The sequence below is a fragment of the Xyrauchen texanus genome, chromosome 24 (genome assembly GCF_025860055.1).
Source record: "Xyrauchen texanus isolate HMW12.3.18 chromosome 24, RBS_HiC_50CHRs, whole genome shotgun sequence".
Lineage (NCBI taxonomy): Eukaryota > Metazoa > Chordata > Actinopteri > Cypriniformes > Catostomidae > Xyrauchen > Xyrauchen texanus.
This window is the reverse complement of record NC_068299.1, coordinates 18,569,655-18,713,833: the sequence shown is the minus strand read 5'-3', so window position 1 is coordinate 18,713,833 and position 144,179 is coordinate 18,569,655. Positions and strand designations below refer to the sequence as shown.

General features: G+C 39.7%; 1 protein-coding gene across 1 annotated transcript; it reads left to right on the top strand.

Annotated features, from left to right (window-relative positions):
- Nucleotides 1–110,980: 110,980 nt before the first annotated feature.
- Nucleotides 110,981–112,346, top strand: LOC127617470 (uncharacterized). The gene is made up of 5 exons (XM_052089446.1): nucleotides 110,981–111,000; nucleotides 111,079–111,334; nucleotides 111,434–111,502; nucleotides 111,581–111,734; nucleotides 111,904–112,346. Exons 2-5 carry the CDS (start codon nucleotides 111,137–111,139, stop codon nucleotides 112,131–112,133), a joined length of 651 nt encoding a protein of 216 aa, XP_051945406.1. The 5' UTR covers nucleotides 110,981–111,000; nucleotides 111,079–111,136; the 3' UTR covers nucleotides 112,134–112,346.
- Nucleotides 112,347–144,179: the final 31,833 nt, after the last annotated feature.

Sequence of the window (144,179 nt, the reverse complement as noted above, 5' to 3'; positions counted from 1 at the left end):
AGTGTTTGGTAGTAACAGATTAAATTAAATATAGACTACATAATCATATTACAAAATTGACCAATAATTAAACTCAATTTAAAAAATGTGTGTAATCAGATTACAGTTATTTTTTTATAACTACTGTGTGATTTATTGATTATGCTCTATACCTGGCCCATCCAGGCAGAATTATGGCAATTAGAGACAGTGCAGTCCTGTTCCTCATATGACCACATAAAAAATAAATAAATAAATAAAATACTTTTAAAGAGATACATGGATCAAATAACAGTAATACAATCTTCGCCTTTAAAAAATTACATTAATTTAAAAAGACTATACATCCAATGTTAATCTGCACTTTTAGATTTGTAATATTGAGTTTTTATTTATTAATTATGTTGTTTTGTAAGTAAGATTGTTGAGGTTTCAAACAAAGCAGCATCGTCTGGTCCATAAATAGACACTCATTAGTAAAAATGCATTTTTAAAAAATTATTTAAGAGGTGTTGGTAACGTGTTGTGCTTTGAACTATGCAAATGCACGTCGACCCCATATTAGAATGGCAGAAAAAGCACTTTTAAGGTCACAGGTTAAGACCAAACCTTCTTATTAATAATTATGAGGAGGTACAAATTGTACATTTCTACATCCCCCCCCCGAAATACATTTTGTTTTACTCAGCAACTGACAAAATACTGTAGCAGGTTGCTGTTGGATTTGTTTACTAATGTTTAATATAAAAAAGGGGGTGAGAGCTTTGTGGGGAATGACGTGGACAGGTTGGCACCAGAAGCATGTTGCAGTTAAGCAGAAATTAAGCTGACATGACCCTGCATAGAGTAGGTAAACAGAAAGCTTGCTTTGCCTCAGGTTACCATATGGCAGCAACACTAGCAAAGCGACCTGGTGGCTTTAGGGGATGTTTTGTTACCTGCTGTCCTCTTGTTCGGTTTTGCTGTTGTTGCCGGAGGGGTGGGGGGGTTCAGTTACTTTTCTTGACAAGAAAAAAAATCTTGGCAATGATCTGTATGGTTATTATTATTATTATTATTAATAATATTACTTTATTACGGTGGTGCAGCGGTTAGCACTGTTGCCTCACAGCAAGAAGGTCGTGGGTTCAAACCCTGGTTGCCCCGGCCTTTCTGTGTGGAGTTTGCATGTTCTCCCCGTGTCTGCGTGGGTTCTCTCCGGGTACTCCGGCTTCCTCCCACCATCCAAAAGACATGCAGGCTAGGTTAATTGGTGTCTCCAAAAAAAAAATAAATAAATAAAAAATTGCCCTAGGTGTGGATGTGGAGGTGAGTGTGAGTGTATGTCTGTCTATGTGTGGCCCTACGATGGACTGGCGACCATGGTCCAGGGTGTCCCCCGCCTTTCGCCCAATGTTAGCTGGGATAGGCTCCAGCCCCCCGCGACCCTGTATACAGGATAAGCGGTTGACGATGGATGGATATATGAGAGAGAGAGAGAGAGAGAGAGAGAGAGAGAGAGAGAGACTTAATAGTGTGTTGCCAGCCATATGGTGTTGGGTCTCTATGCAGGACTCCTTAAGTGACATTTTTGGAATAACCCCAGGCAATGAGCAGAGCAGTCTCAGCCCTGGGAGACCAGCTTCACTGTAAAACAGTTTCTGCAAATTATTGATGAACTGACGTTTAAACGCCATGGCAGTGATACCTGCACCCACTCCTGATGGTGACTCAGCCTGTACAGTATGTTTTCCCTCTCAACTGCGTGTATATTTACATATGTTCGACAGATCTTCAAGGCATAATTTTAACATATTGTATTGAGTGACAATTTCCAAAAATGGAAACCTAATCTGTGTACATTGATTTTTTTTTAGGAAATTAACATGGATATTCATATAAAAACTCTCCCCCAGCTGCTGTGTGTTCATAAGCAGGGTGCTGTTGATGAGACATGTGTTTTGATGCCTCAAAGACATGCATAAATTATGAGACAGTGAGGGCCCCTGAATAAGAGAAAATGTTAATTATCGAGATCGTCATCGCCTCCCCCTTTTTTTGACCCCCCCTCCCCCCTTTTTCTTTTCTCTTCTGATTTTATTAGCTTTATTACAATTCTAATTGGTTTAGTTTAGCCCATCTTAGTCTATGACAGCATTATGAAGCTATTAAAACAGATCCTCAGTGGGGTGAAAAGTTTAGTCAACCAGTCACCTCTGGTATCTACATATGAGCCTTGAAATATTATCATTTTGATCCTTTGTTCTTGTAATGTCTGCTTGCTTCTTTTTGTGATTATTTGAGCCCTGTGTGTTTGTTTAGTTTAAACATGTAGTAATATTTTCAAGTGTGCTTCATAAAAAATTAGATACTAGAATAACATTTTAAGATATAGTAATTAAATTAGGATTTACTGCAGAACATGTTTGTGAACTATGTTTCATGGTATACTGATGTGTAAACAAGAATGAAGTGAGAGAAAGAGAGAGAGAGACATGTGTTTTAGTAGTGGTAAGATTTTGCAGTGTCTATTGGCAGCTCAGAGTAAATTGGTATTGCTGCCTTTCTGCCAGTATGCAGACCCTGAGCTAAATAAACACCCTTGTTAAACACTGTCAGAAATACTGACTATTATGGCAAACCAGACAATGTGCTAATTAGTACATTTGCATATGATCATGCAAATAAAAAAGCTGAACCCAAACCTGTATTTGCATGTAACACAGTTGGGCTCTGTGCTGGAGGCTTGTTGCAGAGCAGGGAAGGGTACTACTGACATCAACACCCTGACCAGTTTAGAAAAAAAAAATCTTGCTTATTTCAGCTGTATCAATTATCTAAAATAAGGCATACAGGGATACAGTAGTTCCCCCTCAAAAAACAAAAAAAGCCTTAATGTACTCACTGTCATGACAGTCAAGAAAAGTATGACTTTCTTTCTTACCAGGACAGAAAAGATTATGTTAGGCAGACTGTTAGCCCCATTCACTTTAACTGCATCTTTTATATTTATATATATATAAAGTAAATGGTTACTCAGGCTAGAATTCTGCCCTTACATCTTTTATATTCTATGGAAGAAAGAAAATCTTACAGTTTTGGAACAACATGGGCGGTGGTAAATGATGACAGAACTTTCAGTTCCATTTCAGCCATTCTTCTAGATGCAAAAAAAATAAAAAATTAAGTTGTACATGTTTGGAACAACATGAGCGGTGGTAAATAATGCCATAATGTATGATTATTATTATGATCATTATTTTTATTATTATTTTAACTATCATTTGAAACATAGTAGAGGTACAATAAACTATCTAATGAGGAATCTTTGTTTGCTGTAAAATAGCACTGGATGCTCAATGTCTGAAGAAAGTATAGTGCAAATTCTGAACTGGTCCATTTTCACTGAGAGATCAGTATAGGTTCAGTTCCTTCTGCATCATAAGTAGAAATTGAATTCACTCAATTTACCAATACGATTTTAGCATACAGTAACATTTTTCTCCATTAAAACATTTCACAACAAATCACTAAATAGCAGAAACAAATTAAAATCCATAGGAGACTGTAAATTATAATTTCTTTATTAAAAAGTAATGCAGCAGAATTAACTTTGAATTAAATTATATTTGCATGGCATTACTGGGCTCATCTAAGTAAATGGTTTGAAATCCCTGAGGAGACATGCTCATGCCAAATAAAAAAGCACTTTCTATTAAACATTAAACTGAACATCTCTAAAGGTTAACTCCTCCTGGACAAGACGCCTCGGGAAAGACAAGAAATTTACAATCCACCAAAGTGTTTCCATAGAACATGTGTCTGTAATGCTACATCACAGGGCATGCGAGAAGAACTCCAAGGTAATGGAAATATAGTAATATATTTTTATCTCCATATTTTCATTTGTTGCACATTTCTAAAGGAAAAGAGGTAGGCGATCAGTTCAGCCCACTGTCATATGTGACACTTAACTGTGCAAAATAAGTGACGTAAACTTGTGATAATGTAGGACTGCACCATGTAGTTAAAGTCAGGCTGTTTGTCTTAAAAGCCACACATTATTCCTTAAAAGTCAAGCATTTGCTATAATGTCTACAAAAGCTATAAATTATTAATATGTTTTAAAAATGCACTACCTAAAAGGAGGACTAAAGTGTGCGTTTTTCCAAACAACACTACTAAGAAAATGGGTGATTAGAAAATACGAAGAAGCTACATGTTAAGTGAATTTGATAGTCATTTTAATTGCTCTTTAACATATATCAAAAAAAATTTCTAAAGTTTAAGCGATAGCTCATCCAAAAATGAAAATTATGTCATCTTAACAGTCACCATCATGTCATTCCAAACACACATGACTTGCTTTCTTCCATGGAACACAAAAGGAGGTGTGAGGTAGACTGACAGCCTAAGTCACCATTCACTTTAATTTTATATATATATAAAAAAAGAAAAAGTAGTTTCAAGCCACACACACCCTCAAGACACTATACCATATGTTTCTGTTTGAATTGTTGGTATTTGATCTAGCTCTCGTGTGCTCAAGCTGTGCGGCTTTTTTATATTAAAAATAAATAATAATAATTAAAATAGAAACAGTGTGTGACCCTGATTGAGCGAGACACAGACAGGGCATTATTGTGATACCAATTTTACTTTAGTTGTTCTCCACACTTACTGCATGCTGAAGGCAGAGTGTGTGACCTAGGGGAGGGGTGTTCAATGTCGTCTGCCTGCTAGCCGAGAGCTGATGGCTTCCAATTGAGAGCAGATGCAGGCATATCATTTGAATAAAGAAACACCTCTGATCTGTGGTATTATCTTGACAAGACAGCAGATAATCAGCTGCTCTGTGCTCGGCCATTACTGAACTCTTTTGTTTCACTTTTCAGCACAAATCAACCCCTGCCTCTCCATTGACAGCTCCCATTTTATGTTCCTTCTCTTTTTATTCTGTCTTTCTTAAGACAACATGATGAAAGGACAAATTAAGATGCTCAATTCTAATAGAAAATCAATTTTTTGCTAGTTATTTCAACCTGGTCTTATATAAACATGTTACCAACATATTTTCAAAATGATTGCAAAAAAATGTATGTAACTCATGGACATTGTGGCATTGTTTCCAGGTAAAATGAACACTAGAGGTGCTAAAAAAATTACTTTTATTCACTTTCACACATATTACAAGTAAAAAGTTAGACTATCATTTCGTGAACAATCACTTTTCACTCTGTTCCTCAGAAATGATATCTATGGCATCAAAGCGCTTTTACTATAGCACATGACTTGTAAGGCAATACATTTTACAGTAAGTTATATAACTAGCTACATTTACAGTATAAGCTTCTTCAAGTGCGATGAAATTGCACAGTAGCTCAACTGATGCTAACGTCTTGGGTACGAGTCCTGAAGTGAATGTGATCCAAAAGAGTCATAAAAGCACCATGAGATGATGTGGTTGCTTGTGGTTGAATGAACAAGACAGTAATATTAATATTTCCACCAGCTCTTTTTATAAATGGCAGATTATGCTTTTATAGGCAATAAAAAAATAAAAAAACTGAACTGCAGTGACAAACATATATTCTAGACATTGTATAAGACAGACTAAAATAAACATCCCTCTACTCCATGTGTATGATAGGAACGCCGTAACGTCTCTCAAAGTGATGAATTGATTTCCACACAGTGTGGCTGTACAACCCCAGGTCAGTTTTGGCAGCTGATCATCTGGTTTGTACACACTCACACAGGCATTCACTCAAACACATCATCGAGGTGGAGTAAGTGCTACATCGAGCACCTCATCACCTGCATGAATTCTCCAGATTCCTCTCCTTTTAGATCCCAAAAGTTAAATGTATATTTAATAGGCTTCGAGATGTGGAAGGCAGAAAAAATATGCATTTTCTTTTCATTCATTCATTCATTTCTCACTCATTCAATTTATCTCCATCTGTTCCCAGACACTTATAATTTGCACCTACCCCTAGTTCCTTGTGATTTTTTGCATACTTTAACTTTTTTTGTTTCCTATTTTGTATCTGTGGTGAAATTTATTTGGAACTGCACTGCTGCTTAAGTGGCAGACATGGAATACAAATTACTCCTCACACCCCATCTTAAAGCAGTGGCCCCATGCATAAATATAAAACAATACAAAAGGAGTTGTGTGGAGGAAGCCATCGATGGTGCCACATGAAACGCATGTGCAGACTGACACAGGGGATTACAGAATGAAAAAAAAAGATTAATTTCCCAAATAACGCACAGGAATATCACAATAAAACATAGAGGATTCCTTTACCTTCCTCCACAACAATGACATACATTTCTGTAATGTGACTTGTCTCTGTCACTCTGGGAGGACAGGGATCTGAGTGAGAGCATGGCAAGGACTGTACAGTAGGTGCCGGCTGAAGCTTCATGTAAGGGGAGCTCTGCAGCACCCCCATTTTCACCTACAGTCACCAAAATTGGTACATATATAGTTCTCATAAAGCTGAACAACTTTCATGGTTACACTCAACAGGAAGCCCAACAGGAAGCCCAACAGGAAGTCAGCATTTTAGATTTTCTAAAATAAATCGCAGGCTCTGAACTTTTAAAAACTCCTCCTAAAGGATTCAAGTGACTGGCAACCAATTTGTGCAACCTCATGCCAAGACATTTTAAATGCTAAATTGCAAACTGATTTGTTTATATTTTGAACACTGTAGCTATGGGAAAGCAATACATTTAAGGCAAAAAATGGAAAACAAGAAGTGCTTTATATGCTCTGTGTGCATTGTGTGATTATGATGAAAAGTCTGCTGTATGTTTGGTAATGAGGGATGATCACATTGATGTGGATATTATGGGTCACGGTCATAGTGCTATCAATTGGAAGCAGGAAGTATGGCACTTTTAACAGACTTTGAAATAGCCCTCTTGTGTTAACATGGGCTGATTTAAAATTCTTTGGAATAATGTCAAAAAAGGAATGTTTGATTTCTTAAAAACAACTGCCATGTCAAAGCATTAATTATTATTATTCCTTTCTCCCTATATTTGGGTGTTTTTGAGGCATTTCGCATGCTTAAGATTTCATGCATTTTGCACACACATCAGAGTCATCAGCCATTAGGGCTGGGCAAAAGTCATTTCTAAAATGGCATGTAAGACGGCCTCAGTAGCACCCCCCTTTTCACGTATAGTCACCAAACCTGGTACATGTATGGTTTTCACCAAGCCAGACAACGTTCATAATTACAGTCATTAGCTCTGCCCAACAGGCAGTCGGCCATTTTAGATTTTCTGAAAATCGCAAGCTCTGAACTTATAAATACTCTTCCTATGGGATTCATGCAATTGCACCAAATTTGTGCAACATCATGCCAAGATATTGATGCTAAACAGATTTTTTTATATTTTGAACGGTGTCACCATGGTGAAGCAATGCATTTATTCTGAAAAATTTGAAACAGGAAGTCCCTTATATCTTCTGGGTGCATTGTGTGATTTTTATGAAAATTCAGCTGCATATTTGGTAATGGGGGCTAATCTCATTTATGCAGATATTATGGGTCACGTTCATCGTGCCACCAACTGGCAGCAGGAAGTATGGCACTTTTAACAGACTTTGAAATAGCTCTTACGTTTACATGAATTGCTTCAAAATTCTTTAGAATAATTTCAAGACACTGCTGATGTAAATTTGCAAAGGGATATTTGATATAATAATAATACTAATAATAAAACTTTATTTTTTATAGCGCCTTTAAAAGTTGCATCACAAGCACTTTACAAGAGAAAAATGGAAATACATTAATACAAGAAAACATGCAATTACAAACATTTTAAAATAATACAATAATACATCATATAATCACAGAAAAGCAACCCTAAAAAAGTGAGTTTTAAGAGAAGATAAATGTAAAAAAGATTCAGCCTGTCTAACCTCAGAGGGAAGAGAATTCCACAGTTTTGGAGCAAAAGAAGAGAACAACTTGTCACCCATAGAATGTAGAACAGTAGAAGGAACAGTTAAAAAAACTGATTTGGAGGAGCGGAGATCACGCTTTGGAGTGTAAGGGGTTAAAAGTTCAGACAAGTATTGAGTGGCTGAACAATGCAAAGCCTTGTAGGTAATCATGAGAATTTTAAAGTCTACACGAAACCCGACAGGAAGCCAGTGCAAGGAGTGATGTGATCACTTGTCCTGGTCCCTGTCAAGATTCTAGCAGCAGAGTTTTACACATACTAGTGTTGTTGCCATGTTGGATTATTTGAATATTGCAGTCTCTGAACTTTTAAATACTCCTCCTAACTCCTCTTATTGAGATTGTCACCACATTTACACAACATTATGCTAAGACATTGAAGTTGTTAAATTGTGAACATATTTTTGATATATCGAATGGTATTGCCATGGCGAGGCATTTAATTAATGGAGAGAAATAGGAAACAGCAATTGTCTCATGAATTATGTGTGCAATACTTGATTTAGATAAAAATTGAGATATTTGTTTAGTCTTGGGGGCTAATCACATGGATGTGACTATTTTGGGTCACGGTCATAGCGGTCATGCCGCATATCCTCAAAATGTAGGATATTTTTTACATTTGTATAGTGTTGGTTTTATAGCTATAAATTACACAATGTCAATATAAAATAATGTAGCTCTGAAATATGTGCTCTAAAAATGCTTTTGATTAGTGGTCACTGAGGCTGATAAAGCGGACGATATTCTGACTTTTTTTAATTATCGGCATCAGCTGGTAATTTTTCCATTTGGCAGATTTGTTTTTAAAGGGTGCTGAAAATTGCCTGCTTGCACATAAACGTCCAGTCACAGTTTGTTTTGTTGTTATGTGCCATCATGTTACTACAATAATAGACCGGTGTGCAACATAGTCTCATATAAAATGTTCACATACCGTATATTTGCCAGGCACAAGCGTTTGAGGTCATAATGTTAAAGTACTCGCCTGTATCACTCTCCCTCTCAACAGTTCCCTGTAACTTTTATCTGTCTTGTCTAATGATAAAAAGAAAAATATCAATAAAACTAATATAATATACAGTCTGCAAACATGCGCATATCCTGTTTGATGTAAAAAATAAACCTCACAAAACTTGAGCAGATCCAGCATTCTGTGGTGCGCTCATTTACCTACAGTATAAAGCAAGCATTCCATTAGTCTATTACAGATTCACGAATCTCGTGAAAATTCAGTCGAGTGCGCATCTAATATCTTCTTCTGAAGCTCGTTTTCTATCAGCCAGAATCATAACTTCTGGATCAAGATCAAACGTTCCTCTGATTCACAAATCATGATGGTCAGTCGGTGACAATCCAAGCAGGCGATCCAAGCCATTTAAACTGTCAGGAGACTGCTGCTCATGCTGGATCCACACGAGCATGTGAGAGGAGCTTCAAAGTAAAAGTGTTTCACATGTGCTGCAAGTAAATGTATGCACTGTGTGTACAACAGGTTTTATTCTGTATTTTTTGCTAACATGGACATGCCATCCATGGTTGATGGACTACTGTGTGTACTGTTATTTCCTTCTTCCTAATATATTAACCATTTCTTTATGTGCAAATAAATTACTTACATTTTATGACAAAACAGAAATCAGAAGAAATTGCTATCTACCATTTAAAATATTATTCTTTTAGATTCTTTTTTACAAAGTAAAACTTTTGTGTGAAATTGAATAAATATAAATATCGATTTTTTTTGTTTTGTTTTAGCAATTATGTTTGTTATTTAATATATTAAACTGTGTGATACATCTGCGTTGTATCGTGTATTGGCCACCATGCTCTCTGGATATCGGCATTGGCATCAGCCATTAAAAAATCCCATATAGGTCGACCACTACTTTTGATACTGTCAGTCAAGGCACAAGCTAAAAAGGGACTTTAACACAGTAAACACAACTCTCTATTTATCATGTTTGTTCCTTCCCTTCCACCATTCATCCTACCTTATCACTGCATTTTGTTATGAACACTGTATGTGTATTAAGTGGGATTTTTTTGTCTCTAGACACCAGTTTACATAAAGTGCAAGCTATCATTGGTTTAAGAGAAGCAAATTACTTCTCTGACAAGATCACCACCACCCCCTTTTCATTATTTATTATTTTTTAATGCAGCACGAACATAGGTTTTTAAGAGCACTTATCCACATATGCAAAATATAATTTTCTATGACCATGATCAATGAAGAGAGAAGTGGGAATGAGAGAAACATCGAGACAGAGATAGAAAGGAGAGAATGAAAGAGCTAAGTGATTGAATTAAGTGCCAGGCCAATCATTTAACAATTCCCTGAGGTGTGTTGTTTGAAAAGACTCTTTCTTAAGCTTGTACTGTTGTGAACCTTTGATAATCATGCAAAAACTGAACTCCTACACTACTGCACTGATGGCACCTACCCACAGACAGAGAGATACTGCTAAATTGCTAGTCATACTGTATACTGAGGAAAGTATTTTCCAGGTTCTCAAATGGTGAGTGTCTGCCCCCCAAGTTTGGAATAATGCACAGATTTAGCTGTTTTGGAAGGAAATTGGTACTTTTATTATCCAAAGTGGCATTCAACTGATCACAAAGTATATACAGGACATTACAGATGTAATGTAAAAAACAGCACCATCAATATTTGAATTTTTTTTTTTTATCACAACTAGACAGGTCTCATTTCCAACAGCCATCATTCCAACACCTTATCTTTGAGTAATCATGCCAAATTGCTAATTTGGTACTAGAAAATCACTTGCCATGATATCAAACACAGTTGAAAGCTATTTGCCACAGTATGCAATAGACTGGCATGTCTTCCGGTCAATATTAGGTTAAATAAATGGCAAAAAATAAAACGCTTTCTCTAGAAACTCGTCAGTCAATCATTGTTTTGAGGAATAAATGCTATACAAAGCTAGAAATTGACAAAAAGATTTTATACAAAATCATACACTACAGTCTTCAAAGAAAAAGGACAACTGGCACTAACAATTACAGAAAGAGATGTGGCTGGCCAGATGTAAAACTAAACAAGAGGATAAGTGCATCAGAGACTCCAGTTTGAGAAATAGACACCTCACTTGTTCTCAGCTGACAGCTTCATTGAATTCTACCTGCTCAACACCAGATTCATGTACAGAAGTAAAGAAAAGACTTACGGGAAGAATTGCAAAGAAAAATACACTTTTGAAACAGAAAAACAAAAATAAAAGTTTAGAATGGACAAAGAAACACAGACATTGGACAACAGATAATTGGAAAAGAATGTTGTGGATCTTAACCCGATTGAAATTTTGTGGGATCAGCTAGACTGTAAGGTGCGTAAGATTTTCCCAACAAGACAGCCACACCTATGGCAAGTGTTACAGGAAGCTGTAAATGTACAGACATTGCTAGACAATCAGTATCTAGGCAAACTGACAGCTAGAATGCCAAGGATTTGCAAAGCTGTCACTGCTGCACATGGAGGGAACTCATTAAAGTAGTTTTTTTTTTTTTTTTTTAATTGTAATAGTAATTTTTTACGTTATTAATGTTTTGACAAAAAATTGTGATCAGTTGAATGCCACTTTGGTGAATTGCCAATTTCTATCAATAAGGGCAAAATCTGTAAATTTTTCCAAACTTAGGCCCCCAGTGTATATACTGTATACATTTCTCATTAATGCAATTATCTAATCAACCAATCACATGGCAGTTGCTTCAATGCATTTAGGGGTGTGGTCCTGGTCAAGACAATCTCCTGAACTCCAAACTGAATGTCAGAATGGGAAAGAAAGGTGATTTAAGCCATTTTGAGTGTGGCATGGTTGTTGGTGCCAGACGGGCCGGTCTGAGTATTTCACAATCTGCTCAGTTACTGGGATTTTCACGCACAACCATTTCTAGGGTTTACAATGAATGGTGTGAAAAGGGAAAAACATCCAGTATGCGGCAGTCCTGTGGGTGAAAATGTCTTGTTGATGCTAGAGGTCAGAGGAGAATGGGCCGACTGATTCAAGCTGATAGAAGATAAACTTTGCCTGAAATAACCACTCGTTACAACCGAGGTATGCAGCAAAGCATTTGTGAAGCCACAACACGCACAACCTTGAGGCAGATGGGCTACAACAGCAGAAGACCCCACCGGGTACCACTCATCTCCATCAACTGCAAGATGCTATCCTATCAATATGGGCCAACATTTCTAAAGAATGCTTTCAGCACCTTGTTGAATCAATGCCACATAGAATTAAGGCAGTTCTGAAGGCGAAAGGGGGTCAAACACAGTATTAGTATGGTGTTCCTAATAATCCTTTAGGTGAGTGTATATATATATATATATATATATATATATATATATATATATATATATATATATATATATATATATATATATATATATATATTTTAGGGCTGTCAATCGATTCAAATTTTTTATCAAATTAATTACATGGTGTCCTGATTAATTAATCGTGATTACTCACATATGCAAATATTTGCTGAGAAAGCCCCTCATATAACAATAATTAAATATATAATGATTAAATAATTATACATAGTTATCTTTAAATATTAAAAAATTATATATATATATAAAATAAAACAATATTCAGATAATTAAAATGCATTACATTCTTGTAGCAGAAGAGTTAATCATTGATATGATGATACAAAAAGTGGCTTTAGAATACAATGTATTGTTTACTACCATATTATTGATCATAAGACAATCATTGGCACACAGTTCACAACAATCCATTTCACAAGTGAATTTGTCAATCAGTTGGAGATTTATTATGAGGGCTTGTTTAAGGACCGGTCAATGTACACTTGTATCAGATATTTAAATGTTTTTTTTAGAAACAAGCCAGGGGTATACATAGTACACAATACTACAGAAATATTTTACAATAATGCAAGACATTATATTCATTACATAGTGCAATGGTTTTCAGTGTTTTGGAGTTGTTGGAGGTACATAGAGTATTTAAATAATATTTAAAGTCTTTACAAAAAAGTGCAAATAGGGGCTTTATAGACATAAATTTACACTTATGTATAAAAAAACTTGGCAAGAAAAATAAACAGATTAATCAGAAAATATTAACTTAAGTTATCCAAACTGTGAAAACCAAATAAAATGTCTTTATAAAGCAAAGAAAAACTAGTTAAAATAGAGGTACGTACAAACAAACAAAATGTTCTCTAAAATACTACAGCGTGGACACATTCCCAAAAAAGACGAGGGGCAGATTCATCTACAGCTTTACAGAAGGAGCAAAGTGGATCTATTTCAGGGAGCATGTTTTTTAAATAAAGATTGACTGGGTAAAAACGGTGTAACAGTTTAAAGGACACCTCCTTAACCTTGTTGGTAATAAAATATTTGTGAGGTAAAGACCATACGACCTGCGTCAGATATGTCATAAAAGTAAAATGTTTAGGTCACTGTGTCAAGTTAAATATAGTTTAATGCTCAATCTTTAAACACATCTTGAGATCCCTTAGTTCGCATTTGCACTCCTTCAAGTGTTTTGAACGCAAGAACTTAACGCACGTTTGTGATGTGTGTCCACCGACAGGTTGTTAATTTTTTGTCCACTGTAATAAACTGTGTTGCTCACACAGCTGAAATTTCACATACTGCCCTCTTGAGTAAACAGGTGGTACTACAAGCTTGAATTTCTAAGGAAAGCATTGCGATTAAATATGTAAATTTTTTTAACGTGTTATTTTTGGTAAAATTAATCGCACGTTATTAACACGTTAAATCGTCAGCCCTAATATATATTACCGATCAGCCACAATATTAAAAGTGCACCTGGGCCTTGCACAGACTCCCGTTAAAAATGTTCACGCAAAGATACATTCTAAATTGCGTACGGCATCAAGATTGGTTTGCAGCGGTAGACCTGAAGGACACATACTTCCATGTCTCTATCTTGCCTCGACACCAACCCCTTCCACAGTTCGGGTTCGACGGCCAGGCGTATAAGTAGAAGGTCTGGGGGGGACATCCCCTTCGGCATGTCCCTGTCCTCTCGCGTCTTCACGAAGGTCGCAGAGGCAACCCTTGCCCCGCTAAGGGAAGTGGGCATCTGCATATTCAACTAACTTGACGACTGGCTCATCCTGGCCCACTCTCGAGTGTTACTGTGTGCCCACAGGGATCAGGTGTTCAGGCACCTCAACCGTCTAGGGCTTCAGGTCAACTGGGAAAAGAGCAAGCTCGCCTGGTTCAGAGCATCTCTTTTCTCAGCATGGAGTAAGACTCAGTCACAGCACACCTCACCAACGAGCATGTGCAGTCAGTGCTGAAATGCCTCACATTGTTCAAGCCAGACACAGCGGTTCCTCTAAAAATAATTCCAGAGGCTCCTTGGGCATATGCCGTGATTAAATATGGACCCCTAGTGTCGCTTCTTCGACACACCGTCGAAGTGAGTGACAGACGGGGAACATCTAGGTTACTATTGTAACCTCCGTTCCCTGATGGAGGGAATGAGACGTTGTGTCCTCCCGGCCACGACACTGAATCCTTTATACCTGTATGTCCAGTGGCGAGACATGCAAATTCTGTCTTCCAATTTCTCATTGGCCTTTTCTCAAGTTCAGAGATGCGTGAGGCTTTCAGGAGAGACCCCTAGTGTCGCTTCTTCGACACACCGTCTCGTTCCCTCCATCAGGGAACGGAGGTTACAATAGTAACCTAGACGTTACGACAGTATCGAGACAGTAATTAAACAAGCACAATTAAATGAAAGTACAAATAAAATGTGAGAGGGCCTTTCTCTATCATAGATATAATTTACAGTAGTTAGATACCAGCACATCTGTAACCTTGAGTTGAACACAAGTGTCTGATAACAAAGAGAAAAATAACTTGGGGGAGATAATTTGTTTTATCTCATTAGCTTTTTGATGAAGCTGAAATGTTATTTTCTTGTCTTGTCTGACACCATGTTTAAAGTATTTATTAAATGAATGCAACTCACTACAATTCAGGGACTATTGTAGTTCAAATATTCTTCTTTATCATATCTATGAAAAATTCTCTGTCATTGTGGTTGACTATAATAAGAAGTGCTTTGATGAAAGATAGTCTATACATTTCCTAATTATGGAGTATGATTTCACATGACTGCATTCTAATGCTGACACTAGCTAAAATAAATGAATAAAAATAAAAAGTGCAAGGTGTTATTGATCCTTCAGGAGGTAACAAAATATTAAGAACCAAGGGAATGCAAACTTTGAACATGATTATTTGTGTAATTTCAGCTATTAATTTGTCTTGTTCAATATACTTAAATGTCTGTCATGCTGCCTCTTAAGGACAAAAAATTAATAAAAAATAAACAAACCAAATCAAAACAAAACTGTTTCATGATCTCTCTGATAAGCAAACAAAACAAAAATGCTAAACATCGTAAAGATTCTGCAAGGGTTCTTAAATTTATAAACACAACTGTACAGCACAGACTAGAAATAATTAGAAAATTAAAAGAAAGTCTTTGGAAGTATATTCCACAGTCACACATAGTAGCTTTATACTTGATCCACGTGTTGACTTGCAAGCAATTTATTGCCAGGTGAAACAGAAGTCTATTACATTCACATTTGATAACTTCTCCAGCTAAAACAGTGCAGAGGTCTGGTTTTAATAGTAACAAACCCTTACAACATGATGGCATCTTATGCTGCTTTCATGTGTCTGGATATGGAAGCCAAGTCTGGATGGGATATTTAAAACCACTTCACAAGTTTTCCTATAAAGTTACAAACCAGCACCAATCCAGTGTAATGTACCCATTCTAGACTATTAAAGCTAAGCACTAAGAGCATTCTTCCCCACAGACATCCAGGCAAGCTCTCTAAATAAGCACATTTCTTGTCAGTTTTGACACTGATGTCTCGTTTTCTGAGGCCAAACGAGGAGGAGGAGAAGCCCCATGAATCGTCAGCATTTGCCTCAGGCTTCCATGAACACATCTTTCAATGGTCACCCTGTGTTATTAGCAGTGCATGGGTGTTTGGTAACAGCTTGCAAGTGCTTGAGGGTATATCTCGACAGTGTGTTCCCTTAACCACTACAGAGCTCAAAACACAGTGCAGGAATGTTTTCAAAATCATGCAGCAATGAAAAATGCCTGTGAAGACATCTGTAAAGGTTTGTGTCTGGGTACTGTATTGCAGTGTTCACATACTCCCATATTTACAAGGGACATCAGTGTGAATTCAAAAAATAACTATCAAATCTGAGTATAGAGTAATATATGAAAAATAAATTGTGTCATCATGTGTGAAAGTTAAGACAAATTCTTTCCTTTTTCTGCCTGTGTAGCTCCTCTATCTATTACTGATATTCACATCTAATTCTTTTTCACCATGCTAATGTGATTTTTAATCTGGGACTGCAGCTAAGCTGTGAATCAAACTCTCTTGATCAGACTTGATTGCACAAAAATTGTTGTTATAACAAAAAAAGATAAAAATCAAGGGCAAGTTCTTAGTAAGTTTTCAAGTTATCTTCTCAAAAACAACTGAAGAGATCAACTTTAACTTTGTTTAATCCCAATTCATGTGGAAACGGATATTGTATTGCTCAAAGGCTGATTAATACAGATTGAACATTTTTATCACAAGATAAAACACAACATTTCCTGTTTTAATCTTAAGAACAATCATGCCTGATAACATTTGAAAATGCTAAATCTTTTACCTAGTATATAAGATAAGGCCTTTACAATATACCCATACATTTTATTCAACTATGAATCTAGGAGGTCTTGAAGTGTCCACTTCAGTAAACATCATGATATCCTCTCAGTCACCATGCACAAATCAGTATCTAAAAACACAGAGCCAAAGTGAGACAGTGTGAATTTTTGGTCTTCGATAGTGTCTGTTTTTCTCCAGTACTGGTTTATTATAGTGGCTGCAGTGAGTCATCGTTGAGAATGATGATCAAAGCCAAATTAAATCTGACTTTAATGCAAAATGTAAAATGAAAGCCAATAGCGTCTTTACTATTGATTTTGTTCTTTCTTTCTCTCTTCCCATTTTTATCCAAGCACAATACACAGTGTGAAATTTTAATAAAAGTGTTCTCTCTGCAAAAATTATTGGGGCGTCCGTTGGTCTGACTGTTTGCATTTAAAGTAAATTTCACATATAAATGTACATGTTTTAGAATAAAGTATGCAGTTTTGTATCTAGATTTGCCATACAAGATTAGAGATGGCAAAATGTGTCATGAAACCACTTTTTCACAAAGATCTCTACCAATTTTGTGTTACTAGTACAAGTATTAATGACACATTTGTACAGTAAATATCCTCTTTTTGGGTCATAATTTTGAATTCAGATTCTACATTTAATTAAATTATTTCCCCATGCTGTAAAATGTACCCCAAGACACTACAATAGTGCTTCTGATGTTAGATATCCTAAAACAATAAATAAATGAATGAAGAATGAAAACATATTTGGTCTGAACTGACTCTCACTTGTAGTTGATTAGTGAGTTTTATTTGTTGATTTGTTTCTCTTACAACAAAACTACTGAATAGGTCTAGCTCATGCTCATAAATAAAACACAACAATTCAGCAACCAACTAAATCATACAGTGTAGAAATTGCCTTTCTTGACAGGAAACAACACTCCAAGAGCCATGTAATTCAATAGACAGCTCAAATGCAACTATGAGTGGCTCAGAGATGTTTACTTGCAATAAAAACAGCCAGTAAGTCAGAGTAACAGTAAAAGCTCATCTCACATGCTGCGTTTTCATAGGCTCAGTGATCTGGGGGCAAACACTTTATCTTGTGGACCTTTGCAAAGAGCGCTGTATACTGCTGATCCAAACAGGCACACCTGGAGCCCAAACAATACCCCTGCACCTGCCGCCTCAACCTGTGCATGTGACCTCTTTTCTCTGCGTGAACTGTGTGCCAGATCTCCCCCACTGTGAATGCAATAGAAACCATCTTCTGTTTCCAACCTGAAATGAAATATTGGACAATATTGATTGATTTCTGCTGCTACTGAATGATGATAAACTGGTATTGTTATATATTAAAATCAGGGGTGTTTTCTCCAAGGACACAAAGGCCCAAAGAAAATCAGATGAGAAAATAATCAACAGTATACAAATACAAGTTATTATTTTGTTTTTTTTTTATGAAATATGAGAATAAATAGGGTGTAAAGCACACTTTTTTCTAAAGTAACACTGTCCAACAGTGACACCAGTGGAGAGAGTTTCAGATGGAAGCAGTGTCTATTTTGTCTTGCTCAGTGTGTCATTTAAGCACTAACTGTGGCGTGAGTGTGAGGGGAACTAACAGCCAAATACAGCGAAAAAGTATCTTGATGAGGAGGTGCCTCCTAACAGCACTATGATTGGCCGATTACCCTTTTAATACCAGCCAATCATGTTCACCACCAACCTGCAAATAAGCCTGGGGTGTGTTTTCTGAACAACAATGTAACATACTGCTTAACCAACACAGTATGATGCATCGTTGGAGAAATTAACTAGCTAGTCAAGACTGTATCCCAGAACTTTTTCCACTTTTAATGTGACCTGTAATGTGAACAATTAAGTTGAAAAACAAACTGAAATCTTCGTGGGGGAAAAATGAAAATGAAAAACCTTACAATAACTTGGTTGCATAAGTGTGCACACTTTCTTTTACATCACAAGAACCTGGCTGTGGCAGGGCGGAGGGCTTATCAGGCTAATCAAGCCTCCGAGAGGGATAAAGGCCGACTGCGGAGGATGGTGCTGGAGAGAGAGATCGTTTACGGACATGTCCGTCATGTTTGTGTGTTTGTCTTTTGATTAATTGATTAATCACTAAAATATTATTAAATGTCGTCAAGCCGGTTCTCGCCTAATATATATATATATATATATATATATATATATATATATATATATTAGGGCTGTCGATTTAACACGTTAATTCAGTGCGATTATTTCATTAAAAATAACGCGTTAAAAAAAATATACGCAATAAATCGCATTGCCAGGATTGTAATAAGGAAGATTTCTGAGAAATACAAGCTTGTAGTACCACCTGTTTACTCCAGAGGGCAGAAATTTCAGCTGTATGGGCAATGCTCAGTTTATACAGTGAAGAAAACTCCAGACAGCACAAAACAGACATTCGTTACATTCTTGCCTTCAAAACACTTGATGGAGCGCTAAATTCGAACTAAGGGATCTCAAGTATTAAACTATATTTAACTTGACACAGTGACCTAAACATTTTATGTTTATGATGCAACGCACACAAGACGCTACACAAGCATGTCTGATGCTTGTTGAAAGCCGTTTTTTGTATTGTCTTATCAATGATTAACTCTTCTGCTAAAGAATGTAATGCATTTTAATTATCTGAATATATATATATATATTTATAATTTTTTCATATTTAAAGATAACTATGTATAATTATGTCATCATAATATACTGAATTATTGTTATATGAGGAGCTTTCTCAGCAAATATTTGCATATGCAATTAAATGTGATTAATCACAATTAATTAATTGGGACATCATGTAATTAATTTGATAAAAAATTTGAATCAATTAACAGCCCTAATATATATATATATATATATATATATATATATTACAATTTACATTATATTTACATAACTTATATTGCACAATTAAACTATAGAGTTAGTTAATCCATAATTAAAATATTACCTTCCCCTCCTAGTTTTCATTGATGCAAAATCATCAATGACTTTGTCATATCTGATCAGCAATCACACGGTTGATACGCATTTTCTCAAGACCACTGAGGAGATCCTGTTTCATGGTGTACCATACTATACTGTTTATCATGTTATCTTATGTTTCTTCAGAATGTGAGAATGCATTATGAACAACCATAATCCTAACCATATAGAGCCTTTGAGGCTGAGTAGTCTGTCAGGAACAACTCAGGGCACCTTTCTCCCATCGCAATTTTGCTGTAATGATATGCAGACTCTGAAGCTTGAGATGATGGAAGTTTATTGAACAGGACACTGAAAAAGGCAGGTAAGCAGGCAAGGTAAGTGTTCAGGTTTAATACACTATCTTTGGAGACAGTCTAGGATCAGACAGGGAACCAAGGCAGAAGGCATCAATCTATAAGAGTAGATCACTAAACTAACAGGTGCCCAAACAGGTAACTTCAACATCAAACAGGATCACAGGTAAGTCACATCATGTGCTCAAACTAGTAACTTAAATACCAAACAGGATCACAGGTAAGTCACATCATGTGCTCAAACTGGCAATTTCAACATCAAACAGGATCACAGGTGAGTCATGTGCATAAACAGTGGAGCATGTAAGTATATCCAAACACAAGGAATTCTCAGCGTTTTCAAAGTCACTTTTCTTGAGCATACAGAAGTGCTTGTAGTTGAACAGGTAAGTTTCAAACAGGTGAGTAGATATGAGGTAAACTTGAATATCACAAAGTCACTTATCTTGTGTGTCTGAAGAGGATCGTAGACCAACTGGTGAGGATAATCTGGGTAAGTAGATCAAGCGTTGCCAAATTCGTAGAAAAATTCCTCTAGTAATTTCTAGAACAGATCATAGAAAAGTCAGTAAAACTGGAAGTCAATTTAACTGCAGCAGAATGAGAGGCAAGTCTGAGGTACCTCACAACAAGGCTAGACTCTGACAGAGTGTGCTAGTTAGGTTTAAGTGCAAATCTTAACAGGATGATAATAAGGTGCAAGTGCACGTGTTTAAAACTCAGGTAAGTGAGAGTGGGTGATTGACGGTGATTGCCTGGTGCACTTGTAACACTTGCGAGCTCTGTGCGGGGGCAGAGTGGCATGATTTGGGGCACCTTTCTCACATCGCGATCTTGTGAGCTCAGGGGTGGGGTGGCATGATTTGGGGCACCTTTCTCCCATCGCGATCGAGCCAGGGGCAGGGCTGCACAATTTGGGGCACCTTTCTCTTATCGCGATTTTGCGAGCTATTTGAGGGGCAGCCGAGCAGACAACCTGTCTTGCCGCCCCAGAGAGTTTTTTGCTGCCTATATTACATATGCCAGGATCCACTACTGGTAAAATGCATGTGTTCTAAAAACACAGCAGAACTATCTTTTTTAGAGTTGAGATTAAAAATAGCTTTACATATTTTCACAGATCTAGTAATCTGCTTAAATTGGCAAAAAGAACCGATCAAACTATTACATCACAAACAAAATGTAAAAAACATAATTTAATGAAGACTCCACTTACAATGTGTGCTTAAAAGGAGTGTCATTTTTTTTTCTGCAGTGCATTTCACGTAATGCTGCCAATCTAGAATGATGTATTGGTAAAGAACTCTTGGTTGTGCGTTCCTCATCTCTAGATTATTCATTTAGATGAACATTAATGCCAATAGAAAACATGGATTATGAGCATTTTTGAAAGCAACTTTGTTGAAATGAATGGAGTTGCGTTGATTGTCTGACTGACGGCCCATTGCATAAGGGTTGTTTCGGCTCATGAAACTCACCTGTAATTGACTGGATGGTTGCTTAATAAGCCCGAAGTAACACAATGCAAAGAATACTGTATACAAATCCACCATTTTGAACTATGTAACTGTAATTTAATAAATAGTATGTTAATATGAACATACAAATATATAATGTGATTGGTTGCTTGTTGTTAGTCCCAAGTGTAAGGTAAACTGTGTTCCATAAGCCTTTAAACTAGAAACCATGTGAACGTCAAATGGAACATGAATTTACATTGGATAAAAAAGAAAAAAGAAAAAGACTCAGAATTCAGAATTCCACTACAAGCCACTGATTAAAATCACATCAGAGTAATGGTTTTTGGGGTTTGCTCACTCTTTGCACTTAGTAGTATTGCTGCACTTCTTTGAACATCTGAAAATCACTGTCTGCATCCATACACATCTAGAATAAAACCCCTTTTATATTCTCAAAAGCACTTCCATTTTCAAAGAGCTCCACTCTGTTGGATCTGTGCATCTATGATGGTGACAAACATTTAATTTCCCTTGACAAGCTGTCGACAGCTTCCTTATGGAGGACAGATGACTTTGCAGAAGGTTATTCACATAATTGTTTATTTATCATTGTCTGTTTTTCTAGTTCTCTGTTGCTTTCTGTCTCTATTTCTCTTTTTCTTTGTTCCTACTTATATATTTAGTATGAATGTCTTTAACTATTATTAGCTTTTAAAGAAAGTCCTTTGCTTTGGAAACTGAAAGTCAGTCAATAAGAAGAAAACAGTGCATTATTGATGTTGAAAGGCCTGATTAGAGGACACAGGGACACATCTGTCTCTTATTTCAAAAAGACCTCTAATCTGCCAACAAACACTATCGCTTCAACAGCAATACACTAGTTGCCATATGAGCTTCCAAAATGGGTAATATTCACTGTTACCGTTCCGTAAAAACAGCTTGAATATGAGAGACATTTCTATGCTCTGTATCCTGTTTATATATGTGTGCATGTTAGTGTGTGTGTGCTTGCGTTTGTTTGTATGTTTAAGGAGGTGGTACAGTAAATCATGTTTGTCAGAAATGATGCAGACAGCTTTTTATGCAGTGAAAGTCAGGCCATTTTGTGGCTTGCCATCCTGCCACATGCATAATGCGTGTTTAATGTGATTTGCCCAGGTTTATCTGGCACTGGGCTGGGTCTGATTGCCACTTGCGTTCCTGCAGTCTCTTTAGAACTGTCCAGACACACATAGTCCTGTTTCATAAGCCCGTCTTTGCATCTCCACCAACCGCCTTAAGTACTTTGAAGAATCTTAGAGTGTACTTCACAAATTTCCACAGAGGGAGCATATCAACTGTCAAAAAAAATCAAGCTTTCCCATTCTTTAACATCTTCCCCCTCTAGAAGCCTTTCCAACTTTGCACCAGCTTTTGCTAATACTATTCTTAAAACATGTTTTCCTTATGATTCAACACATGAACTTTCACGAATCAGCACTCCGTTAAACTAAAAGTTGAAATGCTTGTCCAGCTGTTTTTCTCAGGGTATGAGAAGTAAGGTTTGGGGGGTACGCAGGGTAAAATTGCACAGATTTGTGCTTCAATGCAAACTGCCTCGACCAATACATTTTTAAAAATACTGTAGATATCAGCAAAACAGCAACACAGCCCTGTGCGCACACCATTGTACATGTGCATAGTGTATGTCTGTGATCATAAAAGGAAGTTTCTTTGCTGAGCTTTTCATTTATTCACAACTTTCCAACTCTTCAAAATGCCACTGGGTCTTTCCACTGGGTTTTTCTCCCCCTTCTTCATCCTCTAGTTTTTAATTCTTCTTTTATTTTTCTTCAACTTCTCTCTTTCCTTTGCTCACACACCGAAGAGCATCATATTTGCACATATAGGACTTGGTGTGATGAGGGATTCAAGTAATACAAGCATCTGCTCAGGGCTTTTGTGTTCAAAAGATTCAATTAAAAAATAATTACCAAAAGATTAGTAGTAGTCGAACATGACTGTACTGTTTGAATTGATGTTTCTTTTCATCTGGTTTAATAATAGAATGCTTTCTTAATTAAAAAAAAAGGGCCACCGCAGCATACCCTGACTGAATAAAAGTTTGTTTGATGTGTTAAAAAAAAAAAAAATGATCTTCCAAATAAATTCTTTCCCCCCCTTATTCCCTTTTCAGCAGGAGATAATACAATTTAATTTAGATTCCAATGGCTAGAACAAACCATTCCCTGAGCTTTGGTCAACGAATGAGCTAAAAAACCAAACCCAGAACAATTAATTGCATGGTGTTCATCAAGAGCACAGATTTAGCTATGCACGAATGTGATAGAGCATAAAATACTTGTAATGATATCAGGAGAGAGAATCCGCTGGAATTTTCTCCTTAAATTATCTTCACAGTGGTTTCCCACACCGTGCGGCTAATGCACAGCTTACAAATCCCACGCGTGTATGCAAGCACAGCGGGAAACTCCCGCGCTGCCGTAATTATCCCACCATTGTAATCTCAGATGGCCTTATGTGAGATTACACACTGGAGCATGCATCAAGGTTCTGACTTGGGTTGAGCGGGTTGAAACTGAACACATTCATGCAGATGAGTTGGATGTTCTCTTTATGCGGGGTAATGTAGCTTAATTTTTTATTTATTTATTTTTATTTCTATTCCAATTTTACAATTTAGCTGTTTCTGTTGCAGGAAATTGGTTTAATTTACCAAAGTGGCATTCAACTTTTTTTGCTCAAATCTAGACTGGCCCCATTTCCAGCAGCCATCACTCCAACACCTTATCCTAGAGTAATCATGCTAAATTGCTAATTTGGTACTAGAAAATCACTTGGTATTATATCAAACATAGTTGAAAGCTATTTGGTTCATTACACGAAGCTTAACGTTGGCTTTGTATTTTTTTTTTTTAGTTGCCAGAGTATGCAATAGATTGGCATGTCTTAAGGTCAATATTAGGTCAAATATGGCAAAAAAGAAACATCTTTCTCTAGAAACCTGTCAGTCAATCATTGTTTTCATGAATTAAGGCTATACAAAGCATGAAATTGCCAAAAAGAAGATTTCATACAAAGTTGTACTCTACAGTCTGCAAAGACAAAGGACAACTGGCTCTAACAAGGACAGAAAGAGATGTGGAAGGCAAGATGGACAACTATACAAGAGGATAAGTACATCAGATTCTCTAGTGGGATGTGCGTTATGGATCTTAACCCCATTGAGATTTTGTGGGATCAGCTAGACTGTAAGGTGCGTGAGAAGTGCCCGACAAGACAGCCACATCTATGGCACATGGTACAGAAAGCATGGGGTGAAACGGCACTGGAGTATCTGGACAAACTGACAGCTAGAATGCCAAAGATCTGCAAAGCTGTCGTTGTGGATGTATAGGATTTTTTGATGAGAACTCTGAAGTAGTTTAAGAAGTTCAGATTTATTTTTTAATTTTTTTAATTGTAATAGTAATTTTCCATGTTATTAATGTCATGACTATACACTGTGCGCAGTTGAATGCCACTTTGGTAAATTAAAGAGCCAATTCCTTTACATAACTCTGTACATTATACCAAACTTCTGACCAGTGTAAATATAAACTGATCAGCCACAACATTAAAAGTACCTGCCTTATATTGTGTAGGTCCCCCTCGTGCCGCCAAAACAGAGCCAAACCGCATTTCAGAATAGCATTCTAAAATTATATTATTCTCACCACAATTGAACAAAGCGATTATGTGAGTTTCCTTAGACTTTGTCAGTTTGAACCATTTTGGCCATTCTCTGTTGACCTCTCTCATCAACAAGGCGTTTCCGTCCTCAAAACACAGGCCCCCCTCATGGTCTATCTTGGTAGCCTATCTCAGCCCCTTTCACACATGCAACTAGGTAAATCACAGGAAAATGGTTGGGTTGCATTTACTGGTATGTGCTGCTCACACATAACATCAATATTAACATTTTTGTTACAATTTCTCATTTAGGGAAATTGCTAGAGCAAAATGTTCCAGTATTTTCAAATAGATTTTGTTCAAACGCAAACTCTAACCTGAAAAATGCAGTATATTTTCTGTAAAAGGCTGTATGTTTGAAAGGGGATGTTTGCTACAGTGTTGTTGTTGTTGTTGTTTTACAAAATTGCATTTCACACAAGCAGTGCTTGTCAAGCACACAATGGAGCAGCATATATTATGCATACTAACTATTCCGGACACAGATGGAGCTCTCTCCTGAAGCATTTGTGATTGGAAATGTGAGGCATGGGAGCCTGCAGCGTTTCATCTGAGAGTACAGACAGAAATCTGACAAAAGCATACCTTTTTATCAACCGGGGTATAGGGGCATGCTCCCCAGGTGAGACACACAAACCATTAAATTCTGGTGATTTAAAGAGTCTAGGGTGTGTAGCATTCATTGACCTATAGTCTTTTCTTAGAGACAGTAACTGGTCAGAAGAGTTTTCAGGCTAAAAAAGCAAGATGCAACGCAACAAACAGAGCAGAACGCAGGTGTGTCGAGACACATTTTTAACAGTTTAAGTTCTTTTTAACTTGACATGGCATCTAAAAATGCAGTGCTCCAGTGAGAGTTGCTAAAACACAGTGCAACATGATGCAGTTGTCAAAAGACATCATCTAGCAAATGTTTACATGGTAAACGACTGAAAAACAGCATGAGTGGACGCAAAAACACATCTGATGTGAACAGCTCCTTGTTCACACAGCACTTGCTCAAGTTTGACAAAGTTACCTATCAAAAATGCTGCCTTTTGTTTCAGTTTATTGTAGGTAAATATCCACTTTATCCATAAGCTCTGTTTGTTCTCTGTGTTCATAAATATCCCGATACTATTTAATGATTTAGAAACAACTCCAAAAGATTCCATGAGTGAGCGGTCCGAACAAACTGGACTGAATCACAAATCAATTCAGGCCATTTTGTAAGCTTATTTGGCCAGTTCACTGAAAAGTACAGACTCAAGTGAATGTTTCATTTGTGAATCTGGCCTAGCTAATTCTTTTATACAGCAAACAGAAAGATGGGAGTCATCATTATTGCTGAAATATTCTTAGAGTAAATGTTTCTCGGGTAAGTTGAAGCACTCATGGTATGCATGGATATTTGGACCACCCTCTCAAGTTTTTGAAAATTTTTTAACTCTGTTTTGAAAATTTTTACCGCTATTTCAACACGTTCTAGCCACATTTCTAACGCACCAACAGATAAATGAAAGAGGCAATCCCAGACGTAATTACGCAAGTTGAAATGTGATTTCCATTGTATAATGAATGAAAACAGTCAGGAAAGTGTTCCAATCATCTCTTTTTATATTTAACATTGAACAAAGACAAGCAACTTAAGACTTGTCAGTGAAGAATTCAACCAACAGTAATGAAGGACTCCTGCCTTCCGCAGCCAATCACAGGGCCCCCTTCGTGATTGGGCCATGGGGCTTCAGCCCCTTCTAGCCCTTATGTTAATCTGGCCCTGTTTAAATGAAAATATTTTTATTTGGAATTTGGGAAAAATGTTGTCAGTACTTTATAAAATAAAACAAAAATGTTAATTTTACTCAAACACATACCAATAAATAGTAAACCCATATAAACTGATAATTTTGCAGTGGTCTCTTAATTTTGTCTAGAGCTGTATACTGTATACACAGCCTTCCTGAACACTCCTGACATCTGCAAGATGGTCCTGCCCCTAACTCCTGCCATTATTTGAGACAGGCTGCTCAAATAAACAGATCAATATCTGACAGCAACTCAGACACAGTGTTTAGTCTTTAAACTTACTAATAGTTTACTAAAAGGGTCCATTGCATAGTAAGCTAAAATAGGAGAACGTTTTAAACATTCTAAAAATTACACACATCAGCTTTACATTTAGTAAATATAAACTGATATAATTAAAATCTGTTTACTGCTGGTGTCTAATGTTACCGTTGTCAATTGTAATTTTATGTTTAACTCTTTTGGACCCTTAATTTAATTCCAGGGACACAAAAAATTACTATATACAGTGTGCTGGTCCCCCTTCATGGGATGTTGGGATGCTGGTGTCCCCACCAGGCTTTAGAACTTAACCAGCTATATCATGAAGATCATGTTGGTCAACCAGTTACACCAGCTACACAAGCACTACACCAGCACTAGCCAGTGAAAACCTTCCTAGGCCAGCATGGGAATGATGGTTATGTTGGACTCTTTAGTAGGGTATACTGTAAATGCAGCCATAAATAATAATCAATCTAAATATAATTCAGTTTGTGGTGATGTTTTGATAGTTATTTCTGGTGTTTATAACATTGTTCATTTTTTATAATTATGCTTTTTCTTTTTATTATTATTATTTATATTATTATTATTGTCACAGCCATGCTTAATTTTAGTTTATGTTAACAATAAAAAACGCTATCTCAGTGGCACTGTTATTTCCATGCTTCAGAGCACTGGACACGCAGACTCTCTCTTTGCTCTCCTCACCTCTAATCCACACTGGTGCTGAGGCTGTCAGAATCCCTGCTAACTGTCACATTGACCACTTCATCTGCACCCCCACAGACACACAGATTCGACTTCATTTGACCGGACACTGACCTCCACCAAGTCCAGATGGGAACCCTCATGGAGAGGTATAGCGAAAGAAAGGGAGAGAGAGAGAAAGAGAGACATAAAACAGGCCTGTGACAAATCAAATAGCCTCTGAGCTCAAGGCCCTGTGCTCGCTCTGCTGCCTCATAACCTTATTTGTTCTGAATATCGTAGAATAATAAATGATTTCTGTCACACTTTTCAAACACCCGTGCAACTTGCAAGTCGTGTGTATGTTGGAAAATGTACACAGAGGGGCCTATCTAGAAGGGGGAAAAGGACAGCATGAGAGACGTGTGTGTGTGTGTGTGTGGGGGGGGGGGGATATTGAGAACATTCTACTCATAAAAAGAGTTGAATTGAAAGAGGTATCAAGTTCGTATAAACAAGGCCTTTGCAAAAGGGAAAGAGAATTCTAGTCATTTATGTCTCCACAGAGTATTACTACACTGTCAGTGTTTATGCCTTTGTTTACACTACATATTACATCACTGGCAGAGCTCCTAAAGTATGCACAGCTCCCATTATGTAATTCATTCGATAAAACATTTAAATGGATTGACAGCCTTAATATACCGTATATATATATATATATATATATATATATATATATATATATATATATATATATATATATATATATATACACACACACACACACACAGTATACATAAAAACACACACACGTTGGGTTTTCATGTTTTATGATGACTCTCCATAGACATAATGGTTTTTATTACGTATAAACTTTATATTTTATCCCCTACCCCTAAACCCAACGCTCACAGAAACAATTCTATATTTTAACATTTTCAAAAGACAAAATTTAGTATGATTAATAAGCTGTTATCCTCATGGGGACTGACTGATTGTCCCCACAACATAAAAAAAAATGAAACTATGCTTGTGTGGACATTTGGTTCCCACAATGTATGGAATACTTGCACACATACACACACACACACACACTCACGTGTGTGTGTGTGTGTGTGTGTACGTGTGCATTTATTTATTTTATCTAGCAAAATGTAAACTGCACTTGACAGCAAATGAAGACCAGGCATTTTATATACTGTATATGGGAAGGAGCAGCTTTGGCATTCATAATAACTCCTTTGAACTATCACTGGAAAAAACAGTGGAAAGAAAAATGAGCTTTAGATGATATGATGATAGGTAGATGATGACAGAGAAAAGTTTAAAGTCAAAGATTTGCAGAAACAAAGCTTGGATATATATATATATATATATATATATATACACATACTCACCTAAAGGATTATTAGGAACACCTGTTCAATTTCTCATTAATGCAATTATCTAATCAACCAATCACATGGCAGTTGCGTCAATGCATTTAGGGGTGTGGTCCTGGTCAAGACAATCTCCTGAACTCCAAACTGAATGTCAGAATGGGAAAGAAAGGTGATTTAAGCAATTTTGAGCGTGGCATGGTTGTTGGTGCCAGACGGGCCGATCTGAGTATTTCACAATCTGCTCAGTTACTGGGGTTTTCACGCACAACCATTTCTAGGGTTTACAAAGAATGGTGTGAAAAGGGAAAAACATCCAGTATGCGGCAGTCCTGTGGGCTGAAAATGCCTTGTTGATGCTAGAGGTCAGAGGAGAATGGGCCGACTGATTCAAGCTGATAGAAGAGCAACTTTGCCTGAAATAACCACTCGTTACAACCGAGGTATGCAGCAAAGCATTTGTGAAGCCACAACACGCACAACCTTGAGGCGGATGGGCTACAACAGCAGAAGACCCCACCGGGTACCACTCATCTCCACTACAAATCGGAAAAAGAGGCTACAATTTGCAAGAGCTCACCAAAATTGGACAGTTGAAGACTGGAAAAATGTTGCCTGGTCTGATGAGTCTCGATTTCTGTTGAGACATTCAGATGGTAGAGTCAGAATTTGGCGTAAACAGAATGAGAACATGGATCCATCATGCCTTGTTACCACTGTGCAGGCTGGTGGTGGTGGTGTAATGGTGTGGGGGATGTTTTCTTGGCACACTTTAGGCCCCTTAGTGCCAATTGGGCATCGTTTAATTGCCACGGCCTACCTGAGCATTGTTTCTGACCATGTCCATCCCTTTATGGCCACCATGTACCATCCGCTGATGGCTACTTCCAGCAGGATAATGCACCATGTCACAAAGCTTGAATCATTTCAAATTGGTTTCTTGAACATGACAATGAGTTCACTGTACTAAAATGGCCCCCACAGTCACCAGATCTCAACCCAATAGAGCATCTTTGGGATGTGGTGGAACGGGAGCTTCGTGCCCTGGATGTGCATCCCACAAATCTCCATCAACTGCAAGATGCTATCCCATCAATATGGGCCAACATTTCTAAAGAATGCTTTCAGCACCTTGTTGAATCAATGCCACGTAGAATTAAGGCAGTTCTGAAGGCAAAAGGGGGTCAAACACAGTATTAGTATGGTGTTCCTAATAATCCTTTAGGTGAGTGTGTGTATATATATATTTTTTTTTTTTTTTTTTGCATGTTTCATTTAAAACCCATTTTAACTGGTTCAGGATGGGCAAGGAGGAGGCGGGAAATGGCAGATCAGTCAACATAATTTTAAAGACAAAATTTAAAAAAAATTTTTACAGACAATAACTGAAACATAACATAAAACACAGACGTGCGCACACACATAGCAGCCGCATGTGTTTCTCTCTCTCTCAAACTGGCGCACCCTTTATCCCCCTCCCAGCTGATTAGATGACTCAGCACCGGCCACACCCTCCTCGTCACACACATTTAGCTCAAGAATGTGAGGTGCATGTGCCATCTCAGTTTGATTAGGCTTGGTGCTTCTGCTTTACACTGCTCAATTTCTACCATAAAATTGCTTCAATCAAATATATTTTTTAATTGTTTAAAGCAATTCTCTATACAGTTATTAATTGATGGATGACTTGTATTTAATTACAGAAATTGCATTTGTTGCTGGTTTGTTGACCTTGTTCATTGTAGCAGTTTAAGGTTCAAGGTGACCCAAGCTGTTCTTTGTTAGCAATATTTTACAGTAACCAAGAAATTGCTCTTTGAATGTTAATTATGCCAGACAAATCTTATTAAAAATATAAAAGAAACAAGTTCTTTTTTTTTCCCGATTAAATAAAATGTTCTTGCCATCCTTTATCTTTGAATTATCTGCCTTTGTCTACTTTGACTGTCCCTGAATATTCAAGAAATTAATGTTGGCAGAGAGAAGAAAAGATATTAATTAAGAGAAGATTCTGCATTGACTCAAACTTGTACATAAGACAAAAGGTTAAGTAAATGCCAGGGCTGCTATGTCACCTCAAACAATGAGTATTAGCTTTGGAATCATTAATGTCTGCTGAGAAAACAGTCAAATTGGAGTCTTGATTGCCAGAAAATGTGAGGCCAGGGCTGTTTCATTTCAATCTATAGTTAAATTAGCCTCCAACAGCGGGTTGAAAACACACAATTAACTGAGCTAGGTGGGGCATAGGGGAACAGCACCTCTAATGCTCCGCTAGATTGAGATTGAACTCGGCTTCCAAATAAGAAACATCTAATCGGCTTTACAAATCAAAGCAGGGGCTCCCAGCCATCTAACCCTGCTGAAACCCATCAGAATTAACTCCTTGTCAAAGGCTGACTCTCTCAAGATGCATGATGGAGATGATTTTTTAAAGAGAACTAATCAAAACAGGCATTTATTTGCATTTCTTACACATAACGACTCATCTTATATGCACTGGGTCCTTACCTTGAATTAATAAACTAAAATAACCCATTCTTGCCATGTGTCTTTCCATCTATATAACAGTTAAAAAAAATTAGACAGCTCTAAATCTGCAAAACTGATGAAAATGACAGAGTGAGAGGGAATAAATAAACAAATGAGTAGAGTGAAAATATATAAATAAATGGTTGAGGTGCTCTGAATATTTTTTCTTTTTACACTGATAGAAATTGCAGAGCAGTGGCAAGGTAGCGTTTCCAAGCATATGGCGTTTTAATTCCTGTTAGTCTCATCTGGATAACTCCGGCCTGGAAAATCTCTAACTCCATCCAGGGAAATATCTGAAGAAATTAATGCTCAAGAACAAAGGGCTTCAATTTCTTCTGTAATGGGGGTTTCATTCCCAATGTTTTCCAGAGAATTATGAAACGACGAATTGTGTTCACTCACTCATTTATAACCAGTTATCATTTCTGCCTCTCCTTTTTTTTCCTTTTCTGCAATATGTAAATTAACACACTGACACCCTCTTAACCACTCCATCAATAAAGCACACAAATAACCAAACATTTTACTTGTGACATCAAACACGAGACAGACCTGAACATGTGCGGGATGTTCATTTTTAATCATGAGTCGCCTTTGTGACTGTTGACAGCTAGTGAATTATGACTAAGAGTGGTGTTGTTGCTTTCCCGCTTAGCTGGAATGGTTTCTTTAGATACAGAACCCTGTAGATCATGATAAATTTCATTGTGTTCAATGATTTTTACACTGTACAAATTATAGTTCCCTGTCTGTCGCTCACTTCGAAGTTGTGTCGAAGAAGCGACACTAGGGGTCTCTCTTGAGTGCCTTTTGCATCTCAGATCTATGAGAAAAGGCCAATGAGAAATTGGCAGACAGAATTTGCATGTCTCGCCCCCGGACATACGGTTATAAAGGGAGGGATATGTGTCTGTTTCATTCAGAAATTTTCTTCGGAGCCGACTGGTTGTGTATGCAGCGAGCTGCGAGTCACACACTGTTTCCTCCCATCTCTGAGTGCGATTGCTTTTGGATCTACGGCGCATATCAGCGGCTATCTCCCTTCTCTGCATGGCAGAGCAGCTTTGCCCCTGGGCGCTTCGACAGCACAGCCCGACATGCTGCAGGAACTGCGCTCAGCGTGGTCTATGAATTCAGCGAAGGAATACGCCGACCACATCCAATGCGGGTACTCAATTTACCCTGTACTGGAATAGGTGCTCCACAGGTCGGGCTCCATCGTGGACTTCCCCCCTGTAAGTATCTTCTGCGGTATGGTCCCCTTGCGAGCGGACCCGCGTCTCCCTTGGGCAGTTCCCACTGGAGCCTGGTCACCGTGTCTGTAGCAACTCCTCCCTCCCAAGAGACGTTGTGTCAACGTCGCTGAACCGAGCCACTGTTGCGTACGAACCTCGTTGTCGGCTCCTCAGAAAAATCCTGAATGAAACAGACGCATTTCCCTCCCTTTATACCCGTATGTCCGGGGGCGGGACATGCAAATACTGTCTGCCAATTTCTCATTGGCCTTTTCTCATAGATCAGAGATGCAAAAGGCGCTCAAGAGAGACCCCTAGTGTCACTTATTCGACACAATGTCTCGTTCTCCCTATCAGGGAACGAAGGTTACATCTGTAACCTAGACGATTCTAACCCCTAAACCTAACCTTCACAAAAAACTGTCTGCATTTTTAAATTTTTAATAAAACATTGTTTAATATATGTTTTAAGCTATTTAAATTATGGGGACACTAGAAATGTCCTCATAAACCATATTTATAGCATAATACCCTTGTAATTACCAGTTTTTGTGCTCGTAAACCACATAAACATGCCCACACACACTGGCATACATTCAGTTATATACCAAGCATATAATAAAGGCAGACTGTAACCAAAATTTTGTCTCAGGACAAGGGTACTTTACATAAACATTAGGTCAGGGCATGTTGTCATATGTGGTTTTAATGTTAAACTGTTTTAAAAAAACACACACACACATTGAGAGACTGGAGTGCGAAGCAATGAGTGCATCTGTCAAATTATACACTGGCAGCCAAAAGTTTGGAATAATGTACAGTTTTTGCTCTTATAGAAAGAAATTGGTACTTTTATTCATCAAAGTGGTATTCAACTAATCAAAATGTACAGTCAGGACATAATAACTTGAAAAATTACAATTTGAAAAAAAAAAATCATGCAGCAATGACAGCTTTGTAGATCCTTGGCATTCTAGCTGTCAGTTTGTCCAGATACTCAGGTGAGCACTTCTCACGCACCTTACAGTCTAGTTGATCCCACAAAAGCTCAATGGAGTTAAGATCCATAACACTCTTTTCTAATTATCTGTTGTCCAATGTCTGCATTTTTTGCCCACTCTAATGTTTTCTTTTTGTTTTTCAGTTTCAAAAGTGGCTTTTTCTTTGCAATTCTTCCTGCGCCACCTCTTTGCCTGCACCACCTCTTCACCGTTGTATATTAAACTAGTGTTGGGTGGGGAGAATTCAATGAAACTGTCAGCTGAGGACATGTGAGACATCTATTTCTCAAACTAGAGACTCTGATGTACTTATCCTCTTGTTTAGTTGTACATCTGGCATTCCACATCTCTTTCTGTCCATGTTAGAGCCAGTTGTCCTTTGTCTTTGCAGACTGTAGTGTACACCTTTATTTTAGTATACGTCTTTATTTTTTATTTCAAGCATTATATAGTCTTAATTCCTCAAAACAACAATTAACTGATGAGTTTCCGGAGAAAGCTGTTTCTTTTTTTGCCATTTTTTACCTAATATTGACCTTAAGACATGCCAGTCTATTGCATACTGTGGCAACTCAAAAACAAACAAAGACAATTGTAAGTTTCATTTAATGTACCAAATAGCTTTCAACTGTGTTTGATATAATGGCAAGATATTTTCTAGCACCAAATTAGCAATTTAGCATGATTACTCTAGGATAAGGTGCTGGAGTGATGGCTGCTGGAAATTGGGCCAGTCTAGATTTGATAATTTTTTTTTTTTCACTTTTTCCAGAAAGAGATGATGCTGTTTTTTACATCAGCAATGTTTGACTATAATTTGTGATCATGCCACTTTGGTGAATAAAAGTACCAATTTAATTCTGAAACAGAAAATCTGTACATTATTTCAAACTTTTTGCTGCCAGTGTAATATATATGGCAGGAGAGGAGCCCAGCGGTTACTGTTGCATTGCTACTCAATGCCATTGCCTTGGTATTGCCCCCTTCTGCTCACAACCATGGTGACATGCTCCGCTGATAAATGGTGAAACACAATATGACACTAACCCTCTGCTAGAGTTTAGAGTCCTGCAGAGAGAAGAACAGAGTGGCAGTGTAAGAGAATGGGAGCTGCATATGTGGGCAGTGCCAATACAGTGACAGCATCAATGCAACACAACAGACACAATTACTGCCAGTTCTCTCTCCCTCTAATGTGACAGCTGTTCCCAGTTTTACTTTAAATGTTTGTAGGTTAAATACTGTGTTTTGGGTAATGAGAAACAATAAGAAAGTAGAAAGCCCCAGGGGCCCCGTACACTGCAGGGCATTTTCAGGGTCTGGTTTGGAAATCATGCTGCAGGAAATCAAGATACAAAGCATGGTAATCAAAATAAATAAATAAATAAATAAATAATGGAGAAAAATTGGACAGAGAAGTGTCGACCCCTGCTCCCCTCGGAACAAGTGTGCCTCTGATCTGCCTAGTATTTCAAGAAAAAGCAAAGTCTTGAACCCCAATCCTTAGACACATAACAAAGCACACTTTGCAGCTGCCATGCACAACTATGAGCTCAGAGGCCAGAGTCAGTCCCAAGACAATGCCCTCTATATCAGCCCCAGGACAAATATCTAGACATTAATATTTTCAACAGTTTATGCTTCAACAGTTGCACTGCATGTAACTGTGAGAACAGTGAGTGAGAAAGTGTGTGCCAAATTTTTCTTTTAATAACTGATGTACACCTAAACACACATCAAAGGCAGATGGGCACATACCAATCAGTCTCCCTCGTATAGACACCCATGTTTACTCTGTAATGTCATGTGGCTATATTAGTTCATTTTAGGGTTAATTGTGCTATAATATAGGTTCATACTTCATGGGTCAGATGCTGTTACGGTGTAAATTCACAAGTATTTACAGAATAATAGTAAAGAACAACATGTATGTGAATTGTATAAAATTTGTGGTGCTTCTAATAAGTCCACATTATTCTAATTATTATACTATTTTATATATTATATTTATGTGCAGTGTTGGATAGATCAGGCCTAGATCTTAAATGTAATCTGGTACTGATTACAAATGATGCATTTTACAACTAAAATTGGAGTCACGTACAATATTTTACATGTATTAAAATTGCAATATTTAAGATTTTACATTTTAGGTAATATAATCCAATTACTTTTGGAATACATATTGCATATTTTTATGAAAATGACAAATTTATACTAGTTTACACACTTTTGTTAAACATTAATAAACATGAAATCAAAGAACACTTTGATATGTACCTGTCCAAGAGCACCCCCATATCTTCAGGATTCTTTGAAAGTCAAGATTGATATGTGATGTATTTGATATGCAATCATGTAATCCATTAAAATGATCTAATCCATTTTACATGTAGTCCATTACTACCCAACACTGCTAACATGCTAATATATGTAGCAGTAGTCATTTAGCTTGCAATACACTTATAACAGGGTCAGCACCCTTGGACAAACCTGAGGTTAATTACATTGCTCAAGGCCACAGTAGAAATGATCCCAAGCCTTTAAGTTACCAGCCAGTACTAGAACGTGATCACACAGGAAGTCTGCATGTTGTTTCAGAGAATTCTAATACCCTATGATTAACATTATGCCGACTCACTGACAAGCGGCATCTCCCAGCAGACATTTTTGCATCGACTAAACCTTTCCTTGTGGCATCACCAGACACACTTTAGATTAGCAGCATGGTAGACACAGATTTGTGTATCACATAATCAGTGACGAGTGCGATTCGGAGGTTGCATTTTCCCCCCTAACATTACATTTTTACTCCACTGATGGTTAGCATTAGGTTTGGGTTGGGGGGTACGGTTTATAAAATATGCATTCCTCTTTACCATATTACATCCTGTACAGCAGAAAACAACTAGCTATACAACTCTATTTTGATGCCCCTCCGTAGACAGAACACCCATAAAATGGAGCTCACACATGCCCATTCGCCCAACAAAACTTACTGCTATGGCCACTAGGAGCCATATTTCAAATTTTGGCAAGCACAGACCAATAGTTAAAGAAAAATCAACCAACTGTTTACAAATTAATTGTCAGTTCAGTCTGATGATTATGCCATTCCACCCAATATGTAACAGGGACACAGTAATTTAACCTGTTGAAGCACATGCCCCAGATGTATAATTGTCAATATTATTAAACATTTTGAACAGAAGACTTTATAGTAAATGTAAACTAATTTGAGCAAAGTGAAGTCAGGCCTGTGTGTGGGGTAAGCTCAACAGGTTTGTGTAATAACTCAATGCACAAATGAAAGGATAACTAAATTAACTAATAAGACAATGTAAAATGTTTTCAGCTTAATGTAATAACATATTTTTTCCCCATCCATTTCATTAGTAAAGAAGTCCTGTTATTTCTACTCAATTTTAGAGTTTCAACTTGATTTTCTTCATCAGCAATTATATACAATCACACCTTTTCTACCTACCTGAATTGATTACATTTTTTTTTAATGGCCACTGTTGGGAAGAATGTGTACTGACTTATTGACTAAAAACATAACAGGTATCTTGCTAAAAGCTTCTAATGTCCAGGAAAAGTGGCAGTGTAGGTTGTACAAGGATATAGGGCAAACTCTGACTGTGTGTTAATGAGAGCAGGAGTCTAAGGGCTTCAGTGCTGGCGTAGTGGCGGAGATCCCACCTTTCCCAGTGTCGGCCCCTGGCTCTGGACTAACAAATGGAGAGAGAATGCACTTTCTGTCAGCAGGCCAGCTCAGCAATTACACAGATCCAAAGGTATAAGAGGACAAATCCCTGCTGCAGGCCTCACCCTGACTATCTGCCCTGGTCAGCCACAGAACCAACCACAGACTTGTATTTACACTGAGCTCTTCTGTGTAAACAGAAATGTCTATGCCATTAATAACACCTCAGACACAAGATAAATGAGACTGCATTCAGTTTAAACTGACACTTTCATCACTGGCTTAGTTTTTAATTGAGTTTACTTAAAACTACGGTATGTAACTTTTGGCACTCTAGCGGTTAAAAAAAATGCAACTGCATGCGTCTTCTGGAAGAACATTGTTTTGGTTGTGCTTCGGCTCTGCTCCTCTGCGCTGATAAATGTGGTTCGAGGCACCAGTGTTGCACATAGCTGTGAGCTTGCGTATGGATCAGAGCTATGAGGAGACCATATGGCAGAAGACACAAGAGTCAGCATTCCACCACCGGAGCACAGATTCACATCACTGCTCTCATTCTCTCTCTCTCTCTTTTGCTCATTCAGATGCTCTGCTAATTGCATCCTGTGTTTGTCAATCAAAACCTATTTTATTTTCCTTTGCCTTTTACCACCTTCTATTAATTCCCTTGTTGCTTAGAAGCTCTTTTTTACATTTAGTGCATGTGAAGAGGGGCGGTTTGATGAAATAAATTCAATATTAATTGAATTGCATCACAAATGTTGGCTGGGCAGATTTAGAACACCTTGGAACTCTACACAGGGCACTGTTAAAATGTGAGGGATTTTGTTGCCAACCAAACCACACATTTAATTTGTATGAGCAAATCAGACAGGAGAAACCAAACTTGGCTTTGGAGCTGGGTTGTGTAAAGTCAATTTGCCATTCAAAGCTATTCAAGAAAGTTAAAACAAATTAGTGAAGCATTATAAAGATGATGGAGTTTGTAGAAATGAAACTGGTGAACAATCCTCAACTGTGGTGAATTTCTTATTGTTTTTATCACTTTTTCCAGACAGAAAAGCATATTTTATGCATTGGCATGAAGACGCACTTCTCCACATTGAGGACAACAACAACACATCTCAAAATTACTTACTATGATAAACTAGTTAATTCTTCTGTGGGTTTACTTCTGAAAAGTTACTGTAAACTGCCAGGCAGTTAATTAAAAAAGAAATGAAACAACTTGATAATTTGCAACTACTACATCAACAGATCATCAGCAACAAATTAAGATGTGGAGATTTTTCTCTTGCTGTTTGCATTTGTTTATGTAACTAGATCTACAGTACTAAATATAAAAATATAGTATGAAACTGTGTATATGTATACTATGTTATACAAGACTTATCTTGCGACAGGAGATCCAATTTTTTACCTGTTAAAATCTGTCTCTGCTTTCTGAAATACACCTCAGTGGCTAAAGCTATTATGTGGAAAATCAGAACATTGCAAAAGCAAATTGCAAATAAAGCAGCATTTCCATCCCATGTGTCCTCAGTTCTGGGAAAGAAGAAATTAAAATGGAAGTTATACACACTGTGGATCGTATATTAAATGTGATGAATTACTTGTGGTTTAAAGTGCTTCATGTTTGCCAGTGTTTAGTAGCAGACGTTTTATGTCTTATTCAGAAGTATTGTCAGACAGTTTTGGGAGGTAATAGTAACTACTGATTTTGATGTCTTGCTTTGTAATTGGCATTTTAGAATAAATGACGCTATGCAATTATACTGATGATATTTCTGGCGCAAATTATGTATTCACATGGCTTGCTGAGGCAAAGAGTGTCCATCCAGTATTTTTAGCAAGAAATCCAGCTACTAAGACTACCGTGCCCAAAACTGAATTATTTTACTGATTTACTTGCAAACTAAGTCACTGGTTAATGTCAAAAATACAGCGGGGCCGGTTTTGGGGGCATGAACATTTGCTACATGGTGACGCTTGTCAAAATGTCAGCACAAAAGGGACGAAATTATGGGCAGATTTCAGAAATTATGATGCTAATCAATAATTCAGGAAAGACACACAGATAGCAAAAAGCAAGCAACTTAAAACAATACTAATCCCAAAGAAAATGCTAATTGTGACTCTCTAGTGTCTCTCTAAACCCTGCACACACCTAAACTAGCATGCTGGTAATGGGAACAAATCAATTTTGGCATCTTCAGAAGCACCACTTGAAGCATGGCACTAGAAATCCAGCCTTTGGATCCTTATCTGGAAAGGTCAGAATGAAATACTCCCTCACTCCAGGAAAGAGCTCACCAAGCACATGCTTTAATTACTGCCCATAGGACGTGGATTAAGAGACTAAATGAAAATGTCATAATAACGTTGAAGAGAAATCTGTGTTATTGCTGCTTTAACTGATCTTTTTGTTGTGCTGTAATAATAATCAATTCCATTGTTCAGGGTTGTGCATTAAGGCACTTTGCTATTCAGTGATAGTGTAGACATTTAAATATCTGCATATCTGACAACTCTGTATTTGTGATGGAACTGATATGTTTAATTTTGTGCTACAGTAATATGAGCAGTTAAACTTGATTTAAGCATGTGGATAATAACATGCAGGACATACGAGTCGACCTCTCTATTTCAACTTTCATGAAACATGGAAACACTGACCTATTGCTATCTACCAAGTACATTATGTTCATTCATAATAACTTAACTATAAATACAGTACAAAAAGAAAAAGAAAAAAGGTTATAATTAGAGGTGATGTAAAGTATGTCAACTGTACATTTATCATGTATAAAAGCATCTCTCTCCCACACACTCTCTGTCCCTCTCTTCTTAATGTTACTGGCCTTTTTGTCAGTTTTATTGATAAGGAAATGTTACAAGCTAAACTCAAACCCACATTTCCCAGATGAGCACCACACAGTTTATTACAGTGAACAAAACATTAACAACCCTTCAGCGGACACACAATACAAACATGCGTTACGTTCTTGCGTTCAAAACACTTGAAGGAGCACAAATGCGAACCAAGGGATCTCAAGATGTGTTTAAAGATTGAGCATTAAACTATATTTAACTTGACACAGTGACCTAAACATTTTACTTTTATGACGGAACACACCTGAGATGCGACACAAGCATGTCTGATGCAGGTCGTATGGACTTTACCTCACAAATATTTAATTACCAACAAGGTTAAGGAGGTGTCCTTTAAATTGTTACACCGTTTTTACCCAGTCAATCTTTATTTATGAAACAAGCTCTCTGAAATAGATCCACTTTGCTCCTTCTGTAAAGCTGTAGATGAATCTGCCCCTCACCTTTTTTGGGAATGTGTCCACGCTGTAGTATTTTGGAGAACATTTTGTTTGTTTGTACGTACCTCTATTTTAACTAGTTTTTCTTTGCTTTATAAAGACGTTTTATTTGGTTTTCACAGTTTTGATAACTTAAGTTAATGTTTTATGATTAATCCGTTTATTTTTCTTGCCAAGTTTTTTTTATAGATAAGTGTAAATTTATGTCTATAAAGCCCCTATTTGCACTTTTTCGTAAAGACTTTAAATATTATTTAAATACTCTTTGTACCTCCAACAACTCCAAAGCATTGAAAACCATTGCACTATGTAATGAATATAATGTCTTGCATTATTGTAAAATATATCTGTTGTATTGTTCACTATATATACCCCCTGGCTTGTTTCTAAAAAAAAAAAAAAAATGTCTGACACAGGTGTACATTGACGTGGCCTTAAACATTTCCTCATAATAAATCTCCAACTGATTGACCAATTCCCTTGTGAAATGGATTGCTGTGAACTGTATGCCAATGATTGTATTATGATCAATAATATGGTTATGTTATATCTTATCAATGATTAACTCTTCTGCCACAAGAATGTAATGCATTTTAATTATCTGAATATTTTTTTATTTTATATATAAAATATATACACTCACCTAAAGGATTATTAGGAACACCATACTAATACTGTGTTTGACCCCCTTTCGCCTTCAGAACTGCCTTAATTCTACGTGGCATTGATTCAACAAGGTGCTGAAAGCATTCTTTAGAAATGTTGGCCCATATTGATAGGATAGCATCTTGCAGTTGATGGAGATTTGTGGGATGCACATCCAGGGCACGAAGCTCCCGTTCCACCACATCCCAAAGATGCTCTATTGGGTTGAGATCTGGTGACTGTGGGGGCCATTTTAGTACAGTGAACTCATTGTCATGTTCAAGAAACCAATTTGAAATGATTCGAGCTTTGTGACATGGTGCATTATCCTGCTGGAAGTAGCCATCAGAGGATGGGTACATGGTGGCCATAAAGGGATGGACATGGTCAGAAACAATGCTCAGGTAGGCCGTGGCATTTAAACGATGCCCAATTGGCACTAAGGGGCCTAAAGTGTGCCAAGAAAACATCCCCCACACCATTACACCACCACCACCAGCCTGCACAGTGGTAAAAAGGCATGATGGATCCATGTTCTCATTCTGTTTACGCCAAATTCTGACTCTACCATCTAAATGTCTCAACAGAAATCGAGACTCATCAGACCAGGCAACATTTTTCCAGTCTTCAACTGTCCAATTTTGGTGAGCTCTTGCAAATTGTAGCCTCTTTTTCCTATTTAGTGGAGTAGTGGAGATGAGTGGTACCCAGTGGGGTCTTCTGCTGTTGTAGCCCATCCGCCTCAAGGTTGTGCGTGTTGTGGCTTCACAAATGCTTTGCTGCATACCTCAGTTGTAACAAGTGGTTATTTCAGGCAAAGTTTCTCTTCTATCAGCTTGAATCAGTCGGCCCATTCTCCTCTGACCTCTAGCATCAACAAGGCATTTTCGCCCACAGGACTGCCGCATACTGGATGTTTTTCCCTTTTCACACCGTTCTTTGTAAACCCTAGAAATGGTTGTGCGTGAAAATCCCAGTAACTGAGCAGATTGTGAAATACTCCGACCGGCCCGTCTGGCACCAACAACCATGCCACGCTCAAAATTGCTTAAATCACCTTTCTTTCCCATTCTGACATTCAGTTTGGAGTTCAGGAGATTGTCTTGACCAGGACCACACCCCTAAATGCATTGAAGCAACTGCCATGTGATTGGTTGATTAGATAATTGCATTAATGAGAAATTGAACAGGTGTTCCTAATAATCCTTTAGGTGAGTGTGTGTGTGTGTGTGTGTGTGTGTATATATATATATTTGGCTCATTTTAGCTTATCGCGGACCGTTTCAAGGCTGACCGGTTCTCCCGATGGCCCCTCATCGGCCCCAAAGTGCATTGGCCCACCAGGAAAATACCCTGTATGCCAGATTACCAGTCCAGCCCTGCTTGCCGTGCAGACCTGGACATGTTTGTTTCATTTTATCACAGCAGCCCTGTGCGTATGAATGTCACTTATCTGTGTATGACAGAGAGAAAGAGCTCTAATCTGAACAACTCCCATTCCTCACACTTTAGCTCATTACACACGCACCCAGGGACATGTGTTTAATACATCAAAAATCTCAATTATACCACCTAATTGATATCTGTATTTGCTTAATTGGTCAATTTCACCCCCCACCCCCCACCATTAATGAAAGAAGTGTCTGAGGTACCACAGCATGAACAGTATTTTATTTTTTTCAACTGTTTGAATAATTTCACTCTTATTTTTCCCCAGATTGGAAAAGATAATAAATGCATTCTCATCAACTTAGGCCCACACTGACTGTGAAATTAAATCAATCACCAAAGCAATTACAGCAGGGGAGAAGAAGGTCAGATCAATAGCAGCCCATTATGAATAGCTGATAAAGAGAAAGAAAACACCCAGGATTGAGGGAATCCCTGAATGTGTGATTAAGTGATTGCTAAGCATTGGATTTGGCACTGAAATCCTAGATGGTATCAATGCAGGTAAGTGGGCAGATAATAAATTTTTAAGCCTCTGTTTGAAAAGGTGTACAATAAAAGGTGTTTAGTAATACTGAAGGATGCAGCATACCCCAATTGTTGGTGTTCTGTATCCTTTTAAACTTTTAATAATAAATTCACACTGGATGATGCCCATAGCATATAGGCTATATATTAAATTAATATATGTTGGTGAATGACTGTAATCACACTTATTCATTGTACTGTTATATTTACCTATATATTTCACACCTGTAATGAGTATAATACATTATGACACCTGATACCAGTGGAATTTGGTTTCGATCATGGTGTTTTTTTCCATTACACACTTTATAGTATTGCAAGACCATATCATTTTTAAGACCAACTAATGATATTTTATTTAATTTTTTTTAAGCTTTCAAAATGCATTATAGTGCATTATACAACAGTTAGTTCTCAAATCTGATTGGACGAGAGATGTTCCATGAGTACTGATGTCTCACACCATCAGCACTTAGACACTTCACTGTTTGCATCACTCCTTGTTTATAGGCGAATAGCAGCGCAGATGTGTTAAAAGTAGCTATATGTGTGTCTTTTAATTTTACCCTGTGAAAGGCTGCGATATTAAAGATGTTAACAAGCAGGTGGTGACGATAGACCATTTTTATGTGTTATGAGCCACTAAAGTTTGAGTGCATTGCGTCAGATCACGTCAGTCAGCGAGCGGTTTCTTTGAAGTCATCTGTATTTTCTCTCACTCCATGATCAATCGGATTACTACTACTACATTACATCAGGGAAATAGTTAGTTCAGCCAAACATTTTAATGCTCTCATGATTTCCATAAGTATACTTTATTTCTTCTGCAGAACAAAAATGAAAATTTTTAGAAGAATATTTCAGCTCTGTAAGGCCTCATAATGCGAGTAAATGGGTGCCAAAATGTTCAAGCTCCAATATCCATTTAAATGGAGCAGAAAAGTAATCCTAACGACTCCAGTGGTTAAATTCATGTGTTCAGACACCATATCGTAGCTGTCCAATGAAAAACATGTATCTCCACTTTTGGCAATTTGTACTTTTTAGCACGGTATGCACCGAATTATCTCTTCCTACTGTTTGAATTGTGCATTGAAACAGCCAAAGAATTTATGTTTAATCAGGTTATCTGTTTAACAAGTATCGCAATTGGCCTTGAGAAGTGTCCATAAAAACTGCTCATGTCCCACCCTTATGTTTTGAGGAACATCAACTAATTTTCTTCAGCTGTCTGGCTAAAGTGTAGTGAAGAGTTTGCATCATGCTAGCTCAGTGATTTCCCTGACAACCTAAGCCATTTATACGCACAATGTCAGGTGGCTTTAAAAAGTAGACTATAACAGTCATATGCTGTTGCCAGATTTAATTATTCACGAAACCCAGAGTGAAAGCTAATTATGTGTTGGACCCAGAAAACGTGTCTCAAAAACTGTCCACTCAACTACCGGACTAGAAATTCTGGTCATAAAACTGATTTCAATCAAAAATAGTAAGTGAAAGCTCAGATTATATTCAAAAAAATATATAATAAATAACCAACCAACTGAATTCTGGGAACACAAACCGTTAGACTCGAGTCTGTAACTGAACATGCGCCGTTGGAACCCATGATAAGAAAACCATGTATTTCCATGTTCGCTAGAAAAAATCAATTTAAGTCCAATTAAAATATCGAACAGTTTACTAACAGATGTGTAATGATAGAATTCTATTTATGGTGCCAAAGGTGACAAATTATGTTATTTTCGATTCATTTTGTAAGATTTTTTTTATGAGAAAAAAAAGAGTTTTTCCATATTTGTTTGGAGATACGTGTCATCAGACAGCGAGGATATGATATGTGTGGGTGAGAAACAGATCAATATTTAAGTTGTTTATTTAGCATAAATTCTCCCAGTAGGGGTTGAGATGCACGAAGAATGTGAATCTGTGAATGTGAAAGTGAAAGTGGAGATTGACTGAGCAGGGAGGATGACTTATAGGAAAAAAGGACTTAAATAATGACCTTTTTCTCACCCACACATGTCATATTGCTTCAGAGGATATGGGTTTAACCACAAGAGTCATCTGGTGTACATTGATGTTGCCCTAATGCAGATTTTGGAGCTTTAAAATGTTTGCACCCAATCACTTGCATTGTATAGGCCTACTGAGATGAGAAATTCTCTCTCAAACACACAACACACACACACACACACACACACACACACACACACGCTCACACACACACACACACACACACACTTGTTGTGTTTCCATGTTTTATGGGGACTTTCCATAGACATAATGGTTTTTATACTGTACAAACTTTATATTCTATCCCCTAAACCTAACCCTACCCCTAAACCTAACCCTCACAGAAAACTTTCTGCATTTTTACATTTTCAAAAAACATAATTTAGTGTGATTTATAAGCTGTTTTCCTCAAGGGGACCGACAAAATGTCCCCACAAGGTCAAAAATTTCGGGTTTTACTATCCTTATGGGGACATTTGGTCCCCACAAAGTGATAAATACACGCTCACACACACACACATTCTTGTTTCTCCAATAACTTGATAGAAACAGTGCAAGCCTTCATTACCAGTTCTGATGTGACATTTTCAAATTAGTAACGGAGGCTTGTGTGCATCTTTTGAACTAGCAATGGCAGATCCTGATCTGTGGCATAAGAAAATGGTTCCTTACGTCCAATTGTTTATTTTCTTTTTCTTTTGTTATTTGTGATAGTCCTTTTTTTTTACTTTTTCTTTGAACTGTTGTTTAAAAGCAATATGACACTCGCAATCATGCTGAATGGCAATAAATCAGCATTGCTGTGATTACCTGCAGCACTCTTTCTTGTGTGATATTGCTTTATTAAGACTTTTTAATGCATTATTTATACAGACTTCTTAGGAAGTTTTGCTGTTTTTTGCTCGTAATTTTTTTTTAAATTCTTTTGGATTAGCTTTGACAGATTTGTTTTTGGGGTATTTACATTTTTTATAGCATACTAATAAGATGAGAAAGATAATGCTAATAGGGGACTAAATGGGATGATAGCATTGCACTAGTATTTAAAATAATTTGATACTTTATATTGTATCACCAGCTCCACCTTTATTACTGTTTTTACTGTATATCTAAAGCTGTTGCTTCCTGTACAGTTAGCCATGAAGTATTGTAGAATAACCTGAACATCTCTCCTCTTCTATGGAATAACCTGGCAAACAATGTCTTTTATCTCCTCTGTGTAGATTCACCCACTAGTATTGACTCTGTCTGTGTGTCTGTCTGTCTTTCTGTCTTTCTGTAATCCTTTCTTTCTTTCCTTTGATTTTTGAATTCAATACATTGAATTCTATCCATTTTTACTTTTATGAAAGAAGAACATTTTAATGCAGCTCTATTTTTGGTTAGGTGGAAAGAGTAAAATGATATTTGCCTTGGATCTCAGATTGTATGCCAAATTGTGCAAAATGGAGAGCAGTTAACATAGAGTATATTATATAGCTGAAATGGTATACTGTGACTGAAGATTTCAAGGCACTTTAAACACAACCTGTATATTTTAAGTACCTGCTTTACCTGCCTAACTTACATTTCGATCTATATTTAATTTGAACCTACCTGTCATGTAACATTCAAACTGTTACTTGTGTATTTGTCTAATTAAAGGTCACAGAGTGACAGTGTATGAAACTGGTTTAAACAGATCCAGACTGATCTAGCGGGTTGTCTGATGAAGAACTTGAACTCTCAAGACACATGTGCTGGTCTACATCTTTCAGAGAGTGACATCTTCTAACTACTTTTGACTGTAGGGCAAGGTCAGTGGCTGGCTGAACCATATTACCCAATTTATGTATTTGCAGGATGCACAAGACAAGGTAAAAGTGATCTCACTGGTTGATATCACATGAAAATATTTTAATAGACATTAGATAATTATTCATTCCTTTCATCTAATTAGATCCCCCTTTCAGTCACACTGGACCAGTGGATCTGAAGAGCGTCTATCTGTCTGCACTCAAGAGCTAAAAGAAAGAAAGAAATATTTAAAAAGAAACAACTCAAGGGAACATTCTCCTAGGATCTTCAAAGTCTCCAATTGTTTGTACTGTTATTTGTTTATTTGTTTGTTGACTTATATATTCATTTCATTGTTATTTTTCTCCTTTTTAATTTTTTCCCCTCTTATTTCCCAGTAGTGGTTTAAGATTTAAATGGTTTCAGCTATTCTTTTGATCTCATTTAAAAGAAGAATAAACAAGAATATGAAAGCCCTTGATGTTATTTTAACAATAAAGCATTCTGTTTCTACTTATACCACCACATCTGAACGTTGTGCTATTGAGTGTATTGTATCGTCTTTTCTATTCTATTCTATTTTTTTATTCTTTTTTTGTAAAACTGATACGTAACACACATTAACCTCCACTTTTCTTCCTCCTTGTTAAGATATGGTGCTTGAAATAGAATATGTCATTTTCTATCTTTTTTTCTACTTTGATGAAGACATACTGTGTAAATAGGATTTGGCCATCTTGATAATCATTTCCATTGAGTGCAGGGTGCTTTGGATAAATAGGTCCTAATTTGTAAGAGGTGTGTTGGCTGAGCTGACAGACGCTGCCACTGTGCATTACCAGCCCTAATCTCAGGAGCAGGGAAGAGAAATGCCTGTCTGGTCTCGTCCATTCGCTTACTAGATCACTGGAAGAGCTGACCTCTCCATGGAAGTTTATGAATATGGCCTCTTTTAAAAACCACTACTACCAGGCAAATCATCACTGACCTAGGATCAACTTAGCTATATGAGACAATGTGTAAAGTAGCCACACAAAAGCTTTAAAATCCAGGAATATTTATGAGAAATTGAAACATGTAAAAAAAAAAAATAGGGCTGTCAATCAATTACAAATTTTAATAGAATTAACTACTTGGTGACCCAATTAATTAATCGCGATTAATCGCATATACAAATATTTGCTGAGAAAGCCCCTCATATAACAGTAATTCAATATATAATGATGAAATAATTATACAGTTATCTTTTAATATTAAACAATTACATACATTATATATATATATATATATATATATATATATATATATATATATATATATATATATATATATACACACACACTCACCTAAAGGATTATTAGGAACACCTGTTCAATTTCTCATTAATGAAATTATCTAATCAACCAATCACATGGCAGTTGCTTCAATGCATTTAGGGGTGTGGTCCTGGTCAAGACAATCTCCTGAACTCCAAACTGAATGTCAGAATGGGAAAGAAAGGTGATTTAAGCAATTTTGAGCGTGGCATGGTTGTTGGTGCCAGACGGGCCGGTCTGAGTATTTCACAATCTGCTCAGTTACTGGGATTTTCACGCACAACCATTTCTAGGGTTTACAAAGAATGGTGTGAAAAGGGAAAAACATCCAGTATGCGGAAGTCCTGTGGGAGAAAATGCCTTGTTGATGCTAGAGGTCAGAGGAGAATGGGCCGACTGATTCAAGTTGATAGAAGAGCAACTTTGCCTGAAATAACCACTCGTTACAACCGAGGTATGCAGCAAAGCATTTTTGAAGCCACAACACGCACAACCTTGAGGCGGATGGGCTTCAACAGCAGAAGACCCCACCGGGTACCACTCATCTCCACTACAAATAGGAAAAAGAGGCTACAATTTGCAAGAGCTCACCAAAATTGGACAGTTGAAGACTGGAAAAATGTTGCCTGGTCTGATGAGTCTCGATTTCTGTTGAGACATTCAGATGGTAGAGTCAGAATTTGGCGTAAACAGAATGAGAACATGGATCCATCATGCCTTTTTACCACTGTGCAGGCTGGTGGTGGTGGTGTAATGGTGTGGGGGATGTTTTCTTGGCACACTTTAGGCCCCTTAGTGCCAATTGGGCATCGTTTAAATGCCACGGCCTACCTGAGCATTGTTTCTGACCATGTCCATCCCTTTATGGCCACCATGTACCCATCCTCTGATGGCTACTTCCAGCAGGATAATGCACCATGTCACAAAGCTCGAATCATTTCAAATTGGTTTCTTGAACATGACAATGAGTTCACTGTACTAAAATGGCCCCCACAGTCACCAGATCTCAACCCAATAGAGCATCTTTGGGATGTGGTGGAACAGGAGCTTCGTGCCCTGGATGTGCATCCCACAAATCTCCATCAACTGCAAGATGCTATCCTATCAATATGGGCCAACATTTCTAAAGAATGCTTTCAGCACCTTGTTGAATCAATGCCACGTAGAATTAAGGCAGTTCTGAAGGTGAAAGGGGTCAAACACAGTATTAGTATGGTGTTCCTAATAATCCTTTAGGTGAGTGTATATATATATATATATATATATATATATATATATATATATATATATATATATATACTACAGGGGTGTTGAATGCTTGATTCTGATTGGTTGAGAACGTTCTAAGGTGTGCAATTATTTTCAGGGAAACGCACGGCTAAAGTAGTTCCAGGCAGGTCTTGACCGCATTACAGTTCCATATCACTCGCGTAGTCAACTGTAATAACGGAAAATAGGATACAATTCATAACAAGAAGTGACAGCGACAAATCCACTTCAACTTCAAGAGAAAAAAAATGACAGACTATTTTGATTTTCCGGAAGTAAATTTTAATATTTATGGTGAACATAAAAATTTTAACAACTGGGCGACCGCAGTATTGGATAGCCCAGATGAAAAAACAAATAAACGGAAGAGGACATCAAAGGCAGCCGGCAACAACAAAAGACATAAAACAATCAGCGAAGAACAGCTAGACCGACTCGAGGGCGAAAAACATGAAGAAAACACCAAAAAAACAACAGCTTGGGCTGTCAATGTGTTTAACGACTGGCTTAAGCCAAAAAATACTGTGGACAAACTAGAGAGAGACGGGGCAGACTCTTTAAATACCCAGCTGCGGGCTTTCTATGCCACTGTCCGAAACGCATCTGGCGCAGAGTATTCAGTGTCAAGTTTTCTCTCCCTACGAGCTGGACTGAACCGCTATATATCCAAATACAATATCATAGGACAGACAGAATTCAAATCATCCAACGACGTATTCAAGGCCGTCCTGAAAAAGTTTCGCAAGGCTGGGAAAGACTCCAGTTCTCATCATCCTCCCATTTTGACCGCTGAAATAGAGCGCATTCGCAACTCTATGTATCTGTCACCAGACACAGCAGCCGGGCTGGTTCGCAAAGTCTGGTTTGATATTCAGCTGAACCTGGCAAGGAGGGGGCGTGAAGGAAATCGGGAATTAAGAAAGCATTCGTTCGTCATTAAAAAAGACGAAAATGATGATGAATATATTTGCTTATCTTATAATGCAGAAACAAAAAAACCACAAAAAGCCCACCGATCCCAACAAAGGCTGCTACCGAGGATTCATGTTTGCCAATACAGGGGACCCCCTTTGCCCTGTTAAAAGTTTCAGAAAGTACATCGCTAAATGCCCACCTAATGCCACATCCTTCTACCTTCATCCACTGACAGTCCCACAGGAGGAGCTTGATGGGAGAGATTGCTGGTATTCCCACGAACCAATGGGTGTAAACTATCTTGGAAACATGCTTCCGCGTATCAGTGGGGCAGTCGGCTTATCCAAAAGATACACCATCCATTCATTAAGAAGCACTGCAGTTCAAATGCTGTCAGAGGCAGGGCTGGAGAGTAGACAGATCATGTCTGTCACAGGGCACAAGTGTGAAACAAGCCTGAGAAGCTACTGGGCACCTTCCGCTAAAGAAAGAAAGACATGGAGCTTGATCCTCTCAGGAAACAAAAGTACAAACGAAAATCAAGCCAAGGATCACCAGAAAAAAAACCTCTGCTAACATGCAGCCCAATGCGCTTGATCTGCCATTTTCGATGTCTGACTTCACCATCAATGGAAACGTGCAGTTTAATTTTAATAAACAAATTTGAATTATAACGTATGAATTAATAAATAAATTAAATAATATGACGCACATGATTTTCTGTCTCATTATTGCAACCTCTATCTCTCTAATAACTACACTAATAACTGCATTAGTCTGCTGTCAGTGGCTCAAACCTCCGTTACTAACTCTAAAATGACGTTTTGGAATTAGCAACGGAGGCATGGGATTAGATGCGTAAGAAATTAGTCCTACATACAAGAGCGTTTTAATGACAAAAACTTGACAAACGTCTAGAATCACATCATCTGAACAATGATTCGAGGTGTGGTAACTGTAGTATAAGCGGAATAATTGACTCCGGGCCGTTGAATTATTGAAAAATAATGCACACCCGAGGTGTAACGGCCACTCCGCTTCGCGTCGTGACCGCATTACCACCCCGGGTGTGCATTATTTTTCTAATAATTCAACGGCCCTTCGTCAATTATTCCTTACATATATATGTAGCAGTACGAGTTAACGCGTAATGAGCTGGTGTCTCGTTAACGCGCAATGAGCTGGTGCGCCTGTGGCCAATCCCCGTGTGAAGCGCCATCCTATAAATATGTAGCGAGTAGAGAAGTCTAAGATCCTCTCTTGCTCGTCAATGACGGAACGTGTGTTGTGGTTCCGGGTCGCTTTTCCGTGTGCCATGCTGTGTTAATAGAACACTGGCTCTCCAACTGGAGATTTCTCTCTCGTTATGCTCCGCAGTCAACAAACGGACTTGCTGTTTCTCTTGGGCATTCGTGAATGCTGTTTGATTGGTATGTATGCCAACTGGCGTGGGACTTATTTATTTTCTGTCTTTAATTATTTGCTTTTATGGTTATTATGTGTTGAATGTTTGTAGAACACTGGCGATCTCTCCCGTTATGCTGCGCAGTCAACAAACAGACTTGCTGTTTCTCTTGGGCATTTGTGAATGCTGTTTGATTGAACACTGGCTCTCCAACTGGAGATCTCTCTCGTTATGCTGCGCAGTCAACACACGGACTTGCTGTTCCTCTTGGGTATGCGTGAATGCTGTTTGATTGGACGGAGGCCAGTTTAGTGGGAGATCGTCGCCAGTTACGCAGTGTGAGTCGCTAGCTGCTGTTTTGCCTACGTTGGTGGAATTGCTGTTTTGCCTGCAGTGGTTGAATTGCTGTTTTGCCTATGTTGGTGGAACTGCTCTTTTGCCTGAATTGCTGTTTTGCCTGTACCGTGGGTTTGCTGAATGGCTGTTGGTTTTGTGCACATGCATTGAACATTTGACCAGTAATTGGAGCGGATTGCTGAGCGTTCGTGTTGCCATTATAACCACGGGGCAATTACAGCTATATGGACGGAAGTATGGGTTGTTTGTTTTATGTGATCTAGTGTTTTTATAAAGGTTGAATGTAGCTCAAGGGTTTGGGTTTTTTATGTTATGTTGTTGTTATAAGAAGTTTGTTTCTCTTCCATTTGTGTTGACTTTTGTTTAGATTATATTAATATATATATATTTCTTTTGTTATACTGCCTGTTCTAAAACCATTGTTGGTTTTGGGCAGTTTATATTGGGTGCGTCTCGTGACAAACTTGTTAGTTTTTCGTTTAAAGATTATGTATTGATTTCCTTTATTTTTTTCTGTTGTGAGCCTTGGTTAATTGAGTGTTTTTGTTACAGTGGCTGAGAGCCGATGGTGGTGCTGGTGTCTGGGTGGTAGCGTCCCCTTATGGTGTGCTGTGTTGCCTTCCTTGTTTCCATTTGTATGCACTGTGGTGTGTTTGCTAGGGGGACTTTCCGTGGGATTTTTCTACTGCCTTTGACTCCTTTTTTCCTCCATCGGTAAGCCTCAGTAACTGTAAATTATATATATATTTTTCTTTGTTTATTTCCTTTTTTTGTGCTCTCTTCCCCGAGAGATGATTGTGTTTTAAAATGGTTTTAAACGATTGAAATAAAAAGGTGTTTCTTTCTTCAAAATTGAACATCGTCTTTGGCATAATTGCACACGTACCTGTGCGTCCTTAATTCTATCAACATCACTGCCATTAGGTAGTACAATTATTCTCTGGGTGAAATTCCCAGGGTGGCGTAGTCTGCATGTTATTCGTCCTTTTCTTGCCCACCGCCCGAGTTGCCACATATATATACATTAGGGCTGTGAATGGATACAAAATTTAACTAATTAAATCACACAATTTTCTGAATTATGGTACATGATACATTAAAAGAAACATTTAAGAAAATCATCATAGATATATTTATACTTTGTATCAAAAGAACTTCCAATAAATTAATTGTAATTATTAATACAAATTTTAACATGTTTTAAAGACACATTTTTACAGGCATTAATCACTGATAAAAGTAGATGTATAAAATCTGTACATGCCATAAAATCAGTGGATATGATCCATTAAACAATTTGGGCAAACTCTTCTGCTTTATTTTTAATAACAGGATCAAATGGGGCTTGATATTCAATTTATATAAGAGAAACTAAAGAGTACATTACAAATGCATTTTAGACACTATGTACATACCGATATTAAACATACTGAATGCTGAAATTTAATTTGCTGAAGATTAAAATCTCAAAACTATTTTCTCTGGCTGCCAGAGACCATACCTGTCATACCTGCATGATGAATGGCCACATCCTTCTCAGTCTCTTCTGGTAGAGAGCAGAATTCAAGTTTCCCTCAATTATCCCCACACCATCTCACTACCACCACCATGCTTGACCATAGGCATGATATTCTTTTTGTGGAATTCTGTGTTTGATTTACACCAGATGTAACGGGACACCTGTTTTCCACACAGTTAAACTTTTGACTCATCAGTCCAACGAACATTCTCCCAAAATATTTGAGGAAGGTGTGTTTTGGTAAAATTCAGACAAGCCTTAATCTTCTTCTGGGTCAGCAGTGGTTTTTGCATCGCACTCTTCCATGGATGCCGTTTCAGTCCAGTGTATTTCTGATAGTGGAGTCATGAACATTGAACTTTATTGATGCAAGAGAGGCCTGCACTTCCTCGGATGTTGTCCTTGGCTTTCTTTTGACTTCCTGAATGAGTCGTCCCTGTGCACTTGGAGGAATTTTGGAAGATCAGTCACTTCTGGGAAGGTTCATTACTGTGCCTAGTTTTCTCCATTTAGATATAATGGCTCTCACTGTGGTACTTTGGAGTCCCAGAGCCTTTGAAATAGCTTTGTAACCCATTCCCAGACTGATGTGCAGTTTTTCAATCACCTTTTTTCTTTTTTCTAGAATTTATTTTGACTTTGGCATAGTGTGCTACTGGGTGAGACTTTTTAGCCAAATTCATGCTGCTAAAAAATGTCTATTTAGGTGTTTATTTGATTGAACAGGGATGGAAGTAATTAGGCCTGGTTGTGTCTAGTCCAGCTGAACTCCATTATGAATGCAGATTCATAGATTTGGGGATTTCATAACTGGGGGCAAATACTTTTTCAATGTAATACTTGGTGGAGAAGCCTTTGTATGTAATGACAGCATGAGATGTTTCTTATATGACACCTTGGTAACGAAAAGCCTTTTTTTAGACCATCAGTTTACTAACCCAGCTGATAATAATTTGCACAAATAGGTGGTATAATTACATTCTAACTACTTATGGATTTCATTCCATTGCAGGTTCCTTGCCTTACCTTGCCTTGGAGAACTGTTATTTCTTATCATCTTCAATACTCTTTTCCTGTGTTATTCCACTTTATTGCACATAACTGTATTTATGGAATTTAATGTTGTGAATTCTTTACATTTGTGGATTTATTGAGTTAATACTGATGTCTGGTGAAAATTTCATGTGAATAGCCTCATTAAAAATATATTTACATTACAAAAATGTTGACGTTCAATACTTATTTCCCCCACTGTATTTATATATATATTCTTCAAATTGTATACAAAATCAAATGCAATAAGCATAAAACTAAAACCTACATTATATGATATTCATCATTATGTTATAAGAGAGGGTGACAGGGAGTTGCAGCAAAATTATTATGGCAACCAGATACATTACAAGAGTTGCTAAAAGATGTACTAGAATGAATGTACCAGCAAATCAACTTGACGATTACAAAGAAATGTCTTTTCCTTCTCTGCAATGTCACATGAAATCCACAAACAGTCCCAGAGATGGAATATGAGCATATTTACATCCTTAACTCAAAGTCAGGGAGTGTCCCTGCTAAACTGGAATCAAGCTCAGATCACAGCTGGTCACCCTAGTTCTCACCAGTCTTTGGCAACAGATAAAGAAGATTATTCATAGATATTCCTTTTTGTTTTTTCTCCCCTTTTCTCTCCAATTTGGAATGCCCAATTCCCAATGTGCTCTAAGTCCTTGTGGTGGCATAGTCAAACCAGGTGGCGGAGGACGAATCTGAGTTGCCTCTGCATCTGAGACGTCAATCTGCACATCTTATCACATGGCTTGTTGAGTGCATTCACGCGGAGACCTAGCACATGGGGAGACTTCACGCATCCATGCACAACTCAACACGTGCTCCACTGAGAGCGAGAACCACATTATGGTGACCACAATGAGGTTAACCCAGTGTTTCCCAACCTTTTTTCTGCCATGGCACACTTTTTACGACTAAAATATTCTTTAGCACACCACTATCCCACATAGGCTAACCATTGTCAATATTTTTCCTTATCAAGAACTTGCCGATGTTTTATGTCCATCTTAGTAGCGTGTTTACTTGTAATGTTTGAAATTCGGCAATGCAAAAAAAAATAAAAAACATACAGTGCTTGCGTAAGGCTTTCTCATCATCTGTCATTTTGAAGGACAATTGTCGTAAATGTTCCATCATAATCTATTATTAACCGGCATTTTAATTTTCATATTTTAATGATAATAAGACACTTAATAGCTTTTATTTTAATTCACATTTTCATTTTTAATCATGAATTTACAAGACGAGCATATAGCAGAGTATGCATTTATTTATTTATGAAGAGAATATGAACAACAGAGACACCACACGAAGAAGATGGATGGATTTTCCCCGCTGTGACAGCAGAGGCCACTAAAACACGACATATGAACAACGTAATATTCTAAAAAACAAATACGATAAAAATATGAACAAAACAAGTAAATGAACTGAAAGAACTCAATCAACAACTGAAACCTTCCTCCTGGTCTGCATCGACTAAAACTGGGTGTTAGCCTGGGTGTTAGCCTGGGTGGGAGACTGATGCAGATGCAATTGTCATTAGATTTTGTGTCTTTGACTCTAGACGACTTCTCGTGGCAGTTTTCAAGTGCCGCATTGCCCTCCACATGACAAGATTTGCAGAAAGTGTCACAGAGGGGCGATTTTACAAGTTTCCCACGTAAAAAAAGCGGGAGGTGTGCACAATAAACATTGAAAACATGTATTTGGAAGAGAGATAAAAGCTTGCAGATGCTTTGATAGCAGAAAGTAATAAATGTACTCGTTTATACTTAGGTCTAAGCATTTTCTTGGTGAATTTAAATAGTTCAATAACTGGGGTCTCTGATTTTCATAAAAGATAAGGTAATATTTCATTAAAAGAAATTATGAGACATTCAATATCTCTTAACAAATTTGGACAGTTTTTAATTATTTTTTGTTAATATCAAAGATATTACTGATGAAGCAAAAATGTGTTTAAAAAACACTTTGGTGTAAAGTGCCATCGACTTCAATGTATTCTGCAGTGCAGACACAAGCATGGGCTGAAATCGCGGGGGGTGGGTCGGGGGAGTCAGGAACCCCCCTACCCGAGGGTTGTCCCCCCTAAAATATCATTAAAATATGTGTATTGTAAATAATATAATGATATATTCTTAAAATAATTGTTTAAGAAATAAAATAATACAAACGCAAACGGGGCAACAACAAAAAACCCCTTGGTGTCCCCTTCAAAAATTGCTCTTGAGAATTGTTATATTTATTGTCCCACCCCAACATTTTGATGACATTTTCGCCCCTGGACGCAAGTCATGTGAAAGACCCTTAACATGTAGAAATATCACTCACTTTTGCACATTAATCATTGCTCTTCACAATCACAATCAAAACAGTGAATTTCTCCGAAAGGTGAGTAGTTTGGATCGTTTTTTCATGTATTTATTTATTTTGTGGAATTTGATTATTTTCCACAGCACACCTGACAATCTTTCATGGCACATTTGTTGGGAAACACTGGGTTAACCCAACGTGACTCTACCCACCTAGCAACCGGGACAATTGTTTGCTTAGGAAGCCTGACTGGAGTCACTCAGCATGCCCTGGATTCCAACTTGCGACTCCAGGTGTGGTAGTCAGCGTCTTTACTTGCTGAGCTACCCAGGCCCCCCATTCATAGACGTACTTAAAGTTGCACTGTAGTTTGAATGTTTAATGCATATGGCAATGTGTATTCTTGCCATAGAACACCTGGGAAAAGGTCAAGAAAATTGGGTGCTAGATTGCAAAAGAGAGATGCCTACAAAAATATGTCCGACACCACAATGTTCCAACTGTCTCTCTTTCTGTGATATATAGTATCTTTTGAAGCACTGTTTGATAAAGGTGCTTCTTTAATAATCATCCAACAGATCTCTCTACATGGCAACTAAGTAAACTATTTGTGCCAAACCATGCCCCATATATTCACATGCCATAAAAACACTTCCACATACTGTAGATGAACCCACATACACACTTACACAAAGTGACACCATATAAAACAGCATTTGAGATCTGTATGGTTTTAACAGTTTTCAGTGTGAAGAGAAGCACAAGGTCAAGCTTTAAATGAAACAATAGCTCAACTTCAGGCTCAAACACAGTCAGAATACCTGGATGCTGTGAATAAGACTTGTGAATTAATGTTATGTCCACAAATGCCTATAAAATGTATGTAGCCATATAGTATAACAGATGTGCCATCTATTTTGGACAGTTGTAGTTCATTAATGGCAAGTTTTTCACAAATCGACACGTGAACTGGAACTGTCATAGATGCATAAAATGACATGGTTGCTTTAGCAATTGCATGTCATGATTAGATGCGTTTTTGTACATGTTCCTCGACAGCACAAGCCAGAGTTCCTCGACATGGCCGCCACTGAGCCAGATTTCCTCGACATGGCCTCCGCCAAGCCAGAGTTCCTCGACATGGCCGCCGCCGAACCAGAGTTCCTTGACATGGCCTCCGCCGAGCCAGATTTTCACGTCATGGCCGCCAACCCAGAGTTCCTCCACATGGCCGCCATGCCCGCCGCCGAGCCAGAGTTTCACATCATGGCCACCAAGCCAGAGATTTACGTCATGGTCGCCAAGCCAGCATCCCACGTAATGGTCATCAAGCCAGCATCCCACGTCATTGCCAATGACCCATGCCTGCCATGGCCAACGAGCCAACGCCCATGTCTGCCACAGCCAACGAGTCAACGTGAGGAGGAGGAGAAGGGATTTCGTCTCTGAGTCTCAGTTCTTGCCCCAGACCACAGAGGTCATTCCAGAGTCTCTGTATACGCCATAGTCCACTCCAGGCCATGTCACAGTCACACCAGAGTCCGCTCTAGGCCATGTCACAGCCACGCCATGGTTTATTGTTTCAATATGTTGTTATAATTTCTGGTTATTGGTTCATGGTCATTGTCTTGTTATCTTTTTTATTAGTTCAGACTTGTGATTGGTTATCTTGTTCATGTGTTCTCCCACATCCATGAATTTATACCCTCATGTTTGCCAATGTCCTTAGTCGTGTATTGTTAATGTAACAAGGTTGTTTTGTTCTAATCATAGTCAAGTTCAAGTCAAGTTCATGTTTATGTTTTGTTCTCGTTTATTGTTATGGTTTTTGGAATTCACTTTTTGTTTAATAAAGTGCACTTGGGTTCGTCTACACTTCATGTCATCATCTTCATCCTTGCCAGCAACGTTACATTGCATTTGCATATCACATTTCTCATCACTAACCCTCAACACTGGAGCCCTGCAGGGCTGTGTTCTCAGCCCACTCCTGTATTCACTGTGCACACATGACTGTGTGGCAACACACAGCTCCAGTGCCATCATTAAGATTGCTGATGAAACGACGGTGGTAGGTCTGATCACTGACAATGATGAAACAGCCTACAGAGAGGAGGTGAACACTCAGACAAACTGGTGTAAGAAGCACAACCTCTCCTTCAATGTCAGTAAGACCACAGAGCTTGAGGTAGACTTCAGGAGAACAGACAGAGAACACAGTCCCATCACCATCAATGGAGCACTGGTGGAGAAGGTCAGCAGCTTCAAGTTCCTCTGTGTCCACATCACTGAGGATCTCACATAGTCTGTCCACACTGAGGCTGTTGTGAAGAAGGCTCACCAGCACCTCTTCTTCCTGAGATGGATGAGGATGTTTTGAATGAACCACCACATTCTCACACAGTTCTACATCAGCACTGTAGAGAGCATCCTGACTGGCTGCATCACCGCCTAGTATGGCAACAGCACAGCCCTCAACCGCAAAGCCCTGCAAAGGGTGGTACGAATTGCCAGATATATCTTCGGAGGTGAGCTTCCCTCCCTCCAGGACATCAATACCAGGCAGTGTGTGAAAAAGATTGTTCTCACTGCTACCATCATACAGGTAGTATTGCAGAATCAGGACCAGTTCCAGCAGACTTTATGACAGGTTTACATTTTTAATTAAATGTAAAGTGGGGTTTGCAATTAAATGTAAATTGAAATTAATAAAATGTAAATGGGGGTTGCAATTAAATTACAGTGTATTTTAATTGCATTCAGTCTTCTTACATTGTGTATATTGCATATTGTATATACACTCACCTAAAGGATTATTAGGAACACCATACTAATACTGTGTTTGACCCCCTTTCGCCTTCAGAACTGCCTTAATTCTACGTGGCATTGATTCAACAAGGTGCTGAAAGCATTCTTTAGAAATGTTGGCCCATATTGATAGGATAGCATCTTGCAGTTTGTGGGATGCACATCCAGGGCACGAAGCTCCCGTTCCACCACATCCCAAAGATGCTCCCGTTCCACCACATCCCAAAGATGCTCTATTGGGTTGAGATCTGGTGACTGTGGGGGCCATTTTAGTACAGTGAACTCATTGTCATGTTCAAGAAACCAATTTTAAATGATTCGAGCTTTGTGACATGGTGCATTATCCTGCTGGAAGTAGCCATCAGAGGATGGGTACATGGTGGCCATAAAGGGATGGACATGGTCAGAAACAATGCTCAGGTAGGCCGTGGCATTTAAACGATGCCCAATTGGCACTAAGGGGCCTAAAGTGTGCCAAGAAAACATCCCCCACACCATTACACCACCACCACCAGCCTGCACAGTGGTAACGAGGCATGATGGATCCATGTTCTTATTCTGTTTACGCCAAATTCTGACTCTACCATCTGAATGTCTCAACAGAAATTGAGACTCATCAGACCAGGCAACATTTTTCCAGTCTTCAACTGTCCAATTTTGGTGAGCTCTTGCAAATTGTAGCCTCTTTTTCCTATTTGTAGTGGAGATGAGTGGTACCCGGTGGGGTCTTCTGCTGTTGTAGCCCATCCACCTCAAGGTTGTGCGTGTTGTGGCTTCACAAATGCTTTGCTGCATACCTCGGTTGTAATGAGTGGTTGTTTCAGGCAAAGTTGCTCTTCTATCAGCTTGAATCAGTCGGCCCATTCTCCTCTGACCTCTAGCATCAACAAGGCATTTTTGCCCACAGGACTGCCGCATACTGGATGTTTTTCCCTTTTCACACCATTCTTTGTAAACCCTAGAAATGGTTGTGCGTGAAAATCCAAGTAACTGAGCAGATTGTGAAATACTCAGACCGGCCCTTCTGGCACCAACAACCATGCCACGCTCAAAATTGCATAAATCACCTTTCTTTCCCATTCTGACATTCAGTCTGGAGTTCAGGAGATTGTCTTGACCAGGACCACACCCCTAAATGCATTGAAGCAACTGCCATGTGATTGGTTGATTAGATAATTGCATTAATGAGAAATTGAACAGGTGTTCCTAATAATCCTTTAGGTGAGTGTATATACATAATTATTTTAGTTATTTTTTTATATACTCAGTCTTCTTATTTAGTGAATACTGTATATTGTATATTATTAGGTGTATATTGTGTTGTGTAACAAGATGTGTAAACTGTGATGTAAATCAGATGTTTTGTGTTCAGATGTGTATTGTAATTGTCATACTGCTATGTTGCTTGGAACCACAACCAAGACTTTCATACACTGTTGCACTTTTGTATATGGTTGAGTGACAATAAATGGGTCTGATTTTAATTTGATTTATGACACTAAAGGTTAGGTTTAGGTTTAAGGTTTAGTTGGTTTTGGTCTTTGAAAACTCAATAGAGCATTAACCTTAAAAACGTAATCTATTTGGAAGAAAATGTAACTTCATTTTAGTACCACAAAGTGGACATTTCACCTCTTAACTGCCACAATATGTGTAAGGAACCATTCAATATAATTTTGCAAATATGTCGCCACAGTTGCATAATTTTCCTGGGATCATGAAGTCTTATCATATAATGCACAAGGCTTTTTAGTTGATTTTAACAAAATAATGATTAAATAAAATTAAATACTACTTTTCTATTCAACACTAGGGACTAGGGATGGCTATTTGAGAAATATAGAGAAAGACGATATTTGATAATTAAAATACATGGTTCTTCATCATGAAATTCCAGATGTAGTTATATTCTTTTATATTTTAATATAATTTTGAAGGATTGTTAAAACATTAATTGGTTTTGAGTTCTTTTTGCTTAGACAAAATAATTTTGAGCTTTTCAGTCTCTAAAAAACAATTAATGCTTAGGGATGTATCTTTCCAGTTATATCAGATGTACCAAACATGATATGATGGAAAAAGTGAGAGAAAACAAGACAGAAATGTGAGAGAAAGGGAGCAGACAGAGCTGAACTATGCCACGTTTTAGGTCAATGCCTCATGTGACAAGTGGAAGAGTTTGTCAGCTAATGCAGTGAGCTGCTGGACAGCATCGTGATTCCACAGTACTTCCTGACATTCATAAACATGTCATACACCCACACGAACATGCACATGCATGCACACACACACACAAACACACACAAGCACACACAGAGCTGCTGAGCAGTGGCTAAAACACCCTGATTCCTGAAACACTAGAGAGAGACAGACTTTAAATGGACATCTATCCTGTCCCTGCACATGATGTATAGTCATGATAATATTACTGGGACCAACAGCAATAAATGTGACTCTGTCCAGGCATAAAGTACACAAATCAATCAAACTTAAGGTAATATAATTTACTTCCCACCAAAACCGGGAAATGTGCTGAAAGACAAACACACAGAGCAAAACCCCATGTTCTGTGATAACCATTACTGAAAGAGAACTGAGGCAGCAGCAGTGGGGATTTCAATTGGCCAGTTTGTGTGGTAATGGCCAGTCCATCTTGGGAACAGGATGAGCTGTGATCCAGGCCTGTTCAATGAGCAGCACTCTTCACTGAGGCCCAGCTAAACAGACCAGCACCACTGACAGCCATCCAGACTTTAACCCACCAATTAACATTTGGAAAGGATTAATCAGCTCCCATTTGGAACCCAGTTTTAATGAGACTGAGTATGCTTTCAGCCAGATGTCCTCCTCTGTAGGTATCTATGAGAGCCTGTTGGTTTAATTAATTATTGATGTCTTAATGCCTCCTGCTTTGTGTTTCTCAGTCACTGGTGAGCCATGTGTCTCCAACCCAATCTAAGCCAGCAGTAAATAGGATTTTTTATATGTATTTATGTGTGTATGTGTGTGTGTATGAGAGAGAGAGAGAGAGAGAAAGAGAGAGATAAATTAATGAGCTAATAGAGGGAAAGAAAGAGAGAGCGAGAGAGAGAGCTCTGCTCTGAAACCTAAAAAGCTGCCTATTTAGGAAGTATTATAAGGCATCTTAGATATGTTCCTGACACTAAGCATTTTTGAAAAGGTTGGCATTATAACTGTACATCTAAGTACATTTAAGATGCATTCTTTCAGCCAAGGTAGTATATGGGAGCATTGTATCTATTCTTCACAGAGAAGGCCATCCCTTGTTGCACTACAATAAGCTTGGTACACCCAAGGTGGCAGAAGAAATTAGAAAAATATACACTAATAAGCCACAACATTAAAACCATTAGCCTAATATTGTGTAGGTCCCCCTCGTGCCACCAACCCACATACTGGTATTCTGAGATGTGGCTGATAAGTGTAGATTACAAATATAATGAATATAATATAATAAGGAAGTGATTCCCAACTGGGGGACATAAGCAGGTTCCAGGGGGTAGGCAAAATGTTTTGTATTTTGCTTTGTTGAACATGAAATGACAATAATAGGGATTAGGGCCAAGTAGAAATATCAATATGCAACACTTTACAATCAGGTTCCATTTGTTAATATTAGTTCATGTGTAGCACCCGTACACCACTCTGTGAATTACTTATGTGAGAATGGAGGGTGCTTGGGTCCGATGTAGTTCAGGTGGATACCACGAAGGTGCACCTAATAAGTGTATAATGAGTTGTAACACTTCTAACAATAAAATATTTTAAAATAATGAGACCCAGAGATAGTTGTTATTTTAGAGAAAAAATAGGGTAACACCCTTGTTTAATTGGATAACAAAACTTGGCAAATAAAATATAAAAGCTTTTCCCCAAAACTCAATATTAACGAATACACAAAATAAATAACCAAAAGATTCCTCAAACACTTAAATAATAGCCCTTTAACTTTAAATAGAAACACCAATAGTTTCAATCACACTTGTTACACCAATATAAGTGGTCTAAATGTTCCCCTCCTTTATCTCTTTCTTCACAATAGAGAATACACAGAGAACTTTACAATAAACAAGAAAAACAACGTCAAGTGTCCTGAAACCAGTCTTAGCAAATGCAGTGATGGGCCCACTCACACACACACACACACACACACACACACACACACACACACACACACACATTCACACGCGGTCCAGTTTACTCACTGTAACGTTTTGAACAAAGAAGAAAAATATGTTGCAGGCCTGTTTTGGTCTAGCGAAACATTGAGTGCGCTGAACGGACACTTGTAAAACATTGAGTGCGTGGAAATACCTCAGTCCGGCTGATCAGGTGTGGTTAACCGACAGCTCCGCCCAGCATTACCCACCGTGGCTAGCTATACTCGGCTCCCTCCGAACACGCTCCGTCAGACGGATTCTCCGGCTTCGTTTCTCACTCAGTCTCTCGGCTCACAAACATCCCGAGTCCGTGGTCATCTTCTCTGAATCCTCGCGCTCAGTTTCATCGACGTTAACAGCACTTTCTAGCGTCTTATCTTTCTTCTTCTCCTCGTGTCAAGGTCTTGTGCTCACACGAGGACCGCAAGGCAAAAAACTTTTTCTTCCTCTTACATGTCTCTCTCCAGGTCACATGTATATTGCAGCCCAACACTAATGACTATACAGCGTAAATACCCAAATGATTGAAATTAGTCACATAAAATCAGTAAAAATAAAGCAATATAAGCTAACTGCATACAACCTTTTGTAATATTTAGCTAAATAATATAAACTTTAAACTTTAGTTTCACTGTCACGAAATAAAATTACCAAATATCAATCTCCTTTTAATTATGTAAAATGAATTTATATTTCCTTATTTAGAAATCAGGTGTCTCCTACTATTTATTTCAAAGTAAATAAACGTTTACTTTTTTAATAGTCATATGAATCGTTTTTAAGATTAAGAGAGATTAATAATAATCCACCCGGTTCCCAGTACACTATAATAGCCAAGTTTACCACCGGGCTACACATGCATATATCATGAACAATAACTTTTTTACAGCTTTTATTAATCTTTGTTAATTGTGCATTAACGTCATGGTTGCTGTTGTAACCTCCGTTCCCTGATGGAAGGAACAAGACATTGTGTCGATTGTAGTGACACAAGGGGTCTTTCTTGAGAGCCTCTCGTACCTCTGGATTTGAGAAAAGGCCAATGTGAAATTGGCAGACAGAATTTGCACACCCTCAGAAATACGGGTATAAAGGGAAGCGTACATGTTTCTGTCAGTCAGGTTTTGCCACTAAAGGGCCGAGAGTAAGGTTCGGCCATTTACAGTAGTAGGTCTAGTGTCATGGCAAGGGGGACACAACGTCTTGTTCCCTCCATCAGGGAACGGATGTTACAACAGTAACCATGATGTTCCCGCTTCTGTCACTCACTCGACGTTGTGTATATCTAAATATCTAAATTAAATATCCAAATATCTGCTTGTGTTCCAAATAGATACGCAAAGCACATACCGGACACAGCAACAAAAAGGCTGGGTCTGCCTTCTTTCCGGGGCAGCGCTTGCAGGTTCACGACCTGGTCCCTGAAGGGGGTCGTAGAAACCTTGGGCACATAGCCCTGTCACGGTCTTATGATGACATGAGTATCTGTCGGACCGAACTCCAGGCAAGTGTCGCTGACAGAGAACTCTTGCAGGTCCCCAACCCTTTTGATGGAAGCTAGCGCTATCAGGAGGGCTGTCCTTAAGGAGAAGGCCTTGCGCTCTACAGAGTCAAGTGGCTCAAAGGGGGTTCTCTGAAGGCCCGAGAGGACAACTGAGAGTTCCCAGGAGGGGAAAAGGCTTCAAGGTGGAGGGGGACAGCCTCCAACCTCTCTTGCAGGAATGAAAGCACTGACCGAACTGCGCATCTCTGCGTGTCTTCAGACTGGGAAGAACACCAATTTGTGAACAATAAATGTGACTTTAGGGCATAAAGCTGCCTGGAAGAGGGAGTTCTGGCTTGGTTGATCCTGTCAAAGGGCCAGACGTGGAGGTTCCAGAGGTCTGGGCACGGATGTCAGAGGGTGCCCTGTCCCTGGGAAAGAAGGTCCTTCCTCAGGGGAATTCACCAGGGAGGTGCTGTCGTGAGGAGCGTGAGATCCAAGAACCAAGTCTGAGTGGGCCAGTAAGGAGCCACTAAGGTGACTTGTTCTACATCCTCCCTGACCTTGCATAGCACCAGTGCAAGAAGGCTCACTGGGGGAAACTTGCGCAGCCCCTGGGGCGAGCTGTGTGCTATCATGTCTGTCCTAAAGGGCCTCCGTTATGGAGTACCAGAGCGGGCAGAGGGAGTTCTCTTGGGAGTCAAAAAGATCTACCTGTGCCAAGCCGAACTGGTCCCTATTCAGCTGGACCACATGGGGTGGAGCCTCCACTCTCCGCTGAGCGAGACCTGTCGTGACAGCGTTTCCACTGCTGTGTTGAGGTTGCCTGGGATATGAGTGGCGTGCAGCGAACTGAGTCGCTGACTCCAAAGGAGGAGATGGTGGGCGAGTTGTGACATATGACGAGAGAGCACACCGCCTTGGCGATTTATGTACGCTACCATCGGAGTGCTGTCTGACTGGCTCAAGACATGCTTGCCCCAAATTAGAGGGAGAAACCTCAGCAGGGCAAGGAATACAGCCAGCAACTCCAGGCAGTTGATGTGCCAAAGCAGTGGGGGCCCTCTCCAGAAGCCAGCGGATGCGTGCCAGTTGCACACGGCGCCCCAACCCAGTTGAGAGGCAAATGTGGTGACCACGACACATCTGGACACCTGCTGTAGGGGGACTCCAGTTCACAGAATACAGAGGTCTGTCCAAGGGTTGAAATCAAGTGAGTGACAAAAGGGGAATTCATCCATCCATCCATCCATCCATCCATCGTCAACCGCTTATCCTGTGTACAGGGTCGCGGGGGGCTGGAGCCTATCCCAGCTAACATTGGGCGAAAGGCGGGGGACACCCTGGACAGGTCGCCAGTAAAAGGGGAATTAATGTTTATAAAAACTTTAATTAGGAAAACCACATTTAATAAATGCTGTAAAAAGTATTGTTCATTGTTAGTTTATCTTAACTAATATTATTAACAAATGGAACTTTTGTAATGTTGCTGATCAATTTTCTGATTAATAGCCATCTTCATTTGAACGATCCTTAATCCAAATATCAATAATTTACTCTATGTGAAGTTTAGCACTGAGATTCTTTCACTATGATTTCAGAGGAAAAGCCCAATGTACTTGCATTTTATGGATATAAACACATCTTAACATCACATTATCACTGAAATATCCCCAAATGAATCTGAATCAAACCGAAGAAGTACTGGAATACTAGTAATTTTCAATTGAAATAAAAAAAAAAAATTACAAGCGTGGCATGTACGTAAAATGTGAAAATAACTATTTTAAAATTGGGGGTGGGCGATATCAAGTTGTGATGGGGCATTGCTTTGTGTTGGGGTTTCCACATTTCATTGTCATTGCTCACGCAGGCAAATGTTGAAATGAAGATCAATTCACGATATTCGAGTAGTATATTTAATATTCAACTAGATTACTCCCTAGTAAACACTGCCATAAAGTATAGATACAAATAGATTACTGTAATTAAATATTAACTATTTTAACCAATATTTGCATGTGCTATGTAATTTTATGTGATAAGACTATTGACATTAGCTTAACAAAATGCTAATTTCAAAGTATTTTAACATCAATTGTGCCTCCTGGGTGCTCTGCGAGAGAAACACTATTTGTATGACACAGAACATAACAAATCAGTCACTTATGAAGTTCCATTTCAGTTAGGAGGTTTCCTATGTCTGCAGTACACAGCAAAGAAGCTCAGTAAGTTTTAAATCCCTATAGAGATTCAAGGAAGAATGAGTTAAGACAGAGAGAAAGAGGGGGAAAATTGAAAGAGAGAGAGGGGAAAAAGAGAGAGATGCACTTGGCACTTGAACACACTGTGTTGCCCCTTTCTTTTTCTGCACTATGCTACGCATGACACAAACATACTCTCGCTCTCATGCATACACACAAACTCTCAACTCGCAACCTGACCTCCACTCATGCACTTTAATTTTATATGATTGCATGTCCACTTACATAAATTATACACCACCCTGCATACATTATTTATGCAACAGAATTCAAAAGACATGCTCGAAGTCACAATATCAAAAACAGGAATAACCGATCCATTTCAGGTGAGCAGCTTAGTCTAGAAATGCCCTGCCATTACAGTTCAACTGTAATATTTTACGATCACATGGATTGTAATGAATATTCTATTCTATTCTATTCTATTCTATTCTATTCTATTCAAACAACATACTTTTATATTCCCCTCTCCTCATCCAGCAAAATCTACACTGGCTATGCTCAACACACAAATACACATAAACAATCGCATATACTCAAAGTGTCTGTATTTTTAAGTACGTGTATGCTTGCAATGTTTGGGGGGAAGGGAGGGATGAAAAATTATACCACGCAACAGAAGCGTTTCCGTGTTCAAAGGTTACTGTGCATGTGTTTAATCACACTTAATAATGTATCTACAGCACCAGCACCTACTCAGATAAATGGGAACATGCTTAGGTGCAAGAGATATTTATCAGAATGATGGGAAAAATGCAAACTCAAGCACTTCCCTATCCCCTGCCCCGCTATTTGGGAAGAATAAAACTTTAAGCAGCGGGTCAAATGGTCAGCTGGAGGTACTAAATGATTGAGTTGTGTTGCCATAAAGCAGAACCCTGCTCCTCTCCTCCCTCATCCTTTTTGCAGGAGCCTTCCAGTTAATCCCTGGTGAACACTCTGCATTTTTCATTAGATGAGATGGAAGTTGACTGCAGGCCAGAAACAGTGGGGATATACTGGAACAATATTTTGACAAGCCAGAGTCGTAGAACTGTAGAGAGTATGTTTATGCATGTATATTTTTTGGGACCATGTGTGAGATGAAAAAAAAAAATGAAAAAAACCAAGAAGGGTGGCATTCGAACACATTTTTATATACAGTAATTTAATTGTCATACTGTCTTGGGCACATTGTTAGCCATTCAAAGCACACAGACAGTTTATTTATTTATGCATTTTTTTTCCCTGCAGTATGCCAGCAGTAATTTATTATTTTGATTTTTTTTTTTAAGTATGCAAAGTGTCACAGCATGATATTCAAGCAGAAACCATCCTCATGCATACATTTTTGGACACTGGAGAAGGCCAGAGTGCCAATGTGTAAAATCAACGCTGCATGTCAAGGTTCTCACAGATGACTTAACTCCTAAATATAGAATGGGAGATCCATTCATATTGTGTTATTACAGTGCTAATGTGCACAATCGCGGATTTGGAGAGGAAAGTCATAAAGCTGCCCGAGTTCCTGAATATGTATGTGAGGGAACAAAAGAAAGGAGCGTCAACTGAGACAATCTGGATTTGATGTTCAATAAAAGAATAAGCCTTTGACATGAAATATGAGTGGAGCTAGCCTTAATATAAAAGAATGAGGAAGAGAGTTAGCAGTGTAGAGAATTCTCTCAGATGTGTGGTGTGCACTGAATTATGAGAGGGATAGAACGTGTGTGTGTATGTGTGTGTTCATATCATAATACAGCGTCTTATACCTATGACACTCCAGAGGTATAAAAGTGGAAAAGTAAAAGAGGAGGCGCACTGAAGAACAGCAATGATACTATATTACTTAACTAAAGAATTACTTGTACTGATTATTAATAACAATAAATGTAAAGTTGATGTGTGTAATTGCTGTGCCACTATTGTAACCATCAAAATGGATAAATAATTACTGTTTTAAAATTAAGCAATTAGCCACAAGAGGCTGTGAATTACAGTCATTTGACCACAGGTAAGGAGTGTTCTTTGACACGATGACATGAAGACACAATGCCTTAAATCCTGTGGTAAAATTACTTTCTTAAAGCACAGACTCAAGTGGCTTATTGCTTTAATAAATGGTGAAAATTGCAATATGATAAAATGCACAAAATCATTAATATGCATTTTTTATGTATTATAAATAATAATTTGAATAAATACTTATTCTGACAAGTAAAATAATTCATTTTCCAAACTGTAGTCTGTGTGTAGTTGCAAGGCAACATAGGAACTAGGCACATCAAATATAGAATATGTTATTCCAGTCGTGTTTATATATATATATATATATATATATATATATATATATATATATATATATATATATATATAGATAGATAGATAGATAGATAGATAAAACACACCTATCAGCCAATTATCTAATCAGCCAATCACGTGGCTGCAGTGCATAATATCATGCAGATACAGGTCAAGAGCATCAGTTAATGTTCACATCACCCATCAGAATGAAGAAAAATGTGATCTCAGTGATTTGGACTGTGGCATGATTGTTGGTGCCAGATGGGCTGGTTTGAGAATTTCTGTAACTGCTGGTCTCCTGGGATTTTCAAACACAGCAGTCACTAGAATTTACCACAAATGGTGCCAAAAACAATAAAACATCCAGTGAGCAGCAATTCTGTGGTTGGAAATGCCTTGTTGATAAGAGAGGTCATCAGAGAACGACTAGACTGATTCAAACTGACAAAGTCACTGTACAATTGTGGTGAGAATAATAGCACATCTAACAATGCAAAATTAATGGCAGCATTAAAGTTATAGCTTAGTTAGCTCATAATTGGTATACAGATGTTTTTTTTTTTTGTTTGTTTTTTTTATGTTACGGAAGCCCTGAACCACGTGACAGGTCTCACTCAGCAGAGAGTAGAGGCTCCAACCTCAGGCGGTCCAGCTGATTTGGGACCGGATCGGCATGGCACAGATAGATCTCTTTGCCTTCCAAGACAACTCCAAATGCATGCTCTGGTACTCCCTAACGGGGGCCCTCTCGGGACAGACACGCTGGCATACAGCTGACCCCAGTGCAAGTACGCATTTCCCCTATTGAGCATTCTTGCACTAGTGCTGTGCAAGGCCAGGGATGACGGGGAACAAGTCACCTTAGTGGCTCCTTACTGGCCCACTCGGACTTGGCTCTCGAATCTCACGCTCCTCGCGACAGCACCTCCCTTGCAAATTCCCCTGAGAAAGGACACCCTCTGGCATCAGCTCCCAGACCCGTGTAACCTCCACATCTGGCCCTTGGATGGGACACGGAAGATCTGAATGACCTACCACCTGAGGTTGTAGACACGATCAACCAAGCCAGAGCTCCCTCTACCAGGCAGCTCCATGCCCTAAAGTGGCACTTGTTTGCAAATTGGTGTTCTTCCCGGTCTGAAGACTCACAGAGATGCGCAGTTCGGTCAGTGCTTTAATTCCTGCAGGAGAGGTTGGAGGGGAGGCTGTCCCCCTCCACTTTGAAGGTGTATGTTGCCACTATTTCGGCCCACCACAACGCAGTGGATGGTAAGTCCTTGGGTAAGCACGACCTGATTATCGTGTTCCTTAAGAAGTGACCGGAGACTGAATCCTCCCTGGTGAAGCCTGTTCCCCTCCTGGGATCTCTCAGAGAACCCCCTTCGAGCCACTTGATTCAGTTGAGCTCAAGGCCCTCTCTTTGAAGACGGCCCTCTTGATAACGCTAGCATCCATCAAGAGTGTTGAGGACCTGCAAGCATTCTCTGTCAGCGACACTTGCCTGGAGTATCTGCTGGATGACATGAGTATCCAGCAGATACTCATGTCATCCTAAGACCGTGAACAGGCTACGCGCCCAAGGTTCCTGCAACCCCCTTCAGGGACCAGGTCATGAACCTGCAAGCGCTGCCCCGGGAGGAGGCAGACCCAGCCTTCGTATCTATTTTGACCACCCGCAGAGCTCTAGATGTTCTGAGCAGCTCTTGTCTGCTTTGGTGGACACCGGAAACTCCAAACTGAGGCTGCCCGCTGGGTCGTCGATGCCATTTCCTTGGCCTTCCCGCCCCCTTGCAGGTTCAAGCACACTCGACGAGAAGTGTGACATCCTCTTGGGCACTGGCAAATGGCACCTCCCTAAGCAGACATCTGCAGAGCAGCGGGCTGGGCAACATCCAATACCTAAAGGCGAGATTCTGTAAACTCAGTGTTGAGTCGGTCTCGTCCAGTGTTTTGTCAGGTCCAAGAGTGTAGAACTCGGTTACGCAGAAAAACTGACTGGGTGTTCTGCTTGCACCAAGCTCACGCTCCCTGGATGTTCTTCCTCCCTAGCCTACCTATTCTGTGAATTCAGTAGAGGAATTTGCGACCAGACCCACTACGAGCTTCAAGTGCTCTGTACTGAGGTAGGGCTGCACAGGCCTAAATCCCTTTTCAGGCAACACCCTGTGATGCATTTTCCATGGTACGGTCCCCCTGTTGGTGGACCCGCGTCTCCTTTGGGCAGTCTCTCTGGCCCCCGATAGCTGTGTTTGTAGAGCTCCTCCCTTTCTAGGTAGGACCTACCACCGCGCCATTTCCACGTGTGGCTTGACAACCCATTTGACGTATTGGCCACATATTACCTTCCCTCCAGCCTGGGCAGGATGTGGTCTCTGCAGAGTCTTTTCCCCCTGAAAGAATAGGAAGGGAAAAGAACAACTTCCCAGACGTGTTTTATAGTGTTAAGATAGCCCCGGCTTGCTCCCATGATAGTCATGTCACTTGTTCGCCCCTCAGGGGTGCTGGGAACCTAAGAACGGTATATGACACATTTTTGGGGCATTGGGGAGGGTTACATGCAGCCGATACAGTTGCTTCTAGCACGCAGTAGCTTGCTTGCACCTGTGTCAGCAGTTCACGTAACACGGTTTAGTGCATGGCGTTTTTAAATGGGACCCCTTGTGTCAATACAATCGACACAACTTCATGCTTACTATTGTAACCTCCATTTCCTGATGGAGGGAACAAGATGTTGTGTCCTCCTTGCCATGACACTAGACCTACCACCGTAAATGTCTGAACCTTACTCTCGGCTCCTCAGTGCAAAAACCTGAATTGTATGGCAGAAGATTTGGCTGATATATCTCAGACAGCCACATTTTATTCTCCTGTCTCCCGCATTCACTTGGAGTCTTGGAGTGCGTGTCAAGGGGAGCGGGGAGTAACAGTAAAAAAAAAAAATTCAGTTATTGCTTGCAATTGAAGCAGGAAGTTTTGCATCCAATCACAGTAATAATGTTACCAAATAAATCAGAAAATGCACAGGTTATTTATTGATATTCCCACAGTTGTGATCTTGACCGGTCTTAAAATAAAATCCAGTGTCCTCTTTGGCTGAGACCTAGACAAGACCGAATAAAAATGCGGTCAATTCCGAGACGAGACCAAGAACTTCAAAAAGTGGTCTCGAGACCAAGACCGATCTCGAGTATGACAACACTTCTATAGACTTTAAGAAGTATTCATTTATTAACATAGCATCTTTATTTGTATCCCCTTTAAAGCACTGCCACTACAGAATCTCATCCTTTTTTCTTTTTTTTAACATCCCTCCATGAGCATTGTGTTTATTTCACAGGCATGTTCATATAAAAATAGTCCAACTTTCAAAAACCAGTCTTGAGATCCTTGAATTTTGTTCCATTCAGTTGTGCTTAAGCTAGCTGTTTTTGAACATAAGATCACAGTATTGTTAACACCCCCCTAAGAAATGTATCTGATCAGGTCAGGTCAACACAAAATCAGTGTAATTATCCAAAGCTTCCAAAAAGACTGATTAGTCAACTAGTCATTCATGCAACATTCCAACTAGTCGATTTTGCACATCTTATTGCCTCCTTTCTGAATAATTCAAAGCTGCAAGCTGGAACGGGAGAAGAACAGAGTCAAAGGAAGTGAAATCATCTAGGAGAAGCTATCTGAGATCTGCTGTTGGTTCCTGCTCAACAGACAAGGCACTCTGAATGCTTTGGTGGGGCCAAGTTTCATATTAAGTATGTTTTCCATTAAAATTAAGGTTTAGGCTTGATCCCTTCTGAAACAGTAATTTTTATTCCAAATGTGAGTTAATAAATAATGCCAGTCTTGTTAAGAATAAAAATAGGCCTCCACCAGTGGAGGTTCAAACAACTGCTGCATCTCACGAGGAGAGGCTATTTTCCTCAAACAGCCCCTAAAACACGTCTTGCCACTTGTCTGCACATACAAATATAAAAACATAAAACAAAGACAAAGCATAAAAAAGTGATCTATAGATTAAATGTGCAACAAGAGTGCCATTGTTTTTGTTACCCTCCTCTCATTTCTAAACTTATTACTAATACAGTATACAAAGGGTTTACCCTTCTCTCTCATGCGTCAAGTTCAGGGCTTCAGAGAATTCAACATTTATGCTGAATAATGTTAGCTGGTCACATCCCGGCCCTTTGCCGGATTCTCCAGGGTTAGCTCTCACCTGTGGAATGCGACAAGCACTTCAGCTATCACAGTGAATTAGTGTAAGACTGATGCACCTTTAAATATGTGAGACCTTTTAAGGCACATTGAGGTCATCTCCTTGGCTAAATATAGAGTACAACCTTTTGAACATTTATTTTCACTGCCAGGCCAGTGGCTCATATAGCACGCAAAGGATGGCATGCACTTTCCTGGTCCTCTTCCACTAATGGCCTGGCTAAGGAAAGAAGGAGAGGGAGGGAAGACAAAACAGAACACAACAGAGAAAACTTGAAGGCCCCTATGAGGAATAGGGAGCCTCTTGTTATCACCAGCATACACCGTCATGAAGACATGCCAACTTAAAATGCTTTCAACATGTTTTAGGAAGGGCAGAGTGGTAATAATCTTGCTAAATGGAGGACAGATGACCATAAAAAGAAGCTGAATGATGTGAAATAAAGCTTAAATAGATAGAAATAGTTGTATAGAGCTAAACGTTTTGCCAAGAATTGGGCTACAAGGAGACTGTGAGCACAATAATTAAAAATCAAACAAGATAAAGTTCAATTAAAATAACAAAAATGAAAATTATGTAATTATTTACTCACCCTGATGTTGTGTCAAACCAATTTGATGTTATTTTATCCATGAACACACGAAGGAACAATTTTAGGCTTCTCTTTTCCTTATAACAACATATCATAGTGGCCATATTTTCAAAGCTCAAAAAAGGACAAAAAAAAAAACAAAAAAAACAGGAGAGAATCAGATCTGACTGATTTACAAACTGGATGGACCAGTTCATTAAAAAGATCCAGCTCAAAATAATAATTCTTTATTGAATCAAAACTGATCCAACTTTCAAAGTAACTCAATAATCTCACTGGCTTATCATATGGATTCAGAAAACATGTAGTTATATAGAACAAGAGTTGGATGGACTACTTTATGGTACTTTTATAGTCCCTTGAATAATTTTTTTAGAGCTTGACAGACATGGCCACTATGGAAAGAGCTGTGGGAATTCTACATTCTCTGTTCCACTTGTGTACTGTCATCATCCACCAAATTCAGCTAACAGCTATTGATAAAGCTGGCTAGCTAGCTAACGCAGACATAGGTATAAATGCAGTCAATGTATCATGCAAAGAAAAGTGATTACTTCAAACTACAGTCTCGCATATTCAGACCTATATCCACACTTTGTTTTAGCCCTGTTCCAGCACTGGGGTGTCAAATATAATATACAGTCTAAAAGTTAGTAGTAAAACAATCATAACTGTGTAATTTGTCTGCATGACACCAGTGGATCACGTTCAGTCTCTTTGTACGTTCCGTCATTGTTTTGGCTGATGCTCACTTGCGTCCCTAAGGATTGTTTGCATGAGCACGAGCAACAGGTAGCTGGCTGCAGTTCACTTAACGGCCACAGGTGTCATTAATAACAAGGGTTTCTGAATCTTACATACTACACCTTTAAGTATTGTGTATTTGTCTTTTAACCCATTCTAAGAGTAAAGAATCAGAAATGGCACAAGGCGTGAGCACGCGCGTGCGTGTGTGTGTGTGTGTGTGTGTGTGTGTGGAGTAAGAAAGGAGCCACAGCAGACCCCAGGCTGGGCATGAAAGAACACTCATCTAGTGAACCTCTCAGCCATTCGCTCTTAACCTATAAAAATGAACAGATGAAAGAGGGGGAGAGGCCTCCTATCCATTGACCCCATTACAAGCCAGAGCAGTTCATACAGAGATATTACAGAACCAGATAGGAAATGGAGTGAGAACAGATGATGGGACAATATTTATGGGCAGAAGTAGAAAGAAAGAAAGAAAGAAAAGTCAAAGGCAGTTTTTTTTTTTTTTTTTAAAGAGAGATGCTGAGATAACAAAAACAGCACTGAAAAATAGCACAGTAGGAAAAAACTGAGAGAACATGAGTGTGTGGGTGTGTTTGTAAGTGTGTTTTTGAGGAAGCCATATGAAGCGACATGGCTCCTAATGACAGGGCTAAAGTGGTCGCATGCCTCCACTCTGCTTACTGGAGCAGCACATCAAAGGTCAGCATGAGCCTATTCTCACTGGACTCGACCATCCTGCCTTTATAAATTGTCTATACTGGAAGCATCAAAGCTTTATGTCATCTTAAGCTCTAATTAATGTAAAAATCGCAGAGATGGGTGTGTCTACTCTATTTAAACACTGCTGTCACATGTAACTGACCTATTAGAAAATGTATACTGTGTTAATTAATTATGCAGGAAATATTAAAAATGATCATATACTGTAGCCTACTATATCTGAGATTATAAGAAGAAATTGATTGGAATACCTGGCTAAATACAACATAAATGGTGACAAAAAAATTATTGTAATCTTATATTACACTCTTAAATAAAAAAAAAATATGGAGAATCCCTTCATATTGTGTAGTTTTATATGTCCCTCCGGAATATAGACAATGTTCCAAAATGCGGGGCTCAACACAATTTCAAGCAATCAATGTGCTCAAATCACAAAAAAAAAAATTTGCTTTCTAATTTTCCTAACCAAAAAAAATATAAAAAAATGAAAAGAAATAAAAACCCACTTGTTTCTTTTTCACTTCAGACACTTGGAGAACTTAAGAAACAGTGATATTTAAAGGGCTCAAGTGCTGGAAAGTGCAGATTTACTGGCTTTTTACTAACATGCCAATTCGCAAAACAAATCACTGATATCACCGATTCACACTGGATTAATATAACAGAAAAGATCTGGTAATTATTACATTACCCCACATAAAACTATTCCCCTCTGAACAGGGCCTTAGAAAAAATGCATTTTCATGGGCTATATTAAAATAGTGTAATAATTTCACATATATTCTTAGTTTTGCCAAAACTGCATATACATGAAGTAAGAAATTAAGATGTAAATAGAAATGAAATCTGGCTTTGATCTTAAGGTCAGTTAAACAAGTTTTTGAAATGTACAATAAATAACATTTATTCACACATATGACAGGGCTCAACAATAAGGATTTTTTTTATTTTCTGCTGGCCAGGTCAGGCCAGTACTTCAGATGAGATATTTACTCGAGAACTAGCTCAACCCCATTCATGATTGAATCATTCTGTATCTTTTCAATTAACCTGCTTATCCTTGGAATGTATCATATTGATCTGGTTATACATTTTTCCTAGCCTAACCAATACACCTGCTCTGCTACAAATAAGAAAAATAGCTATTTTTAGCATTACGTATGATCAACAAACATGAGATGTTGCGAAAACACAACATTGGTCTGATTGGGCAAGTGACAGTTCCTTCAACTAGTCCGAAACTCTTTCAGACTGATCCTGGGTCAGCAGGCCATACTTTTTGTTGAGCCATGCATGATTTGTGATTTTAAAAGATTTGTGAAAAAAATATTTTAATTCAAACATGCAGAGGAAATGAAATTATGAAGTAGCTGTGCAACACGTCAACTATATCAAATGGTCTGTCATCTGAAGATGAGAGTCGTATTGCACTTTTGAATTGTGTTGATAGCTTTGTTGACTACATTAGGAGGAATTTAGTTTTGACATGTGGCATGGTTCAGTTGATCAGGTGAAGACAGACACAACACAGAATCACACATCAGAGACTTAAACTTGTTAGTTCTCTTTTGGAAAAGGAATACGTTTATGCTGGCAGGGAAAGAGCAGAGAAGGCACACGGAGAGCAGAGCAGATGTGTAAAGGGGGGCTAACAGCAGTGGGGAGTATTGTGAAGGAGAAATAAGGGTCTGTCCTGGTGGTCTCTGCACTCACTGCTGCCCCAGACAATGGCCACTAATTGGCCTGACTGTTGGTGGTCCAGCTGAAATCGGTCAGAGTGCATCTGGTAACAGCACACTTGTGCAGTGAGGTGTGGTGCAGGAGAGTGGTGTTTACACATCCTTGCCACATACAGTATACTGTAACTTCAAGGTGCAAAATGGATGTTGTCACTCTGCTGGTATCATTCTAACTTCAGCTAGCTGGACAGCTGAACTTGACCATCTACTACTGTGATACCTGTTTCAAAACGTTTTACTGAAGCTGCCCACGACACCTTTCAGGAGACTTGTTTAAGTTTTTGATGTGGAGTACGTCAACTGTTTATAAATCTAAACCAATGTATTTGTGACTTACACTAAGTGCAATTTATGTTTTTATCTCTGTCTTACAGAGACCTAAAACTCCTGTGAGCTGCACAGCCTGGTGAAACACACAGACATACATGGGCATGTATACACTGGCAAGGCAACTCCAGACATCTGTATGTTTGCTGGAGCAGTTGAAAGGAGTGTTAATTATGTATCAATGAGCCAAATGTATACCAGGATTCCATGCATCCAGCATCCTGTGGCCATTTTAAGACATTTTGGATGTACTCTTATGTAGTACTTGATCTGAAAACTTTAAGAACCAGTGATATTAGGCAATGTGTATTGCACTGCTCACATTTAGTCTGTAATTCCACAGTTGAGGAAAAGTTGTAAGTACAATTCTGACCCAGCATTCCAAAAATACTTTTATAATGATACAGATGTGCAGTTCAACCAGGTAGATAAATATGATAATATTTTGAAAAATGTAGTTTGTGGAATGAAATATTATAGCTGATTTTGTCACGGGGTGCAGCTGACAGCACAACGGCCACAGCCTAGAATGCCTTCTGGGGCCAGCCGGGAAAGAAAACAGTCCCAATTAGCCAGCAGAGGCAGGTCAGCTATGCTCCTAGTCCCTCTCTCAAACTGCCTGAAATCAGCATATGCAGCATGTCTTAAAATAAAACTCCAATTGAGAAAAAAGAGAGAAGGGTTAGAGGACCAGAGGAAAAAATAAGTAAGTGGAGGGTTGGCGGGGAATCAGAGAGACACAAGGGTTGGGTGGTTGGATTGAGAAAACAGACGAGAAAAAGATAGAGAAAAGATGGGGGTGCTGAGATGATACAAAATATTCTGCACAATTACAAGTCCATTTTCTTAAATACTAACTGTCAAAACAAACTAGCTGCAACATGCCCTTGGATCTGACTGTTACATTAGTCCAGATACTTCAGGAGAGAGGGAATGAAGGAAATATTGAAGCGTGTTTAGAGAAAGATGATAGAATAAAACAAGAAATACAACTGAGAGCATCTATCTATCTATCTATCTATCTATCTATCTATCTATCTATCTATCTATCTATCTATCTATCTATCTATCTATCTATCTATCTATCTATCTATTTATCTATCTATCTATCTATCTATCTATCTAAAACAATGTATTCCTGAACATTGTGCAAACCGGTTTTAATGCATTTTATATCAAAGTTCTGCAAACAGTTGTTCTCTAGTCTAGGTAGGGAATGCTCCCTCTGGTCAGACAGGAAACCCAAAGGCCATTCATTCTTAACAAATTCATTAATTGTAGTCCATCAATCAAAGAATATTGACTAGTATCCAAACACATATGCTCTGCTGTTATACAGGAGTTCAACACTATTGAATCTATACTGTGTTGAAAGAGTTTTGCTGTGAGTATTTCTGCCACAGATAGCGTCACAGTGGTAAGGGTGTGTGCCGTACTCAGCCCGTCCAGATGTAGCAGCCTGCCGGGCACAACAAACCCAGCCTCTAACTGTCAAGTCTAGATGTGTTTTTGTTCATGTTTTGTTTTCATGTCTTTTATTTTGAAATTCTAGTTCCTGTTTCATGTAATTTGGTTCCTTTGTTATGTGATTTTGTGTTTCGCTCCATGTTCATGCGTCTTGTTTTCATTGGTTTATTGTTTTATCAGTTCTAGTTTGCCATTGGTTTAAGGTTATTAGTCTTGTTATCTTGTTTATAATTCTGTCTGTTTATTGGTTTTGTTGTTATTGTTTTACCCAATGTCTGTGTATTTAAGCCATCATGTTTGAATTGTCTCTTGTCAAGTATTGTTGATGTAACCTTGTTTGCTAAGTCTAGTTTAGTCAAGTTTATGTTCATGTTTATGTTTGGTTTATGTCTATGGTTAGGGTTTTGGATTTCATGTATTTCAATAAACTGCACTTGGGTTCTTCATCTTCACATCATCGTCACATGCCAGCACATCATTACACTGACATTTATGCATGGCTCACATTTAAGAGTGACAGTAAAGGATCAGGTTACAGACTAAAATAGCTGTTCCAACCCACACCGCATCCATTCCAAACCCTCTCTACCTTTAAATTTTGGGCTGCGGCTCTCGACAGATGTGCTCTTCAGCACAATCTGTTGACTGGCAGGACATCTGGGTAATTGAAGGATGCTGTCAATCCAACTAAGTCCTTTATTTGGAAGTGAGATTGCATGACCCTTGTCAGGCTGAGAGTGTTTATAACTGAGGAATGGATAGTGTCATAACTGAGAGTTTTGAGAAAGTGATCTCTGCTTTGGGCATTGAGAGGCCCACTTTGAGCTTCCTCAGTGCTGAAGAGTCATGGTTTCGGGACAAGGAATATATATAATTGATCTTTAGCAAGAGCATCAGATCCAAATATGTATACAAACAATGGGGTTCAATTTAAAAATCCCTATTAATCCCAATTCCCACAGAAAGACTCTCCACACTATCAATTGCAAGTGATCAAATCAGATTGCCGTATTCAGACATAACCAACCTATCTGCATGGGTTGCTTTGGAAACGACATAGGCATACCCACATGACGATGCTTTAAAAAACAAATGCGGGAAAAATGGAGGTATTATCTCGCTCTCCAAATAAGCGCCCTGCCCAGTTGCAGTGCAGAAGTCCTCTGTCACACTAGAAAAACTCAGCGACAGAGGAGACTGGTAAATACTGTGATGTTCTGTGCTGCAGTCACCAATTTTTGATGCCATTGTTGAGTTAAGAGTGCTGCGAAAGTACATCTGACATCTGAATTGAGACATGGGGCAGACAACAAGGGAATCGTGACAGTCAGCATTTTACCACATAAACATGTCAATACTTTCAAGCCTGCTGTGCAGCTAGTTTCGCTCCATGTTGATGCTCTGCTCAAATTTCATATAATTTAAACTTTGTACCCATTTCAGCAGAGCTTTGGAAGTGTCAGCTAATGATCACCGGAGAGTTCGGATGAATTATCTTTATATTGAAAGTGCCGCTATAAAGCAGAACAAGACATGCTTTTCAAATGGAGTTCAATGCAGCGCTGGGTGCCCTGACATGAATCATGAGCTTTCCATATCTAAAGAGAAAGACAGCCTTTCTCATTAATGCAATTATCTAATCAACCAATCACATGGCAGTTGCTTCAATGCATTTAGGGGTGTGGTCCTGGTCAAGACAATCTCCTGAACTCCAAACTGAATGTCAGAATGGGAAAGAAAGGTGATTTAAGCAATTTTGAGCGTGGCATGGTTGTTGGTGCCAGACGGGCCGGTCTGAGTATTTCACAATCTGTTCAGTTACTGTGATTTTCACACACAACCATTTCTAGGGTTTACAAAGAATGGTGTGAAAAGGGAAAAACATCCAGTATGCGGCAGTCCTGTGGGCGAAAATGCCTTGTTGATGCTAGAGGTCAGAGGAGAATGGGCCGGCTGTTTCAAGCTGATAGAAGAGCAACTTTGCCTGAAATAACCACTCGTTACAACCGAGGTATGCAGCAAAGCATTTGTGAAGCCACAACACGCACAACCTTGAGGCGGATGGGCTACAACAGCAGAAGACCCCACCGGGTACCACTCATCTCCACTACAAACAGGAAAAAGAGGCTACAATTTGCAAGAGCTCACCAAAATTGGACAGTTGAAGACTGGAAAAATGTTGCCTGGTCTGATGAGTCTCGATTTCTGTTGAGACATTCAGATGGTAGAGTCAGAATTTGGTGTAAACAAAATGAGAACATGGATCCATCATGCCTTGTTACCACTGTGCAGGCTGGTGGTGGTGGTGTAATGGTGTGGGGGATGTTTTCTTGGTTCACTTTAGGCCCCTTAGTGCCAATTGGGCATCGTTTAAATGCCACGGCCTTCCTGAGCATTGTTTCTGACCATGTCCATCCCTTTATGTCCACCATGTACCCATCCTCTGATGGCTACTTCCAGCAGGATAATGCACCATGTCACAAAGCTCGAATCATTTCAAATTGGTTTCTTGAACATGACAATGAGTTCACTATACTAAAATGGCCCCCACAGTCACCAGATCTCAACCCAATAGAGCATCCTTGGGATGTGGTGGAACGGGAGCTTCGTGCCCTGGATGTGCATCCCACAAATCTCCATCAACTGCAAGATGCTATCCTATCAATATGGGCCAACATTTCTAAAGAATGCTTTCAGCACCTTGTTGAATCAATGCCACGTAGAATTAAGGCAGTTCTGAAGGCAAAAGGGGTCAAACACAGTATTAGTATGGTGTTCCTAATAATCCTTTAGGTGAGTGTATATATATATATATATATATATATATATATATATATATATGTATATTCATGAACTGTTCAACTGGTCCTTGATTAAGAATACCACCTGTCTAGTGGCAACTGGGTAATTTGAGTTTGAGACCCCTGTTCTATAGTGTGAACAAATAAATCCAATATGACAGGAAATAAGTCAATAGAGTCAAATGTTACTAATTTTAAAATCTGAGATTAAATGTGATTAACTATGAAAGATTATTAGATTAATCGCAATAAAAAAATATCCACTGACAGCCCTAATTAAAAAACTTAAAATAGATACATTTTCACAATTGTTGTCAAACATTGAGGCTACTTACCACACCTGGAGTCACAAGTTCGAATCCAGGGTTTGCTGATTGCTTCAAGCCAGGTCTCCTAAGCAACCAAATTGGGCCGGTTGTTAGGGAGGGTACAGTCACATGGGGTAACCTCCTCATGGTCACTCTAATGTGTGGTTCTCGCTCTCGGTGGGGTGCGTGGTGAGTTGTGCGTGGATGCAGCGGAAAATAGCACGGGCCTCCACACGCGCTACATCTCCGTGGTATTGTGCTCAACAACCCATGTGATAAAATGCATGGATCGACAGTCTCAGACGCAGAGGCAACTGAGATTCATCCTTCACCACCCAGACTGAGGTGAGTCGCTACACCACCATGAGGACTTGAGTATAAGTGCTTTGGGAATCGGGCAATCCAAATTGGGTAGAAAAATAAAACAATTGTAGTCAAACTTTTGAATTTGTAGCAACTAAATTGGTACAACAAATTTGTGTTTGTTTTTGAGTTGCCACAGTACGCAATAGACTAGCATGTCTTAAGGTCAATATTAGATAAAAAAATGGCAAAAAAGAAACAGCTTTCTCCAGAAACTTGTCAGTCAATCATTGTTTTGAGGAATGAAGGCTATACAATGCTTGAAATTGCCAAAAAAACTAAAGATTTCATACAGAGTTGTACACTATAGTCTGCAAAGACAAAGGACAACTGGCTCTAACAAGGACACCAAGATATGTGGAAGGCCAGATGTACATCTAACAAGAGGATAAGTAAATTAGAGTCTCTAGTTTGAGAAATAGATGCTTCACATGACCTCAGCTGACAGCTTCATTGAATTCTACCCATTTGTTTCATGTACAACAGTACAGAGAAGACTCAGGGGTGCAGGCCTTATGTGAAGAATTACAAAGAAAAAGCCACTTTTGAAAAACAAAAAGAAAATGTTAGAGTGGTCAAAGAAACACAGACATTGGACAACAGATAATTAGAAAAGAGTGTTACGGATCTTAACCCCATTGAGCATTTGTGGGAACAGCTAGACTGTAAGGTGCATGAAAAGTGCAAGAAGTGTGGGGTGAAATGTCACCAATCTGCACAAACTGACAGCTAGAATGCCAAGGATCTGCAAAGCTGTCATTGCTTCATGTGGAGGATTTTTTTGATGAGAACTCTTTGAAGTTTAAGAAGTTCAGAATTTTATTTTTCAAATTGTAATATAATTTTTTCACATTATTAATGTCCTGACCATACATTGTGATCAGTTGAATGCCACTTCGGTTAATAAAAGTACCAATTTCTTTCCATAAGAGCAAAATCTGTACATTATTCCAAACTTTTGGCTGCCAGTGTGTGTGTGTGTGTGTGTGTGTGTGTGTGTGTGTGTGTGTGTGTATGTGTGTATATATATATATATATATATATATATATATATATATATATATATATATATATATTAATTAGGGTTTTAACGGTTCTCGGTATAAACAAACCTTACAGTTCACCACCCACGGTCCGGGAAGCATTGTCACCACGGTCGGTTCACACCACGTGTAATGAAGCATCTGGAGCTCAAGTTTTGTTCAAGAAAACAAAGCATCAAACAGACAGGCACAGTTACAATCTCCGCTAATGCACATGAATGGATCTGTAAATGGATACTTTACACCTGTGTTTCACGTGGATCAACTTGATAACATCACATTTCTGCATGCGTTGTGTGTAGTAGAAAATGGCAAGTGGAGAAAACGAAATGTTGATAGAGAAGCACCCTGCGTTTTTCCTTTCAAAGAACATTTGCTTTTTGCAGTCATTTACAACAGGCCAAGACTCCCGGGAGCAGAGAAACCGGGGGGAAAGCATACAGGCGCATTCTGGGCCATGTATGTGCCATCACGTGGGGGGGCTGGGTGACTCAGAGAGATGTAGAGGGTACATTGCGCTGTCTGTTGGGAGGCGAAGAGGTCTGCTCTTGTAAAATCTCACCCAGATTTGTTCCACTACCTCGGGGTGGAATTTCCACTCCCCCGTCGGTATTTTCTAACTGGACAGTAAATCTGCTCCCACATTCAGGGATACAAGCTGCTCTGATTAACAGGAGCTTGCCCTGGGCCAAAAGGGGAATCTGCCATGTCAGTCTGTTCAGCTGGCGTGAACGTAGACCTCCTTGATGGTTTATGTAAGAGACTACCACTGTGTTGTCCACCTGCACCAAGCAGCCGCTTGAGGAAGTATTTCAGGGCCAGAAATACGGCCATCAACTCAAAACAGTTAATGTGACAATCGAGCTGACGACCCTCCCATTCCCCTTTAGCTGGACGACCACTTAAGACCACTACCCAGCCCGTCAGGGAGGCGTCTGTCTTTAGAAACCTGCGATGAAAAGACGCACCTAGAGTGTGACCCAAAGTGAGGAACTGGGGTCTGAACCACATAGAAAGGGTACATAGCACGTGGCGTGTAACCCTTATCAGCCTAGGGGATTGGCACTTGGATGAAATCCCTTGTCTTTGAGCCACAACTGAAATGGTCTCATGTGCAAAGAGGCCCAAATGGATCACCAAGGACGCAGTTGCCATGAGACCTAGTAGTCGTTGATACTGACGAACAGTGCAACCTTGGCCTAGCCTGACTTTGCTCAGGGTGTTCTGAATGGACTCGATTAGAGCGGGAGACAATTGTGCCCGCATTGTGATCAAAACCCATACGATCCCCAGATAGGTAGTTTTCTGAGTGGGAGAGAGGACGCTTTTCTTGGCGTTTAGCCTCAACCCCAAAGAAACCAGATAAGATGATATCCCTGTGCTGTAATGCCAGTTCTTGTGACCGTACTAGTATGAGCCAGTCGTCTATGTAATTCAGAATGCGGATGCCCCGGAGTCACAAAGGAGCCAGTGCTGCATCCATGCATTCCATGAATGTGCGGGGTGATAAGGCTAGACCGAATGGAAGAACCCGATATTGGAAAGCTTCGCACCCGAAAGCGAACCTCAGGAATTTCCTGTGTTGTGGCAGACTTTCTATATGAACGTACGCGTCCATGAGATCGATCATGACCAACCAATCATGATTTTGGATTTGAGACACGACCATCTTGACAGTTAACATCTTGAACTTTAACGCCCTCAGAGCGATTCAAGCCTCGAAGGTCAAAGATCGGACGCAACCCCCCATCCTTCTTGGGAACCAGGAAGTATCTGCTGTAGTAACCTGACTCTCTCTGGAAGGGGACCATGTTCTATGGTCCCTTTAACCAAGAGATTTTTCAGTTCTTTCCACAGTAAATATGCTTGCTCCGGTTTCACGGTAGTGGGAACCACACCGTTGAAACGTGGAGAATGGCAAACAAATTAAATTCTGTAGCCTTGGGGAACACCCAACATTTAGCTGGAAACCGCTAACTCCCGAAATACCAGAGGTGGCAGGAATGGAGCGGTTTCGTGGGGGTATTGGGAGGGTACAGGTGGATGTTTCATGTGACCCATCCCAAGGGGGGCTACACCCACAAGGCTGGGTGTAAAACCATCAGGGTTTTTCTTTTTTTTTAATAACTGTCCTGAGGTCTTGCTTTGGGGGCTGCTGAGGACGACGAACCAGCCCCCAGTCTTTACGAGGGGTAGCACGATTCGCAACGCTTTGTATTTGAGCCTCCCGTCTAGAAGAACCGGGGCGGGGCTGGGAGGCTGACGGCCCCTCCCCCTGAGTGTGGTGAGGAATGAATTGCCCGAAGGCTTCCTCGTGACTTTTTGCCTACTGGAACCTGGTGATATCTAAGCGTCACCAAATAAGCCAGAAGGCGAAAATGGGGCATCGAGAAGGAAAGTTTTGTCCTTGTCTCTGATGCCCGATAGGTTAACCCATAAGTGTCTCTCCATGCTGACTAAAGCAGACATAGACTGGCCAATGGCATGGGCCGTCTGCTTGGTCGTGCAGAGAGACAGATCCGTGGCTCGACGAAGCTCAGAGAAAGCCTCTTCGTCGACCGTGGTGCTCACACTCAGGTCCTTCAACAGATTAGCCTAGTGCACCTGTAACACTGACAGCCTGACCTGCTTCCTGATAAGCCTTCCCCACAAGTGTGGAGGTGGTCCTGCACAGCTTTGTGGGGAGAGTGGGTCTCTTTAGCGATGATGCCGAGCCTGGCGAGAGATAACCCGCAAGTGTCTCTTCTACCGGTGGCATCAGCAAATACTTCAACAGATTAGCCTAGTATGCCTGTAACACTGCCATAGTGTGCAGGGCAGCACCAGCCTGACCTGCTGACTGATAAGCCTTCCCCACGAGCGTGGATGTGGTCCTGCACAGCTTTGGGGGGAGAGTGGGTCTCTTTAGCGATGATGCCGAGCCAGGCGAGAGATAACCCGCAAGTGTCTCTTCTACCGGTGGCATCACCGAATACCCCTGAGCCTCAACACCCACGATAGTCGAATATGTCAACGTCGAGGGCACGAAGACACAGGAAGTATAAGGATTCCTCCATGAATGAGAATGCTTGTTATGGAGGTCATAGAAGAAAGGAAGGGACTGTGTAAAACAGTTAAAGGATGGGCAAGGAGGAGGCGAGAACCGGCTTGTCAACATAAATAATATTTAATATTAATAATCCGCTCCACAGACTGATATAGCATTCCCTTCCCTTTTTTTATTTATTTATTTCATTTTATTTATTTATTTTTGACCACCAGACAGAAATCTGTCATCTAGTTTGGGGGGGGTCTCTTGTTCGCGTGGCGAGTCTATAGTCTGGCCACAGCCCAAGTAACCACCTCGAGTAATTCCTCAGCCACTTTATTATTGTGCGTGGAATGTACAGAGGTTCAGCGTCCCCCTCGTGAACCGAAGAGGCGCCGAGGCGCGCTTCAAGTTTACGAGAAGGATCAGCTGGATCTGGGGAGAGAGCGAGTGATAGGGACGGACCCGTCTCTCGCTCCTCAGCCATATCTATACGAGAGCCCCTCGACGAAAGAGTGGGCGCTGGCTCTTGGACGTAAGCGAGATGAGTGTGAAGCATTTTGACTGTAAACAGATCGCAATGCCTGCACCCGCCCTGCCGTAAAGCAAGAGCAGCATGCTCTTCCCCCAAACACACAAAACAAAACACCGCTTGCATTGTTTATCAGTCATTCTTTTTCTTCTTTTTTTTTTTTTAAAGAAAAGAGAAAGGATTCTTCGCACTGCCTAACAATTCTAACTCCTAACAGAGGAAATTAGAAAGTTTCTGACAGGCTTATGAAGCACACACACACAGAGTGATCTGAAGACAAAAGATCTGACGATGCACCTGTGACGCATCCATTTATAGCCCTGCTACAGGTGCATCCAATTATGTTACTGGCAGAGGCTATAAATTCCGGTCAATGTTCATTGACATTCACAGCTGGTCACACCTAAAGTTGTTCCCTAAGCGCTAACTCAGCGCAGCATCATAAGTGTAGCTTTTTGAAAGGGAACAGGCACTGTTTGCAGACATCGCTCGACACGAGTGCTGTATACAGGTAATATGTCAATAATGCCTGTGAGGGTTTATTTTAAACGTGCACGCACGTTCTTTCTGTTTCCTAATGGCACTGTAATCTATCAAGAGCGTCAATAATACACTTTGATTAATGGCATTAAGGTGCCGTTATAGTAATTCATTGATACATGATTAATCATTTATGCTGACATCACCCAGTGAAAGAGACGCAGGTGAGCTGAAACTGCATACACTCTCTTCCATTTTGAAGCAGGCACTCAGTGCTAATTCGGACAGACATGAATCAATAACTTAAGCGTTTGGGGTGTTAATGTGGAATTTCCACTTATGATTAATATACTCAAGCTGCATTATCACAACATCCCTTCTTGTGTGCAGCATTCTATTAGCAAGGTTATTCCTTCTATAGTGATGTGCAGCTTCCGAATACTGAATATGTTGAGATGAGTTTTAAGTGCACTTGATGTTGATGCATGTAGCTTATTAATGCAGATATTATGTTAAAATGTTGATTTAGTAATTACAGAAAATTTAATTTTTTATTTTAGTTGAGGACCCTGACAAAAATTAATCATGGTTTTACTCTATTAATATTGTAGTTTCTATAGTAACCATGAATTTTCTATATATATTGTAGCCATGACAGTATCCATGTTTATATTGTGGTTAGTATGATTTTTACTACAAATGCCATGGTTAATCTATGGTTACTGTTGTAAAACAATGACTGTTATTTAAGGGAAAACCTGTTGAAGTGTTTACCAAATAGAATCATATTTGGATTTAGCAGTAATATCTATATATTTTTTAGAACAAAGCAAATACTGAACCGTAACTACACCGCGACCCTTAAGCCATGATACAATCTGAACCATGAGAAATTCGAACCATTACACCCCTAATATATAATATATATATAAACAATGTGTTTAATACAGTAGGTGCCTTTAGTCCTTGTAAACTATCCTTTCACTCACTGGACAGTTAATATATATATATTTTTTAATTACCTTAAACAACTGAAAATGTTAAATAAGTATTTTGTCTCAAAAGAAATGTGTTATTTTCAGGGATTTTTATTAGCTACATAAATTTGCAACAGTTATAAAAAATAAAAATTGCCTCAAAATCAACCTTTAAACACCACACGCAAAGATCTCATGGAACAGGATTTCTTTTTTGCATATAGCAGAGACAATATTGATCTTGAGTGTACTGTGAACATTTAAACTATTTGCCCACTTCCCATTTACACAAGAGCTTGACCTGAAACTACCATAAAAGAGCTCATCTTTGAAGGCTGCTGGTGGACCCCTTACAAAAAATAACCGCAGTTTGTTTCAACTGTAGTACAAGTATTGTAAATTGGACACAGTATTACTGCACTACTGGGAAATGCAGGAATACTACATCCAAATTACCACTCTTCTACTGCAGTATAAAAAAAAACTGCAATAATACTGCTTCCAAATTACCACACTTGTACTGCAGTATTAAAAAAAATAAAGCAGGAAATACTGTGTCCAAATTACTACACTTGTACTGCATTATAGAAAACTGCAAGCATACTGTGTCCAAAATACCACACTTGTATTGCAGTATGGAAAACATCTCTGTTACTGTGGTAAGCTTCGTTCCCTGATGGAGGGAACGATACGTTGTGTCGATGAAGTGAGACTAGGCGTCACCCTTGGGAGCACCAGACATTTCTGATCTTTGAGAAAAGGCCAATGAGAATTGGCGAGTGGAATTTGCATGACACTCCCCCGGATATAAAAGGAGCTGGAATGCAACCACTCATTCAGGCTTTGTGCTGAGGAGCCAAGAAAAGGTCCCGGCCATTTCAACTGGTAGTTCAGTGTTCTGGCAGGAGGGACACAATGTCTCATTCCCTCCATCGGGGAGCGGAGGTTACGACAGTAACCGAGACATTCCCCTTCTGTTACTCACTTGACATTGTGTCAATGAAGTGACACTAGGGCTCCCTATGGAAAACAGCACAACTTCTGAACTGTGTTACGTGGACTGGCGACGCGAGATGGGCAGAGCTCTGTGTGCCCTGTAGTAAGCGCACCTGACACGTAACCTCCACCAACAAACTCTTAGGCATCAAACGGTCCCCTGCACCTCGGGGTCAAGTTGACTGCACATAAATAAGGACCGGCTGACCTTTTCTCTTTTTTTTCCCCAAAAGGAATGAAATGGTTCAGCTGGGGGGTAATATAAGGTCCACGTCGGGGGGTGTCCCTCCAAAGATGCGGACACCGCAAAGCCACACAACCACCCGGGGGTGGGGGGGGGGGGTATTTAAGTGGAAATACATCACATGGCCTTACCAAGTCCAGTCGAAAGCACATCATGTGGAAGTGTCCCGTGGTAGGTCCTACACGAGGAGTGAGGATTTTCTACAAACACGGTGACAAAGGGCAGAGGGACATCTGCCCAAGGAAGACACGGTTTACCAATGGGGAAACCAGCATATGTGGAGCACCTACCTCATTACAGGTCTGATTAACACACATACTGGGCCGGCAGCGAATTTCTCTGAAAGTTCGCCAGTCACAGGGCTAAGGTGGAAGGACATCCAGGGTCCACACTTTTGTGAATGCGACTGGGAGATAAAGCACACGTCTTTGCCTCATGGAGGGGAAAGGCACTATATACAAGCGATACACCCGGCCAGCTGTCCTGAATTACCAAACTTACCTGTTCATACCCGAAAAAACATGGGATGAAACCAGCTCAACCCGGAGGTTGTAGAACCTCACAAAGGTGTTAGGTGTTGCCCAAACCGCTGCTCTACATATATAGTAGAGATATCTTCTAGAGAGGCGCTGTTGTCGTGACGACCTGGGTGTGAAATGCCATAGCGATGGTGTCAATGACCCAGTGAACGAAAACTGCAGGGATACTGCATACAAATGACCACACTTGTACTGCAATATATATATATGTGTGGTAATTTGGACGCAGTATTTCTACAGTTTTCGAAAAAAAGCAGCATAGAAAAATGCAGGAATACTGCGTCCAAATGACCACACTTGTACAGCAGTTCTCTAGAACTGCACATTGCACTTCTACACTTTATACATTTGCTGTTCAACTGTAGAAATACTGCGTCCAAATGACCACACTTGTACTGCACTATATATATATATATATTGCAGCGACAAGTGTGGTCATTTGTACTGCAGTATCCCTACAGTATATATATATATATATATATATATATATATATATATATATATATATTTACATTTACATTACATTTATTCATTTGGCAGACGCTTTTATCCAAAGCTGACTTACAAAAGAGGAAGAACATCAGCTGAATCATCTTAGGGAGACAGTGGTACAAAAAGTGCCATATTACAAAGTTTCACTATCATCATAATAGTATACAAAACAGATTTAAGTGCAACAAGAAATGTAAATATATATATATATATATATATATATATATACATTTTTTTTTTTTTTTTTTTTTTTTTTATTGACCGGTTAAGTGCTTTTGGAAAAGATGTGTTTTTAGCCGCTTTTTGAAGATAGAGAGTGAGTTAGCTTCCGGATTGAGTTGGGAAGGTCATTCCACCACCGTGGTATGATGAAACTGAAAGTCCGGGAAAGTGTTTTGGTGCCTCTTTGTTTTGGTACGACAAGGCGACGTTCCTTAGCCGACCGCAGGCTTCTGGTGGGAACGTAGCTCTGCATAAATATTTTTAGGTATGCTGGAGCAGACCCAGTGACTGTTTTATATGCCAGCATCAGGGCCTTGAATTTAATACGTGCATTAAATTGAACCGGCAGCCAGTGGAGAGAGACAAAGAGTGGTGTAACATGTGCTCTCTTAGGTTCATTAAAGACCAGACGTGCTGCTGCATTCTGGATCATTTGGAGAGGTCTAATAGCACATGCAGGAAGGCCTGCAATGAGAGCATTACAGTAGTCCAGTCTAGTTATGACAAGGGACTGAACGAGCAGTTGTGTGGCATGTACAGAGAGGAAGGGTCTTATCTTCCTGATATTGTAGAGTGTAAATCTACAAGATCTTGCAGTTTTTGAAATGTGGTCTGTGAAACTTAGCTCATCATCAATGGTTACCCCTAGATTTCTGACCGTTTTGGAAGGCGAAACTGTAGTTGGACCCAGCTGCACGGTGATGTTGTGTTCAACAGCAGGGTTGGCTGGAAAGACAAGGAGTTCTGTCTTGGCAGGGTTGAGTTGAAGGTGGTGTTCCTTCATCCAGGCCGAGATGTCTGCCAGACAGGCAGCGATTCGAACGGTCACTGTGGTGTCGTTGGGCTGGAAAGACAAGTAGAGTTAGCGTGTCATCAGCGTAGCAGTGGTAAGAGAAACCATGTGACTGGATGATGGGTCCCAGTGATGTTGTGTATATGGAGAAGAGAAGTGGCCCAAGCACTGATCCCTGAGGTACCCCAGTAAGTAACTGGTGTGGCTTGGATACTTCCCCTCTCCATGCTACCTCAAAGGACCTTTCTGAGAGATAAGAGTTGAACCAGTCAAGCACAGTTCCAGTGATACCCAGTTTAGAGAGGGTGGAGAGTAGGATCTGATGGTTGACTGTGTCAAAGGCAGCAGAAAGGTCCAGCAAAATCAGAACGGATGATCTCGATTCAGCTCTCACCAGTCTCAGCGACTCGATGACAGACAGCAGGGCAGTCTCAGTGGAGTGTCCACTTTTGAAGCCCGACTGATTGTCATCCAGCAGCTTGTTCTGTGAGAGATAGGCGGAGATCTGATTGAAAACTGCCTTTTCAAGTGTTTTTGCCATGAATGGGATGAGAGAGACTGGTCTGTAGTGTTCTATCTGTGTGGGGTTAAGTGCAGGTTTTTTCAGCAGTGGGGTTACTCGAGCCTGCTTAAATGTAGTGGGAAAAGTGCCTGCAAGAAGGGATGTGTTAATTATGTGTGTAAGTGCCGGTAGGATGGACGGAGAGATGGCCTGGAGAAGGTGTGATGGAATGGGGTCAAGGGAACAGGTTGTGGGGTGGTTGGAGAGGAGGAGTTTAGAGACCTCAGTGTCAGTTAAAGGAGAGAACATAGTGAAAGAAGGGTTGCATACAGGAGCCAGGTGTTTGACAGGGTGTGGTGCTGTGAATGTATTGCTGATGGCTGTAACCTTATCAGTAAAAAATGTGGCGAATATATCTGCTGTCAGTGATGTGTCAGGTGGTGGAGGGGGAGGGCAGAGAAGTGTGTTAAATGTTCTAAACAAGCTACGAGTGTCTGTGGTGCTGTTGATTTTGGTCTGGTAATATGAAGTTTTTGCAGTTTTAACGTTATTTGAAAAAGTTGCGAGCAGAAGCTGATATTTATATATATTAAAAAAACTGCAGAAATACTGCATTCAAATTACCACACTTGTACTGCAGCATAGAAAAATGCAGGAAAACTGCGTCCAAATGACCACACTTGTACAGCAGTTCTCTAGAACTGCACATTGCACTTCTACACTTTATACATTTGCTGTTCAACTGTTTAGAAATTAGTTCTATCTGTCGATTAAAATATTTAATCATGATGAATCGCATGAATTTCATAGCTAAATGTGATTAATCACAGATTCTGAAAATGCAGAAACATAAATATAATTATTTTCTTGTTAAAATGCAAAATGCAAGTGTAAAAAGGAAATAGACAAATTTAAATTACAAATACTAGGTTGCATATTCATTGCAACGCACAATTAATCTCATAAACCCTCATTCTCCACAATCTTAATCATCTGACAGGCTGTGGCTGTCCACTTTACCACAGCAGTAGTGAATAGTCACATTCACATGATTCATGCCACTTTGAACTCCACATGAAAATCACAGCATCATGTTTTGCTTTTAGCTTTGGCATTGCCGACATAATGATACTTTATCCGAATAGTCTGGTAAGATGAAAGTGCAATGAGGCGCAGAGGAAACGCTGGCTACTGTACTCCAACGAGTTTCTTGAATGTGGCTTAGTTTGCTCAAAATATAAAATAAATAAATACTGTTAAGAGGTCCTTTCTCCACCACTTTGATTGCTGACACAGAATCGCTGCTAAGTGTTTGTTAGTGGTGTGGATGTCTCTGTGTAAGAGACGTAAACCCTCAAGTCCCAATATAACCCACAAGTCTTTAGAGTCCAGTCATGGCCTTAAATATCAGTGAGCAGAATAGCAGTTGCCCAGTCTTTTACATGACAAAATAGTGAAAACAAAAAGAGAAAAAAATTACTTAGCCCAAGCTGTAATCCAAGCACCAATGCAAGCAGTAGTCCAATGTGTTACTTGTGAATCCAAGATTTGCTCAAAGGTCCATAAGAGTTGTTCCAATGAAGAGTGGTACAAATGACAAAACAACCCTCTATACATGTGCATAAACACACACACACACACACACACACACACACACACACACACACACACACACACTCACACGTTGTGTTTCCATGTTTTATGGGGACTTTCCATAGACATAATGGTTTTTATACTGTACAAACTTTATATTCTATCCCCTAAACCTAACCCTACCCCTAAACCTAACCCTCACAGAAAACTTTCTGCATTTTTATATTTTCAGAAAACATAATTTAGTATGATTTATAAGCTGTTTTCCTCATGGGGACCGACAAAATGTCCCCACAAGGTCAAAAATTTTGGGTTATACTATCCTTATGGGGACATTTGGTCCCCACAAAGTGATAAATACACACTCACACACACACACACACACACACATACACATACAGACATACACCTCATGCTAACAACTATATCCATGAAAATAAATAAAAATACTAAGTACTTGCATTGAACTTCAGTACACATATTCTTCAAATTAGGGCGAAGATTCTCAAACTTTTTACCCCTAAATGCTTCTCTACTTCCTTATTTTGGGGTGACACCTAACTCAATTTTGTTTTGAATGCCCCCAGTTGTCAAGGTGAGAATAACAAGACTGATCAGTGAATAAACCGCAAAGAAACTTACAGTGTTAACACATTGATTTTGAACTGTGTTTTGTTCAATGTGAAAAAGTCTCGGGTTACTTAACTTAAATTGGATCACCTGTAGCAGGGCTATGAATAGATGTATCACAGGTGCATCGTCAGATATTTTGTCTGAAGAGCAGTCATGGGGCATCCCAGTGCGGCAATGAAGCACAGCATCTCATTCCGCTTTTATCAGGGAACAGGGGTTACAGTTAAGTAACCTGAGACGTTCCCTATCAAAAAGCTACACTTTAATGCTGCGCTGATTTAGCACTTTGGGAACGAGAATACCCACGCCGCCGCACTGTGGATGTCTGGACCCCTTACAGTTCTGTAGTTGTGCTCACAAGAGCGCGAAAGGTCTCAGACATGAGCTTGTGATGTTGACTCAAGGACATAAGAGCCCGAAGTAGCATGAACATCCAAACAATAATAACAATTTATCTTATAAATGTGTGCGGAGAGGACCAGCCTGCCGCATCACAAACATGCTGCAGAGGGACACCTCTAGCCATGGCTTTAGAGGAGGTGATCCCTCTGGTAGAGTGAGCCCTGATACCTACTGGCGAAGCTTGACCGCGTGCCTCGTAGGCCAGGGCAATAGCGTCCCTCACCCAATGCAACATTTTCTGCTTTGTGGCGGTACAGGTCCCTCCTGTCCGGAATCTCCCAAGGCGAGCCATCGAGAAGAGACATTATCTCCGAGAACCATACCCTGTTTAGCCAACGCGGTGCTATCAGTAAGAGGCAAGACTCTTGCGGGAGAATTCTGACCAAGACTCCCGGGAGCAGAGAAACCGGAGAAAACGCATACAGGCGTATTCTGGGCCATGTATGTGCCATCGCGTCCAGACCCAGGGGGTCTGTTGGGAGGCGAAGAGGTCCACTTCTGCTCTGTAAAATCTCACCCAGATTTGTTCCACTATCTCGGGGTGGAGTTTCCACTCCCCCGACGTTATTTTCTGTCTGGACAGTATATCTGCTCCCACATTCAGGCATCTAGGGATATAAACTGCTCTGACTGACAGGAGCTTGCCCTGGGCCCAAAGGAGATTCTGCCATGTCAGTCTGTTGAGCTGGCGTGAACGTAGACCTCCTTGATGGTTTATGTAAGAGACTACTGCTGTGTTGTCCCCCACACCAGGACATGGCAGCCTCTCAAATACTGGAGGAAGTATTTCAGAGCCAGAAATACAGCCATCAACTCTGGCAGTTGATGTGCCAATCAAGCTGATGACCCTCCCATTCCCCTTGAGCTGGACGACCACTTAAGACCGCACCCCAGCCCGTCAGGGAGGCGTCTGTCTTTAGCAATTTGCGATGGCACCTAGAGTGGGACCCAAAGTGAGGAATCGGGGTCTGAACCACATAGAAAGGGTATGAAGCGTGTGGCGCCCAGATAGGTAATTTCCTGAGTGGGAGACAGAACGCTCTTTTTGACGTTGAGTCTCAGACCCAGAGAAACCAGATGAGCTAAGATGGTATCCCCATGCTGAACTGCCAGTCCTTGTGACTGTGCTAGTATCAGCCAGTGTGCTAGTATCAGCTAGTATCTGAATGCGGATGCCCCGGAGTTGCAAAAGAGCCATGCATTTCGTGAATGTGCGGGGTGACAGGGCTAAACCGAATGGAAGAACCCGATATTGGAAAGCTTCACCCCCGAAAGCGAACCTCAGGAACTTCCTGTGTTGTGGCAGAATTTCTATATGAAAATATGCATCCATGAGATCTATCGTGACCAACCAATCGTTATGTTGGATTTAAGACACGACCGTCTTGACAGTTAGCATCTTAAACGCCCTGATTGATTATATTAGAACTATATTATTAGAACACTGACATTAGCCCAAGTCTAAATTAAATAATTTTTATAGCTTACATTTGTAACATATCTCTGGGTTTGATCAATTAAATAAATTGCTAGATGCAAAAAACAAACAAACAAAAAAAAACATTTAATTAAAAATATAAATTACCTAAGAACAAAAACTAAATATTAAATTAAATCAAATTAATAAATTGCCAAAAAAAACCAACAAAAAAACTTAATTAGGCCTATGTATTATTGCCTAATTATTGCCTATTATTTTCAATTATTGCACTTCTTTTAATTAACCTTGCCCTATAATTCTGTGAATGCAAAAAAATATATACATACTCAGAATGTTCTACATTTTTCCTCTTTTCACATTTGCTGAGCTTCTTCATCTGCAAATGTATAATGCATTAATTATCCTACAGCACTAAAATAAATTTAGATGGCAATCGATTAAAATCAAACTACGCAATATTAACATGTTGATTAGTTCAATTGGTGTTTTACATCGTTAAAAGTTCAATTCTATTTTATGCGCGACATAATAGCCTACAGTTAAGAATGAGATGCATTAGATTAGAATGTTGTTGTGATTATTCAAAATATTTTATAGGGGATATTTATAATGCTCACTGTAAAGCAGGTTATGGGGCAAGGAGGAGGCGATAACCGGCTTGGCAATATAAATAATAGTTTTAATAATAAACTGAACAAAAAACACACAAACATAAACACAGGAGCAGCTGCATGTCATTTTCTCTCTCTCGAACCGTCGTCACCGGACGCCTTTATCCCTCACGTGCCCCCATCAGGCTGATTGGGGACCTTGCATGAGTTGTTCCAGCCCAGACCCACCCTCCTCCGCTCTACACTGACCTTTAGATTTTCTCTCCACATGTGAACGGATTATCATCTTGTTTTTCACTACAAACATTTGATCGTGGCAATCACCTCCACACTAGTGTTCTCCTTCACATCCCGTCATTAATTTTCACTATATTTCAGTTGACATAAGAATAAAGATACGAGACACAAGCATGTAGTTATGTCAAGCTTAACTCAATAACAGGAAGCGTGAAATCAGAGATTGAAAGTAACCTTCGCACTGGAGGTAGAACTTTACCAAGTGCAGCTAGATTTTAAATCATCTTTTTTTTACATCACATTCTTTCTGTATATCTGAAATTCCATCTTTCCTTCATGCAATATTGTTTAACACTGCTTAACACATGGTTAATTATTGCAATTAATTAAAAACCTGCTCCTCACTCAAGACAAAATCATGCCGCTCCACTCACATACTCTGCGTGAAGCGATTGTCTGTGGTCGGCAACTGCTTTCGGGTCCTTGAATAATGTATAACGTGCGAGTTAGGGCAGCCAGTGGACTTTCTGGTGCCCTCCTATGGTAAGAAGCTGCCCCCCTAGGGAGTTGGTGCCCTGCGTAGGTCTGCAGTACTGAATATTAATAATATTTTAATTACGAACTTAACAAAAACACAAAGGTGTCGGACAGCTGCCCGTAAATCTCTCTCTCTCGCACTGCAGCCTCCAGTTGGCCTTTACCCTCTCTGATGCTTGATTAGCCTGATTAGAGGCTGGTGTGCAGCATCACAACCCGGCCCCGCCCTGTCACACTAATACACATTGAACATGTATTACAGAATTATTATTATTATTAATGGAAATTCTGTCATCATTCACCATCATGCTGTTCCAAACCCATATAACTTTCTTTCTTCCATGCAAAACCATAAGGAGATTTTAGACAGGTTTGCCTGAGTCACTATTTACTTTCAGTGAATGTGTTTTTTTTTTTCCTCCATATTTTGAAAGTGAATGGTGAATGAGACCCCTAACATTCTGTCTAACATATTTTGTGTTCCACTTAATACAAAGCATCACACTGGTTTTGAACATCATGAGGATAGGGAAATTATTATGGCTGAGCTACCACTTTAAAGATATAGTTTACCCAAAAATGAAAATTCTCTCAGTATTTACTCACCCTCATGCCATCCCAGATGTGTATGACTTCCTTTCTTCCGCAGAACACAAAAAAAGGGCTGCGTCCAGAAACCTGGAAGTCTGCGGAGATTCCAAACTCGGCCATCGAACCCGCGGGGGTTCTCCGTGCACCAAGAGGACAGAGTGAAAGACCTCTCAGGTAAAATCAGAGGTGGAACGTACATTTTATCAAGTTTTCTGCTCTCCTGATTTGGAATATCTCATGCTTATGTGTTGACCATTCTGGCTACCGAGGGTAGAATAAAACAGTGACAATTTTAATAACAATTTTTATTTTAATTTGTACAATTTTTAAATATTGTTCATTTTTTTAATAATACTGACCACTGATGTAGAGAGTGTGTTAATTGGTATAATAAATTGCCAGGAAAGTAGAGATGCTAAAATTATTTATTATCATGCTGAGCCTTTATGAAGATAGAAAAGTATCAACATTTGCCGAGCAATAATTCAGCAGAACATTCCACCAGTCACAAACTTCGGAAAATTGTGCATCATGCATTAGAATGAGAACACCATTTTTTATTGGCTTAAAATATACAAGAACTAAATCAATGTTGAACATTGTATCACAAGAGGAGGACATTGTGGCCCCCCCATGTGCTACTTAAAGAAATAATTCACACAAAAATGATGTCTCTCATCATTTACTCACCCTCATGCCATCTGTCTATGACTTTCTTTCTTCAGAACACAAATTAAGATTTTTAGAAGAATATTTCAGCTCTGTAGGTCCATTCAATATAGGTGAAGGGGTGCCAACATTTTGACGCTCCAAAAAGCACATAAAATGAGCATTAAAGTAATACATACAACTCCAGTGGTTTAATCCATGACTTCATAATTGATATGACAGGTGTGGGTGAGAAACAGATCAATATTTAAGTAAGTTTTTGCTAAAAATTCTTCTCTGCCCAGTAGGTGGCAATATGCATGACAAATGTGAATCACCAAAAACACAAGAAGAAGAAACACAAGAAGAGGAGAATTTGTAAAAAAGGTATTCAATATTGATGTTTCGCACCACAACTATCACATTGCTTCTGAAGACATTAATTAAACCACTGGAGGCACATGGATTAGACTACTTTTATATTGATTTATGTGATTTTGTGGAGCTTCAGTATTTTAGCACTGATTCACTCTCATTGTATGGACCAAAAGAGCTGAGATATTCTTCTAAAAATCTAAATTTGTGTTCTGCAGAAGAAATAAAGTCATACACATCCAGGATGGCATGAGGGTGAGTAAATGATGAGATAATTTAAATTTTTGGGTGAATTATTCCTTTTTAAGCATGATGTAGCCCCTGAACCAAACATCTTTTCCCATGCCTGCTCTACCTCCTCTATTAGGCAGGACATGAAGTGCCAAGTGATCCTGCTTATTTAGCATTTTTTGCATTCCTTGAATTGTTTGAACATGTTTTATGCACAACAATAATGCTCTGTCGGCATTAAGGGAAATTTAGACCCTACACTTAAACTGATTTTAATGTAATTGTTTCATACATTATGATTTAAAATGGTGATCAGTTTATTGAAAATAACTATTAATCTTTTAATTTATGTTATCACATCTCCCTTTTATTTTTTGGAATCAGATTCATGTAGTGTTAATCATTGATGTATTTTAAAAATGTGGCATATAGTGTTCATTATAATGGGGCATAGGTTTTGCAACCCGGTACTCAATACACTACTCAATACACTCTCAATACACTCTCTTTTACTCTTACTTGAGTAGTTTTTAGGACAGCTACTTTTACTCTACCCACACAATTTTGTTTTGGGAAGTAACAGTACTTCTACTTGAGTATGATTTTTTAGTACACTTTCCACCCCTGAGTATTTAGCACATGTGCAAAATCCGTCTAATCACACAAACTGAAGGTAATTAAATATGAGACGCACTCTGTGCCATCATCCTCACACCTGGGAACATCATACAGCATTTCTAACAAATCTATTTGAGAAAAATGTATGTGCAAATCCACCAGATTAATCCAGGTTAAATTAATATCTCTGAGGTATGGCAGAAAGTGTTCCACCAGGGATTGAAGTCTGGAAGCCTCTGGTATTTTTCCATGTTTGATTTTGTAAAGCTCCAGACGGACGTAGTCAGATGGTCCCCTTAAGACTGCTCTCTCTGGAGGAACAGCCTCCTGGGAGATACACCACCTTTCCACAGAGCACCACTCCGCTGAGGAGCAGAATTAAGAACCATGCAACTCCACTCACTGTGTATATGTGTCTTTGGAAAAGTTAAATCCATTGAAGACACAGTCACACTCTCTGTTGTCCACCCTACAGGCACTGAACATACTGTATGTATTGACCCGAAAAAGTATTTGGATGCTTAAGCCACACTTCTTGTATAAATATGACATGTCTTTGCATTAGATAACAAAATATTAAACCAAAATAAAATAACTATAGCGCAAACACACTGGTCATGCAAAACATTTCACAAAAATACATTTGTTTTAAAATACAATAATTAGATAAAATCATAAATAACTAAATCCATGGTTAGTCTGTCTGGACTCCTATGTGAACTCCTCTCATCATGAATGATCTCATCATTTACTCACACTCATGTCATCCCAGATGTGTATGACTTTATTTCTTATACAGAACACAAACTAAGATTTTTGGAAGAATATCTCAGCTCTGCTGGTTCGTACAATGCAAGTGAATGGTGACCAGAACTGTGAATCCCCAAAAAGCAAATAAAGTCATCATCAAAGTAATCCATACAACTGTAGTGGTTAAATCCATGTCTTTAGAAGCGATATGATAGGTGTGGGTGAGAAACAGATATTTTTAACAGAATATTTAAGTCCTTGTTCTATAATAAGAGGAAAGAGTAGGGTAGCCAAAAACTGTACTCAAGAAAAAATTACTTTAAAAAAATTACTCAAGTAGAAGAAAATGTACAAAAATAAATCATTACTTGAGTAAGAGTAAGAAAGTATTAAATTAAAAAAGTACCCAAGTAGCGAGTAACTCGAGTTACATTCACAAATGACATAATGGACATTAACTCCCCTCTATTACATTACATGATACACATTTAACACGTATTACAGCATTATTATTATTATTATTATTAATGGAAATCATTCACTATCATGTTGTTCCAAACCCATATTATTTTCTTTAGGAGTGAATGGTGACTGAGACTGTCAGTCCATAATATTCTGTATATTCATATTTTGCGTTCCACATAATAAAAAGTGTCACACGGGTTTGGAACAACAATGAGGGTAGGGATATGACAATAGAATATTAAAGCTATCACTTTAAAGGGCTTTAAATCTTCCTTTAATCAACCTCATGGTATCCCTGATATGTTTGACTTATAAGAATAAAGATTTTTAGAAGATTATTTTAGCTCTGTAGGCCAAAAGATTGATGCTCTAAAAAAATCTAAAAATCTTCAGTTGAGTTCAGCAGATGAAAGAAAGTCATACACATCTGTGATGGCATGAGGGTGAGTAAATAATGAGAATTTTAATTTTTGAGTGAACTATCCCTTTAAGGGCTCTTGTCAGATCTGGATGCATTTTTCAATAAGAAGAGAGGTTTGGAAACGCTTCTAGTAATTATTACGGTGCAAATGTCCCTCAAGGCCATTATATAATAATGCTGAAATCTAAACCAAAGCAAGATCATGCTTTATTAATACCTACTTTCTCTATTTCATAGCTTTTAAAGTCCTGCGTGGATCCTTAATTCAGTGTAGTTACACTGTTAAGTGTGGAAATAATTTAGATCATTAGTTCAGTATATAAGTACCACTGTTCACTAAATGCAGTATGCATCCTAGTGCTTAGGGCACCAACCCCAGTACATTACTTCCTTGTGCAAAGAGGCTACACATGAGAGCAGCGATGAGCTGCGTCTACGTAGAGAAGGGTCTGGCTGCAGACTGTGGGCGATTGGAGCTCCACTCTCAAACAGGAAATACGTCACCTCCACTTCGCGGGGGCGGGGCGGAGTAAATTCGCGGGGTTTTTACATTCCATACTTCGCTGTGGGGAAACATCAGTGATTTTCTCCCCTTCTATTCAAGTATTAATTCTAATGATTTTTTTTAAATATAATGTTTGTAGAGTGTGCAGATGTGAGTATTATATTGATTGCTTGTTAATTTAAATGTTTGACATTTTTTTAGTTAAGAGATGCACGAACGCAAATCTCCATTTTGAGCATTATTTAATGGCCCGAGACCACATATAGATAACATTTTAGTGTTGGTGTGTGGCAGGTATGTTTGTATTTATTGTTTAATTCTGTTTAGTGGTGATTGTTTGATTGTATTGAGAAGTGTAAATGTGAAGAGAATTTAACGTTATGCATTTTCAGTGAAAACTTGTTTTTTTCTCCCCCGACTGTTTTCATTCTCGTTTTCTCACTCACTTTCAGAGCTAGGCGACTTTCATTAGCTTGAAGGATGCAGCAACCTTTACATTTTGAAGGTATGTCGCCACCCTAAAAGTCGAAGGCTTTTTACACGTTTCTATTTGTCCTATTTTTTTTTTTTTGTTCTATTATTTTGTTGTTTTACCTTTTTGTTTCAGGGCAAATTTTAAATAGATGCAGATTACCATGCCGTGCTGTGGGGCATTACCACTGCCCCCACTGTTCAAGGACAGTTATAAGAAGAGTGGACATGGAAAGGCATTTGGTCTTATGTTATAATCAACTGACCTCACAGTCTATGCAGCCTTACCCAGCTCGTGCCACTCCATCAGCCGAGCCTTACCCGCCTCGTGCCACTCCATCAGCCGAGCCTTACCCACCTCGCGCCACTTCATCAGCCGAGCCTTACCCGCCTCGCGCCACTCCATCAGCCGAGCCTTACCCGCCTCGTGCCACTCCATCAGCCGAGCCTTACCTGCCTCGCGCCACTCCATCAGCCGAGCCTTACCCGCTTCGCGCCACTCCATCAGCCGAGCCTTACCCGCCTCGCGCCACTCCATCAGCCGAGCCTTAACCGCCTCGCGCCACTCCATCAGCCGAGCCTTACCCGCCTCGCGCCACTCCATCAGCCGAGCCTTACCCGCCTCGTGCCACTCCATCAGCCGAGCCTTACCCGCCTCGTGCCACTCCATCAGCCGAGCCTTACCTGCCTCGCTCCACTCCATCAGCCGAGCCTTACCCGCCTCGTGCCACTCCATCAGCCGAGCCTTACCCGCCTCGTGCCACTCCATCAGCCGAGCCATCACAAGACCACTTGTATGCACGGCAACCGGTGCAGGGTGCAGCAGAGGTTTATGGGAAGTCTGTCAGGTGTCCTCATTGCAATCTTAGTCTCCTCAAGAAGAATTATAACGCACACCTCTTGAGGAGACATGCTGATTTGTCTCATGACATCACTCAGGCCTGTCATCTGCAGAGTGTTATTGTCGATGAGACAAATGGCATATTTTCCGTGCAAAAAACTGGACATGGGTTTTCTGTGCCAGTCTATGTCCAGAGGAAAACATGGGGAACAATACATCAAGTTAGATGTGAGCTAGAGGAATGTGTGCAGTATCAGATGTTGGCACAGCGGAGTGGATTAAGCTATAGTTTGTGCTCTCACATTCGCTCTGTAGACTACTGTAGTGAGATAGCTGCAGAGACATTTCTCGGAGAAGACGTCCTGAGGGATATGATTGCAGTAAAATTTTTTGGAGAGGCAAAAGCAGCTATATGTGTGAAGAGGCAAAAGGTTGCTTGTGCAGCGCATGTTCCTCTTTGTGTGCCTGTGGACTTTGGTGGGTCTCCATCACAAATATGCCTGTCGATCCATGAGCCAGACATTCATAGTTTTAGCCGACTTGGAAGGATAATGGTCACCTATAACATTCAAAGGAACACCTGGCATTGTCCCTGCACAAAGCCACGGACATCTTGTCCACACATATACATCTCAAAGTGGCATCTTTTTCAAACTCAAAGAGACCTCTTCAAGTCAGAGGTGCCCACAACACCAAGCTCAGAGGGTTGCAGTCTCCTGGACACCACTGGTATAAAGAGAAGTGTGCAGTACATTTTCAAAAATAAAAAAATTCCAGAAGCACTTCCAAAAGAAGTTACAACACCAAGAATGAAGATTGAATACCCAAAGCAGTTCTTTCCTCTTGAGACAGCGTGCCAGTTATGCCTTGGACATCCTGCACTTGCAGAGGCTGTACTCGTTACCAAAAAAGCTAGGATTGTCAGCATGATGGGCTTGATAGAAAGTAAGTCCGAGAAGCATATCTAATGTAAAGAGCAATTGTGATCAGTGATGGCTAGTATTGTGATGGGTTGATATCAATGTGATTTGTGTTTTACAGACATTTCAACATACCATAGGATATGTCCACAGTGCAACATGGTGTATAGGTACCAGGAGTGGAAAGATGGTCTTCACAACTTTGATAACCATATTTTTCTCACCCTTGAACTTTGTCTGTTTCTCAGAGAAAATGTTACTGGGAGTATTAATCTTTTCTCCTTCAGATTACTTGACTATGGTCTATATGGAACATTACATTGTTTTTATTTATTTTTATTTTTAAGTTTCTATCCTTAAGCAACAAGAACATGTCTCTGTCTAATCTCAGACTTATTTGTGTTTGCTCCACACTTTAGAACCATGTGTCTGTGTCAAGAGTTGTGGATTCATTGGAGGGGTTAAGAGGAGAGAAGTTTCCACCCAGGAATGTCATATTTCACGCCTTTTGCCACTTTGAGGCTTTGTGCGACATAGAGTACACTTACTCCTGTATCAACTGTGGATTTTACCCACCTGTGGTAGTCATGGATTTACACAGGAAAAGGGTTTTCAAGCTGGCAGGTAAGTGACATTGTGATTATTTTGTGTGTTTGTTTTCAGTGCAGAAGTGTTGCTTTTGCCTAATGGTGTGATTCATTACAGTCAGTGACCTCAAAGCACCCCCTGATGACTTCAACGGAGAACATGACATTGAGAGTTTTTGGAATTCTGTTCATCTTGCGACGATAAGTCGTGGTTTTTTCCAAAGTGAGTTGTGGTGATTACTACATTTCATCAGATTCTACATTGTAAACACAATTTGGATTACAAATAATGCATCACATTTTGTAGGCAGTGCAAACAACCCTTTCACTGTCAGTCCAAACTACGAACACTGGGCACCTTGGATTGGGAGTGAAACACGTCGAAGTGGCACTGTTCTTAACACAGAGTTCAAAAAAGTGAGAACATGCCCCTCTTCAACTGAAGCACAGCTGAGCAGTGTTACTGAGGACCATCTGATTGATGAGTTGGCAAAACAAAAGGTGATGTTGCCATGTGATGAAGCTCTCTGGGTTTGAGGGGTAAGAAAGTGTCCAGTAAATGTTTTTTTTACAGTTTGTCATAAGTACAGGTGAAACTCGAAAAATTAGAATATCGCGCAAAAGTTCATATATTTTAGTAATTCAAATTAAAAGGTTTTTTATTGATTTCATGTAATATTCAAATTTTCTGAGATTTTGAATTTGGGGTTTTCATAAGCCGTAAGCCATAATCATCAAAATTATAACTTTTGCATGATATTCTAATTTTTCAAGTTTCACCTGTATTATCAGGTTGGAGTTGTGAGAAAATTGTGCAAAGCCTGCAACATCGACACCAAGGGCTCCCGCCTTGATCTCATAACAAGACTGAAGGAGAACATGATGAGCAGACAAACATATGACAAGGTCTTCCAAAGCATATGGGGTGCATCTGGTAAGTTTGTGTCAGCTCTGGAAACTATGGTATTAAGTTGTTGTAAATTACACACTTTACAATCTTTTGAATCTTTAATTTCAGGTGGATGGTCTGTAATACTTTGCCCACATGGCATTGTATACAGCATCAAATTTAATCTACGTGCTGAAAGTCCCAGGGACTTTGCAGACCTGTTACTCTCCTGGAAGCACTTTCCAAATGTCTGTGTTTATGATTTCGCAAGAGGTTTGGCGACACACACCAATTCTGCGGGTTCCTCATTCACTGCCTTTCCAGCCTTTTGAGGGCAGACTGTCTGATCCCACAGAAGAGAATGTGAAGGCAGCCAGGGATGGAAAATTGCTGGTATCACTGCCATGGCTACATGAAAGTGTGCACTGTGGGGAGGATAATGCTCATCCGGTCACTGGATCATCTGAGCACTATGTCTTATATGACCGCTTCCATGAGCAGAATGCCACAGATCCAAAGGACATACTACGCAGGATCCAACTTGTCCCTGAGCTGAAAGGGTGGTTGAATAGCCAAGTTGCTGAGCAGTTCTTTGCCAAAATGCGTAAAAGCAACTACTTCTTCAATAACATGACTCCATCAACCCATGCATTTCTTATGAGAAGTGTTATCCATCGTCATAACACCTCCACAAATAGAGCACTTCTGGAGAGGCAGTTAAACTCTGGATGTCAGCTTGAACTTCTAAACACCATCACCTTGTCTACTTTGGGACAAGCTGTCATAGGTGATGCATCAAAACGACGAAGCACAACTGTGGTGGCTCAGGCATCTTCAGCAACAAGTAAATTGCTTTAACATCAATGATCATACAAAGTCAGTCATGTAATTAATCTTGACCCATGTGACGTAATTGTTTGTTTTGTCTAAAAATTAAAAACTTCACTGAAATGCATATTCTAGTCATTTAATTGGTTCATAACATCAAATATTGTTGTACTTTAAGGATCTCAACTCACTCCAGCCGAGCCAAGGTCAACTGAAAGCATAGCTGCACAACCACCCACTGATGAAGCACAAACACAAAGTGAGCACTATGAATATGAGTTGAAATAACTAATGCCTACTACTAACTGGGAGGAGTTTAATGTTGGGGATAGGTGAATGCTACTGTCAGATCAAATGCAGTGAGATTAATGTATATGAGCATTAATAAGAGTAACTGTTTCATTTTTCTTGTAGATGTTGGCCCTTCGCACCATTGTGGGCAGCATTGTGCAACACTTACTGCCATCAGCAACCTCAGGCCCTGTAGAACAATGTGGTCAGCTGGAGGAGATCATCCCCTCCAGGAACAGCTGGTACATAAATGCATAGCTTATTTGACAGAATTTAATTTCTTCTTCTTCCATTGAAGTAATTAAAGGATTTTGTTGATATTATTATTATTATTATTATTTAATGCTACTTTTAATTTGTCTTTCTTGTAGGTCAGCTATGTTCTGGATGAGGGTAGGCCTGCCAATGAAATTATGATTAAGGATGGCCCTACATGTTTGACCAGAGAGAACCTGTTATCTTTAGGTCTAAACAGGGAAATGGACTCAATGGTGGGTGAAATACTTTGTTGGAATGTTAAAGTACTCAATATTTTTTAATTGTAAATACAGCAAAAAAAAAAACATTAAATCATGTGAACAGGTGGGAAATGCTTGTCTGAGGCTTGTTAAGGAGATGGTTGAGTTACAGGTATGTATACACATGTATTAACGTATATTTTAGAGGGACCTATGTGAGCTCTGTGCAGTACAATAAAGTCAGCTGTCTTTCTTTAGGGGAAAAAGGTCTTTATTATGGACCTCCACATCCCCCAACATGGCTCCCACCCTTGAGTTGTGACCCTCTAGGCAGTCTTCCTGTAAGTACCTACCCATTTGTACAGCCAACTCTCTACGCACACCTTGGCAATAGAATCGCCATTGGCTAGTATTTTTAATTTTTGAATAGTCAGCCCAGAGTGATATTTACTTGCATATCGCGAGTGATTTGCTCGCATTGTAGAGGGTTGACAGCAATAATTAAACTGATTTGAATTAACAGCATAACTTGCTTTCTTTTAAGGTCGACTCCGCCGAGAAAGATGCACTTATATTCCCGCTGTGGTCACAAGGCCATTTTTTGCTATGTGTAAGTAATGCATGCTTTCAAAGAAAGTTTCTCAAGCTATACTGTTGATATGGAAAAGAAGCATATGAAGATTCATTTTTACAAAGCTTATTGGAATATTACACATGAAAGGTTAACTCATTGCCAAGACTATTCTCAGGTGATGATGCCAGGCAAAAGAGGAATACTGTTCCTTGATTCGCTGTTTGCACAGTGGGAACAAGGCTTTGGAAACAAGGTCTACAGAGATATATTGAGGTTACACAATGATATATTTCGGCAGTCACGTTCCCTGACTTGCCCACATTAACACTAGAAGTGACAGAATTCCATAACTACTAGACCTGCCACAAGCGGTCATTTTTACCATTTATTGTATTAGTATATCTTTTAAAAACAACACCAAACTGTACATTTAATAACTAAAAGTATCTTAATTATAAAACATTTTATTTTAATATAATAAAGAAAATAGGCTAATAGAAAATAATTTGCGGGAAATGTAACAAATGAATACCGCGAAATTCAGTGTGGTCAATATGACCGTCTATGGCCGAAATAGGTATATGTTCATTTTTTTTTGCCTTATGTGTAATTTATATGAAAAACATTTCCTAAAAGTGTCTGTATATTCATTTAAAAAGTCAGCAGATAGTTGACTTTCAAAGTTAGATCTTAGATCTTTCAAAGATCAAAATTATTGCAGATATAAAATTCAAAACGGTCAAAATGACTGTCATGGCACTTCTAGTGTTAATGCAATTACGTTTGGCAGTCGTGTTCTTCTGACTTGCCCACGTTTATATACATCTACTCTCGGCAGTTGCACAAAAGCTCATGCCTGGGCCATGGGAAGAACAGTCAGGCCTGGATGTTGAGGTAATAATCATTTGCAATGAAAATGCACAAGAACATTGTATAAGGTTGATAGTCATTGTAAATTCTTCATAATGGGTGTTCTTTCTTCAAACAGGGGCTACCCCTACAACATTATGGGATTGACTGTGGATTATTTATGGTTATGGTGGGTTGCCAAGCTCATTTTTAGGATGTTTAGTGATGTCCACACAACATCCATTGTCCATTTTTATTCATCTTGGTAAATTTATGCTCATACAAATGACATGACAACATAATAGCCTTTCTGCCTTTACAGTATACCTGGTACATAACTGTGGAGGCAGCCTTTGACTTCACCACCGTAAGTGCAGTCTTGGTGTTGACAAAGATGTTTAATGTTAATTGTGGTGAATCACATTACAACTGTTCTTATCTTTAGTCTGACATGCCATATCTGAGGAGTTGGTGGTGCAAGGTTTTGCTCGAGAACCTTGAGAATGAGGAGTATGGTTTGTGAAATGAGAAGTAGTACATTAATAGATAGTACTGTCAAAGTGGGAAAGCATGATGAACATATTTGGTCAATGTCAATTACGGACATGGTCGGAGATTTTACACAGGAAGGCAGGAAGATGGGGGATGGAAGTCTGCCGCCTGTTTTTCGTGTCCTTAGGAAAAGGAGATACAGCACTTTGGTAATATTTCAGTAAAAAGTATTGAAAGTAGCATGTATTATGTAATATGCAGCTTTTTCTTAAACTGTGTTTTTTTTGTTTTCCTTTTTTTTAAAAAAGGTACCTACGATCCCAGCAAAGATGTTAAGGGTTTCACAGGATGGGGCTGTGGCCACTGACATTTTGCAGGTATGTGTTCATAATCACTTTAATGTTGATGAAATGGCTTGCAATGACTCTATATTAAATCTTGTTTCATATCTACAGTTGCCCGATGACATTCTCCAGAGGATCCTTGTCTTTGTAGTTCTACAAGACGGCTGCTCTGCAATCCCGAGGCTGGCTCTGACGTGCCAGAGATTAAACAACATTGTCAGCCAGGAGCATTTTCAGCAGGAGGCACACTTCAGCTGGCTTGATAGTGAGTTCAATAAGTGTGGTTGCCCCATCGTGTTTTTTTTGTGGGTATAACAATTAGGCTAGATTAATATCACCCTCTTCCATTTCCCTAACATGAAACTTTTGGCAGTTAAAGATTTGTTCATTTATTGTCTGAATTGTGACTTTCATTGTGTTTTGAAATTGAACAGGTGTAGTGAATTGGAAAAGACTTTCAGAGAGACACCGTCAAATGTACAGAAAGCCGTACACCATCTCTATATGCAGCCGCCTACAATGCAGCCAGCTTTACAAAGACTGTGGGGCTGGCTACCAGGGAAATGGACAACGGGGAGTGCTTTTGGGGTTTTACTCCTCAGATGACAACCCTGGCTACTGTAGCTGGGATTGCTTTTTGGATGATGGAGGTCTTGAACAGTGAAGTGTGAGTGCGCGCAGTGTTGTCTTTGATGTAACAATTTTGGTCACTTTTTTGTAATTCAAGTGTTTTGTCAATATATATATTTATTTAAACAATTCAATTAACTGGAAATTATTCTTCATTATTTTACTGTGGTTGATTTGCACGTTATTTTGCTTTAAATACAAAATTCTAAATAATTATTTTTTTCATATTTGTATTTTTTTTACAGTATGGTCCCTTGCAGTTATTGTGTTGTAAAAATTTAAGATTATTTGGTTTTTTTGTTTTTTTGTTTTTTTTTTACATAAAAACAATTAAAACTTAAATTATGGAAATTATTCTTCATTATTTTACATTGGTTGATTTGTACATGTTATTTAGCTTTAAATAGAAAATTCTGAAATTATTTTTACTATAATATTATATTTAAAAGTCATAAACCGTAAAAGTTTAGTATACTGCTTTGATATTGTGTGTGAAGATTAGGTGAGGTCACCTATATATGCTTCGGTTAAATAAATTATATATATATATATATATATATATATATATATATATATATATATATATATATATATATATATATATATATATATACGCTCGGTTGCAGTCATAGACAGTATAAGGCCGCAGTAGAGGTGACGTATTTCTGCTTTTGAATGGAGCTCCACTCGCCCCGTAGTCTGCAGCCAGCCCCTATTGGAGACGTACGGCACACAAAGTCGTATTTACGTCATCACGGATGAGACCAGCACACTGTGTTTATCCATTAAAGTACCAAAGACCACGGGACGGGCTATGAGCCATTCACCGCATCTCTGAGTGATAAACCAACAGTTGCCTTCTCTCCCACGATCGTGAAACCGGCTTCGGCACCGCCACTCCTCGTACTAACTGCACACACACACACGCAACCCCTCACAAACTTTTGGCTAGTAGATAACTTTGTGATCTAGCTCAGCTTTGTCCCCAAGTTATCATTCAAGCGGAGACACAAGGTAAACGGGCAGACGCCATTAACCGGCTTCTATCCGCCCACATTCACGGCCATACTCTCTGGCCGGAGATCTCGCGTGACATACTCTCAAAGAGAGTCACGTCCGCCATTTTGTGCGCGTCACTCTCACATAAACACACACACACACACATACCTACATACATATCTTCCTCATGTGTTATATGCTTATTTTTGGTTACTATATCTAATCATGTCACTGTTTAGTTTGATTATTGATAATTTATTGATATTACTGCATAAATACATTTTTATATTTCAAAGAGCAGTGTTTTGGTTTGGTTTGCATGCACATGTGTCAAAGGCTGGCTGAGGATGTCAGTGCTCGGATTCAAGCCATTCATTGTTCCCTTTTTAAAATTGATATTCTCCGGATGACGATTTTCCTAAGAGAAATATCTAATAATGAGACTGTTATACTGTCTGGTTATTAGTCCCTGATTCTAGGATGGTGCCCCGGCGATATTAATCCTTATTAATATTCTATTGATTTTGATAACTAATTATAAAAAATAAAATTGTTGAATTTGAAGGATCAATACTGCCCTGCAAAAGCAAAAGACCTTAACTCACTAGAGTGTGAAACTGAGAAAAATGACTTTAAAGTTTCTGTTTTGTCCAGACAAAAGTATTATAGATAGGACTCCCAAAATTTCACAACTAGTTGCTATACAGAAGAAATGTTTGTATGCAAAACATCTTGAGCTCAAAATTGACCTTTGACCCTTGTTTGGCAGTTAATGTACTCTGCCTTTGTATCATGTGCCAAAAATCAGGAGTCATGCAAAGGCAAAAGGCCGTAACTGACATATAATCAATATTTACTTGCTGTTCACCATACTTACATCCATTATAAGAACACCTAACCAAGGTCTAGTCATCATGGTATTTGTTTTAAATTATATAGAAGACCTTTGGTTGTTCCTATTTATTGCTATAATGATCAGGATAGTGCGGCAACACTAACACAGTTAAACAGTATAACAGATAAGTTACTTTGCAGTACAGTATGTACAGTATGAATAAATACAATACATATTTTCACAATAAAGATAATTTAATTATAATTGAATACAAAGGTATATGTATTTAAATGCAAGCTATAGAGTAATAATTAATTAAACATTAGACCAATACATTAGAGATTAGAGACTGCTCATTCCAAATTTTTTACTGCGCCTAAATAAAATCTTACTGAAAGCTAATTTTTTGAGATATCAACCTAAAATTTGGAACACAACTTGTCCATAGGTATATATGACAAAGCATTCTTGAAATACAACCATTTAAGTTTGGATAGTGATTTTCATGTATATGCGAAAAAAGGGGGAGGGGTGACAGTTAAAGGGTTAAGGGCCACCAAACTGCTCAAGATGCTCAGTCAACGAACTTGACTTGGATTACTATTTTTTAATTCTGAGATAATATAGACAGAGTATACCGAAAAAAAGTTGGAATTACTTTTACTATTTAGGTTAGCCTACTTTGTACGGACGTTAGCGATAACGAGCTGTAAAATCTGACGTGAACACCTGCAAGAAGGAAATATGGCTCAAACACGTATGGATTGTTGTGGATACAGCAGATGACGTGCATTGCTATGGATTATATCTTCTATGGATTATATCGGATTGCATGGAAAGGTAGGATGCCTCTGTATTTAATATTTGGTTTTCAGCATCTGATGTGAGGCGAGTGTCAGCGTAAACGTTAGCGCTAATTTACGTGACACCATTAAATTTAGCAAGCTCCGGGGCTGTCACTGACGTTGACAGATCTGAACCATCGCCCTATCACATCGCTATCACAGAGTAATAATACAAACAAGCAGTCGGCAGTCTACACTTTATTTCAAAGATGTGTTGTGTGTATGTTACGCGGTTTGGTGACAATAAAAGAGCGGTAATCTTTGACAGTATGACAAAGCCAGAGTACAGTAACATCACAGCGGCACCGTAACATCTCCCTTGATGCCCGGCGAAACAAAGTCAGAACACCTTAAACTCAAATTCAGCGTGCCGGAACAAAGGCTAAGAGCCGTAACAACTGTTACGGCGTTCTGCTGTGGTTTCTCGTATGGTTTTGGATGTTACGGTTGTCATAGCCCTTTAATTTCTCGTTAAAACAATCAAATTGACTCACGATATTTATTCACATGATAAAGGAGGTCTTGAATACCCCAAAAATGACATTAACTCATTTTTGACCAAACATGATGTTACGGCGTTTTGCCTTTGTAGGGCAGAATAAGCTAGTGTTAATTCTAATCAATGTTCCATTAATTTTGATAATTGATGGTTCTATTGATTTTAATAATTGATTAATATGATAATTATTAATTATTGCTAATAACCAAACCCTCTCCTAAACGTAGAGCCCTACACAGCCAAAAATTACCTCAGCATGCTGCCTTGAAGCTGAGATTTTAATCTTGAAATATTAGCTTGTCTTGGTGTAAAATGAAGGCATTGTATGACGAAACTATTCTTTTTTTTTTCACTGTGCAGAACAAAGAAATTGTTTCTCTTTGAATACTTTGATGCTGTATCGTTGATAAATTGAGCGATAGTCTCTGCGATAGCTGTGTGAACTTCTGCTCTTGTAAAAGTCCCATTCAATAATCTCTCAATAAATTGTGCATTAACTAAAATTAAACCCAGTAATGAAACAACAGGAATGCCACCCATTGTAAAAAAAAAAAAAAAAACATTAGAAATGTACTTGAGTGAGAGTAGAAAGTACCTGCTTGAGAGTAGAAAGTACCTGCTTTTAAATGTACTTAGAAAATAAAAAAAATTAAATGTAATGGAGTAAATTAATTTATTTGTGTTCAGCAGAAGAAAGAAAGTCATACACAATTCATGAGGGTGGGTAAATGATGAGATAATTTTTCATTATTGGGTGAGCTTTTCCTTTTAAGATGTCACTTGGTTTCATATTTTGTTATCTAATGCAAAGAAATTCAGACATTTTACACTGTGACTCAAGTGTCCAAACGTTTTTGGACAAATAAAACTAATAATTTAATACATTAAATGTAAATAAAATAAAAGGGGCTACTTTGTGACCTGACTTAAAAAATAATTTAAATGAATAGAGATTGAGTGCAGTGACTTTCACTGTTACTACTAAGGAACAACGAGTGCTTTTCATGTCAATAAATCACCATGAAAGGCATGGGAATGACAGGAAACAGAATATTGGGACACTGCTGTCTCAAAGGGTCTTGGTCAGTGGGGCAGATGCCTAGGAAACAACTGTTAGTACACTATCAACAAACTCCTTGACACCTGACCAAACTTCCTGTGTGGAAAGGAAGTGAGAGTGGCCACAGGGGCCACAGTTAACAGTCAGCTCATGCACTGATAGGAAGGAAGAGGGAGAGAGTGAGATAAGGGCAGACTTAACCTGCCGTTTATCAGCTATCTGACATGAGGAGAAAGGCCCAGTGCACTAGATGATCAAATATGACATTGTACGTGTTATGTATTATTATTCGAGATTGGCCAGGAGTACACACACACACACACACACACACACTGCCACTCTCCCTCGCAACCACGCAGACAATAATATCAAATCAGGCTAATGTCTTGCTTAAAATATTTCAGGGTTGAGTAAAGTCTCCTATAAAATGAAAATTAAAAATCTGCTGTAGGAAAAAAAAGGAAAAATAAGGAAGACCAAAGCCATGCGTTCCTAAAGTTTTTAAAACACTAAGATGCCATGAATATTAATGTTCTGAAAATGACAATAGCAGAACTGAGCTGTTTTCAGAAGAGGGCAACATGTTTTAGGACCTGAATCTGTTGTTTATCATATCCGTACAAGTCCATATCAAGCACAGCACATGGCAAGACAACACCACCTGAGTTGCTGCTGCTACACCGTGTATTGTGACCCATGGAATGAATAAATAATTAAATAAACCTTTGAAAACAATACTTGGAGAAGGACACACAGCAGCACTGGCTGCAAAATATGTTTTAACATGCCACAGCCTGAGACACAGTGGGTGAATATGTATTACCCAAGTTTGTCACCCAATTGTTCAACACAGTGATCCTCAGTACATGTATGTGTGTGAATATACTGTATGTGTATACGGTGTGTAAACATGTTTGTGATCTTCAGTTTTATGTCAACACTGTGATTTTCTGCCGTTCAGGAACTGCCGTATCATTTGTTATGTTGTTTAATTATCATTAAATTATTGATTAATGTTTTATTTAAAAAAAAATTACATACAACCTCTGCTTTGGCAATATTGTATTATTCACAGTCATGCCATTAAAGCCATTTTTAATTTAATTGAAATTAGAGAGAGAGAGAGAGAGAGAGAGAGAGAGAGAGAGAGAGAGCGAGAGAGAGAGCGAGAGAGAATGACTGATTGAACAGAGAGTCTACAAGAAGTGTAGCCTAACAGTGTATATCTGACCAGCTGTCTTTCTGAGCACTGTGTTAGCATGTTTTTGAAGCAGCAGTGCATGAGCATCCTAGATCACTACATATTTCGCAGTCAAAGTCAGCCCAACCAGCGTAATGAAACAATGACAAGTCATCCAACGCTTGCAGAGAGCAGCCTCTAAAATCCCACTCTAGTGCCCACATTACCCTCTATTGCTAAGCCAAACCATTTAATTGGACATTATCATTATCACACAGTGTTGTATTAACCTAAAGTAATATACATCATGGGAGTTTCTGTATGATAGCAAACTGGAATTATCACCGCTGTTTTCCCATCATAATTGCACACATAGAAAAAGTAGTCACCGTAAATTTGATATCAGTGTGTTTAAATATGTAATTTTATATAAGAATGTGCCGAGATGTTAATAACTAAATTACTTTTTATTGCAGACTCTTAACAAGATTATAAATTTGATAACTGAGGAGATATGTTCCAAACCTCAAGTATTCAAACTAAAATCAAGAGCATGCTATAAGACTGAAGCTCTACTTTTACAAAAATCGAGAGTTCATTGCAAATCTGCCATAAACTTGCCAGAAATTCGCCACTGATCATTGTCACATGCAAATGAGCTTTGCGGCAAACTTTCAATTGTTGCCAAAGACTAGCTGCAGGTTCACCAATTTCTACCATACAGAAAATGTATTTAATTAAATATACTATACTTACATTTTTAGCATTTACTATATTTATGTGCAATTTACATAGTATGGTTATCTGTCAATGTCCAAATTGTCTATAAATGACTGTCTAAGCTTCCCTTGTGGAACAACAGTTAAACGTAGCAAAAATTAAAGATTTTTGTTTACATTTTCAGTTTTAAAACTTTATACAACTTACATCAGGGGTCTTAACTTCTCACTGATCAATCTTGTAAATGTGTCCTTGCAGTCCTTATCAGAGATAAAAGGAAGGGTCTTGAAATGAGGGTTAAGTAAATTATTTTCCAGATTTACATATCTTGAAAGATTACACAAGCACATTGGAATTGCATTACGGCATCGACACACACACACATTCTCACACACACACATACACGCACACAAACACACTTACAATAAACCAGAATGTAATCTGTTGTCACACAGATGTTACATTTTATAGACATTACTAGCTGTTTTTGTAATCATACCTAAACCTCAAGTCATTGTGCACAGCTGATTTGAGTTCCTTAATGATGGTAGAATCACTGGTAGTCTGGCGCATCTCCTAAAGTAGCTGTGCGTGCAACGGTGCAATGACATATAGAGTAGCAGAGCTCTCCCCATACATCGCAAGCGTTGCAGCCTTCATCGGCCGAAGAGCTTTCACAATGTCCTCTGCCACCATTATGTCTAGCTCTGTCAGGGTGCAAAGATTATTTTCACCCCTGCAGACTTCAGGAGAAAGCAGTGTAGCTGAGATTGCTGGTTGCTGTTCCAAAAATCTGTCAAGCATATCCAGCGCACTGTTCCACATGGTCACCACGTCAATTTTAATTTTGCGTAAGTTCAATAACGTGTTTTTCTTTGAAAATGTTACTAGCATTAGCACTCCTATGAAATAATGCCACTATGCGCCTAACTCGACCAAGCAACCGAAAAACGGCGGGAAGTTTCAGCACAGCTTACGATGCTAGATTTAGTGTGTGCGCAAAGCATACAATATGGAGCAGCTCCATCATCTCCATGGCACGTTTCATGTTGGCAGCATTGTCTGTCACAATGACTGGTATAAGATCCAGGAAATAACTTAGAGAGACTGCTGTTGCATTTATTAACTATTTACTGTACATTTTGTAAGCGAACATTACATTTGCATCTCACATGCTGAGAACAGAACAAGTGCAACACTAACATTTCTCAGAACCAAGATAAAAGCTAAACTTTTCTTAAAGGATCCTCACTATTCTATGTGTCACTCAATACATTATGCCCCTTTCTCCCAGTTGACAATTATGAAATCCTTGGTGGTGGAGTGGGCTCAGGCACTTTCCCGGCCTCATTCAAACTTCCAGGAAGTCTGTCAGCAGGGGCCTCCTTAGCTGTTGCAGACAGGGGTGGCACTGGCATTTCAGATATTACATTCTCAGGCAAAAGGTTGGTGCGGTCATCAGACTTGTGTAATGGGGTGGAAGCAGAAGGGACCGCTCTTTCTTGTAGCTCAGCAACATGTCGTCGATGCATTTGCCCGTTACTAGTCCTGATCTATATAACAGTAGACGTGTGACATCAACAACAAAACCAGGAAGCCATTTAGAGTTCCTGGTGTAACTCCTCATGTAACCCATGTCATTTGTTTTGAACCCCCTGACAGTGCCCCCTGACATTTTTTTTTTGCATTCTTCTCCTGTTTGCTCAGGAGTAAGCGTGGAGTCAGTCCAGGGCTCAGCAGGGCTCTTTCCTGTTGCTGAATTCGGTGTGAAAAGCTGCGACAACAGAAATCGAGGAAGCCGAGTCTGCCATTCACCTTTAGTGATGCAGGATAGGGCCTCTTTGGTTGTTTGCACCATGCGTTCAGCTTGACAGTTTGAACCAGGGTAATAGGGCGCAGTGGTGACATATCGAATGCCATTACATTGGGTAAATTCTTGAAACTCAGCAGAGGTGAGGAAGCGCCATTATCTGAAACAGTGACATCAGGCAAGCCATGTATTGCAAACAAAAGAGTCTCAGTGTGTTAACTACTGGTGAGGATGACATGGAATTCATCAGAGACGCTTTCAGCCACTTGCTGTGTCAAAATGATTAACAATTCAACAATTATGTTGCATGGCATGGAGGTGCATGGCATGATTTCTGAAAGGTATTGCATGTCTTAACAGTATCCTCTACGTCCCTATCCATACCCGGCCACCCCACATAATTCCTTGCAAGACCCTTCAAGTGCAAAATGCCAGGGTGTGCATCGTGCAACATAGCGAGTACCTCCCTCCTTGCCAGGTTGGGAACAACCACATGACTTCCCCATAACAAACTGTTCTTATACACAGATAGCTCATGACTGCACATGACAAAGGGCTTGAAACAGCTGTCCGTCACATTGGTGGCCATCCATGTAGAACCCAGCACAATAATCGTGACAGGACGGGGTCCTGCAGTGTAAGGGCAGCAATTTTGTCAGCATGCATGGGGCATCTGGCACCATATCCAGTAACAATAATTCCAAGGGTGGTGGCATAATTATGGCAAGTGCAGGTAAGGGGAAAGTAGCTCAGGGCATCAGCAATTCCGATCTGTTATCCAGGTCTGTAGCTCGTAGTCATAAGCCCAGAGAATCACACTTAAGCATAACATACATGGTGACAGAACTGAAGGCATTGGCTTAGAGTGGTGTAGTAGGCCCAGTAAGGGTTTATGGTCAGTGAAAATCACAAAATGACAGCCTGCAAGATATTGGTGGAACTTTCTGAGAGCGAAAATGACCGCCAATGCCTCCTTATCAATTTGAGCATAATTCCTTTCTGTGGAAGTCCTGTTCTGGAAGCAAAAAAGATGGTCCTTTCCTGGCCATCACGCTCCATGTGGAACAGCAGGGCCCCAAGGCCATAAGGTGAGGCATCACAAACAACTGCCAAGGATTTCTTTTCATCATAGTGTGCCAGCACTTTATCCATTTGCATCAACTGTTTTGCCTGATCTTAATGCCATTTTGTGTGTAGCTCCCCACTGCTTTGTAGCAGACTGGTCCAGAAAACGATGTGGGGTTCCAGGTTGGTGGCTTTGTTGGGTAGAAAACAGCTGTAAAAGTTAACTAATCCCAAGAATGCTTGGAGCTCTGGTTTGTTCCGAGGAGCCTGTGCCTTCTGGATGGCCTCTACCTTTTCATGGGTTGGGCCCCAATCTTTTTTTGCTACGGCCACTATGGGTGTGGCCCCCTTTGCATGTCGAACAGGTTCAGAACAGGCTGACAAACCCCAATGTCTTAGAAGACCTCAGCATATTCAGTCAAGAGTGCCTCCATAGACTGCTGTACCCTGTGTACTCCCTCCACTGATATACATAGAGCCTCAAACCAGTCTTATCCCAATTGGCTTGTACCCTGTCCCTAGATGACAAACAATGGGAGAATGTTTGTGTCCCTTCATACAGTACTTCCACAAATATTTTTCCTTTCACTTCCAGCATTGTCTGTGACCACTGCCTTAGTATTACATTTCAGGGGGTTGAGCTGGCCAGAATGTGTGATAAGTCTGTTCACTTATCAAGGAGCATACGGCTCCTGAATCTACCTCCATTGTGTGTGCTTTTTTATTTAAAATGACAGTTGCCAGAATGGTCTCTTCCACCCACCTGACTTCTTACTGGTGTTGTAAATGGAGTAATCATTCTGTTGTTTGTGTGTTATGATATTTGTTTGCTGTTCTGCTCTGGAATTGGCTGTACACTTGTCAGTACTGTTTGCAGTCTTTTTCAAACACTCACAAGATATGTGCCCCCTTTTTACAGTAATGATATACTGCAGTGGCAAACTTACAGGCTTGTGCGGTGTGCTGGCTGCCACATCTGAAGCATGGTCTATCAGTCTTCTGCTGTTTGCTTTGTGCTGTTTAAAAAAAAACAAAAAAAAAAAAAACTGGGTTATGAGCTGTATAATGGACATTGTCCCCAGGAGGTGATTCATGCTGTTGTTGATGATGTAGGCAAGCATTTGACAATGCTATTTCAGCGGCTAGCACCTTTTCCTCTACTTCTCTAAATGTGAGCATAGTTTCAGTAAGTAAGCGATGCTATAGTGCTTCATCCAAAACCACACACGGTCCGATCATGCAGCATAGCTTTTAGCTGATCCCCGAAAAGCAAAGTGCACAGACAATCATCTAAGCTCAGCGATGTAGTTAGAAATGCTTCGATTTGGCTTTTGTTTACAATTGTGGAAATGGAAACACTGAACAATCTATTATGGGGCTGGACTGTAATGGCGTTTTAAGGCAGCCACAATATTTATATAGGTCATAGTAGAGAGTTGTGTTGGGGCTAGCACAGAATGCAAAGTGGAATATGTTTTTGCACTACACACACTGAGCAGCATGGAGCGGTTTTTTCTATCATCCACATTGTTGTTAGCATGAAAAAACATTCTAGTCATTCGATGTATTCCTAAAAATAATTAATTGAACATTCATCAAATTCCTCAGTACAACCCATGGTAGCTGTGTTAGTACTCACAATTTTTCACAAGTTTATTGTTTTTGCTTGTTCGCTTCACAATCTGCTCTGTCTGCACAATGTCAGTTCGGATCAGCTCATCACAGTATAAGATCCAAGAAATAAATGAGGGAGACTGCCATTGCATTTATGAACTATTTACTATGCATTTAGTAAGTGAACATTACATTTGCATCTCACATGCTGAGCACAAAACAAGGGTAACACTAAAATTTCTCAGAACCAAGCTAAACTCCTCCCAATCCTTGGTTTACTTAAAGGAGCATCACTATTCTAAGAGTCACTCAATACATTACAACCAAATCATTCTTCATGAGCTTCCACTCTTCCAAAGCCTGTGAAAGCATTGCAGAGATATTTGCCCCTGTGTGGCTAGCCGGCATAGCCCTGGTCTGCAACAAATTTGAAACGAGAACCCAGTCATCACGTACTCTATATTGTGGCAGGTAATTGAGACATAGGTGTCTTGATTCCTTGATGACCAACCATCGCAGGTAAGGGCCACCCTGTCCGGTGACTGTAAGGGACAGAGCGTTTCTTTTTACCTCATTATACAGTCTTGGGATTATCTCTTCACTCATCTATTTGCAGCTAGGGATAGAATAACGTAGCTCCAGCACATTCAGCATGTAGCGAATTTCGTCGTTTTTCACAATGCTGTGTTGTGCACAAAAAAATGTATTTGCAAATAAATTTGCAATTGACAATTTATTTTTGTGCACAAGTTGAATTGTGAGGAATTTTGTTAGTAAACACATTTTCTATTATTGGTTGTCTGTTTGGTTGTTGGGTGTTGAAACCTGCCTGTCTGGATGATGTCTTGTCATATGGTTCCATAGATTTGTAGTATTACTACTGTACCTCAAAATAGCAAATCATGCACATTGCTTTTCTTCTGTCAACAGTAACTTGGCCGTCATGCTTGCATTTGTCAATAAGAAGAGAGGTTTGGAAACATTTCTAGTAATTATTACAGTGAAAACATAAAAATGTCCCACAAGGAAATTATATATAATGCTGAAATATAACGCCTTCTTTTGCTATTTAATAGCTTTTAAAATCCTTTATTATTTCTGTGTGGTTACAGTTTTCAGTGTTGTAAGTATTTAGATAGTTAGTTCTGTACAGCAGTACCACCGCTCTCTAATTGCAGAGAACGCAGCCTAGGTAGGGCACCAACTCCGGTCATGGAACACTCAGAAATATAGTGCACTATTTTGTAGGAGTGTCTGAATTCTGAGTGAGCCACTCGTTTCCTACTTTTGTTCACTCATTGTTCACTCATTCTTACACACAATGCACTCTAATTTCAAGTGCACATTTCAAGTACACTTGATGACGGTTGAAGCTGAAAGTTTACTGCTTCCTTCATTTATTTATTTCATGCAGAATGTAGTAAATTACTTTTTGACAAATCACTACTGGATTAAAACAACATAACATATAGATAGACAAAACATACAGATACATTTTAAAATGTAATCTTTATTTGATCAAATGTGTTTACTCTTTATATTAACACACAGTATATATTAAAAATGACAAACAGAATGAAGATTTATTGTATTAACAAATAAGGCCCAAGTATTTTATAATTTCATATGTGACGTTTCTGCACAGCCCCAGAGTTCCGATACTCTCGGCCGAATTCACTCATTTCGTTCACTTACTTGCTGAGATATAGTGCACTAACTGCCATTCACTATATAGGAAATAGTGAATGAGTGAACGATTGCGGACAAAGCCACTCTTGTTGCGACGATTGCCTCGTGTGCACATCACACACGCGTACCCCACGCACCTTGCTGTGCATGCGCTGAAATACAAATGGCAGTGATTTCTTGGATGTTTACATGGATTTATACAGTTAATCCACCTGATGTAGCTGCAATAGTTTCCAGTACTCTGCAAGGGCATGGAGTAAATGCTTAAATACTGCTTATGACATGCGGGAAAATATATTGCTGCACTGATTTAAAAATGTCAACTTAAAAACTGATGTCATAAGAGCCCAGTTACAGAATAACCCTGAAATGACATCTCATTACACAGAAAAGACAGAATTCACCTCAGCGTGCTGCCTGAAGTTGGAGCTGTGACTTTAATCTTGAAATATCAGCTTGTCTTGATGTTAAAAGAAGGCATTGCATGACGAAACATTCTTTTTTTTCACTGTGTGGAGCGAAGAAAGTGTTTCACTTTGATATGTTTGAAGCTGCTGCTCTGATGACTTGAGTGACAGTCTCATCACTCAAGTGGGAGCATCTCATCGCGCGCAGCGGTGTACTTCCATTCTCGTAAAAGTCCCATTCAATAATCTCTCAATAAATTACACGTTAATTAAAATTAAACCCAGTAATGTAACGACAGTAACAGCAAATATTGTAAAGAAGTAAAAGTAATAAAAAACATTGAAATTTTCTTGACTGAGAGTAAAAAGTACCCACTTTTAGACCTGCTCTAAAAGTAAAATTTTCCTCAAAATGTTACTCAAGTAAATGTAAGGAGTTACTACCCACCTCTGACTTTTCAGGTTCGTAACTACAAGGGGAGGAGAAAAATCTTTAACTGACAAAGTCTGGGACTAATTGTGCAAACTGAGCACAAACACAAACTGTAAATGTGTGACAAGCAAAACATTTTTTTAAAGGTGACAAGTTATAGTCTCATAGTGTGCATAAGTTTTCGGTGAACTATCCCTTTATGCTTTGTTTTGATGCATAAAAAACTGCACTGTGAGTTTGCTTTTTAATTGTTATTCTTATATAAACTACTGGTCAAACGTTTTGAAAATAAAATAAAATAAAATAAAAAAAATATTATAAAATGTGAAGAAAAAAATAAAGAAAAATGTGTATATTATATTTATACCAACTTCTTGAAGTATCACCCTGGGATGCTTTTTAAACAGTATTGAAGCAGTTCCCATCTATGTTGGGCACTTATTGGATACTTATCTTTATTATTTGGTCCAAGTCATCAATTTCAAAACTTTTTTTTAAATTAATTTTTATATTTATAATGAAATAAATTAATATGGTCCACAATTATATTTTTGTCTACAAAACGTATTTCAAATATTTAAGCATACACCTTAAGATCAAAAGATTTTCAAGAAACATTTCAGTCAAGTGTTTCAAAAGTTTTGACTGGTAGGGTTATTTTATTTATCTTGTGTGTTATAGAAGTGCAGTGGACTATCCATTGAGCATTGAGCAATTCCATCTTTATGGTTGATGAGAAGAATGCTTTTTAGGCTTATCTCATCCATTAATAATACGATTAGAAAAGAAAACACGTACACATACAGACAGAAATGTGCTCCCACTGTAAAGATAGGCTCATACTGTTGTCCATTCTGTGACACCTGTGAGGACACTGCAAACAGTCACTTGCGCTTTATCTTTCCTTTGAGCTGAATGGTGTCTACAGCTTTATTGGTTAGTTAGTTAAGAAAGTAGGCCAGCAAAAGCAGGACACAATAATAATTCGGTGAGCCCGCCAATGATGAATCTGTGTGCCACGGTACATTATAGAGGGATAAAAGAAGAGGGGGGTGAAGGACAGTGCCTTCTCTGAACCTTAATCAGATGCATATCAGACTAAAAGCATCAGAGCAGCAAATCCCAGCTCCAAAGTGCCGCACCGCATCACACAATGCCGGCCACCCTCTCTCTCTCTTTTCTTCCATTACTCTCACACACTCCCCCACCCACCTTTACCCTGAGCTCTTTATAAAGGGTTGGTAGATAGATTCAAGTCTTTATTGGAAGATCATATGGGATGACTGCAAAATCCCATTACTTGTTGATTAAGTATTGATCCGACCCCCAAGTATTAACAAGTAAGCTAATATGGAGTGACCCGTGAGACCAGTGGTTGTGGAGCAAAGAAATCAAATGCTTTGGGGACAGAGAAAAAGAGAGGGAGGGTGAGAGAGAGAGACAAAGAGAGAGAGAGAGAGAGAGAGAGAGAGATCATACAGAAGACAAAAAAGGGCATTGCGTAAAGTGAATAGACATAGACAGATGTGAAGAAATAGACATTGAGAAAGAGTCCTGCTTCAGACGTGTTAGTGAACTTCTGTCTCTCGGTTCTGGTTAAAATGTCACACATCAATGTGCAGATCAATGGCCACCTTATTTTCAGCCTCCTTCTTATTGCCATTATGAGATTGCGCTCCTCTCGTACCTCCTAATGACTTGGGATGAATTACCCCCCTCCTCTGTGTCACAGTACAGCAAACATGTTTTCATGTCTTTTGATTCAGTGTGGCCCCTTCATCCATGCTCTGTGTTCTTCTGACACTAACAGTCCATGCCACCACCCACAGGCCCAAATATTCAAACCCGAAGGGTACAGGAAGTATTCAAAACATGGTCCACAGCTATTTTTTTCTTTTAGATTTTATTAAATCCTTTGCAATCCACTTTATATTACAAATCTTTTTCCAAAACTCCTTTTAAAGGAATAGTTCACTGCAAAATGTTGTCATAACCTTCCGATTAATTTCATCCTGCTCTAACAACAAGCTCCAAAAAGGACAAAGTTCATATGAATTGTGCACTATATTTCAAGTAATTTGAATCCATATGATAGCTTGAGTGAGGAGCATGCTGGAATTTAAGTTACTATTCAATAATAACCTTTCCCTCCACCAAAACTTTACAATTGACTACAGCATTATATCAACTACGAAAATGGCTCGTCAACTGCGTTTATGCCAGACACCATTGGTTCTCTCATGTCTCATTATCAAAAGCTATGCCATAAAACCTGCATCATATTTGATTTGAGAGGCTCTTAAGCTGCAGCAGAGGACAAAATCACGAGTGATTATCAACTTAACCCCGCTTTTATGTTCGGGTAATTTTGACCTGTTTAAGAGTTAAAAACTGTGAACAACTACTTTTACTATTTAGTAAATGTTCCTGGATTGTTTTGTGGATTCTTCACAACAATGAATAAATCAATAAGTATCAAAAAAAAAAAAAATGTGTGCGTTTTCGGCATTATCAGGCAGATATTTACATTCTGAAATGAAGTTATTTTAGATTAAAAAACTTTCAAATGGAAACAATTTGAAAATATTTCAGTCATCAGCTCTTTTTAATAAAAATAAAGGATTCCCTTTATATTTACTGTAACACTGAAAAGTACCACCACTGAAAAATGTTTGGCACTCTCTCCAGATCTTAGAAGTTGCAAAGCCCCTCAGTCTTCTCTTAAAGCGGCTTCACCTATATATAATATGCAGGATTGGGGAGTAACAGAATACATGTAACTGAATTACATATTTAAAATTCTAAATAAAAGTAACTGTATTGCACAACAGTTACAATTTAAATCATTGGTAATTCGAATACAGCTACATAAAAACAAGTATTTTGATTACTTTGCATTTTCATTTAATATTTAGTCCTTTCACATGGAAAGATGTATACATATAAATTATGCAATCCAAAGTGCATTTAACAGCGATGAAACACTTGTGTTACATTCATAAGAGCACAGAGAAGTATGTTTGAAGTAAGTTTGGAGCAGAAAAAATTGAAATAAACCTTGTGTAAATTGTCAGCTTTACGCTAATTTAAAATGCTATTTCTAGACATTTTACATGTTGCCAGGCACAATCATATTTTTTTATCATGAAATTTCACGTTGGATCATATATATAAAAAAAAAAATTCTAGTAAGACCTTTGATAATAGGGCAAAAATTGTATTCCTGATAAATTTCTGATAAATTTCCTGTAAAAATATCTAAAAATCTTTAAAACACGATCAGTTTGATTGATCTTGTTTTAGAAACAATACTGCATATGAGTTTTTATAGTCAAAACCTGAAATTCTTACATTTATTCAAGTGCGATTGGACGTAGGGCTTACTCAGTCAACACTCAAAGTTATTGTGGCGACTATATTTGCATATCACGCACCTGTAGCCAGCATCTCTATAGGTAAACATTATTTAATCATAAATTTCCTTAGGGGAGCATGGCAGCTAAATCCCCCTTGCCCGTCTACAGTCCTGAAGTGCTCGTGGGGCCCCCCTACGAGCTTCTGGCTCTCTTGATTTGCTTGTGCTTTCTCTTAAGACCGCATTACTGCTGGCTTTGGCCTCAGTATGTCTGGAGTTTGGTCCAAATCCAGAAAAGTCATATTAATCACACCCTTCAGAGCGCAGGTGGTTCACCTTCAAGCCTTTTTCCCTCCTCCATTAAATTTGGATGAGGTACAGTCCTTGCATTTGTTATGCCCTGTGCGAGCGCTTCACACATCCATTGAGCTCACCCACCTGTTCAGACTGTCTGACCAGCTCTTTGTGTCCTATGGAGGACACACAAAAGAAATGTCCATCTCCAAACAGAGACTCTCACTGGATTGTTGATGTGATCACCCTGGCTTATGAGTCGCAAGGGGCGAATTGCCCAATTTGTGTTAAAGCACACTCAACTAGTGGCATGACCTTCATGCCACTAGTGGTTATTTAATCCAAGATGGTGGCGTGGTAGCACGCATCGGCCACTCCGGATCCACAATGGTGCTATTTTTGTTAAAAAAGCCCGACTATCGCAGCACATGGACATCGGAGCAACCGGTGTTCGTGTCTACCATCGCCAGACACTACTGAAATATAAGACTCATGCAAAAACCAAGCTGCATGATGACCTGCAGGAGGCGCTACGCGTACTCGGCTTGCTGCGGAGACAAGGCCTCCAGTCCTCAGCATCGCCTGATGCCGGTGGCCGGGGGAGAGGACATCGTAAGCGGTGTGCGAGAAAGCGGAAGCGCGGAAAGAGGGCGGGGGTCCATGCTAGGCTAAAAACAATCCCTAGCCGGCCGGCTCTCCCGTCTATCCTGCTCTCAAATGTTTGCTCCCTGGACAATAAACTGGACTATATCCGACTTCAGCAGGCTACGCAGCGTGAGTTTAGAGAAAGACGCAGCGTCTTTGTTTTCACAGAGACGTGGCTCAGCGACAGTTCCGGATGCCGCCATTCAGCTAGACGGGCTCGCCTCGTTTCGTGCCGACAGAAATACAGCTCTCTGCGGTAAGACTCGCGGTGGTGGCTTGTGTGTTTACATCAACACGGAATGGTGCAAGAACTCTATGCTAGTCTCTAGTTACTGTTCATCGCTGCTGGAGCTTGTGATTGTTAGACCTTTTTATCTACCACGGGAATTCACCACTGTTTGCATAACCGGAGTTTACATTCCCCCCAGCGCTAACGCTAAGGAAGCGCTCTGTGAACTGTATGGGGCTATGAGCGAACTGCAGAACGCTCACCCCGACGGACTGTTTATTGTCGCCGGAGATTTCAACCATGCGAATCTCAAGACAGTGCTCCCTAAATTCCATCAGTATGTGGACTTTGCAACGTGAGGGGCGAACGCGCTTGATCTTGTTTACACAAACATCCCAGTAGCGTACCGGGCGGAGCTCCACCCCCACCTTGGCTACTCAGACCACATCTCTGTTATGTTAATTCCAGCATACAGACCGCTCGTCAGACGCACAAAACTGCTTCAGAAGCAGGTGAAAACCTGGCCAGCAGGAGCCATCTCTGCTCTTCAGGACTGTTTTGAGTGTACTGACTGGCACATGTTCAGGGAGGCTGTAACATATCGCGACTCTACCAACTTGGAGGAATACACAGCATCAGTGACCAGCTACATCAGCAAGTGCATTGATGATGTCACTTTCTCCAAGACCATCACCACACGCTCCAACCAGAAGCCGTGCATGACTACGGAGGTGCGCACGCTGCTGAGGTCCCAAGACTCCGCCTTCAGAGCAGGCGATAAGGCAGCCCTAAGAACAGCTAGGGCCAAACTGTCAAGGGCAATCAGAGAGGCAAAGCACGCACATGCCCAGAGAATTCACAATCACTTTCAGGACAGCAGTGACACGCGGCGCATGTGGCAGGGCATCCAGGCCATCACCAACTACAGGACAACATCAGTTGCCTGTGACAAAGATGCCTCCCTTCCAGATGCGCTGAACGACTTCTATGCTCGGTTTGAAGTGCAGAACGACGTGGTGGCGAGGAAGACCACCCTCCTCCCAATCCACCAGGTGCTCTGTCTTACCACGGCAGATGTGAGGAAAACTCTACGTAGAGTCAACCCACGGAAGGCTGCTGGACCAGACAACATTCCTGGCAGAGTGCTCAGAGGATGTGCAGACCAGCTAGCAGATGTTCTTACCGACATCTTCAACATCTCTGAGCAGCGCCGTCGTTCCAATGTGCTTCAAGGCCACCACCATCATCCCCATGCCAAAGAAGTCTTCAGTGTCTTGCCTCAACGACTACCATCCCATCGCACTTACACCCATCATCATGAAGTGCTTCGAGAGGCTCGTCATGAGGCACATTAAGACCCAGCTGCCCCCCTCACTAGACCCACTGCAGTTTGCATGATCGTCCAAACCGCTCAACGGATCGATGCCATCGCCACAACCCTCCATCTGGCCCTCACCCACCTAGACAATAAGGACTCATACGTTCGAATGCTGTTCATAGATTTCAGCTCAGCATTCAACACAATCATTCCCCAGCACCTGATTGGAAAGCTGAACCTACTGGGCCTGGACACCTCCCTCTGCAACTGGATCCTGGACTTCCTGACTGGGAAACCTCAGTCAGTCCGGATCGGGAACAGCATCTCCACCACCACCACACTGAGCACTGGGGCCCCCCAGGGCTGTGTGCTCAGTCCACTGCTGTTCACTCTGCTGACTCACGACTGTGCAGCAATGCACAGCTCGAACCACATCATCAAGTTTGCCGATGACACGACCGTGGTGGGTCTCATCAGCAAGAACGACGAGTCAGCATACAGAGAGGAGGTGCAGCGGCTGACGGACTGGTGTAGAGCCAACAACCTGTCCCTGAATGTCGACAAAACAAAAGAGATGGTTGTTGACTTTAGGAGAGCACAAGGTGAACACACTCTGCTGAACATCGACGGCTCCTCTGTGGAGATCGTCAAGAGCACCAAATTCCTTGGTGTTCACCTGGTGGAGAACCTCACCTGGTCCCTCAACACCAGCTCTATCACCAAGAAAGCCCAGCAGCGTCTCTACTTTCTTCGAAGGCTGAGGAAAGCACATATCCCACCCCCCCATCCTCACTACATTCTATATAGGGACTATTGAGAGCATCCTGAGCAGCTGCATCACTGCCTGGTTTGGGACTTGCACCGTTTTGGACCGCAAAGCCCTGCAGAGAATAGTGAGAACAGCTGAGAAGATCATTGGGGTCTCTCATCCCTCCATCAAAGACATTTACAAAAAACACTGTATCCGCAAAGCAACCAGCATTGTGGACGACCCCACACACCCCTCACACAAACTCTTTATCCTCCTGCCGTCTGGCAAGATTTACCGAAGCATTCGGGCACTCACGGCCAGACTGTGTAACAGCTTCTCCCCCCAAGCCATCAGACTCCTCAATACTCAGAGACTGGTTTGACACACACACACGTGTCCTGAGTTGCACTTTAATTACTGTCACTTTATAACTGTCTGCTACCTAAATAACTGCTATGTGCATAGAACACTATCTTATAGTATGTTATGTTTACGTTTTTAGAAACTGTCATCTTTTTGCACTACTGTGTACTGGTCGGCGCTGCACTGTGTCTGTGTCTATTGTCCTGTTCATTGTCAGAAATTTGTTGTACTGTCCTGTACTTTTTGCACATGTTTGCACTTGCACTTTATATAGGTATATATAGGTATTTTATATAGGTATTTTATTTCGTTGTGTAGTCTCATGTGGTCCTGTGTTGGTCCTTTGTTGTTTTTATGTAGCACCATGGTCCTGGAGGAACGTTGTCTCATTTTGCTGTGTACTGTACTAACTGTATATGGTTGAAAAGACAATAAAAACCACTTGACTTTACCTCTTCATGGGAATGGACGAATGGTGTGTCCTTTCAAGACATATGTTTTGCAGCAGGATGGTCTCCTTAAAACACATTTGCAAGGTTTTACAACTTATATGTAACATCTCTTTCATCGCAAGTCCTCTCTGTCTAAAGCGCTTCCTATTCTGTTTGGCCAAACATATATTTATCCCCCTCCTTTCAAATACGGCTCCTCATCATTTTACTCAACCACCTGCATTCAGGCCATTGTAATTTTCCATAAAGTCACAAACACTTATATAATAAAACTTTGTTACTTTATGACTATAGTTCATATATCCATTCTGTGATCTCCTCCTGGCTCACCATGAGGGTCATTCACTTGCGGCATACTCATGTCAGTCGTCAGTTTTCCTCTGTGGGAGGGTTATGTCATGTTGTGTGGCATGATGGGTATCTGCTCCCCATAGCAACAGCTTAGTGACGCAATGTCAAGTGAAATGAATCGTAAGGGAACGTCTTGGTTACGTATGCAACCTCGGTTCCCTAAGATGAAGGGAATGAGACATTGCGTCACTGAGCTATCGCTATGGGGACATGGGGCTATGGTTAATACCTTAGTCTCAGAGTTTTTTGAGGTACGAGCACTTTATACTGGACAGCTTCAACCCTAAAAGGGCAGGGCTTGAATGCCATAGTCAATCATAGAATTGGCGTAGTTGTAGAAGAGTTTCAACTAAGTTGTGTAGAAGGACACTCCCATAGCTTAGTGTTACATACATAACTGATACATTATTGCACACAGGTAAATTACTTCAGCAGGAGTGCATAGTCAGAGCATAAACAGATTGTTTGTCTTCATGTAACTGTCGTTTTGTACTTCCTTTTTTTGTAAAGAGAAAAAAAAATTATAGAACAAGGAGGAATCAATGTGAGAAACTGTCATAATTTTCATATTTAAATGGCACAGAGAAAAAAAAAACCATAAAGGATTTTTTATTGTAGCAGACTGCTTGGTCAGTTGATATGTCCACAGATTATTCAGATTAGTGAGAGGTTAACTCCACTCAATGATTTGACAAAGGTTTTGTCTGGTTAAAAAGCTGACACAGTGCATTTTGAATAACATTCCGCCATTGATTAGTTCTTTCCGAGATAAACTCAACTACATCTCTCCCTCACTCTGGTTTTCCAGACTCATTACACAGCTCTATAAATTCTGTGTGCATTAAGTAACCCACAAGGTCCATAAAATATTTTTAATGAGTACATTTAATTTTTTTTTTTTTTTTTACTAAATGTTATCAGTAAGGTACTGTATTTAAAGAAATGTTCTGGGTTCAATACAAGAAAAGCTCAATCGACTGCATTTGTGGAATAATATTAATTACCACAAGAATTACCTCCATTTCTTTCAAAAAATTACAATTACAATGGAAGTGAATGTTTGTTTCTACTGTTTAAAAAGTAGAGCCACCATACGTAAACATTATGCTTGTTAACATGGTTTTAATGTGATCAAATCACTTATGTACCTCTTCTGTGTAAAGTTATAGCTTTTACAGTTTTACAAGTTTTACAACTTCATTGCCATTATAATGTAATGTCAGTAAACCCTTAAATCCTAAATGACTGTAAAAATTAAGATTTATACAACTTTACAGCTAAAATAATACACAAGTTTTAACAGGAGAATTAATTAAATGCTTTTATAAAATTATAAGCTTCACATTTCTGCCTTTAAACTTGCAAAAATTGGTCCCCATTTTCATTGTAAGCACATCAATGTAACTTAAATTTTTGCTCTTTTTTAAAGAAAAGGAGGGACAAGTCAAAAATATGTTTGTGGTAATCAACATTATGCCATGAATACTGTTGATTAAGCTGTTTTGTATTGAACTCTGAACATTCCTTAAATCACAGGACAAAATGGATGATGCATGATACTTATCAGACTAATGGCCAGATCTAAATAAGATGGTTGGAGATCAACAATCTCTCAGGCCCCCACTGAGACAGTAAGACAGTAAAAATCAGTTGCAAAAAAAACAACGTAACCTTGGTTCACTGAGATGGAACGAGACGTTGTGTAATGACGCAATTGGGACTACATCAGTGGTCTCATGTGGTCTGACGCGTGTATACAATCACGCCAATTTATTGGCTGATGGAGCTTAAGCAACGCCCATAGGAGCCATGTCTTGGGCTCTACGTAGGCAAGCGCTTGGGGCCATCTTGCCAGATTTTATGAAACAGGCACGAGCATATGCAGAAAATAGAGAGTATGGCCAGCTATGCAACATCTTTTTCCATCTCAGGGAATCAAGATTCTCGTAATCGAGATTTTCTCTTTCAAGGAAACATCGACATTGTGTAATGAAGCAATTGGGACGAGATACCATCATGCCATGCGAACAGTAGTTCCAAATTTCTAAGCCAGTTTGGCAAGCTTACAGCGACGCACAAGCGAGCTGAAGAAATATACATCTAAAAAACGTACTTCTGATCTAACAGAGAGAACTTGTGAAGCAGGAGACAAACCCAGTCTAAATTATAAAATCTAACAAAAGTATGTGGAGAGGAACCTCCTGGCACACTCTGGCTGGCCTAGAATGGACTCGAATACCCAGAGGCAAAGGCAAACCCGTGCCTCATAAGCAATTGAGAGTTCATCAAAAATCCAATGAGGCAGTCCCTGCTTTAATACCGAAACACCCCTGTTATGGCTACCACAAAGTGGTTCCATTTCTATGGTAACAGAGCCTAGTATCACCCATGAGTCACTCTGATGGGACAAAACACATGTGTCAGTGGTTGAAGTCCCTTTATGGAGTTCATCCTACACTAAAAGGGTCTCACATTCAACATGCCCAGGGGAATGAGAGCGGATGCCACAATCAAAAGCCTTTGAAACCTTCTCGCAGGATGAATGTGTCCCATTTTTAACATCTCTAGACACTGGCGGAATCACAGAATGTGTGTTGGAGACAGGCATGCCTGCATTGTCCGCGAGTCTAGCTCCACCCCTAGAAACAGCATCTGTTGCCTAAGCAACAAAATGCTCATCTAGGTTTACTCACAGCCCTAGATTTTTCAAACGACTAAGAACAACATCTCTGTGTTGGGCAGCCAAACTCTCTAACACCAACACCAATCATTGCAATAATTCAAAATGTCGATGATCTGAAGCCAAAAGTGCATCAGTGCTGCATCCATGCATCTTTTGAACATACAAGGTGCTAATGCAAGTCTGTAGAGAAGGATGCAAAATAGGTTCTCTTTGCCCCAAAATAGAACATTAGAAAACGCCTGTGCCTTGGTGTAATTTGAATGTGGAAATAAGCATCCTTCAAATCTATTGTCGCAAACCAGTCCCCTGGCTGCACTTGTGACATTATGCTGTAAAACAAAAACGCATTCTCTCTCATTCAGATTACCCAGTTCGGTAAGCCTTGTAACTGCTGCCAAGCCGTCACCAGGGCAGACAGAGGAATTAATGTATAATTTTCTATTGTAGGGCAAATATTAACTAATAGATGGCACTCTTGGCTTACCTTTGGTGGCCGCCTTGCAACCAGCAACACAGTGGAGGGAAGCCCTTGCAACTCCATCATTGTGACTGACTGAATGAGGTTTAACAACATTTGTCTTATTATATTTAGGCATAAAGACTGTTATCCTGAAGTGTGCTATCAGCAGGAACGTTTACAGAAAAAAGTATCTTTCCTGGTGTCTTGAAAGGGAAAGAGTGTATGAACATTGGGAAGAGCATATAACATTTATGAAAGTGAGATTTGTGAACACTTGAGCTTATTAAACATCAAATTCCATTATGCCTATCCCAAGACCCTTGGTTATGGGGACAAAGGCCAAATTTGATTGGGTAAGTACAACAAGGGGTCACTCTGAATGTATCATCAGCAGAGGATACCAGATAAACCATCTTCCCTGGCATTAGAACAGGAAAACATTTTTGAACATGGAGGAATTGAGAGCAACATGTTTGCCACAATGGCCCCAGTATTAATTATGGGGGAACATTGTGTGACATTAATGAGAGCGTGATTCATGAACACTTGTGCTTATTATACATCAAATTATGTTATGTTAGACCCTTGGCCATGGGGACAGAGGCCAATTTTTATCAGGCAAATATTAAGAATGGGTCACTCTGAATGTATTTACAGCAGATAATGCTATATAAACCATCTTCCCTAGCATTAGATTGTGCGAATGCTGAGGAATGGAATGAAATGGGGGAAGAAAGCAGTTTTTTTACTGCTCCCTAGCATAAGTTGTGGGGGGAAACTGAGCTAAATCCTACCTTTTAATATGCAAAGTTTGATACCAATTGGCCTCCAAAGGCAAATTTTTATACCAATTGGCCTCCATAGCTGAATTTGATACCAATTTGTCTCCATTTAAAATTATAACCCAATGGTTTTGTATGACCTAGACCAGTGGTTCCTAAACTTTTTACAGTGGTGTACCCCTCCAAACTTTCAAAATACTTTTGTGTACCCCCTCTCTAATGCATAGATAAAATTAACACAATTTATTTTTAAAATATGTATATTCAACACAATTATCTTTGTAAAACAACTCCCTTATATTACATATGCTATATTTGTACATGTTATATTATTCATATACACATTGAATAAATGGCTTACCAATTGAGATAGGTATGCTAGATGTGATATAACTGCATAACTTGAAAACTCCCCCTCATTGTGTCATGGTACGCATCGTGTCATGGTAGCATTCGGTTCTGTGCCTGGAATTGCACATCATTGGAGGTGCGGTGTTGGCAGCCAACTTTGAGCATTGTGGTTAAGTATCTGTGCAATTGCGTGGTCAGCTCAAGGTGCTTTTTTATATCACATTTGACAATTTAGCAAGGTTGAGCTCATTTGCTAAAAAACATCATGCAACAATGGGAAAACAGGTCTCTAGCGTGTGAGCAAATGTGAGTGAAAATTACTGCATGTGAATGTGGAAAATTATTTGGCTGATGTCTGACACCTGTCATCAAAGCTTGTGAACTTATACCATCAGACTCAAAACTCCCCATGCATCTAACCTTAAATGCAAATTAAATATTTAACTGCAAAAAAAACAAACAGACAAACTAAAATCTTGGACGATTGACATGTGAGAGTCAATTACTATCACTAAGCAACGTCACCTAGCAGTGTGATGGGCTGGTGAAAAAAGATACTTGTGTGATGCACAACGCATGCATTTTATTAACCGCAAAAGATAGGGTTATTTCATTGCATATTAATCTGATCATTATGACTTAACCATTTGGTGTTTCTACACTAGGGGGCACACACAATTATTTTTGCCAGTGAGAAATACATGAACTGGGTTTGAATGTTATTTTAGATGGTGATGAAATTAAAAGAGTGTTATATCTCAGAATTGTTTTCACGTACCCCCATTGTCACCTCATGTACCCCGGTTTGGGAAATACTGACCTAGACGATCATCCATAGACTTTTAATCTCGAGTGTTTGATGCATATCAAATGGCGGACTCACACGAGGAGAATCAAGAGCGTGTCCGACGGAGAACTCAAAACACAACTCCTTAATTACAGAAAGACTGCAAAATCAGTGATTACAGAACTAATACCTTAAAAGGAGCATGGAGTGCAAAGTATGTGCCACCACTGAACAGGGACAAAGATAGCATTTGCTTCTCTTCACCCTTCAAAGAAAAGATAGCCGCTTAACCATTTGAGTTTTATAGCCTTGTCATCTCCTGGGACCCAGGGGGAATAGTAATGCTGAAAAAGCCTCCTGCGCATCAGTTCACAATATTGTATTGGAGAAAATTTTTTGAGCCTCTTAAATCCCTGGGCCTGAGCTCCGATCACGTGGGATCTCGCCTGCCACGCAACAGAACTCCAAAAATAGGCGAGAAAGAAAGAGAGGCCAGGGCCGCACCCCGTGCCTCATAATGTTTCTTTGAACTCTATGGGGCGACAAAATAGAAGAAATTATTTTATTATTTAAGTGTCTAACTTCTCCATCGTTCCAATGATGAAACACCTTCAAATCAGCCTTTTCTGATGGAAAACAGCCTGCGTGATGCATAAAGGCACCAAACTAGGCCACGAGGCAGATTAAAGAGCATGTCTCGATGGCGAGAACAGTGCATCCATACGGAAGGAGAGAGAAACACAAGAAAAAGTGTGGTGCCCATCCTCAATCCTTCTTCTTATAACAAGAACCGGATCCTCAAGGCTCATATGTCTCAATGCCAGCATGCTAACATCACGCTAGAGCCAGAATTAACTGTTTCTTACCCAAAGCAATCGTATCACTTTAGAGGACATTAGTTTAATCACTGGAGTCGAATTGCTTACTTATACTTTTCTGAGATAATCTTCTAGAAATATTTGTTTGTGTTCTGCTGAAGAAAGTCTGGGATGGTACAAGGGTGAATAAATTAAGAGATAATTTTCATTTTTGGGTGAACTAACCCTTTAACCTTTAGAAAAGAGAGGGCTGCTTCTTGTAGGAAACCCACAGAAGAGTTTTATGCAGTATTTCAAATCAAATCAAAATCAAATCACTTTATTGTCACACTACTGTGTACACAAGTGCAACAGTAGGTGAAAGTCTTGTGTGCAGTTCCGAATAACATAGCAGTACCATTTACAATAAACAACATATTTAAACAACATATTTACACAACACAATTTACATAACAAATGTACGCATACTTACACAACACAATATACAATGTACAGTAAACAATACACACAATATAGAATACACATACAATAAAAATAAAAAATAAGGGTAAGGGTATATATAATAAATATATACAGGTGCTGGTCATATAATTAGAATATCATCAAAAAGTTGATTTATTTCAGTAATTCCATTCAAAAAGTGAAACTTGGATATTATATTCATTCATTACACACAGGCTGATATATTTCAAATGTTTATTTCATTTAATTGTGATGATTAAAACTGACAACTAATGAAAATCCCAAATTCAGTATCTTCGAATATGAGCATATTACTTAAGACCAATACAAAAAAAGGATTTTTAGAAATGTTGGCCAACTGAAAAGTATAAACATGAAAAGTATGAGCATGTACAGCACTCAATACTTAGTTGGGGCTCCTTTTGCCTGAATTACTGCAGCAATGCGGCGTGGCATGGAGTCGATCAGTCTGTGGCACTGCTCGGGTGTTATGAGAGCCCAGGTTGCTCTGATAGTGGCCTTTAGCTCTTCTGCATTGTTGCGTCTGGCGTATCGCATCTTCCTCTTCACAATACCCCATAGATTTTCTATAGGGTTAAGGTCAGGTGAGTTTGCTGGCCAATTAAGAACAGGGATACCATGGTTCTTAAACCAGGTACTGGTAGCTTTGGCACTGTGTGCAGGTGCCAAGTCTTGTTGGAAAATGAAATCTGCATTTCCATAAAGTTGGTCAGCAGCAGCAGTGGTCTAAAACTTCCTGGTAGATGGCTGCGTTGACCTTGGACCTCAGAAAACACAGTGGACCAACACCAGCAGATGACATGGCACCCCAAACCATCACTGACTGTGGAAACGTTACACTGGACTTCAAGCAACGTGGATACTGTGCCTCTCCTCTCTTCCTCCAGACTCTGGGACCTTGATTTCCAAAGGAAATGCAAAATTTATTTTCATCAGAGAACATAACTTTGGACCACTCAGCAGCAGTCCAGTCCTTTTTGTCTTTAGCCCAGGCGAGGCGCTTCTGACGCTGTGACTTGTTCAAGAGTGGCTTGACACAAGGAATGCGACAGCTGAAACCCATGTCTTGCATACGTCTGTGCGTGGTGGTTCTTGAAGCACTGACTCCAGCTGCAGTCCACTCTTTGTGAATCTCCCCCACATTTTTGAATGGGTTTTGTTTCACAATCCTCTCCAGGGTGCGGTTATCCCTATTGCTTGTACACTTTTTTCTACCACATCTTTTCCTTCCATTCGCCTCTCTATTAATGTGCTTGGACACAGAGCTCTGTGAACAGCCAGCCTCTTTAGCAATGACCTTTTGTGTCTTGCCCTCCTTGTGCAAGGTGTCAGTGGTCATCTTCTGGACAGCTGTCAAGTCAGCAGTCTTCCCCATGATTGTGTAGCCTACAGAACTAGACTGAGAGACCATTTAAAGGCCTTTGCAGGTGTTTTGATTTAATTAGCTGATTAGAGTGTGGCAACCGGTGTCTTCAATATTGAACCTTTTCACAATATTCTAATTTTCTGAGATACTGATTTTGGGGTTTTTCATTAGTTGTCAGTTATAATCATCAAAATTAAAAGGAATGAACACTTGAAATATATAAGTCTGTGTGGAATGAATGTATACATTATCCAAGTTTAAATTTTTGAATGGAATTAATGAAATAAATGAACTTTTTGATGATATTCTAATTTTATGACCAGCACCTGTAATTGGGGAGAATATATTTGACAGTCCAGTGTGTGATACAAGATGATAATTAATAAAGTGCAGTGCCGATTGTTGATCATGAGAGATCAAATGTTCAAAAGTCTGATTGCTTGGGGGAAGAAGCTATCATGTAGTCAGCTGGTGCGGGCCCTGATGCTGCGATACTTACTGCCTGCCTGATAGTAGCAGTGAGAGCAGCCCATGACTCGGGTGGCTGGAGTCTCTGATGATCCTCCGAGCTTTTTTCACACACCGCCTGTTATAGATGTCCTGGAGGGAGGGAAGCTCACCTCCGATGATGTTTCTGGCAGTTCGCACCACCCTTTGCAGGTCTTTGCTGTTGTGGGCGGTGATATTGCCGTACCAGGCGGTGATGCAGCCAGTAAGGATGCTCTCTACAGTGCTGGTGTAGAACCGTGTGAGGATGTGGTGGTTCATTCCAAACTTCCTCAGCCATCTCAGGAAGAAGAGGCGCTGGTGAGCCTTCTTCACAACGGCCTCAGTGTGGACGGACCATGTGAGTTCCTCAGTAATGTGGACACCGAGGAACTTGAAACTGCTGACTCCCTCCACCGGTGCTCCATTAATGGTGATGGGGCTGTGTTCTTTGTCTTTCTTCCTGAAGTCCACAACAAGCTCATTGGTCTTACTGATGTTGAGGGAGAGGTTGTGCTCCTGACACCAGTGTGTCAGAGTGTGCACCTCCTCTCTGTAGGCTGTTTCATCATTGTCAGTGATCAGACGTACCACCGTCGTATCGTCAGCAAACTTAATGATGGCATTGGAGCTATGTGTTGCCACACAGTCATGCGTGTATAGGGAATACAGTAGGGGCTGAGAACACAGCCCTGCGGGGCTCCAGTGTTGAGGGTCAGTGATGAGGAGATGTTGCTGCCCATTCTAACCGCCTGACGTCTGCCTGACAGGAAATCCAGGATCCAGCTGCACAGCGAGCCGTTTAAGCCCAGAGCCCGGAGTTTCACATCAAGCTTGGAGGGCACTATGGTGTTGAATGCTGAGCTGTAGTCTACAAACAGCATTCTCACATATGTGTTCCTTTATTCCAGATGGGAGAGAGCAGTGTGTAGTGTAGATGCAATGGCATCATCAGTGGAGCGGTTGTTGCGGTAGGCAAACTGCAATGGGTCCAAAGAGGGGGGCAGAACAGAGCAGATGTAATCTCTGATTAACCTTTCAAAGCATTTGCTGATGATGGGGGTCAGAGCAACAGGACGCCAGTCATTTAAGCAAGTGATTGTGGCTTGCTTCGGTACAGGCACAATGGTTGATGTTTTGAAGCATGTGGGGACTACAGACAGGGAGAGGGACAGATTGAAAATGTCCGTAAAAACACCTGCCAGTTGATTCGCGCACGCTCTGATGACGCGGCCCGGAATGCCGTCTGGACCCGCGGCTTTACGGATGTTCAACCATCGGAAGGATCGGGTTACATCCACAACAGAGACGGAGAGTGAATCAACCTCTGTAGCATCAGCAGCAAGTGCTCTCTCCGCGAGGGCGGTGTTACTGTACTCAAAACGAGCATAAAATGTATTAAGTTCGTCCGGGAGAGATGCAGCGGTGTTCACAGCGGAGTCTTTATTCCGTTTGTAGTCCGTGATGGTATTAATTCCCTGCCACATGCTTCTAGAGTCAGTGGTGTTGAACTGACCTTCAAGTTTGTGCCTGTACTGGCGTTTGGCTTCACTGATGGTGTTACGGAGGGCATAACTGGCTTGTTTACGCTCCTCCGTGTTAGAAGAATTAAAAGCGGAGGACAGCGCATTGAGTGCCGCGCGAACCTCGCTGTTAACCCATGGTTTGTGGTTGGGGTATATCCGTATTGTTTTGGTCGGAACAACGTCCTCTACGCACTTCCTGATGAAACACGTTACGCTGTCAGCGTAAACCTCGATGTCGTCATCAGAGGCGGACCGGAACATCTCCCAGTCCACGTGATCAAAACAGTCTTGTAGCGCAGAGTCTGATTGGTCCGACCAGCACTGGATCGTTCTGAGGGTGGGTGCTTCCCGTTTCAGCTTCTGCTTGTAGGCGGGCAAAAGCAGAACGGAAGAGTGGTCCGATTTGCCAAATGGGGGGCGGGGGAGGGATTTGTAGCCTTCCCGGAAAGGAGAGTAACAATGATCTAAAACCCAGTCTCCTCGTGTGTTGAACTTTATGTGTCGGTGGTATTTTGGAGCGATTGTTTTGAAGTTGGCTTTGTTAAAGTCCCCGGTAACAATGAACGCAGCCTCAGGGTGCGCGGTTTCCTGCTCACTTATACTCCCATACAGTTCCCTGAGTGCCGGTCTGTGTCGGCTTGCCCCCACAAGCCGACACAGTACACATGTACACAGCAGTGATGATGACCGCTGTGAATTCCCTCGGCAGCCAGAATGGTCGACACAGAAGCATGAGATATTCCAGATCAGGAGAGCAGAAAGACTTGATGAAATGTACGTTCCTCTGATCACACCATGATTTGTTGATCATAAAACATACACCACCACCTCTGCTTTTACCGGAGAGGTCTTTCGCTCTGTCCGCTCTGTGCACGGAAAAGCCCGTGATTTCGATGGCCGAGTCTGGAATCTCCGCAGCCAGCCAGGTTTCTGTAAGGCAGATAACACAGCAATCTCGTCTCTCGTTGGAAAGAGATCCAGCTCTCAGCTCGCAGAGCTTGTTGTCCAGAGACTGAACATTTGCCAGTAGTATACTGGGTAGCCGGGGTCGATTTGCACGACGTCTTACTCTGATGAGAACGCCGGCTCGTTTTCCTCTTTTCCTTCTGCGTTTCCGCGGCCGGGCAGCCCAGACAAAGGGCTCCGCCGGCGTGTTTGTAAACAGCGGGTTGTCATTAAGGAATTTGAAGTCCGGTTTTCGATGTGAAATTGTAGAACCAATGTCCAAAAGCGTTTGGCTGTCGTAAACAATAAGGCAGACAACATCCAAGACAAAAAAACAAAGAACTGTAAACAAAACAAACAATAAAGTAGGTCTTGGCACTAAGCCCCAACAATGAAGTCTGGTTTTCGGTGTTTAATTGCCGAACCAATGTCCAAAAGCGTTTGTCTGTCGTACACAATAAGGCAGACAACATCAAAGA

Bases quoted from the DNA above. Each gene is read 5' to 3' on its own strand.
- LOC127617470 (XM_052089446.1), top strand. From the start codon at position 111,137: ATGAGGAGTATGGTTTGTGAAATGAGAAGTAGTACATTAATAGATAGT. The intron at 111,335-111,433 runs GTAATATTTCAG...TTTTTAAAAAAG, and splicing joins AAAGGAGATACAGCACTTTG to GTACCTACGATCCCAGCAAA. The intron at 111,503-111,580 runs GTATGTGTTCAT...TCATATCTACAG, and splicing joins TGGCCACTGACATTTTGCAG to TTGCCCGATGACATTCTCCA.